The sequence below is a fragment of the Bos mutus genome, chromosome 3, assembly GCF_027580195.1.
Source record: "Bos mutus isolate GX-2022 chromosome 3, NWIPB_WYAK_1.1, whole genome shotgun sequence".
Lineage (NCBI taxonomy): Eukaryota > Metazoa > Chordata > Mammalia > Artiodactyla > Bovidae > Bos > Bos mutus.
This window is the reverse complement of record NC_091619.1, coordinates 19,929,363-20,068,909: the sequence shown is the minus strand read 5'-3', so window position 1 is coordinate 20,068,909 and position 139,547 is coordinate 19,929,363. Positions and strand designations below refer to the sequence as shown.

General features: G+C 49.5%; 6 protein-coding genes and 1 pseudogene across 8 annotated transcripts; 5 read left to right on the top strand and 2 right to left on the bottom strand.

Annotated features, from left to right (window-relative positions):
* The first annotated feature begins 12,217 nt into the window (after positions 1 to 12,217).
* MEX3A (mex-3 RNA binding family member A) lies at positions 12,218 to 20,585 on the top strand. The gene is given in 4 exon segments (XM_070367338.1): positions 12,218 to 12,860; positions 12,863 to 12,902; positions 12,904 to 13,133; positions 16,720 to 20,585. Coding segments are annotated over 4 exon segments (1,554 nt in total). The 5' UTR covers positions 12,218 to 12,685; the 3' UTR covers positions 17,829 to 20,585.
* A 2,487-nt stretch (positions 20,586 to 23,072) lies between these two features.
* On the bottom strand, positions 23,073 to 29,590 carry RAB25 (RAB25, member RAS oncogene family). Its single transcript, XM_005898716.3, has 5 exons — positions 29,292 to 29,590; positions 25,877 to 26,072; positions 24,510 to 24,703; positions 23,795 to 23,875; positions 23,073 to 23,417 (listed from the first exon to the last, which is right to left on the bottom strand). The coding sequence occupies exons 1-5, from the start codon at positions 29,332 to 29,334 to the stop codon at positions 23,290 to 23,292; spliced, it is 642 nt and encodes a 213-aa protein (XP_005898778.1). The 5' UTR covers positions 29,335 to 29,590; the 3' UTR covers positions 23,073 to 23,289.
* Positions 29,591 to 30,707: 1,117 nt separating this feature from the next.
* On the bottom strand, positions 30,708 to 33,848 carry LAMTOR2 (late endosomal/lysosomal adaptor, MAPK and MTOR activator 2). 2 transcript variants are annotated; one of them, XM_005898714.3, is made up of 4 exons: positions 33,666 to 33,843; positions 33,222 to 33,384; positions 31,147 to 31,236; positions 30,708 to 30,911 (listed from the first exon to the last, which is right to left on the bottom strand). In XM_005898714.3, exons 1-4 carry the CDS (start codon positions 33,731 to 33,733, stop codon positions 30,855 to 30,857), a joined length of 378 nt encoding a protein of 125 aa, XP_005898776.1. In that variant the 5' UTR covers positions 33,734 to 33,843; the 3' UTR covers positions 30,708 to 30,854. The 2 variants fall into 2 exon arrangements, with proteins under 2 accessions (XP_005898776.1, XP_005898777.1); XM_005898715.3 differs by lacking the exon at positions 31,147 to 31,236 and having other exon boundaries at positions 33,666 to 33,848.
* Positions 33,849 to 34,816: 968 nt separating this feature from the next.
* On the top strand, positions 34,817 to 50,443 carry UBQLN4 (ubiquilin 4). The gene is made up of 11 exons (XM_005898713.3): positions 34,817 to 34,982; positions 36,509 to 36,660; positions 37,062 to 37,279; positions 37,852 to 38,114; positions 40,269 to 40,427; positions 44,255 to 44,480; positions 45,558 to 45,697; positions 46,192 to 46,275; positions 46,436 to 46,551; positions 46,749 to 46,935; positions 48,439 to 50,443. The coding sequence occupies exons 1-11, from the start codon at positions 34,875 to 34,877 to the stop codon at positions 48,589 to 48,591; spliced, it is 1,806 nt and encodes a 601-aa protein (XP_005898775.1). The 5' UTR covers positions 34,817 to 34,874; the 3' UTR covers positions 48,592 to 50,443.
* A 6,688-nt stretch (positions 50,444 to 57,131) lies between these two features.
* LOC102269836 (protein lin-28 homolog A pseudogene) lies at positions 57,132 to 58,122 on the top strand (annotated as a pseudogene).
* Positions 58,123 to 78,857: 20,735 nt separating this feature from the next.
* On the top strand, positions 78,858 to 85,554 carry SSR2 (signal sequence receptor subunit 2). Of its 2 annotated transcripts, none has more exons than XM_005898711.3 (6): positions 78,858 to 78,963; positions 79,548 to 79,702; positions 80,658 to 80,756; positions 81,849 to 81,957; positions 83,784 to 83,861; positions 84,977 to 85,554. In XM_005898711.3, exons 1-6 carry the CDS (start codon positions 78,955 to 78,957, stop codon positions 85,085 to 85,087), a joined length of 561 nt encoding a protein of 186 aa, XP_005898773.2. In that variant the 5' UTR covers positions 78,858 to 78,954; the 3' UTR covers positions 85,088 to 85,554. The 2 variants fall into 2 exon arrangements, with proteins under 2 accessions (XP_005898773.2, XP_005898774.1); XM_005898712.3 differs by lacking the exon at positions 78,858 to 78,963 and adding an exon at positions 79,018 to 79,038.
* A 3,908-nt stretch (positions 85,555 to 89,462) lies between these two features.
* Positions 89,463 to 138,166, top strand: ARHGEF2 (Rho/Rac guanine nucleotide exchange factor 2). The gene is given in 29 exon segments (XM_070367336.1): positions 89,463 to 89,693; positions 97,070 to 97,365; positions 98,733 to 98,850; positions 105,100 to 105,138; positions 106,892 to 107,009; positions 107,649 to 107,688; positions 108,847 to 108,940; positions 122,480 to 122,624; positions 124,731 to 124,798; positions 125,120 to 125,183; positions 125,835 to 125,961; positions 126,185 to 126,294; positions 126,444 to 126,590; positions 127,067 to 127,317; positions 127,525 to 127,650; positions 127,961 to 128,078; positions 128,277 to 128,418; positions 128,420 to 128,523; positions 130,074 to 130,150; positions 130,617 to 130,786; positions 132,501 to 132,568; positions 133,696 to 133,896; positions 134,261 to 134,380; positions 134,511 to 134,578; positions 134,720 to 134,755; positions 134,963 to 135,013; positions 135,216 to 135,662; positions 135,906 to 136,089; positions 136,705 to 138,166. Coding segments are annotated over 28 exon segments (3,582 nt in total). The 5' UTR covers positions 89,463 to 89,693; positions 97,070 to 97,090; the 3' UTR covers positions 136,779 to 138,166.
* The last annotated feature ends 1,381 nt before the right edge of the window (positions 138,167 to 139,547 follow it).

Genomic DNA, 139,547 nt, shown 5'->3' with positions numbered 1-139,547 from the left:
CCTGGTTGAGGAACTAAGACCCCACATGCCATGCAGCACGGCCAAAAGATTGAAAAACAAAAAATAAATATAATAAAGTATACATTGGAAACATAAAAAAGAATGAACTGTCCTAATAGCCACCAGAGAATGCTGGGAATTGCCCCGCTCTAGCAGGGGCTGGGAGTGGGGAGTAAGGGGCAAACATGATGACCTTTCTCACTGTCACTGTCTCTCTCTCTCTCTCTCACACACACACACAACTACCCCAAGGACCAGGATACACGGAATGTTGTGGGGGATATTGGATGGCCAGAATTAGGGCCTGCTTCTTTGGACTTGGAAGATGGTGAGAGGCAGGCTAGATGCAGTTTCTGGCTCACATTAGGCTGTACATTTTGCCAAACTCCCTCTCAATCAGGGTCGGATTCACAGAGGGCAGGGCAGGCAGGGAGGCTGGGGGAGGTGGAGGGAGTCCCCTCCTGTCTCCTCCTGGGTCTTAGCCACACTGTAACTTCCATGCCCCCGATCCGCTTTCTGGATCTTCACAAGGGTGGTTAGAGTCAGACTAGACTGGATTCCACTCTTCACTCAGTCACTCATGCCCTACTTCAGTCACCCTTGAGTTACTAGAGTCACCCTTGGCCAGCCTGAAAGTTTCCTCTAGTTTTTCCTCTTCTGTAAAATGGGGTAACACTAATTCCAGGGGCCGTTGTGAGCAACAAGCAAGATGTGCATGTCCAGTGAGGAGCAAGGGCCCTGCCCCTTGTCAGGGCTCGATTCCCCGCGAAGCATCTGAAAGAGCACAGGTCCAGGAGCTGTGGTTGGGGGAGCGTGTGCTGAATACCAAGAAGGAGCCACACGGCATCCGGTGCCTGGCACCCAGTCCCTCTAGCAGCTTTCCCTTTCCTGTGGTGAATCACTCCTCACCAACCCTGGGGACTCAGGAGTCCCCAGCTTACCACAAACACTACCATTGTCATAGAAACCAGGCCTCCCCTTCCTCTCTGACTGACTGATTTCACCACATTGTCCCCCACTCTGTCTCTGGTTCCTAGATCTCGGCTTTTGACTCACTGATTGAATCGCTTCTCATTCCTGTCCCCAAGATACTATCAACCTCATCCCCGCTTCATGGTTTGCGCCCACAGCCCCTCAAGCAGGGCCCCTTTCCCCAGTGGCTTCCCCTCCCTTCTCTGCCAGGTTGGGCTGGGCACCCCCTAGAAAAATGTCTGCCCAGAATAGATGAGTGAGCGTCAGCCCGGGCTCTGGCTGCACCCCCACCTTCCACGTCGGGGGCCCAGTTCAAACTCCTTTAGCGCGGGATTGTGAAACCAGCAAGGGCAAGGGAGGTGGCCACGGGCAGAGACTGACGGGCACTGGCGCCACCTGCTGGCCCCGAGGGGACCAGCCTCATCTTCTCCCTATAGGTGGGCGTGCCCAGGCTAGTCCTGAGTGGCAGAAGGCCCTGGCTCTGTGTCCTGTCAGGGCAGTCATCCCCATCATCATTCGTTCCTTCATTCACAGATATTCACAGATTTGTGTGCCCCAAAGAGCTCTTTTCCTCATGGAACAAGCAATTAAAATGGCACGAGTGCCCCCAAAGATGCAGCTCTGGAAGGCAGGGACAGAGAACCAGGCCCCTAAGCAGGGGTGACTAAGCTAAGTCCTGAGTAACAATCACCAACATTCATGAAGCACTTTCTGTCTACTAGACACTACGTCAGTACTTTACATGCCTCTTCCCACTAATCACACGACAAACCCATGAGGTAACTGCTATCATTATCTTCGCTTTATTGATGAGGAAAACAAGTTCAGAGACATTAAGTAATTTGCATAGGGCGCATGGGTAGTAGGCAGCAGTACCACCTGCCTGCTTGTAGCCCAGGTGTGGAGGACAGCCACTCCATGGGCTCCTGCTTGAATAGCTGGGCAGAAAGGCCGGACAAAGTGCATGTCAGGTGGAGGAAACTACAGGCCTGGGAGCCACTGGCCCTGGGGACAGAAGAGGAGAGATGAGCAAAGGAGACTGAAAAAGAGCACCAGGCAAGTAGGAGAAAAGTCAGGGAGAAAATAACGCATTTGGAGAAGGAAGCCGGGACCGGCAGGGTCAGAGGTCAGTGTTCGAGCAAGATTGAAAACGGGACTGGACTCAGCCCCTGCTCTGAGGGAGCCAGTTAGTGTGGGAAGGTGGGGCCGGGAACGCCTGGAGAGCAGGGCAGGCAATCCCTCTGCACAGGTCTGACGTCAGGGCTTGGGCCAACCAACAGGCCTGGAGCAGCCTGGGAAGGCTGTCTGGGAGGGGCATGCAGAGTTACCACCGGGCAGGTCAAGGAAGTACCTCAAGAAAACTGGCAATAAGGGTGATAATAAGGGTATAACTGGCTTCCCACACTGCGCTACTAGTAAAGAACCTACCTGCCAGTGCAGGAGATATGAGACACACGGGTTCGATCCCTGGGTCGGGAAGATCCCCTGGAGGAGGAAATGGCAGCCCACTCCTGTATTCTTGCATGGACAGAGGAGCCTGGTGGGCTTCAGTCCATGGGGTTGCAAAAGAGACCCAACTGAAGTGACTTAGCCAAAGATATAACTGGCAACCTAGGTACAACTAGCCAAGTCCCAAACTGGATACAACTGGGGAGCAGCCTGGCCTCCCTCAGGCTCTGGTGCGGGGCGGGGGGCGGGGGGGCGCTTATGCAAGGATGTTAAAACAAGAAAATGCCTGGAAGGCCTTTTAGCCCAAGCCACCCCACCTGTAGTCCTGAGTGGGAGGTGGCTTGTACCTGTTGGTAACAGACCTTGCTCACATTGAAATCAGCCATGGTGATTGACACCCTGGAAATTGACAACCACCACAAACCAGAGCTTCCCCTCACCCCACCTATTATTAAACATGTGCAACTACATCTCTGTTGTACCTCTCCTGCCCCTACTTTACAGAAGAGAAAACTGAGGCCCAAGGATGGTATGACTTTTTCAGTATCATACAGTAATTTTCTTCTGCTTGTTCATTTATCATTTGCTAGCACAAATTTTTATGGAGTCTCCCCTCTGCTAGACTTTGGGGAGACATGTCCCTTGTCCTGGGGGCACCTGAAGTCTGGACTGGCGTACAGAACATGTACACCGGCTGTGATGGCACTGAGGGCTGATAACCACAAAAGGGATGGGTGGCAGAGCCACGGCAGACTTGGGAGGAGCGCCAGCGTCCATCAGCACGGCCAGGAAGGCCTCTCACAGGACAGGACTCCTGAGTGAAGCTCTGAAGGATGAGTGGGAGACGGACAAGACGATGGGGGCAAGAGGGCTGGAGGCAGAGAGAACAACATCTGCAAAGGTATAGCCAGGGAGAGGGCCTGGCAGGGGCACATGACCTGTGGGCACCTCTTCGTACTCTCAAGGACCCTAGGTCCAAGACTTCTTTTACCAGCAGCAACCGAGAAGAAGGGTACACTGCTTAGACCCCTTCAGAGCCATCAGTCAGAAGTCACACCAGTGAATTAGCACCAGTACTGAGTTCCTGCTGGATGTGAGTTCCAGACTAGGCACTAGGGAGAGGAGGAATCCAGTGAGGGTGTATCTGAAGCATGACCCCCTAGAGGATCAGAAAAGGAATGTCTGTGACGGCCGGGGTGGGGGCTGGGGAGAGCAGGGGAGAGATGCCATTGGGTGTGGAGGGTGGGAGGTATGATGGAAAAGCAGAGGGAGAAGATGAATATTTGGTGGGGTGTGGGGGCCAGAGGCTGTTCAAGAGGAAAGGATGGATGAGTACGCACAGCTTCTAAGCAACAAACGTTAAGCACTTGCTGTGTGCCAGGCACAGGTGTGGGGAATACAAGAGTAGACTAGAGCCCATCACTGTCTTCAAGTGGCTCCCAGGTACTGGGGAGACAGAACTGTAAATGGACAGTTACAATATAGTGTGATGAATGGTAAGACATCCCCAAAAATGACCAGGGGAGATTCCCGGGAAAATAACATGTAACTTGAGTCCCACAAGATGAACCAGCATGAGCCAGGTGAAGTGTGAGGGAACAGTAGATGGGACAGCCCAGGCCAAAGCTGAATGACAGGCAGAACAAGATGTACTGAAAGCCCTGAAAGAGGGCCCATGTGGCTGAGGTGGAGGGCGGAAGGGCAGGAGCAGCTGGACTGCTGGGCAGAGGGAGGAGCGTGAAGGACACTCTAAAACACACTAAGGAGGGAGCTAGTGGCTAAACTAGTGGTCCAGAGGTTAAATCTCAAGTGTTTCCAATCCCTGGTAAGAAAACTACGATCCCACGTGCTGCATAGCCAAAAAAAAAAAAAAAAGGTTTTAAGTAAACTACCTGAGGGCTTCCCTGGTGGCTTAGTTCTAAGGTAAGTCTGCCTACCAATCCAGGAGACACGAGTCCAACCCCCAATTCGGTAAGATTCCACATGCTGTGGAACAAGAGATACTGGTTTGATCCCTGGGTTGGGAAGATCCCCTGTAGAAAGAAATGGCAGCCCACTCCAGTATTCCTGCCTGGAGAATCCCAAGGACAGAGAGGGACCTAGTGGGCTACAGTTGATGGGGATGCAAACAGTTGGACACGACTGAGCACAGCACAGCACAAACCATGCCAAGGAGTTTGGTCTTGGATCTAATGACAATAGGGAGCTAATAAAAGCTTTTAAGAAGAAGAGTTTCATGATCAGATTTTTTTTTTTTTTTAATGATCTCTCTGGCCACCTTGTGGAGAATGGATTGAAGGGGCAGGGGAGACAAGAGTGGAGAAGAGAGACCAGTGAGAGATTACTGCAGACAGGAAAGGATGATGGCTTGGATCAGGAGGGTAGCAGCAGCAGTGGATGGATTTGGGAAATGTTTTGAGGCACAGTTGACAGAACTTGTTGATGGGTTAGATGGGAGGAATTAGGGAAAAGACTGGAATCATAGATGGCTTGAGCCACCAGGTGGAGGGTAATGTCATTTACCAGAAGCAGGGGATGGGGGAGCAGCTTTGGACTGTTGTCACAGAGCCAGGACTAAAAACTCAGGACTCCTGATTCCAAGCCAGCACCTGTTTTCCCTGGGGGGACTGCTGGGAGAAGGCCGGGAGAATGTGGGACAGAGGAAGAGGAACATGGACATGGAGAGGAGAGGAAGCAAAGGGAACAAGGTAACAGTAACCACTGCTAAGTCAGTACCGGGCACTGTGCTGGTATACATGCCCAGTTAAATTCTCACAACATGCCCATCCTTTCTAAATTAGCCACCTCACCTTTCTACCCCCATATCCTGCTTTGTTCTTCTTCACAGTGATTACCACTACCAGAAATTACATGATTTACTTGTTTATTCTCTATCTCCCCTCTCCCACAGAATGTCAGCTCCATGAGAGTAAGGACCTTGTCTGTCTGGTTCAGTGATATCTCCAGGCACCTGGAACAGTGCCTGACATGACAAACGTTCAATATGTATTTACTGGATGAAAACTTACAACTCCTTATCAGTTTTATTATTATTCCCCTTCGGATCCAAGTCGGTGGTACTCAAATGTCTGGTTAGCCTGGCCCCGAACAGTGTCTTCCAGGGACTCAGAAGGTCAACTGGACATGAACCAGTCTTAAGCAGCTGGAGAGGGCTCAGGATGACCTGGGGAGCTGGTCAGACCATGTGGATGCCCAGGTCGTGGCCACCTGGCTTTTTCATCAGACTGGTAACCTTATCTCCCGTATGTTAGATGGCCTGCCAGAAAAGGGCAAAGTGGAAGCTGGAGATGACACCTGAGGAGGCAGGATGGGTGCGGACCCCTAGCTTGGGCAGGAAGAAACCTCTGGGCCCTGGTGTCCAAGCCCACCCTGGAGCCGCTCCCGGTAGCTGGTCTGCAGCGCCACCTCGTGGCCAAAGTTCAAAGACGCTTTTCCTCCCCCTGTCCCCTGCTGCTCAGAATGCAGGCAAGCGGGCCACTAGTCCAACTTGTAAGCTTCCTGAGTACCTCTGGGATCAGTCTTCATCCATCTCTCCAGTCCTTTCGCTTTGAATGAACCTCTCTCATCCTCAGGGACTCCAGATCCACTTCATGCAGGAAGCCTCTTCTGGTCAGTGATCACTCTCCTCGGCCTCCAGACTACTCACTGGGTATCACTGTTTACCTCTGGGTTCTTAGCCTCTGGGGTCAGACAAATCTGGCTTTAAACACTGGGGTGTCCATTTACCAGCTGTGTGACCTGAGCAAGTTACTTAATCTCTCCGAGCCTTAGGTCCCTGATGCTAAGCAGAGATGGCAATTCCAGTCTCACAGGGTTGTGAAGAGGATTAAGTGAGATCAAGTTTGTAAATGTAAAGAAGAGAGCCTAGCAATAGGCTCGGGAAATAGAAAGTCCCTTCCTACCCATCTCTAACTTCCTCTTCCCTTTCCTGAAAAAGGAAGCATGATGAAATAGAAGGCGCAAGAGTCACAGGACCTGGGTTCTCTGGGCCTTGGTGTTCTTGCTGTCTGTAAAATAAGGCCATGAGACAACTGCTAAATCTATTTGTTCATTTGCTCCCTCACTCACTCATTCATTCAGTTTCTAGTCCACCTACGACATTCTAAACAGTGAGTATGTCTTTTATATCCATTCATTCACCTGTGCCAGATGGTGTCTTATGCTTCAGTATCAACCTGTTAGTTTCCAGCCCAGTGCCTGACACAGAGAGGGCACTGGAAAAAATCCTTCCCCAACAATCTACCAAGAGCATGTTTCCTGCCTCCCCTTCCCTGCCCCAAGAGAACACCCAGCCCTGCCTGGCACCAGGTGCCCCTCCCCCTCCTCAGCCTGAGAAGCCAGAGCTGGCGCCACTGGGTGAGGAATCTGGGGACCAACTGTCACAGCTCCGGTATCACCCGCCCCTGGGACGCCTGGGTCCGGCCCTGAATCCCAGTGGGGCTCTATCAGCCAGCTGTCCTGGGGGACCCTAGCTCTGCCCCAGCCCCTCTGAGCTGCTCTCCCTGGGGAAATCAGAGAGGGCGGGTGACCTGCTGGGGGGAGTTCCGGAGTGGTACTGGAGGAGGAACAGAGAGGAGTTTGTGTGTCCAAGTCCAAAGCTCAGGCTGGGCAGCAAAGTCCTTGGAGGCTGGATGCACAGCGGAGGGCCCAGAGAGGCCTCCTCTCTCCCCCAAACTCTGCAGGCTGCCAAGTCCCAAAGACTGCTTTGCCCTCACGTTTGTTCCCGTTTGGCCCTGTTCCGTGGGTCAGATAGGCTAGTTTCTGTGTCTTTCTGTGGGCAGAGAGCAAGTCTGTCGTTTCCTTTGTGTGTCCTACAACAGAATTTTACCCAATACATTCTCGCTAATGGAAATTAATGAGTTGGGTGCATTTGAGCAATACACCCAAGAGGGAATACTGGCTGCACTCTCAGCAGCAAGGATGATGTTAGATCACAAGGCAGACTTCCCATAAGGGAAGAGTATTAAGAAAAGAAAACAAAAACCCCATAAAGTTTAGTAGAGGAGGTTCAGTAGGACTGATGGAGATGGCTTCTCAAGAGCAGCAGGGACACACAGGTGAGACAGCCTCTGTAAGGACCAGCCAGCTTAGAAGGGCAGCCTTGGTGGTAGCCTCCTGTGTCTGCCTCCCTCCCCAGGGGCTCTGAGAATAGGACAAGGGAGGGGCGGGCATCAGGTCTGTGCCCCATCCCTTGATACCTGATGCCTGGACAGCAGTAACAGGTGCCCAGTTTTGCTAGAAAAGGGACATAGATGCACAGAGATAGCATAGTCCCGATCACCCATCTCAGTCCTGTCCTCCAGCCTCCACTGGAGTTCTGAGCCACCCCACTCTCAACTAGGTCACCTTTCCTGCCTTGCAGCCAGACCTGTGGGTACACATCCCCACCCACACATACACAACTTGCACACAGACACACATGCTCGTATGGCCAACTCAACAACTCCACAGGGGCCTCTGTTCCTCAGGCCTGAGGCTGTGTGTGTGAGAGACATATAGAGTTCGCCTGCATTCCAGGGCTCAACAGGAATTATGTTTGGATCTCTCTGTTTGTTTGTTTGGGATGATCTTATTTCTGCAAGTCTAGATCCAGAACTGACTTCAGTTGACTCACAGTGGGTCAGGATCTCCTCCAGTGCCTGGCACGTCCTAAGAACTCAATAGGAAGTAGTTAGCTGAATGAATACATTAAAATTAATTAATGAAGACCACAGTCTAGCTAAAGTCAATTGCCAGCAGAGAACAACCAGGGGCCCAAAACTAGCATTGATTGAACATCTAAAATGAGCCAGACACTGTGCTAGGAACTTGGCTTATTATTTCCATTTGAAAGATGAGGAAATCGAAGCGCAGCAGTAATTGCCTGTTCAAGAAGCGTAAAAGGGACTTCCCTGGTGATGCAGTGGATAAGAATTCACCTGCCAATGCAGGGGACATGGGTTCGACCTCTGGTCTGTAAAGATTCCACATGCCATGGAGCAACAAGCCTGTGTGCTGCGACTACTGAGCCCGCGCTCTAAAGCCCTCGAGCCACAACTACGGAGCCTGAGTGCTGTGGTTCCTGAAGCCTGTGCACCTAGAGCCTGTGCTCCACAAGAGAAGCCACTGCAGTGAGAAGTAAGTAGAGTAGCCCCCGCTGACTGCAACTAGAGAAAGCCCGTGTGCAGCAACGAACACCCAGTGCAGCCAAAAACCAACAAATAAATAAGAAGCAGAACTAATAAGCAGCGCTCTTGGCTCCAGAGGTCACCTCCTTCCTCTTACACCACGATGCTTGGAATGTGCAGTTTCACTCACCACACCCTTACAGAGTTTCTGCTCCGAGGAGGGTTGTGTGCTGGACACTGGGGGACCAGGGTGGGACACAATGACAAAGTGAGACACACAGTCCTGTCCTCCAAGGTCCTGAAGGGGAGATATGCCACCTACCCACCTTTCTGGTCATAGGCAGAGTGAAGCGTGGGGAGGGGTGGGCACAGCTATCTATTTCCAAGCAAAATTGTTTAAGTAAGGCCTTCGGTCCTCATGGTCATAATTCTAGATTGAGTAGGCAGGGACTTCCCTGGTGGCACAGTGGGTAAGAATCCACCTGCCAATGCAGGGGAAACGGGTTTGACCCCTGGTCTGGGAAGATTCCACATCCACCGAGCACCTATGGCTGTGTGCCACAACTTCTGAGCTCCTGCTCTAGGACTATAAATACCGAGCCTGCGTGCTGCAACTACCGAAATCCGCTGGCACTCCCCAACATGAGAAGTCACGGCAGTGAGAAGCTTGGGAACTGCAACGAAGAGGAGCCCCCGCTTATCGCAACCAGAGAGAGCCCATGAGCAGCAATGAAGATCCAGTGCAGCCCCCACCCGACCTAAAAATAATAATGATAATATGATAAATAGACTGGGTAGGCAGAAGGAGAGGAAAATGGGAGCTGCTGGACAGAAACTTAGCTTGGCCAACATGTCAGTGGATGAGGGGAGTCCCCTGAATAAAGGAGGCCACCCACTTCTGGAAGTGAGGAAATAAAGTGGATGTGTTAGTCGCTCAGTTGCGTCCAACTCTTTGCAACCCCATGGACTGTAGCGCCAGGCTTCTCTGTCCATGGACTTCTCCAGGCAAGAATACTGGAGTGGGTTGCCATTTCAAAGGACTCATCAAATAAGTTATTTAAAGACTTCAGAATAGGGAACCTCCTGGCAGTCCAGTGGTTAGGACTTGAGCTTTCACTGTCAAGGGCACAGGTTGGATCCCTGGTCAGGGAACTAAGATCTCACAAGCCCCTCAGCCAAACAATAACAATGACAAAGCCCTCCCCGCTCAAGGTGCATGCTCCACCCCCTCTGCTGCTGGGCACTCTGGCAGGTCCCCTGTAGGTGAATGTACCCCCACACAATTTGGAGGCACACACCTCTGTGTGTACACCCATGCCCCAGACCTAAGTGTGTTCACACACAGCCTGCCCTCCAGGTGCCAAATGCCTCTCTTGCCTTGGATATTTGGAGTCAACGGGACCCTGAGGATGGACCCATGGCACATGAATACACCCCGGGGGGCTGATTAGTCCTTGCCGGATCAGTGAGGGGGGTCCAGCAGGGACTGCCCCTTCCTCTACCCCCTTTTAGTCTACCTCTTTGCATTCAGCAGCTGTCCCCTCCCCACTCACTTACACTTGTTTCTGTTCTTTGTTTTCCTCCCTGGCCAAATCCCCAAGGCTTCTTTGGTCATTAACCTCCTGCTTTAATTAGCTTAGTGGGGAGGAAAGTGGAAGCAGGGAAAATTCAGGAGTGGGTGTCTAGGGGGAATCTCATTTTGGTGGGGACAGGAAGGCTTGGACCAGCTGGTGACAAAAATGCCTGGCACACGGTCAGACCTACACAACTGTCTGTGATTTCTGATAATGTGAAAAACAGTCGCCTGGTCCACAGAGCAGGAGGCTTCCCCCATGGCTCCCAGGTCCCCCAACCTGGGTTCCTGGGGTAGGAGAGAAGACAAGAGCAGGGAACAGCCACTCTCAAAAGGTCTCATCTCTCCAATTCTTCCTCTCTCACTCTTGCTTAGAGGTGGGAGGACTCAATCCCACAAAAAGGTTTGTTGCTAACTTTGTTAACTCCTTGATCCAGAGGGCATCTCATTCCCAATTCTGGGGCCTTCCAGGGTCTCTCTCTGTCATGGCTTCCCTTCCCTGGATCTTCCGCTGGGCAAAGCAAGAGACCTACAATAAGCCAACTCCCACGCCCTCCTGAGATCCTCCACCTTGTCTCCCACCCTCCCCTTGGTGTGCAAATTTGGTCTTCCCAAGAATCAATTTAGGGAACTGGGCTTCGCAGCTCAGCCCTCACGGCCTCACAGTGCCTCATCTATGAGGTCATCTCCTTCGTCCCCCCATCCCCCTGCCTCCAAGCAGGACGTTACCTCACAAACTAGCTCAGATTTTTGGTTTCCAAGGCACTCCAAAAAAAGAACACCCACCCATTCTTATCAAACTCTTTTGGGAAGTTCTTCTTAAAAGTCCGTCCTCAAGCCCTCAGGTTGCGGTGCCATCCTTTCTCCTACTGGGAAAGACCCAGGCATAAAAAGGATGACAAAAATGCCGAAGCTCTGGGATAAGGGGAGAAGAAAAGATTGCATTACACTCCAACTTCCACAAACTCCCCTAAAAATACTCAGCTCTCCAATTCATGGCTTAAAAACTGATTTTTCACTTTCACCAAATTTCCAGAGTCAAAGGAGCTGAATTAGTGGGTTTTCAACGGGGGAGAGGTGGGTGAGGCAAAGTGGAATGATGGTGACGGCTAAAGAACAGTACACCCCCAAGCTAAACGGATGGCCCGGGCGGAGGAAGTCTGGGTCTCCATTCCACCCGGTGCCTTCTTTCCTCCTTCCGTCGCACCCAAAGCTCGTGTGGCTCTCACCCGAAACTGTTAACTCCTATCATGCCTTTAAGACTTGCCTTGCCTCCCCGCTCTCGGTCCCCTACTTCTCTCCACCCCTTCATCCTCCTCACCTCATTTCTCCACAGCCCTCCCAGCTCCCCTCCACTGATCAGAAGGATGTTAACTAACTCACCTCCCAGTCGGTGCTTCTCTGATCTCCGAGACTGGGGGGAGGGAAGGGAGGAAGGGGGATGGCTTGCCGCTTGGGGAAGAGGGGACCCCGTCTTTTGCCAGGGGGTCCCACCCTCCAACCCGGCACCCCATCCCGGCCCCCACCCCCACCCCCCAGCGCGCAGAGCCGTGTTCTCCACGCATCGCCGCTGCGGGCTTTGTCTGCTCTGCGGAGAACCTCTGCCCGCGGCCCGGAGCCGGGATCGACTCTGGGAGAACGGGAGGGGGGAGCGGAGAGCGGAGAGGGAGCGCGGCAGGGAGGGGGAAGAGGGGAGAGAAAGCGAGAGAAAGCCGCAGTGACCCAGCCGGGACAGCTCCCCGCCCTCTCCCCCCCGCCTCATTACCATAAGAAAGAGGGACCTAAGACTGGCCGGGATCGCGAAGGAGCCCGTTTTGGGAGGGGGGCACACTCCATTAGCCTGTTTTCAACCCGTTCCGTTTCTGTACACTGACTCCTTTCCTCTTTAAAAATGAGGGACCTCGACTGCCTTCCCACCCCCAGCTTCGCCTCCCAGCAGCGGGTAAAGACCGAAGGCGCATCCCTATCTTCCTCGGGTCAAGGAATTCGTCCCCGCGCCCCCGAGGGCGGGAAACTACAACTCCCGGCATGCCCCGGGCGCCCCCGACGCGCCCCCCTCCCGTCAGTTCCATGCTGCTCCATCCAGTTCATTTAAAACAAAAGAGTTTGAGCGCTGGAAGGGGCTGGGCTCTATTGGGGGCCACTGAGCGCCGCTCCTGGACTGGGGCTCGGTGCGGGAGCCTAAGGGGGGCGTCTGGACGGTGGGGTCTAGAGACTCCCGGGACCGAGGCGGGAGGGGTGGGGGCAGAGATCCCGCAGCCCCCCGCCCCCCCGTCACCCCCGGAGAGGAGAGGAGATCTGCTTTCTCGGTTTTGCTTCTCTATCCCCCCACCCCCACCCCGGGGGCTGGGGCGAGGGGAGTCGGGTTACAGGGTGTTTGGGGAGGGGGGCTTAGAGGGAGGGTCTATCTTTCTATCTCGCTTTCTTCCCCCCTCCCCAGTTCTTTGTTCCCCCCTCCCCACACACCCCCCTCCTCTCCTCTCCCCTCCCCTCCTCTCTCCCCTTTTCCCTTCCACCACCTCTCTCTCTCCCTCTCTCTCTCTCCCCCAGCTTTTGTTTCGCCATGCCTAGTCTAGTGGTATCTGGAATAATGGAAAGAAATGGGGGCTTTGGAGAACTAGGATGTTTCGGGGGAAGCGCTAAGGACAGAGGGCTGCTGGAAGACGAGCGCGCCCTTCAGCTGGCTCTCGATCAACTCTGCCTCCTGGGTTTGGGGGAGCCCCCCGCCCCCACGGCGGGCGAGGAGGGGGAGGTGGGGGCGGCGCCCCCGCGCAGCCGGCCGCCCCCGCAGCCGGCCCCGCCGCCGCCGCCCGCGGCGCCCCCGGCCGCCCCGACGGCGGCCCCCGCGGCGCAGACGCCCCAGCCCCCCACCGCCCCCAAAGGGGCCAGCGACGCCAAGCTCTGCGCTCTCTACAAAGAGGCCGAGCTGCGCCTGAAGGGCAGCAGCAACACCACCGAGTGTGTACCAGTGCCCACCTCCGAGCACGTGGCAGAGATCGTGGGCAGGCAAGGTAAGCGGGCGCCGGACCGCGGAGAGGGACTGGAGTTGGGGGGCACCCCATCCCTAGCACGGAAAGTTCACTTCCTCCCTCCTTGCCCGCTTCTGGCTCAGTCCCTTCCCCACAAAGGGGGACCCGCCCCCTACCCTGATTTCGAAGTGCCTCAAAGTTCCCTGCTACCCCCCTAGTTGGAACTGTCCTCCAGATCCTTCCTTCCCTAGGGCTCTGCCCTTAGACAAAGAAATATCCTCTCTCGGAGAGAGGGAAAAGGGAGGGGGATCGGTTTTCCAATCCGGGGAGGCTGTCCGGAGGGGGTGTCCACTCGTAGCCAGAAAAACTGGCCGAATGTGCAAAAGAGTTACTCAGGAGCCCCAACTACGGCATCTACTAGTGGTTTGGGGAGGGGGTACCCCTGGGACCCCCAGCCACCTGGAGTTACAGACTTTGGGGGAGACCTGGCCCAGGAAGGCAGACTGAGTATCTGTCTCTTTGTTGGGCTGAGTGTAGGAATGGAAGGGGGTGTGGCTCATGGGAGGGTCCCAGCCTGGGGGTGAGGTGGGAAAGGGGGGCTGCTGGGAGGAGGGAGTCCTGTGGTCACCCGCACACTAAAGTTGGATGGTCTATGGGATTTTGGAAGGGGTGCCTCCAACGAAGTGCCACGTCCCGGTGTGGACCTCTTCTCCTCCCTCTCAGGCTTTTGTTCTGGGCTGGCCACGGCAAGGGGCCAGAGGCCTGGAGAAGGGTCTCTGGTAGTGAGAGAGTAGGACAGGGTGGGAAGGGGCGTGCTGAGGGGTGAGGAACCATCACCTGGAGATTTGCTGGAGGGCATGGGTCTGGGTGTGTTGTTGGGGTGGGGGGTGGGTACAGAATTAATCCAATGTAGAGTGTCTGATACCACACCCTCCTCTGCTCCAGCATCCCTGGGCGGGTGGGGGTGGGAATGTTGGTAAGGGTCCAGATTGAGCAGACGGGATCCTGGGGACCCTTCCCTCTCCCAGTTTCCCAAAGGGGAGTGGGGGGGGGCGGGATTTGGAAATTGCAAGGGGGCTGGACTGGGGAGGTGTGGGGTGGGGGAGGAGCAGGGGAGGAGCTGTCCCACAGTGGGGAACAATAGAGGAGCTGCATTCCGGCTGGGAGTGAAGGAGGAGGCCGGCTGCTGGCTGGGGAAGAGGGGAGGCAAGTCGGGGAGCCCCTACTCCACATCACACCTCGTCTACCCGAAGTGTGGGGGGTTGGGGGATTTTGCTGGGAGATCCAGAATGGAGGAGGGAAAGATGCCACTCCCCGGCATAGCCCTCATCCCCCTGGGGCACCCCATCTCTTGAGATTTCTGGTTTTAAAAGTTGGATTTCCTCTTGTTGTCAGAAACTAGGGACCCAGAGCCCTGGAATTGGGTGGGGACACTGTTATCTTTTCTTGGGTGCGGGGGTGGTCTTGGGAGGCCCCGGAATTTCATGGAGTCATTCTTTCCTCTTCTGCCTCCGCATCAGATGGGCCTGTCTCTCATAAAAGTAGGGGGATTTCTCCTATTCAGAGAAGACAAGCCTCCCCCTCACTCCTTAAGGGAATGGAAGTCCTTTCTCTTGTCTAACCTCCCTTCTCCTGCTGTGGCGTCAGTGGTGCTCTATTTGACCTCTAGGAAGGTGAAGCCAAGTGGGTCTTCCCTCCAAGAGATGTTTCTTCGGGGTTGGGAAACGCAGGACGAGATCCGCTACCAGTTCTGCATCTATAGGCCTCTAGCTTTTCTCCTTACTTTTATACCTGGCCTGTTCTCCTCACCCCAATTCCCGTCCCCAAAGACACCTATAACAGCTCTCATGTAAGTTTAGGGGCCCAAAACTTAGAGCCAGAACCCAGGTGCCTATCAGATGCCATACATTTAGAAGTTGTAGAAGGCTCTTCACTGTTCCTTCCCCCGCCCCCCATGCCTCCCAAACAGAACAATCATTTACTGACATTAAAGCAGCAAAGATGTGGGCTTGACAACAGGTAGGACTTCTCAACTGCCAAGAGGTCTGAAGACAAAAAGGGAGGAGCAAATTCTCCTTCCTAAGGTCTCTTGAAGGTGAGGAGAGCTGCCCCCAACCCACTCTCTCCTCCCACATGCCAATCTGGTAGGTTTGGAGAAGAAGCCATCTGGAGTGGAGGAAGGAGAGGGAAAAAAAGATGAGCTCACCTCAGGCCTGTGGTTGGAGGGTTAGGCAGAGTCAGAAAACTAGGACCACTGACATTGGTTGGGGAGTGAGAAAGGGAACTGTAAGTGTGTATATGGAGACAGGTATGAATGTTTACATGTGAATGGGGGCAAAAGTTGTGGGCAGGGGTGTATAGGAATGTGCTGCATGTGTCCTGGGAATGATGGGGATAGAAGAGTGGGCTGGATGAAAGGATGAAACACTGGGAATCCATGTGTATGGGGGAGAGGGGTATGTGAAAGTGTGCTTTAGACTTGCACCAGAAATAACATTTAGATAAAGGCAAGCTGCATAGCGGCTTCTAGGTCCACATCTGTGTCTATGCATGTACACACACACATGTAGCATGTGTGCTTTGAGAAAACATGTGAGTCTCAGAGGTTCTGTGTGAAGACAGGGGCAGGGATAGGGAATTGGAAAAGGAGGAGAGAGGTTTGTCCAGTCAGCCGTCAAGGTCTGCCACCTTTAGACTGCAGTCTGGCCATCCCAGCTTCCCTCACTTTTCTCTTTCCCCTTCTCCCTCTTTGTCTCTCTTTGTCTGGGCCATTCTCCTTTCTCTTCCTGCCTCTCTCCCCAGCCTCTCAGCTTTTACCCACTCCTTCTTCAAAGCAGGAGTATGGGTCGAGAACACCTTCTCCCCCCACCCTACTCAGCCCGCAGCCCATCTTGGCTCTCCTGCCCCAGGGGACAGGGTGGCAGGAGTGTCCATGAGGTCAGGCACTGCGTCCCTCACACGTCATTATCCTCCTTTCCTTCCTAAAACTGATTCTCAGACCCTTCCCGACCTCCCACACTCCATGAGTTGCTGAAAACTTGCTGTGAATTTGGGACCGGCTGAGAGACACTAATGGGTGGAAGGCATGGGAGCAGATGCGGGTCAGTCATCCCAGTGTAGACTGGAAGACACTTTTAATGCATGGAGATCAAGTGAGGAGTAGACTGTAGGCTTCTGAGGCAAGATCAGGGTCAGTGACAGACTGGAGATCTCAGTTGCAGGGCAGGGTGGGTGATTGAGCGATTTGGAAGTTTGTGAGTAGCCAGAAATCAGTAGAGAAGTTGGGGAAAACAGCTAATGGTTGTCGAGGAGTTAGTGAGTAGATTAGCAGCTTGTCTGGGAAGGTCAGTGATTATTTCAGGATTTCAAAGGGTGCATAAATTTGGAGGTCCTACATGGAATTCAAGGGAAAGTTGCAACATTTTGCAATCTGTGGCTGATAGATACACTGGATAGATTTAAGATACAGTAAGTGAATTGTTCTGGTTAGAGTAGGGGGGAGGGTTTCCTAAGGGTAGATAGAGGTTCCTGGTGGGCTGGGTATCGGAGTAGGAGCAGGAGCTTGTTGGTTCCAGCACAAACCTTCTTGCCTTGTGAGTTTATTTCTCTCTTCCCTTCCCTATCCCAGGCTGCAAGATTAAGGCTCTGAGGGCCAAGACCAACACCTACATCAAGACGCCCGTGCGAGGCGAGGAGCCAGTGTTCATGGTGACTGGGCGGCGGGAGGACGTGGCCACAGCCCGCCGGGAAATCATCTCAGCGGCCGAGCACTTCTCCATGATCCGCGCCTCGCGCAACAAGTCGGGCGCCGCCTTTGGAGTGGCGCCTGCTCTGCCCGGCCAAGTGACCATTCGTGTGCGGGTGCCCTATCGCGTGGTGGGACTGGTGGTGGGCCCCAAGGGGGCAACCATCAAACGCATCCAGCAGCAGACCAACACGTACATTATCACGCCAAGCCGGGACCGCGACCCGGTGTTCGAGATCACCGGTGCCCCGGGGAACGTGGAGCGTGCGCGCGAGGAGATCGAAACGCACATCGCGGTCCGCACAGGCAAGATCCTCGAGTACAACAATGAAAACGACTTCCTGGCGGGGAGCCCCGACGCCGCGCTGGATAGCCGCTACTCGGAGGCCTGGCGGGTGCACCCTTCCGGCTGCAAGCCCCTCTCCACCTTCCGGCAGAACAGCCTGGGCTGCATCGGCGAGTGCGGAGTGGACTCTGGCTTTGAGGCCCCGCGCCTCGGCGAGCAGGGAGGGGACTTTGGCTATGGCGGGTACCTGTTTCCTGGCTATGGCGTGGGCAAGCAGGACGTGTACTACGGAGTGGCGGAGACTAGCCCCCCGCTCTGGGCGGGCCAGGAGAACGCCACGCCCACCTCGGTGCTCTTCTCTTCCGCCTCTTCCTCCTCCTCCTCTTCCGCCAAGGCCCGCGCTGGGCCCCCGGGAGCGCATCGCTCTCCTGCTGCCTCCGCGGGTCCCGAGCTGGCTGGACTCCCGAGACGCCCGCCGGGAGAGCCGCTCCAGGGCTTCTCTAAACTTGGGGGGGGCGGCCTGCGGAGCCCCGGCGGCGGGCGGGATTGCATGGTGTGCTTCGAGAGTGAGGTGACTGCCGCACTGGTGCCCTGCGGACACAACCTGTTCTGCATGGAGTGTGCAGTACGCATCTGTGAGAGGACGGACCCGGAGTGTCCCGTCTGCCACATCACAGCCACGCAAGCCATCCGAATATTTTCCTAAGCTCCTGGCCCCTGGCCTCCTGGGGCCGCTCCCCAGGGGCCCTTCCTGGAGCTGTTTTCCACTGGGGCCTTTTGCAAATCAGTGGTTTGAGGGGCAAGGTGCTTAGATACTCGCTTGCTGGGGGGGCGGGGAGGGGAGGCGATGGTGGCTGGAGGGCGGGGCCACTTTCAGAGCCTCTGGTCCCCCTATCCTGGAAAGGTTGGGAGGGGGGCCAGGCCGGAAATTTTACTAGAGTTACAACTCTGATACCTCAACACACCCTTCAATCCGGAAGCAGCTAAGAAACTTTTGTTTTGCCAGAGGTGGCCGCTAAGGCATCCTGACTCCCTGCCCGCCCAACTCACACTACCCCTTCCTCTAGGGAGGGGATGGGGAACGGGAGAGGGAGAGTTACCATCTGTATCTAGAGGTGCTCCAACAATCCCCAAGCCTCTGGTCCTGACCTCTGACCTCCAACCACGACCCTTTAGACCCTCCACCACCTTGTATTCTGTTTGAGGATTTGTTCTGGGCTTCCAGCAGTATGAGGGGGTTGGGGCCCTTTCAGAAGTCTGAATGGATTTTCTGAGGGGGAAGGGGAGGAAGTATGTCAATCAATAAAAGGGCTCAGAACTCGTCCCTCCCCACAAAGCTGGGCTAGAGGAATCTGGAGAGGGGTGCTCCTCTGCTTTCCCTACACACTCTCCTCCCCGTCATCCTTCCCTTTGGGTTTTCCTCTCTCCTTAGCTCTGTCCTCCAGCTCTTCTCTCTGCTTCCCCTTGCCGGCTGTCACAACCAGCCCTGCCTGTCTTTTTTTTCTTTCCTTCTCGCCTCTCCTTCTGCTCCATCCAGCTCAGCTTTGGGGGACACTATCCCCTGGGGAGAGGCAGAGGGAAAAAACATTTTGATGGTCCCCTCAATTCCTCTTTGTCATTCGGAGGCCCACTTTTCTCCTCCTCCAAAGAAACACCTCAAATTCTTGATAGAATGTATTCCTGTTCTCAGTGAATATTTGAAGAGAGGACTAATACTGGGGTACATAAAGGGTCAAACCTCCACCCTTATCATCTTTGGGCATTACATGTAGGGAGCAGTTTGGGGGCTGGGTTTTCTGGTGGTGGGATGGGGAGAGCCAGGGTAGTGTGTCTGCTCTTGGGGAGCAGGAAAGAGGCAGTAGGAGACGCTGCTGGAGGGAGGCAGGGTTCCTCCTCCCTTGCAGTGCCCCATTCCCTGCGCCCCTCTCTGGACCTCACCTGAACCCCTGTTAACAAATTAATCATGAAGTCTCTGTCTCGTTGAGGAGAGACCTTGTCTTCAGAGAGGGGTCACTCCAGAGCCAAGCAGGATTGGGGTGCAGCCGGGCCTGTTCTAAGAATCATGTATTATTACAGGCCTTGCACCCCCTTTGCTGCTTCCCTACTGCTCACCTGGGGCAATCACCAGCCTCCCACCCTCCTGGTTCCGCTGGCCGGGCTAGGAGGGGATGGGGGATGGGAGTCCCCGGGGGTCCTAGGAGATTCTTGTATATAGTAGGGTGGGACTGTTCTAAGTGATCTCTGAGCCTTGAGGCTCGGGAGTCCCATTCTTCCTGGATGGAGAGGGGGTGCAGGGATGGGGGCACAGAGGGGATTTCCTCCTCTCCTTCCTCCTGTTGTGAATTAACTCACCTCTCCTCAGCCTTCCCCTCCAGACCACCAGCCAGGGAGGGGAGCGGAAGGAGGTCACAGCCAGGAAAACTGGCCTGTGACAACTTCCCTCCTTCCCGCCAATGTGAGCCATCCTGAGATGTCTGTACAATAGAAACCAAACCAAACCAATGGGCACCCCTCGGGCGCCGAGGGGGGGTGGGGAGGGGGGTGGGAAGATGGGATGTCTGTCTGTCGATCCCCTCCCCCTCTCCACTCTACCCACAAAGGCGGAAGACTGTTACACTAGGGGGCTCAGAAAATTCAATCCCACTCTTACTAATTGAGCCAAACCTAGAAACCAACACAAAACACATAGTGAGAGACAAAATAGAGGAGAGAAAGAGAGCATGAGAGGGAGCGAGATAGGCAACCAACACAGAGGAGAGAAAACAAAAATAGAAAAAAAAAAAGCAGTTCTTTATAATTTAATATTCTATTTTAATAAAGGCATTTATTACCGTATAAATGTAGCAAAGAACCTGGGCTAATATGAAAAAAAAAAGACTTTTTATTAGGTAATTTATTATATGAAAAGGATATTTTATTTTATGATAAAGTGATCCTTAAAAAATAAAAAAAAACTTTAGAAGGTTTAGAATATATGTAGGGAGAGAAGAAGAAAAAAAAATACATTTGTATTCAGAGTTAAATCTTAAAAAAGTGTTTTTAATATATGTTCTGGTTTACGTTCCTTTTTTCCCCCACATTTTTTTGGGGAGGAATGTCGTTTGCTTTTCCGGGGGAGCATCCTGGGATGGCTTGTGGAGACGGGCTAGGGGAACCTGGTCCCTCTGGGGCCCTGCAGGTAGATTGGATTTCACCCCCAAGGCTCCCCCTCCCTCTCCCCCTCCCCTTTGGGGGAGCCGGCAGAGCCAAACAAAGAAAGGGATTAAGGAGAAAGGAAGAAGCAGTAGGACTGAGGATCCTGGGGTGTCCCCCCTGCCCCTTCCCCTGTCCGGTCCCAGGGGCAAGTAAGGTGGGGAAGTCCAGAACTGAGGCCTAGCAGGCCTATGGGAACCCTCAGAGAGGTGTGAGATTTAAGAGAAATAGTTTTTTTTTTGTTTTTTTTTTTTTAACCAAAAATGAGAGAGAGAAGAAAAACCGAGGGGTTTAAAAGAAAAGAATACTACAAAATAATAATAATTAATAATAATAATAATTCAAATTTATTTCATATAATCCTAGAGACAAAGAGAAAGAATTACTAGTTACTTAGTAGACGATATTCAGATAGCTTAAAGTTTAGTAGCATTGAGGGCCCCTGGGTCCAGTAGAATGTATAAAAGTCATAATGAAAAGGAAAATAGAGGAGGGAAGTGGCTGAGTCACCTGAGCCCCCATCTTCAGATATCAGGGTGGAGCAGGTTGCTAGTTATGGTTGGGAGCTTCCTTCCAGTCTGCTGGGGTTGATTCTAAGAATCCTTGGATTTTTAAATTATAGGACAAATAGATGAGGGGCTCAGTTCCCAGGGTCTTTGAAAGCATGAACACTGATCATTTCAACCAGAGCTGGGCTGGGTTAGGGACAGCTGAGGTGGGAGAACATGGTTGGCTCCCTGTCTTTGGGCAGCCCTTACTCCAAACATGTCCTCTTGGGGCTCTCTGAGAGGGGGAAGATTGCCCAGCTTCAACCCTCCAGAGACAACTTCTCCCAGGCCTAACTGAGGAAGTCCTTCCTGAAGTATAACTGCAATCCATTCTACCTCTGATTAATTCAAGAGCCTGGTAGGTCATTCCACCAACAGACACACATGCACACGCTTCTTTCTCTCCCAGAGCTTCAAGGGGACTGGAGGGTATCTGTCCCCCATTCTTTTCCCTACTGCTTAGCTTCTGACCTCCATGGCAGCAGGTGAAAGAATGATCTCAACAATCAGTCTCCTTTAAAGCTGCACTGTGCTTTACAAATTTGCAGAAGTGCTTTATTATCTCTTAGATACCAAGGACTTGCCACCCACTGGGGTGGAATGGAGACGCTGTCCTTGAAGGCCTGGGAGAACTGGCCCCCAAGGGTACAAAGTCAGGGGGTGCAGCAGGGACTTTAGGTGACCCTCAACCCTAACCATCTGTTCTAGTTCACTGCCATCTGTAAGAGTTCAGGTAGAGGTCATCTGCTGTACCCTGACCCTCCCCATAGAAAGTTGGGGAGCTTGGCTTTTGCTTGTGCACTTGCCTTCTACCAACCCCAGCTTGTAATCAGTTGGTACCCCCACCCTCACTCCTGTCCAAGGGGGTGTAGAGGCCTCTTGACTCTTGGCAAGAAGTTCCATGACACTAATGACTCTGTCATGCCCCTCCCTGGCCCTAGACCCCAAACATATCTCCTCCCCAATTTACTCTTCTCACCCCACCCAGGGACAGACTTTTCCCCTGCTCTTTTTGTCCTAGGAACCCCGCTAGTTTGGGAAGGTAGCGTCTGGGGTGGGGAGGGCTTCCTCTTCCCTGCTCGAGGGTGCGGGTGGGGTAGGGTGGGTGGGGGGAGACAGCCCTGGGGCAGGGGAATGGTCTCTCCACTGTAGAAAGTAGAGTAGGATTGTGGTCAGACTTAATCTGAGGCATCTAGTGAAGACACGTTACAAATCCACCAGGAAAACCATTTCAAAAGCAAAATAAAGGCGGGAAACAAAACGGACCCATGAATAATCAAGTCAAAGTGATGTTGCACAAAATGCAGAGAAACCAAGAAGGGGAGGGTTAATGTATTAAATGTGCTATTAAGAACTTAATTTTATTAAAAGTATTATTACTTAAGGCTCAGGCTTCTTTCTTGGCTTGTTGGTCAGAACCACCTTAGGGTGAGTGGGGTTTTCTCTGGTGTCATTCTGGGTGACCTTGCTTACCTTGCATGAAGTGGGTGGCTCCTATCTGTTTGCTCTCCACAGCTCCCTACTTGGGTCTCTAAGTACTCAACCCCTCTTTTCTCTCCATTTACCTCCTTCTATTCCTTGGGGCACCATGAGACCTCATTCGACCTTGCCTTGCAGAACAGGGGAAGGCGAGGCAGGGCCACCTAGACCTTGCCTGGAAAGCCAGCTTCCGGACTTGATGGAGAAAGGGCTGAGCTGAGAGCTCGACCCTCCCATCAATTTGCACCAGATTCAATCCATCCCTACACCCCACATCTTCTCTTCAGGGTCAAGCAGAAACCTGGATGGAAGACAGGCCTTCCACCTCCCAGGCTTAAAATCCCTTCCCCAGCACACACAGCCTGGGCTGGCCCTGACTCCCCTTTTCTTAAACATCCCCCCTGCCTCCTCCCCTCACCCCTGGCATTGGAGTGACCTCAGCTCTTGGCACCAGGGCCCAGGGCACCAGATGGTACCCGCTGATGGTTTCCTTTGTCTCTCCTTCCAGATACCCCCTCTCTGCCATGCTGTGCTCCCTCTTCCACCTGCCCTGGGGGTTGGCAGAGGGAAGGGCGGGCACCTCCCACCCCCTTGGCACTGTCCCCAGACCACAAGACTCCAGAGACAGCTGGCCCTGGGGGGCAGTGGATACGGTGGTGGGGATGAGGGGAGGGAAAGGGGAACAAGGACTCAGAGGAGGGCCCAGAGATGAAGAGGAGGCAGCAGGATGGTCAGGCTTGATATAAAACACAGCTTTATTGGAGGGCCGTAGTCTGTAAGAGGGGGACCGATAATAGAGATCTGGGGGCAGGGAGGGGCACATGAAGACCTTAGAGCTCTGCAGGGTTGTGGACAGGGACTGGCCCCTCTGACATCTGGACCAACAGGGCAGAGAAAGCTCCTGGAGCTGGGCAGGGCTGGGGGGCACCGGAACACAGTGGGGGCAGGTCAGAGGCTGATGCAACAGGCCCTCTTCTCCCCAGGACCCAGCTCCTGCCCAGCCGGGCCACTGCCCAGGGTGACGGCATTGGTCCGGGCGTTGTTCTGCCTCTGCTTGGACACCTTGGCGAAGATCTCTGTGAGGGCAGAGGGCAGTGATCAGGGCAGATGAAGATTAGGAGCCCACCCTCCCCATACACACTCTGCGTGCCCCTTTCTGAACACTGGGGGTTTTGCTGGAAGGAAGAGGAGTTTGGGCACCTGGGTCCCGTCGACTTACGTGGGTGGAGCGGGACTAAGAATCAGCTCCCTGGGAGTGTGGCCTTCTGGTTCTTTCCCTAAGCTCCAGGGGTGGGGGTGTATGAGGGAGGCTCTGAGGAGGCTGGGGGGCCCACAGAGGGGATGAGGAATCGGCTGGGGCGGGCGAGGGCTGGGTGTCTGCGTTCCTCCCCCTGCCCGCAGAAGCCTCAGGGGTGGGATGGCGGTGCCTGTCGAATGGAGGCAGGGGCTCTACCTTTGAGGACAGTCTCAAAGGCCAGCTCAACATTGGTGGAATCCAGGGCCGAGGTCTCCAAGAAGAGCAGCCCATTGTTTTCTGACAGAGAGGAAGCACACCGTTAGTTGTGAAGGGTCAAGACAATCATATTCACTTCACGTTTTACCATGTACGTTCGTTACGCGCTAAACCCTTGGCATGTGTGGCTCATTTAAACCTACAGACAAACTGGAAGGTAGGTCTAAATACTATTCCTCTCTTTTAGAAGAGGAAACTGTAGCCCAGAAACAGAGAGAACGAACAAAGAACTTGCTTTGTGTCCCACATCTAGTCACTCACCAAGAGACATGGGCTAGGCCACGGGACCCCACAGCCTACACCCTTAATCCCTGTATCCTGCTGCCTCTAAACCCCAGAAAGCTCCTGGGGAAAGTGTGACAGGAGGCAGTCAAGGGAAGCCCATCTGCCACACTTAGGATCTCTGAGCACGGCAATGTGGGCTGCCTTAAAACCAGCTATGAATAATTGCCCATAAAGACAGGGCAAATGGGTGGGACATAACGAGGGACACAGGGTCACTGAGGGGAAGGTCTAGGAGATTCTGAGGCAGGCAGAATGGAAGTGGGGAGCCTGGGGAGGAAGTCCAGGCCAGAGCCCTACAGGGGGACCAAGGGCTGGGATTACATTGGCAGAGCAGCCGGAGGGGTCCGGCTGGGTTGTGGTGGGCTCTCACCAGCAAACATGCGGGCTTCCTCAGTGGGCACCTCCCGGGACTGGCTGAGGTCACTTTTGTTACCGACGAGCATGACGACGATTGTGGCCTCGGCGTGGTCGTAGAGCTCCTTGAGCCAGCGCTCCACCACGGCATAAGTCTGATGCTTAGTTAGGTCAAACACCAGGAGGGCCCCCACAGCACCACGATAGTACCTGGGTAGGGGGTTAGTGGGGTGGACAGAGGCAAGGTCAGGGCCATCAAGTCTAACCTCTTAGGCCAAAAGCCAGAGATGAGCACCAGAGACAGGGAAATATGAAGATTACAGTCCAGAGACCCAAAGTGCACAGGGCAGTCCAGAGCTCCCGTGTCTGATGCTGAACGCCCTCCAAGGATACTGGTCTTGGAGTCTCTGAAGACTCACCTCCCTTCTCCAAAACCACAGGCTCCCTCCTCCCTCCTAACCCCTCTGCTGCCTCTGGTCTTTGTTCTGATGTTAGCCACAGCTATCCACGGATGTATCCAGGGCTCTGGTCAAACTAGCTTCTTGGATGCCCAACACCCCAAATCTCCCTCACATAGCTCCTTGACCCCCAGTGCTTTTCTCTCATGGCCATCTTTCTAGAACTAGCTGAATCTTCCTGACCATCTGAGGCACCCTTACTAAGTATCCAGTCTCACTCTTGGAAGTTTGATAGCACTTCTTCAGACTGAAAGAAAGTGAAAGTGAAGTCACTCAGTTGTGTTCAACTCTTAGTGACCCCAGCAGGTTGGTCTTCCCCACTCCTGACTCGCCGATCAGCACCTCCTGCAGCCTCCCAAGGCTCCTCCATCCATGGGATTTTCCAGGCAAGAGTGGGTTGCCATTTCCTTCTCCAGGGGATCTTCCCGACTCAGGGGTTGAACCGGGTCTCCCGCATTACAGGCAGACGCTTTACCCTCTAAGCCACCAAGGGAAGCCAGACAGTTGCTGCTGCTGCTAAGTCACTTCAGTTGTGTCCGACTCTGTGCGACCCCATAGACAGAGCCCACCAGGCTCCCCCGTCCCTGGGATTCTCCAGGCAAGAACACTGGAGTGGATTGCCATTTCCTTCTCCAATGCAGGAAAGTGAAAAGTGAAAGTGAAGTTGCTCAGTCGTATCTGACTATTAGCGACCCCATGGACTGCAGCCTACCAGGCTCCTCCGTCCATGGGATTTTCCAGGCAAGAGTACTGGAGTGGGGTGCTATTGCCTTCGTATATAATTATTCCCTTTGTACTGAGGTTTGTAAGAGTCAAGTAACCAGTCCAAGAGTGATGAATATGCATAAACAAAGCCACAAAACCCCCAACTCCCTGACTTCCCCAGCACCCCAGCACCCCAGTACACCCCCAGCCCGGGGCTCACGCCGACGTGATGGCTCGGTACCGCTCCAGGCCAGCCGTGTCCCAGATCTGAGCCTTGATAGCGGCGGTGCCCAGCATGACAGTGCGGGTGGAGAACTCAACCCCGATGGTGGTGCGGCTGTCGTGGCTGAACTCATTGCGAGTGAATCGGGACAGCAGGTTGGTCTTCCCCACTCCTGACTCGCCGATCAGCACCACTGAAGGAGTGGAGAGATAAGGACTGAACTTAGAGGGTCTGCCCATCAGAAAAGACGAGTAGCTCAGAAAACTGAGGAGGGAGCCAGGTCTCCTGGCAGAGCCATGCACGCACGCTCAGTTGCGTCCCACTCTTTGCCACCCTATGGGCTGTAGACTGCCAGGCTCCTCTGTCCATGGGATTCTCCAGGCAAGAATATTGGAGTGGGTTGCTGCGTCCTCCTCCAGGGGATCTTCCCGATCCAGGGATCTAACCTGCGTCTCTTAAGTCTCCTGCATTGGCAGGCGGGTTCTTTACCACTAGCGCCACAGGAAGCCTGGCAGAGACAAGGGTCTCCAACTCTACATGATGTACCCACCCTGGGGCAGAAGGGATGAGAGTCTGAAACAGGCTGAGGGGCTTCAAGGGTTCTAGGCCTGGCCTGTTGCAACATAGCGGCACACATCAGCCCAAGAATTTGGTGAGGGGGTGATGTCTATGGGCTGTTTGTGGATAGTGGCGTCCAAGGGTTATGAGGTAACAGGGAGGGTAGGGGGTCTGTGTGTGTGGGGGTGCACATTTCTGGGCGAGAGGATCTGAGAACATGGGCGTGTTTCTATGTATACAAGCTGGAAGGAGAAGTGGGCAGTTTGTGTGTGTTTGCGAGGGGAGAATAGCAATATGGGTGAGGACAAAGTTGGCAGCTGACACTTCTGTGGGCGGGGGAAAGGTATGGGGGTATGTGTGCAGAAATTAGGATCCCGTTATCCCCAAGAAGGGGCAGTCTTGCATGCTTCAGACCATGGAACTGGATGTGGGGCCAGTTATGCATGGCTTCAGCAACTTATTATTCTCTTTCTGATGAAAAAAATGGGAATAACAATTTTATCTGTGAGTTGTTGCAAGAAGTAAACAAGATATTGCCCAGGATATAGTGAGTGTGCAAAACTGTTACTGTCATTATTGTTGGTGGTGAAAAGTGAAAGTGTTAGTCACTCAGTCGTGTTCGACTCTTTGTGACCCCAGAGACTGTACCTTGCCAGGCTCCTCTGTCCATGGGATTCTCCAGGCAAGAATACTAGAGTGGGTAGCCATGCCCTCCTCCAGGGGGTCTTCCTGACCCAGGGATCGAACCGAACCTGGGTCTCCTGCGTCTCCTACATTGCAGGTGGATTCTTTACCCACTGAGCCGCCTGGGAAACTCGTTGTTGGTAGGCTGGTGCTTTTACCTTTAGGTTTTCATGGACAAGGATACACCAGAGGGGCCATGAAGAGCCTTTGGGTTGAAGGGCAGGATCCAGGGCCCTGCCTTACCCACTGTGAGTGAGCTAGGGGCTGGCATTAAAATGTGGGGGCTGATGTTAAATATAACCCATAATCCACTGGCCCGGAGCTACCCAGGGTGGTTCTGGAAAGGCCAGCTGGTGCCCCAGGACTGGGCACTGCATAATCTGGGCGCTGGTCCCCACTCACCCTCTGACTAGCTATATGACCCTGAACAAGTGGCTCATCTTTTCTGGGTCCCAGTTTCCCTGTTTATTAAATCTACAAAGGCTCACTCCAACTTCAAAAATTCCTTATTTGTGTAGGATAGGGAAGAGCTGGGAGCTGTATGGATGTTTGTAGGTAAGAGGATTTATGAACATGAGTGTGTGTGTGTGTGTGTCTCTGCTATTGGGAACCTCATCCCCATCTCATCCCTCCCACGAGGTGGACTCTGAGCCAGGGCTTTGAGTACTGACTGTGCAACCTTTTGAAAACTATTTGTTCTGTGTCTTATCCTCTGAAAAATGGAGATACTAATAGTTAACGTTTTTTGAGCCCCCTCCAGTATGCCCGGTACCCTCCTGAACGTCTGAACTCATTTAATCCTCACAACAATGCTACAAGGCAAGTACCTCTATTAGGATCACCCCATGTTTACACGGGGTGGGTGTTCAATGACTTACACAAGATAACACAGCCAGTGTGGTAAACGTGAGCTGTGCTGCCCACATGAGCCTTCCAGGGAGGCCTTGCCCTCAGCCACAGGAAGTGCAGGCAGCACCCAGCCTTCAGCTGTTGCTCCTTCAGCATCTGCTTCTGAAATTGAGGCAGCCTCACCTGGGCTCATGCCTCTCCCTGGGCTGCCACACCCAGTGCGCAAAGAGAGGGGAAACCCAGAGCTGCTCGCCCATGGTCGAGGCTTTGTGTTCCTGCCTTGCAGTGTGACTTCTCCCTCTGCCCAATCCTGTGTCCTTCCTCTTCCTTTCACTGCTGTTGAGCCACAATAAACATCTCACACCCCAAACTTCTCCGGGTCTGCCTCTAGTGACCCTAAATTGCAATAACTCCTAAGTGGCGGGGCTGAGATCTGAACTCGGTATTGCCCCAGTCTACTGTGACCCCTTACCTTGTCTCCCTTCCTGGGAAAAATGCTGGGAGTACAGGTTTCCCAAGCCCTGGTCTCCTGAGAGTCCCAGCTCAAGGGAGGGTGGAGCTGAGGCTGGGAGGGTGGAGTGGCTGGACAGGGAATCGTAGCGCTGCCAGTCCACCCTGCCCTGAAGGAGGTGCGGAGGTGGGGGTAGGGAACACACGACTGGCTAAACACAGGGGCGAGATAAAGGAGCAGGAAAGATACATGCAAACTTCCAGGGATAGCCTAGTTAAACCCAGTTCCTGGTATTTGAGCCCAGGGGGTCTGCCAAGGGACAGACCAACGAGCCTATGGTGCTGGGAGTTCTCCAGATTCTATTAGACCCTGGTCCCGATTCATATCTTCCCTGTGTCTTCCTCCAGCCCTGTATGGTAGAGATCTTCCTATCTCTCCTTTGCTGTACAGCTGCCCGGAAAGGTGACTTTCTTCCTCTTAAGTCTGCTTGTCCCTCCTTCTCAGGAGGGAATCCTCTCTGAAGTCTCACCTCCATCTCTTGTGCTGCAGTGGCTAACTCTTCCGAGGGACTGGGGCTTCCCTTAGGAGTGGGGCAGAAGAGCCTGACTTGCACCGTTAAGGAGTGATCAACATTATTTACTTCCGCAGAGCATTCTGGCAGCTCCAGGACTTTTGCTCCTGTAAACAGACCCCCACGCCCCCCCCCCCACCCCTACTCCTTAAGCTTTCTTTCTGATCTGAAGGAATGATGAGCCCTGGGAGGGGGGCCCTGCTAATTGATTCAGAAACAGGAAGGGGCCCTCTGGCTCTGCTGTTCTCTTCCTGGGTCTCTCTCAGGTATTCTTCTTTCTTTATGGACCCCCGACTCACCCTTGAAGACAAAGTTATAATCTTCCTCGGCTCTGTTTCCCATCTTGGCTCCGCATGGAGGGCACAAGTATCTTCGAGGGCAGAGGTGATGGGTCTATGCGTTGGCTCAATGCCCTCAACTCTCAGCTCTCAAGACACCTGGATCAGTCCTTCCTCTCATTGAGAGTAAAGAGACTTCTGCAGTGAGAGGGATCGAGGGCTGACTTTAGGCTAGCCAGGGCCTAGGGAGGCTCAGTTCTGGCAGGTGCAGAGCTGTAAGGAATCTGAGAGGAAGGAAGCTGAGAACAGGAAGAGTGAGCGGCTGGAGACCTAGAGCCCAGGTGGGTGGAGAGATGATGACGTCAGACAGGTTAGACAGGTTGGGTTTCTGCTCTCAGCCTGGGCTCTTGCAAGCAGGTGAGCAGGCTCAAGGGAATGACAATGGGGGCAGCTAGGACAGGGACAGGACCTTCGGAGAGCCAGCTGAGGACTAAATGTGCGTTGCTAGGCTCCTGGGACCTGTGGCTGGGGAGTCCCACCCACTAGTGAGAAATAGTCCTTCAGGGAGCAAGAAACTACACAGCCTTCTGCTATTCCTTGGAACCGAGTAGGGGTGGTAACTGGGGGCACCAGAGGAAGGGCTGTGGGGGGAGGGGCTGGGGTCACCCCACTGCAGGGCAGAGCTCGGGGAGGGGCATCTTGGATGCAGCAACTTCTACCCTTCCCTGACAGCCTAGGACCTGGGATGGGCAGTTTCTCAACCTGGGTGGAGCTGGGACTTGCAACCTACCAGCTTCCCTGGGATGAGTCCCTTCCTACAGCACTGGGAAAGGTCCAGCCTTGCTCTAAGGACTCTGGACTAGGGGGAGCTGGGGCAGAAACAGCCAGGTGCAGAGACGGGTCTCACTGTTGGGCCAGGACTTCTTAATTGTTTCTACTCTTTCCCCAGGACCTGAAGCTTCAGGGCAGATACTTCCTGTGTGCAAAGGACTTCCTGATCTGGAGAGGGGTCTGCGTAAGCTTGTGAATGCCCAGAGAAGAGGGAAGGGGTGGCCCTCGTAGGCCACTAGGGGGCACACTCCCAATCCCAAGAGTAAAAAAGGGGCCCCCCAAAGTTGGAACTGAAGGACACTGAACTCCCACAGCCTGTTCTCTCTTCATCCAACACGACCCCCACCAGCCCCTTGTTCCTCTTGGCTCACTCCCAAGGTTTTGACAAGCAGGTGGGTAAGATTCTTCTCTGAGTGGCAGGGGCCTGGTGAAGTCACAGCACCGAACCAGCCAAGGGAGCCTAGGCACCTCTGCCAAAAACCGTGTGGTGGTTGGGGGTCTCAGTGGTGTGGGAAGCATCCTAGCTGAATGCGAAGAGCATGATGCACAATCCCTGCTCCTTCCTCTCTCCTCTGATTCCCCCCATCCAAGCAAACAGCCAAGACATGAGACAGCAGTTGAAGTTTATTCTTGGGAAGAACAAAGTCCCCCCACTCCAATCTCCTGCAACAGTCCAGGAAGGTTTCCCCGGGGAGCCGTGCCCCACCACATGGTCATCTCACTCTTCTGAATCCCAGGTTCCACCAACGCCCATTATGATGCTGCTACTTGGGTGAGAGGCTCCTCCAAATACTGCACCAAGGCCTGGGCCTGTGGGAAAGGGAGGAGAATCCAGTCCCACAAGGCCTGCCACCTGAGGGATCTTAAATTCAGGTCTACTCCTACCGCTGAGCCCCCAGCCCCTAGCTGCTGCCTGTGAGCCCACCCCAGATGTTGACTGGGTGACATGAGAAAGACTCTGGGAAGATGGTGGGGATGGGAGTGGATACAGTGATGGAGCATGAAGGCTGAGCCCAGGGGTATACAGGAATGGGCACATACACACCTTGGCCTTGAGCATTCCGAAGCCAACGGTCTCCTTGGCATACATGCACAGTAGCAGGTTGGCCACTCTCGTGATGGCTACACGGCCCTCCTGGTGGGGGTGGTATCAGGGGATGTGATATCTGCTTGCACCCTTTGCCCCTTCTTTCCCCAAGGGCTCCTCTTGAGAAGGCCTGTATCTTCTTTTCATGCCTCAGGCAGGGCAGGAGCTTCCGCTGGGGGACTTTAGCCACAGCCCTGAACCTGAAGTCCTGAGCCCATTCTAGCCTCAGCACAGTCACCTACTAACCAAGTTACCCGAGAAAACTCCATCTCCTAGAAGCTTTGTTTCTCTTTCTATAATCCCTACCTCACTCCAGTTGGTGAGGCTGCTAATACACAGGAAGGAGTCCGGTGTCTAAAAGGGCTGTCTAGATGGTTGATGTTATTATGGTTTCACCCCCAATGACACTGTAAGGGGAGAACACAACCCAACCCAAACGAGTTCTCCTCGTTTCCCAACATAATATTTTTCAAACTGTAGGTTTGCCCCAGGGCTAACTAGCCCCAGATCAATTAAGAAGGTTGATCAGCATTAAAAGAGAAATAAAGTGTATTGCATACCGCAAAGGAAGTACTATTTCATGAAACTTTTGTTTTACTAGACTCTGACTGAAAATATATTTCTTATGGCTGGGTTGTGGTCAAGACATTTGAAAACTATTGCCCTTATGGCACCAGCTCTAGGCCAGGGACCCTACGACTCATCATTTGAACTGGCATCTGGTTCTGAACTCCCTCCTTAACTGAACTGATTAAGGAGGGAGTGAGGAAGAGGTAGGTGGCTGAGTTGCAGTGGAAATCCTTCCAGGAGAATTCACTCTTGGGGGGCCTTTCCAGTTTGGTTCAGCAAATTTTCACTAAGTATCCACCATGTGCTTGGAACCAGGAGTTGTGCCCTCTGCCTCTCTGGCATCATCCTACTAACCTCTCCCATTCTCATGCTACGCTAGCCACTTCAACCTTGTTATCCCTGACCAGGCATTATTCTGCCGCAGGGCATTTGCATTTACTATTCTATCAGAAATGTTCTTAACCCAGACAGCCACACGGCTTACCAGCTTCCTTTAGATGGATCTTTGATGAGGTATCACGTTTTCAGCGACGTTGTCCCAGATACACACATCCTCTCTATCTTACTTCCTTGCTTTTTCTCGATAGCATTTTCTTCTAATTTTTACATTATTTTATTTTTTTGGTAACGCCACATGGCTTGCAGGATCTTTGTTCCCTGACCAGGGGTCAAACCCGGGGGCCCCTGCAGTGAAAGCACCGAGTCCCAACCATGGGATCACCAGGGAAGTCCTCCCCTAGCATTTTCAATACCTATACACTACTTTTTAAACTTACATAGATGTGTTACAAAACATATTCATGAACTTATTTTACAATAAGTTCACACGTAAGACTGTAAGCTTCATTAGGGTGGCAGTTTTTGTCTGCCCTGTTTCCTACTTTTCCCCTAGCCCTGAGAACACTGCAGGGACATAAAAATATGTTGACTGGACAGATACAAAGATGTATGAGCCAGTTTCTGTTTCCAAGAAGTTCACAGTCTAATGGCCACTTCCCCTTTCTGGACTTCATGACCTTTCTCTGTAAAGTGAATGGACGGCAGGGTCTAGAGACTCTGCCACGCTTCTGGGTCTGTTAATCTCAGATGACAACACTTTGTGTCTGCATATCGCTCTACAGTTTATATTCACCCTCTCCTTTGATCACAAGAACCCTGTGTGCATGGTGTGGTGGAGGAGATTATTGTTTTCACCTTGGAGGTGTGGTCAGAAAACTCAAAGAGGTTAAATCACTTACCCAAAGTTTCACCAATGCTAAAACCAGAACCCCAGCCAGACCTCGGTTCCAGGACTTCTTTCTCATCAATACATAGGGTCCTGCCTATCATAAATGCTGCTGCAGACCAACTCTTAGTACTATCTTCCAGACATCCTGTCCCTGGCCCTCCAACCATCCAGGATGGGGTCCAGGTTGCCCTTTGGGATCCCCTTAGGGTCAGAGGAATGGATCCCTTCTTCATACCATGCAGTCCATGAGGATGAATTTGAGATTGTCTTCATTAAACGCTTGGTTTCCGTTCCGGTCGTAGGCCGCCCAGATGTTACTGGCGATGGCCGCGGTGACCCGGGCGTCTGTATCCCCATAGCCGGAGTAGGCCAACAGAGATCCTTCGTTATTCAGCAGCCTGGTGAAGAATCAGGAGGGATATCAACGTGCTCAAGAGGGAGTCAAACTCCTCGGTACCCATCCCAATTCCGCCACTAGGACTGAGTGTGTCCTGGGACGTGCCCAGAGCACCCAGCACGTCGGTTTCCTTTTCAAGAGGGGCTCTCCGTCAGATTCACCTAGTTGCTGCCCCCTCTGCCACCTCCTCCCTTCCCAGAGAGCCTTCCCCAGCCCTCCCTCGGAGAGTCGCGCGCTGCCCCACGCCAGTGCTCGCCACCCGGCTTCTCGGTCCGCACTCACAGGGTGCTCTGAACACCTCCAGTGTTGGCCTGGCTTAGCACCTGGGTCAAAGCCTTGGGACGCAGCATGCCTGAGGCTCCTAACTCGGTTTTTGCACCCAGAACCCAGAGTTTCTAATTGCTGGCCTCCGCCAGTCGCTTTCCGTAGTCCAGCTGCCCTGCTCCGGAACGCCCTGGGAGTTGTAGTTTCCGGGCCTGATTTCGTGGTTCCGACTCAACCCTGCCCCACAGCGGTGAACGCTGGGAATTGTAGTTCTCCGCGGCTTCGCGAGGCACCCTGGGAACTATAGTTCGCCTTTCCAGTGCGACCACGCGGTTATGCGGGGAAAGAGCGGGAGTGAAAGGACAGTGGCAGTATTGGAAGGACATTTAATCCCCTCGGGCAGAGGAAAGTCATATCCGCATGACAAGTAACGATTCAGTAATTAAAAGAAAGTAAAATCCCTATATTTGTCAGGCACACCTTTGGTTACTTTTCAAAGCAGTTTTCTACATTATACAGTTTGGTGAGATGAGGCAAGAGATACTGTTGAGGAAAGCAAGGTTCAGAAAGGCCGCGCAGGCAAAATTCAGGTCTCTGGAACTGTACTTTGTAGACTTCGTGCAAGCCACTACTCGCAGGGGAATAAAGTCAGTCCTAGAAACGAGGTTTTGGGTGGACATCCAGGAGTAAGAAAAGTCAACCTCAAAGTCGGGATAGGTCTCAGGCCTGGAAAGGATTTGGGCTTCCGGAGAAAGGCCAGTTATCACAGGGAACGGAGATAAAGCGGCGACACAGAAAGTCCTTTGTCCCGAAGCTGGAGTTACCCGCGGAGGGGCGGGGGCAGCTTTGGGCCCAGGGGGCACCTCGGCTCGGCTCCGGCGGGCTGCGTCGGGCTGTGGTCTCTCGCGGGGAATTCGGCCCCCGCCCCGCAGTGACCGACACGCCCCGCCCCCGCCCCGAACCCCTCGGGGGCTGCAGCCCTGCAAGGCCCGGTCCAAGCCGACGGACCCCGGGCTCAGCCCTGGGCGGACCCCACTGCAGTGGCCCCCCCAGTCCGCCCGGGGCGCTGTGGCCGTGGCGGGTCCGGAGGGGGCCGGTGAAGCCTTGGGGAGGGGAGGGGACAGGGGAGTGTTGGAGGCGCCGGAGCCAAGCCCGGCCGGCCGGGCGGGCGGGGAGTAGGAGGAGGAGCCGGGGCGGGCTGGCGGGCGGCCGGGTGGCGGCGGTGGCATGGCGGAGCCGAGCGGGGCCGAGACGAGGCCCCCCATTCGGGTCACCGTCAAGACCCCCAAGGACAAGGAGGAAATTGTGATCTGCGACCGAGCCTCGGTCAAAGAGGTAGTAAGGGTGGCTGGGGTGGGGGTGAGCGCGGAGGAGGGGTCTGCGAAGAGGCGGGTGGCTCTGAGACTGTCGGGCGTGCGGGAGGGCCGGGGAGTGGAGGGCGGGAGCCCAGCAGGCACTCGGAGGAGCAGGAGGGTAGGGCAGGCGGGTAGGGGGCATCCTGCGAGGGCGATTTAGGGGAGCGTGGCGCGTGCTGGGGAAGGGAGGCCGGGGTTTGCCTTGTGGCCTGGGCTGGGGGCGTGGTGGAGAGTGGGAAGAGGACACCTTGCACTGGGCAGGGGGAAGGACCCTAGGTTTGAGGGGAGTGTTCGCCCCGGTTACTGGTCGGGATTCGAGGCGCAGAGGCAGAGTGGGGGCCGGGCCAGGTGCTGAGCCCGGAGAGTGGGCGGCGGGGCGCAGGTTGGGGGGAACTCTGGGCGCCTACTGTGCGACTCAGAGAACGCCCAGAATTCTGACGCCTGGTTGGTGGGGGGAGGATTTCCCTCTGCCTGGATCTTTCCTACTCTTTCAAATTAGAGTGAATACATTTGATTCTCATCCCCTCTGGGATTTACACAGTGTGCAGTAGGTGCTTAGTAAAATATGTTGAATGAGTGAATGAGGGAATATTGCCTGTGTTCACCACCTCCCTGTGGCTGCTCCAGAATTTCACAGAGGCGGGGCTTAAGATAGGCGTCTGATTGGAAGGGAGGGGTCTGGAAGCTGCCTTTGCTTAGCAAGTGCACCCTCTACTTAAGAGTGTGTGTTTGATTTGCTTGGGTTGATGGGGGGCGGGGACGGTGTGTGTGATAGGTTTGGGGAGTCTAACTCTCCCCAGCCAGCCTTTGTTGCCATCATTGCCCCTCCCCCTGACCTTATAAAATGACCACATTCCGTAATTTAAATAATTTTTGCCTGCAAAGCTGAATTTGAAATCAGCTCTAATTGAGAGCTCCCGCCACCCCGCAGCATACATTTGGTTAAGAGGAGCCTGGGCTTTGATGTCAAGACCTGAGTTCCAGTTTGCCCAGGGCAAGTTATCTAACTGCTCTAATCCTCAATTTTCTGGTCTCTGAAATGGAGATAATAATTAACATGTGTAGTTAGTGCTGTTATAAATAACTGGGACTTATTTGTTGTAGTTGTTACAAGAAAACTGGGAATAAAGAGAGGAAAGAGACTTGAAGTCTGAAGAGAGAAGGCTGAGGGGAAACAGGGTTGGGCCAAGGAGTTTCCATGAGAGAACTGCCCAGGTAGTACCCTCAGGGGGAACTTGGGACTGAAGAGGGAGTGGACAGAAGCAGGGCTTGGGAGGGTGAGAGACCCTGGAGTATTGCTGAGAGGAGCCTCTCACTGGTCCAGCTCCCTTGGTTAAGAAAGGAGCAGCTTAATTTCAGCTGGAGGGATGGAGTCAAGACTGCTGAAAGGACTTCCCACGACTAGAGGTGGGAGCAAGGGAATGCAGAAGCTTTGAAGGAGAGGCAGGGTCCCTGGTTGGTGGAGCCCAGGCAGCCTCCACAGTGACCTTTGCCTCTTGATCACAGTTTAAAGAGGAAATCTCCCGGAGATTTAAGGCACAGCAGGATCAGCTGGTCCTGATCTTCGCAGGCAAGATCCTCAAGGATGGGGACACACTGAACCAGCATGGGATCAAGGATGGGCTCACTGTTCATCTGGTCATCAAGACCCCTCAGAAGTAAGTTCAGGAGAGGAGCAGGTCCAGCTTCAGATTGGGCTTTCTTTGTTTCTCCCCATCTGACACTTTCTCACCCATTGTTCAAGCATATGTCTGTGGAAGGTCTGTGGAATGCCAAGACCCAGGAAGGTGGCTCTTCGATGGGCTGCCAGAAGGCCTTGTGATCGGACCTGCAGGGCTAGGGAACTTGACTTACCTCGCCTTAAATGACCTGGAGATAGAGGATACTGGCTCCTTTCTCCCTCTGCCCAATTTCCTGACTGCCCCCGGCATCACCCTGCCCCAGCCTCAGGGTTACCTCAGAGGTGGCTTGGTCTAGGGCTGTAGCTGCGCAGCACAGGTAGAAATCATGGTCTTCCCTTTTGTGTCCACTTCAATGAGGATTTTTCTTTCTTTCTCAGGGTTCAAGATCCAGCTACTGCCACTGCTTCTTCCCCTTCCACCCCAGACCCAGCCTCAGCCCCCTCCACCACCCCTGCTTCACCTGCCACGTCTGCCCAGCCCTCCACTTCTGGAAGTGCCACTTCAGATACAGGCAGTGGAAGCCGAAGGGGCAGTGGAGGGGGTACCTCCCCAGGGACTGGGGAGGGACCTCCCAGTGCCACTGCATCCATACTCTGTAAGCCTTTAGGGAGGAAGGCACCACACTGTTATAGTCTATAGAGTGGGAGAGAGGCCAAGAAGAGGGGAATGTTGATCCCTGCTCCTGATCTGATGGGGATTGGGGCCCCTGAACATAGGGTTCCAGACACTGGTGCTTGAGCCAAGTTGGGAGGAAACCAATCTGCAAGGGCTTCCCAGAAGAGGGGAGCATGGTGAAATATTAAGGGTGAAGGGAGAAATGGGGCTGGGGATGTGGAAAACCGAGGGTATTGGAGTTTGGGAAAAAGGTGGGCCCAACAGTATCCAGTTGGAGAATATTTATTTGCTCATTCAGGATGCCGTCACTGATTGCCCTCTCTGGGTTCAGTACCGTGCCTGCCTGTCAGCCTTGGCCATCAAAGAGGTCTCAGTCTAGTAGGCTCCCATCTCTTTGCCAGCAACAGATCAGGGCTGGGTCTGTGGAAATGATTGAGAAAGGGAGATGTGAGAAGCAGAGGGGGCCCATCCTGGTTCCTTCAGGTGATTTCAGTGGCTCTGGCCAGGTAGAAGAGTCTTGGGACAAACTGACCCTGCTCCCCTCCCGCACAGCTGGCTTTGGGGGCATCCTGGGCTTGGGCAGCCTGGGCTTGGGCTCTGCCAACTTCATGGAGCTGCAGCAGCAGATGCAGAGGCAGCTGATGTCCAATCCTGAGATGCTGTCGCAGATCATGGAGAACCCCCTGGTCCAGGACATGATGTCTAACCCCGACCTGATGCGCCACATGATCATGGCCAACCCCCAGATGCAGCAGCTGATGGAGCGGAACCCTGAGATCAGTCACATGCTCAACAACCCTGAGCTTATGAGGCAGGTGGGTCTGAGAGAAGGTTGGGGGGGCGTGGAGGACCCCGGGCACCCAGCTGTACCCTGTCTTACCTTTTCCTACCTTGTCCTACCTTGATATGTTCATTCATTCAACAGCCACGTTTTGGGCACTGGGGGTACAGTGATGAAAAGACATAGGCCTAGCTCTCTAGGAACTACTTCTTTTTTCTTTTATTTTTAGATTTGTTTTATTTATTTATTTGTTTTTGGCCGTGCTGGGTCTTTGTTGCCGCGTGGGCTTTCTCTAGTTGCTGCCAGTGGGGGCTGCTCTTTGTTGTGGTCTTCTCATTGCGGTGGCTTCTCTTGTTGCAGAGCACAGGCTCTAGGGCACACGGGCTTCAGTAGTTGTAGCTTGTGGGCTTGGTAGTTGCTGCTCTTGGGCTCTAGAGCTCAGGCTCAGTAATAGTGGTGCACAGGCTTAGTTGCTCCATGGCATGTGGGACATTCCCAGACCAGGGATCAAACCTGTGTCCTCTCCGTTGGCAGGTGGATTCTTAACCACTGGACCACCAGGGAAGCCCCCCAGGAACTTCTGGTCTCAAAGGGAAGTGGGACAAGTAAGAAGGCATTTATAGTACAGCGTGGATAGTACTATCATAGAGATGGTCACAGGATCCCTTAGGAGCACACAGAAGGGCTCCTGACCCTACCCTGGGGCTCAGAGGGGGCCATAAAGGAAGTGTTGCCCAAACAGAGACCCAAAAGAGGAAGAATGAACCAGAGGGAAAAAGAAGAGTATTCAGGGCTAAGGGAGAGCAAGCACAAAGGCCTGGGAATGAAAAGTAGGATTGGAGACCTTTGTGGCTGGGCAGGGCCAGGTGGATAAGGGAGGGTTAGGTGAGTGAGGAAGACCCAGGCAAGGGGGTCTGGTGTTGGTCTTCGGGAGCTCCGTCTTGTGGCCACCCACTAGGGGATGAGGGTAGATGATCTTAGCAGAACTGTGGACGCTAGTGCTGGACTCACCAGAAGGTAAGTCCCAGAAGGGCAAGACTTTGCAAATGTTTTGTTCACTGCCTAGAACAGTGCATAGTGTATAGCTACCACTGGTGTATAGTTACCACTCAATAAGTACTTAGTAAATGAATGACTTGTGGAATAAGAGATCAGAGGCTTATCATAGACATAAAAGTGTCTTAGAAGAAGCATGTATGGAGCAGATTTAGGAAGAAGGACAGGGAAAGCTTTCCAATGGATGAGAACAAGAAGCTGCTGTACTCACTGTCCCCTCGTTATTGAGAGTGAGACATTGGCTCCCAAGAGAAAGCCCTCATCCTATTTCTCAAGATTCAGTGAGGCCAAAGACCTGTAGTGAGATCCAAAAGGTGTTGGAAGCATCGTCCCAGCTTGAATCCTTTCCCCCCACCAATTTGTGGTCATTTATCAGAAGCCGTAATCTAGTCTTGGTCAGACAGACCAACCTGGCCTTGAACCCTGTCTCCACCGCTAACTGACTGTGGGTACTAGGCAGTGAGTCTCTGAGCCTATTTTCTTATCTGCTAAATAGGGACAGAAAAACATACTTGGGATAGTTATCATGGGGATTAAATGACTTGAATTCTGTAAATTACTTAGCTCAGTGCCTGTATGTAGTAACTGTTCAATAGATGTTAATTTTCTCTCTTGCTTTCTCCCTTTTCTCATGTACTTTCTTTCTTTTTTTAATATTTATTTAGTTTACTTACTTGGCTGTGCTGAGTCTTCATGCAGGATCTTTAGTTGTGGCATGTGGGATCTAGCTCCCTGACTAGAAATCAAACCCAGGGCCCCTGGAACTGGGAGCTCAGAGTCTTAGCCACGGGACCACAAGGGAAGCCCCTCTCATGTCCTTTCTTATTGAACTCCCTTGTGTTCCCTGATACTTCTGCAGATCCCCTGAACCTGAGAGAGGAAAGCTGCTGCCCTCACCCCATCTGGGATCATTATACCCCCAAAAGTCAACCAGAATACCCACAGAGAGGCAGGGTTGGAGCCAAGATGACAATAGAGAAAGGAAATCCAGTTCACCCTCCTCCCAGCCACTCTGGGTCAGTTCCTGGGCCCGGGACCCTAGTCCTGGTCCCCCTTTTCAAGGCCCAGTCTTTTTCAAGCTTGGTGACGCCCTGGTTCCAGAGTCATTCTCTCTCTTTTCCTTTTCCACCAGACAATGGAGCTTGCTCGAAATCCAGCCATGATGCAGGAGATGATGCGGAACCAGGACCGAGCTCTAAGCAACCTGGAGAGCATCCCTGGAGGGTACAATGCCCTCCGCCGCATGTACACAGACATCCAGGAGCCCATGTTCAGTGCTGCCAGGGAGCAGGTGGGGCCAGGGGCTGGGCTGTGGGAGGGCAGTCTGAACGCAGGAGCACCCAGCCCAGACCCAGGCAAGCCTGAGGTGCTATCTGCTCCTCTTTCCTTCCCTAGTGCCCTGAGGGTAGGCCTTGGCTTGAAGGTGGTTTTCACAGGGCACAGCCGGGGATGGTCCATCTCGGCATGGGACTGAAGCCCTGGGGCAGAAGACAGCAGGGGTCCCTAGGAAGTGGGGGCAGTGCAGTATCCAAGGGCTTTGACATTGTTCTGGCAGACTTCTTGCGCGGGCTCAAAGGTTGTGGGGCAGGCCTGAGGTCAAAGAGCCCACCCTTCCACAGTGTGTCTCAAGTGTGGTCCACAGATCACCTGCATCAGAAGCACCTGGGGTGCTTGTTAATCATGAGATTCCTGGTTCCCATCTTTGAGATACTTATTGAATCAATCTCTGGAATTAAGCGTTGGGAATATGTGCTTTCAAAAATGCTTTGTGAATTTTTTTCAAATATACAAAAAGTACAGCATTCTCTCATATTAAAGTTTAATTTACACTAAATACATTATGCATTTACCTGTTTCAAAACTCAGAAGTTACACAAAGTAAACAGAAGGATATTTAAAAAGAGTGGAAAGGTATCCAAGCTTAATAAAAGTATACAAAAGAGATCCTTCTATTTCCATCTCCCAGCCCTCTCTTTTCTATCCCGGAGTTAATGAATATTTTTAGTATTTTGTGTGTTTTCCTAGATATCTTTAACATTGGCAAATAAGATATTACACATGGAATTGCAGCCGTCACATGCCCCTCCCCCATCCTATGCCTCTCTTTCCCTCTCGGAGTCACTACCACCCTGAAGTCGGTGTTTGTCGTTTTGATTCTTTTATTACCTATGTATGTATCCATAAATAATCTGTGGCATCATTTTGCATATTTTTTCAACCTTATGGAAGTGATATGCTGTTTGTATAATTTTAGACTTGCTTTTTAAAAACATCTAGAAATGTTTCATTTGAAGAATAATATAGTTGCAGAAAGGTGCACATATCCTAAGTGTTTGGCTTGATGGATTTTCACAAACTGAACAGTCTGTCCCCACAACCAGCACCCAGGTAGGAGAGTGGGACCTCACAATACTTTCTCCTTGTGGAAAGGAAAAAGCACCATGTCCTGAGCAGTCCATGCCATCCCAGCAGATTTCTTGTTCATGGCATTGCTAGTGGTAGTGTTATTCGCTCAGTTGTGTCTGACTCTTTGTGACCCCATGGACTGTAACTTGCCAGGGTCCTCTGTCCATGGGATTCTCCAGGCAAGAATACTGGAGTGGGTTGCCATTCCCTTCTCCAGAGGATCTTCCAGACCCAGGGATCAAACCCAGGTCTCCTGTGCTGCAGGCAGATTAGTGTGCACCTTGCTGGCTCGGTTCCTATAATGATACCACGTTGTCTTAATTAAGCCTAGGCATCAGGTAGGGTGACTCTCCCCTCCCCACTGTACCTTATTCTTCACCGTCATCTTGATGATTATTGCCATTGCTCTTTCAAACTTTAGAAAGTGCTTATAGAAATTGAAAGAAAGTGCTTCTGAAGATTACCTGTGGGTTTTTAGTTTATTTTAGTTTTATTTTACTAAAGTATTTAATTTAAAATGTATATCAAAGTAATGCATGTACCTGGTTAAAAAAAAAAATCAAGTAGTTGAGCAAGGCTTAGACCAAGCCCTCAGCTAATTCTGATACACTTTAAGGTGTGGGAACCACTGGCTCAGCTAAAAGAACAGCGTTTGGCAACAGCAAGCCTGCGTCCAAACACCTGCCCCACCATTCTTCAGTGGTGTGGTTTTAAGCGAGTTGCTTCAGCCTCCCTGAGTTTTCTGCTGCCTCATTTTCAAAATGGAGACAATGTATTATAGCATTGTCCTCAATCATTTTGGTCTCTGGATCCCTTTATTTATTTATTAAAAAAAATTTTTTTTTTTGCCTTACTGCACAGCATGTGGGAGGGATCTAGTTCCCTCACCAAGGATCAAACCCGCACCCCTTGCAGTGGAAGCCTGGAGACCAAACTAGATTACTAGGGAATTCCACTCTGGACCCCTTTATATAGTTAGGACCCCAAGGAGGTTTTGTTTTTGTGGGTTAGGTCTATTGATATTCACTGAATCTGAAATTAAAACTGAGAATTTAAATAAATATTTATGAACTCATTTAAAAATAACAATAAACCCATTGCACATTAATATAACCAGCATGCTCTTTTAAAAAATAACTTTATCTCCCAAAACAAAACTTTAGAGGAAAGAATGGCCTTGTTTGACATTTTTGCAGATCTCAGATCAGATCTGCTTCTGTATTCAGTCCATTGCATTGTCACATGTTATGTAGCCTTTGGAAAACACCCCTGAATACTTATGAGAGAATGAGAGTGAAAAAGGCAAATAATGTCTTAGGGTTATAAAAATTGTTTTTAAACCTTGCAGAGGTCCTAGGACCACACTTTGAGAACTGGTGTATTAGAGGGATATTATAAGCATTAGAATGAATGGGTCAGGCACATAGTAGGTGCTCAATAAATGGCCGTTGTTATCACTTTTGGGAGTTCTGGCAAAGAGATTCAGGCCTTAGGGTGTACTGGGAAGAGCAAAGCAGGACCCAGAACTAGCTGGGGTTGGGTGCTAGGCAAGTTAGCAGAACAGGAAATCTGCAATGATGACAAAGACTGAAACTGTGGTACACGTTCCCTGGCCTGCAAACGCTATTATCTGAACAGGCATCTGGTAGGGCAAAGGAACCACAGCTCAGAGCAGGAGCTGGCCCCCTGTTTGAATAAACAGGAAAAGTAACTGGATATGAAACTCCCTGGTGCGGTGGGGCTGAGGCTGCTCAGGTACCTCCTGCATGGGTAAGGCCTGCCTGGGGACAGGAGAGGGAGGCTGAGCAAGGGGAAGAGGCCTGGGCTCCCTCAGCCATCACATGCCTCAGACAGAGCTCTTTCCTGGCTATCAGCGGGTCCAGAGGGAGGAGATTCAGATGCAGGCTCGGGTGTCCCCTTGGGCAGCCCATCATGTAGTGGGGTGCAGACCCTGAGACAATCCTGGGTAACATCCTAGGGGGCCTGATGCTAGGGGGTACTGTTTAGCTGAAGCAGCCAGTCTAAGAAGATGGGGGTGGGGAGGAGAAAGAAGAGATTACATGGAGGAAGCAACAGAGGACAAGACCTAGGGAAGGGTGCTCAGCCAGAGGCGTGCCCCTCTGAGGGGCTCCACGTGATGTTCCTGGATGGGCAGAATGCCACATGGGGGATCTGGAGGTGAGGAAGAAGGTTCAGCGGAGTTAGACTTGGACTGAGGTGGCTGGAAAAGGGAGAGCTGAAGGCAAATAGGGGTTGGAGTAGTCAGCTCCCATCAAGCCAATAGTTACGTATTGAGCACCTACTAGTGTCAGGGGCCAGGTGTGCAAAGGTCAATCTGACATTGTCTCTGCCCCTTAAGAGCTAAGGAAAACCAGTATCTCGCGGCACAGTAGGAAAGGTGTGTGTCAAGTACTATAGAGCACAGAGAAGACTAGAAACCAAATATTTAGAGCCACCAGGGGAGATGGGGATGTTTCCGGTGACCTGAGGGGTTCATTTATCCAGTCATTAGCATCAGCCAACTCCCACCTTGCAGGGTAAGGGTGAAGTCGGCCGTTGTGAGGCCAGAAATTGACATGAGGACCTCCACAGTTTTAGATCTCTCTCCCTTTCCTGGGGACCGGGAGGCTATTAGGTGAGAAGAAAGAAAGGGCCTAGCCCTTCTCCCTGATCTGTTTCAGTCCTTAACCCAAAACCTTTCCCTCCTCCCAGTTTGGCAACAACCCCTTCTCTTCCCTGGCCGGGAACTCCGACAGCTCATCCTCCCAGCCTCTGCGGACTGAGAATCGAGAGCCCCTCCCTAACCCCTGGAGCCCCTCGCCCCCCGCCTCCCAGGCCCCCGGGTCCGGTGGGGAGGGCGCCGGAGGATCAGGGGCCAGCCGGGTGCACCCAACGGTCTCCAATCCCTTTGGGATCAATGCGGCTAGCCTGGGGTCAGGTATGTCCTGGGGTGGGCGGAGCTGAGTGGGGTCACCAGGGCAGTCCCCTGCCCCAGGCCTGAAGGGGGTTCACACTGCTCCAGAGTACTGAAGACAGAGGTGAGACTGTATCAGAGCCGCAAACAGAGCTCTGTGGGCTGGAGTAGTGGCTTCAGCCCTCAGAGGGTGAGGCTTGGTTCTAGCCCTTTCCCAGTGTCCCCAAGAGCAACCTAAGTAAAGGCTCGTGAATAAACCAGGCCCCACTTTCTAAGCTCTTTCAACTCTGCTGGTATTATCCAGTGTCAATGGGTTAGACTGGGGATGAGGGTGTGTGAGAGGAATGAGGGACGGGTAGATGTGAGGCTGGGCGAGAGGGATATACAGAGCTGCCTTGTACAGAGTGTAGGTTATACGCTGTGCAACCCTGGGAGATGCCCCATTTATCAAGACTATGACTGTAATGGCCCTAGGGATGTCTGGTAGATGCCATGATTTCTCTGTACTCTGTGGAATATCTTGGTCGGGATAGTCCCTTCCCCTCTATATGCTTATTTCATAAATAAGGGACTTGAACCTGACCCATGGTTTCAGAATTATACTTCTGAGTCTTGAGGGATCTGGACCATTGCCAGGACGGGGGAAGACCGCATGGGAAAGGCTCCAGGCCTTCTGCCCCAGCTCCAACCAGACCGTTGACATACTTGGTTTCCTAGTGAGATTTGGTTTGAGGAAAGGGTCTCTGCTGCTAGGACAAGTTTGAAAACCATTGATCTGGGTCATCTTTAGTCAAATCCTTTCCAACTCTAACATTATCTGACCTGTGGCAGGAAGAGAGGGATAGGAATCAGACCCAGTTTGTAACCGGCTTGATCATAGCAGAGCAGATGGTGAGGGAGCCAGGCCAAAGCAGGGCAAGATGACCTCAGGGTCAAGAGAGACTTGGACCCACTCCCCGGGATGTGGGTGCCCACTTTACTGTTGCCTTTCTGAGTTTGGCAACCCCTCAGTGCCTGAAGTAAGGTAGATTGAAATCAGGCATCTGTTTTCCATTTGGACCCCTTTTCTCTTGTTTTGTTTTTTTTCCCTTCCTATCCTAGGGATGTTCAACAGCCCAGAAATGCAGGCCCTCCTCCAGCAGATCTCTGAGAACCCCCAGCTGATGCAGAACGTGATCTCAGCCCCCTACATGCGCAGCATGATGCAAACGCTTGCCCAGAACCCCGACTTTGCTGCTCAGGTATGGGACTGGCATGAGGGGGAGTGTGCTGGGGGCTGTGACTTGTGATGATCCAAATGCTCAAGAGCCAGACTGCCTGGGTTTCTGTATTGAGCTCTGCCACTTCCTAGCTGCATGAGCCAGGCAAGTTATTTATTCCCAGTTTCCTCATTGGTAAAATGGTAATAACAATAGTACCTGCCTTGGAGTTGTGAGGGTTAAGTGAGTTAATAACATAAAGTGCTTAGCACATGGCCTGGCACAGAGTAAGCCCTGTGTACTCAGAAATGTTCGCTATTATCATCCTCATCAGACTGGCTTCTGACTCTTGTCCTTGTCCAGAGTATAGTTCCAGTTCCTCTCACTGTCCCACCTAGGACTTCAGGATACTCTGAGATCCTTGGAAAAGCTGGCCCGGTTTCCTACAGTGGTGGGGTGCTGAGGGAGATGAGGCGGTGGGGGCATTGTGAGGGTGGGTAGGCCCAGGCCTCCCGCTGCTACCTTCACCCTGGCAGATGATGGTGAACGTGCCGCTCTTTGCGGGGAACCCCCAGCTGCAGGAGCAGCTCCGCCTGCAGCTCCCAGTCTTCCTGCAGCAGGTAAGTGAGGAGCCTAGATGGGTGGAGGTTGAGGGCCACCTGGGTAGACCCAGAGGCCCAGTGGGTGAAGCTTAAGGGAGGGGCCGTGCCTAGCTCTGGACTCAGGGTCTAGGCCGCCTCCCGTCTCCTGCCACCTCCTTTCCGTGTTGTTTCCCACCAGATGCAGAACCCAGAGTCACTCTCCATTCTCACCAATCCCCGAGCCATGCAGGCGCTGCTGCAGATCCAGCAGGGACTGCAGACCTTGCAGACCGAAGCCCCAGGGCTGGTACCCAGGTGAGGGGCGGGGGCAAGTGGGCAACAGGGATCTGGCTCCTCCTCCCCCTCAAGCCCTTTTCCTGCTGCTCTCAGCAGCCCTTGTGTCCCTGAGGATCTGTTTTCCTGTTCCTTCCAACTGCTTTTCCTGCTGGATCTCACATTCCCACCCTTTTCTCAGAGGCCGTCTCCCCCTTCTCGGTCTCTCCTGCCTGCAGCCTTGGCTCTTTTGGGATGGCCCGGCCCCCAGCATCCTCTGCAGGCAGCAACGCCGGGTCTGCGCCCGAGGCGCCCACCTCCTCGCCAGCCCTCCCAGTCACGTCATCTCCAGCAGGGGCCTCCAGCGCTCAGCAGCAGCTCATGCAACAGATGATCCAGCTTCTGGCTGGAAGCGGAAGTTCACAGGTACGCAGGGCAGCGGACTGGTGCTAGGACCCTGCGGTGCTAAGGGTGGCAGTCAAATGGAAACAGCAGGCTTTGGAGTCAGCCAGACCTGGCTTTAGTTCCTGGTCTGCTACTTTCTAGCCTTAGGTAAGTAACTGATCTTCCGTAAGTTTAGTTTCCACAGCTGTGACATGGAGATAGTAATAGCACTTACTGGGTCAGCTGAGTACTGGTCTATGTGCCTTGTATATTTGAGCTCACTTCCTTTACTCTTCACAGCAGCCTTCTTCTTACTCTTTCTGTGTTACAAAGGGGGGAAGCTAAATCCCAGAGAGGTTAGGTGGCTTTCTCAGAGTCACAGAGTGAGTAAGTAATGAAGCTGAAATTCAAACCGAGGCATACTGGCTCCGGAATTTACACTTTAACCACTGTTTTACTACTTCTACTGTATCAGAGGACTCTTGATAATTAAAGCAGCCTCTGGGACGTCCCTGGCAGTCCAGTGGTTTAAGACTCCACATTTCCACTGCAGGGGGCACGGGTTCTATCCCTGGTCAGGGAACTAAGATCCCACATGCTATGTGGTGCGGCCAAAACAAAAATAAAAATGAATAAAGCAGCCTCTGTCTGTGAGACTGGAGAGGAGGATTCTGGGAGGAGAGGTGACCAGAGCCCTGGGCTACAAAGTCTTAGGCCTGGGGCTTGGGGGCAGAGCAGGGGATTACCTCAGGGAAGCCCCTTAACCTTTTTCCGACCTCTGTGACCTCTGGGGAAAGCCTTTCAACAGAAATGGAAGTGTGCCCAGCTCTGTGCGAGGCACTGAGAGGGCTGGGTGAAGGGTTATCCAAGGCCCAGTCTAGCTGCGTCTGGAGCCCAGTGTGGGTGGATCATGCTGAAAACATCACAGAGTGGCAAAGGGTTCCTGTACTGCGGGTTGGGCGCTCTCATTGCTGGGCTCCTTCCAACCCTGAGTCTTCTGTTCGTGATCTAGGCTATGGCTTCCTGAACATCCCTGGGGGAAAACGTTTCCAGGAGATGTGTTTTGGAGTGTCAAAAATGAAAAGCCTCCTCTTTTGTAAATAACTGTGTTTGTTGATGGGTTAAACACAATTAAACAGGTTCGTGTTTTCCGGGGGCCCTTCTCTGACCTTTAATGTGATCGTGTGTGTGACAGTTGCCAGGAGCAGGTTTGGAGACGGTATTTACTGACCACAGAACATTTGGCTTTTGGACTGCCTGTTAACATCTCCAGAGTGCTGATGGAAAGCAGTTAGGAATATCGGCTGATCTAGACCTATTTGTTACTTTGAAATTTCAAGAAAGATGCACCCCCCCTCCTTATGATGGCACAGCTGTTTAGTGATCTGGGACGCCGGCTCCCCTGGCCTCTGTTTGCTGGTCATCGACCCCTGCCCCATTGGTTGATTCTGAGGAGGACTTCGTCTCTCCATCATAAACCCTCGGAATCAGCTAGGCCCTCTGGGGTTGATCCTGAGCCCACTTCACAAGGCTTGTCCCCTCCAGGTGCAGACGCCAGAAGTGAGATTTCAGCAGCAGCTGGAGCAGCTCAACTCCATGGGCTTCATCAATCATGAGGCCAACCTGCAGGCTCTCATCGCCACGGGAGGGGACATCAACGCAGCTATCGAGAGGCTCCTGGGCTCTCAGCTCTCCTAACCCCTCAGCCCGGGCCTCTTGCGTCTCCCCTCCCTTGATGCCCATGTTTGGCTCCTCTGTCAGCCTGGCCCTCTGCAGCTTGTCATCCCTTCTGCTCTTCTCCTTTGTTCTCTCCAGACAGCAGGGTGACTTTAGAGGGGTGGGCCCAGCCCTGCAGCTCTGAGAATTCCACTTTTACTTCACCTCTTGTAGAACCTTCTCTACTGGTCCTGCCTGCTTGAGCAGAGCTATTTAAACAGTTTTCAGTTTTTGCTGATCGGCCCCACCTCCTTACTCCACAACCATCTTTTGCAGCCTTCACACTTCTCAGTGGCAGTGCAGAGTTGAAGGAGGAACCCACTGTCTGCTTTATTAGAACAGGGTCTTCTGTCTCTACCACTAGGATTTTTCTTGTCTTATGATTACTTTTGGTAACTCTTCCTCCTCTCTTTCCCCTCATCCCCTCCCACCTCCAGCCTACCCAGCGCTAGACTTCCATCCTCTGAAGGAGGGGCAGGTGAAGCAGGCTGTGATTTTCCTCCTCACCCCATGTTCTGATCACTTTCAGGGGGTCTGTTGGGATTCCCAGTGGAAGGAAGATGCTTGTTCCCCCTGTCTGAAGGGAGACATGAGACGCGGCCCCCCTGGAGCAGGAGTTAACAAGCCCTGAAGTGAAGTTGCTCAGTCGTGTCCGACTCTTTGCGACCCCATGGACTGTAGCCTGCCAGGCTCCTCTGTCCATGGGATTCTCCAGGCAAGAATACTGGAGCGGGTTACCATTTCCTTTTCCAGGGGATCTTCCCGACCCAGGGATCAAACCCGGGTCTCCCGCATTGCAGGCAGACACTTTAACCTAAGCCCTGGACCAGCCCAATAAGGGGATGAGGGAATGAGACTTTCTGGAGGAAGGGAATGGGAGAAACAGCGTGAGCAGAGGACTTGGAAGTTGGAATTGACAGGGAATGGAAACACTAATAGTTCTTTTAGTCCACAGAGTCTAGGCTTTGGCCTGGCAAAGGAGATTTAGAGATGGTAATGAAATTTGAGTTGAAGAAAAGGGTTCAGAGAAGCTAAACAGTATGGCTCACAAGGGATTATATTGGCTCCATTTCCTCAAACACACATGCTTCTGTACATTCACACACATTTCCATGAACCCAGGACCTGCCCGCATCTCCAGGTACCAGTGATTTAAGCCCCGCTCAGAAGACATGAAGAGGACTGGGGTCTGTCTCAGCAGTGAGGGTGTGTGTGGGTGGGTGGGTGCATGCACGCACGCACATGTGCATGTGAGTTGAGTGGGAGGGTGGATACCTTATTGATTTCTGGTTTAGAGTTTTATCCCACCAGACAGAAGTAGGCGGAAGGGCCTGTCTAGGTCAGGAATATATACACCCTGGAGAGCTAGGTCCCCTAGGCCTCTGGATGCCTGGGTAGTGTGGGGACCCCTTCTGAAGCTGTCAGGGCTGTGACTGGCACCCTTGATTACCCCTTCTCTTATTGCTTTTGGGGAATAGTGGGGGAGGAGTCTTTCTAGAACCCCTGGCCGCTCCTGCCCTTGAGTTTTCACTGTTTCCCTCCAGGCCAGAAAGTTCTATTTGAGGAAGGGAAGGAGAGGGCAGCAATGATGCCTTTGATCTGGAATTGGACTTTACTCTAGTGGAGCATAGGGGAGGCTCAGATCACCTCCTCTCTCTGCTACTTAGCCCAGCTGCTTGGAGGACCCGTTACGGAGGCAAGAGGAACTGAATTTTCTCCCAAGTGGGAAAGGGTCCCAAGCAATCCAGAGAGGATGTCTGTGTGGCTTTCCCTCCCCACCTCCCCCAACTCCTACACTGGCCTTTGTAAATAAATGATATGGTCTTTGTTGTGAGGGTGTCTTGGTGTTTGTTTCCTGGGGTAGAGGAGGCTGGCTGAAGACACTTCTTGGTTTTAGAGGGCTTTTGTAAAGCCGTATCCAGACCAGTGGTTAAGAATCTGCCTTACAATGCAGAGGAAGTGGGTTCCATTCCTGGTTGGGGAACTAAGATCCCACATGTTGCAGGCAACTAAGCCCACATGCTCCACAACTACTGAAGCCTGCTCGTTCTAGAGCCAAAGCGCCACAGTGAAAGATCCCTGCATGACGCAAGGAAAGTCCCGTATGCTGCAACCAAGACCTAACACAACCAAATAAAATATTTAAAAGAAAGTGTTCAGAATCATTGAAGGTAAAGGGATAACTGATCATGCAGCTATCTGTAATCTGTGGTTTAGGAATGGAAAGGATTGTTCTCTTCCATTCCTCATTGCCAGACCATAAGTTATCAGGTCCCACCCCACCCACCACTCCCATAAGTCAGGGCTGGGAGAGGAATGTATGAAAAGTGCTAGGAATATGGCTAAGTCCTTGCTTCCATCCCCTGATCTCTTGGCAAGACTATCCTCTCCTTACCCCGGGTAAAAAGGTCAAAACAAACCCTTACATCCAGATTTTATGTAAGTGGAGTTTAGCAGTTATTAGCCTTAAGCTCTGAGGCTAAAATCTAGCTCTACAACTGCTGCTGCTGCTAAGTCTCTTCAGTTGTGTCTTACTCTGTGACCCTGTGGATGGTAGCCCACCAGGCTCCGCTGTCCATGGGCATTCTCCAGGCAAGGATACCGGAATGAGTTGCCATGCCCTCCTCCAGGGGATCTTCTCGACCCAGGGATCAAACCCACATCTCCATGTCTCCTGCCTTGGGAGGTGGATTCTTTACTGCTAGTACCAGCTGGAAATCCCTGCCCTACAACTAATCATTGTGAGTCTAAGGAAGTCTTCATATGTCTACAGTTTTATCTTTTGTATAGTGAGGTTATAGGCTAGAGTTCTGTGATATCTGCAATAAAGCGAGTGGGAAGTTCCACTTCTAATAATGGTAGGCTGGATGTTTCAGACCAACCCTCAGAAATTTTAAATATGAAAAGTATCAAAAATCAAAGGACTAACGAAGATTGACTGGGAATCCAGAGAGAAAAGAAGACTCCAGGGCTGCCTTTGCTCAGGGGGCTTTTCCAATTGGGAAAAGGCTTCTGAGAGGCTGTGCTATGCTTTTGAGGGCCTTGAAGGATGAGAGCTAGAGGAAGAAAAAAATCAGAATCTGGGATAGCTAAATATAGGGATGCTGGTAAAGATCCACCTAGACTAGGAACCCCTAAGGATGAATCAGAAGGAAACCAGTTGTATTCTGCCTCCTGGTGTGCCACCATTCTGGGTGGTCCAGAAACTCTCAAGTCTTGAACTTGGAGTAAGCTGATCCATATGTGTAGCATCTCCAGAGGCTTGGGAGAAGCAAGCAGAAATCTCAAGGAACTTAACACCAATCTAGACCTCAAAATTATTATAATTAATAATTTTTCAAATATGACATCAACCACAATGAGAATTAGTCAAGAGACTGAAGAAAGCAAATCTGAAATGACACCCTTAAAAGGAAATGAGAGGCAACAAATAGACAACTCCATGTAGCGGAGTTATGCAGAAATAAGTGTATGACAAGATAAAAGCAAGGCTTGCAAATTTCAGCAGAGACCTGACGCTTACACAAACAGACATAGCACAATCGGAAAAGGACCAAATAGAAATTTTAGCTAGAAAAAAAAGAAAAAAAAAATTTTAGCTAGAAAAATAAATGAAATTAAGATCTCAAGAGATGGGTTTAATAGCAGACTAGACATAGCTGAGGAGAGAATTGGTAGATTATAGAAACAGAATGAAACTTGAAAAGTAAGGATGGAAAATACAGAAGAGACACGAAGTTGGGCTAAATTATGTTTACCTGGAGTCCAAGGAGAGGAGAGAAACGGAAAAAAGCAACCTGAAGAAGTAATGTCAGAATTATGTACAATTGATGAAAGCCATCAATTCACAGATTCAGGAAATCCAGTGACTTAAACTCTGCAAAAAGGGGAAAGCAAAAAGAAAACATCCTAAAGAAACTAGGGAATAAAGATGGTTTATCCTCAGAGGAACAACAGACAACCGCTTATATCTCAACTGCAAAACTGGAAGGCAGAAGAGTGAAATGCCATCTTCCCTATGTTTAAAGAAGGTGGGAGCCCAGAGAAAACATCATTCAAAAAATGAAAACAAAACAAAGATATTTTCAGACAAACGAAAACAGCCCACAACCAGCAGTCTCACACTAAGGGAAATTCCAAAGGGTAATAATCTTTAGTCATAATAAAAAGGAAAAAAAAAAGGAAAAAAAATCATATAATGATGGGTGCATGCCAAAGGGATACAAGAGCCAACTGAAAGAGCTCCCGATGGCCAAAGCTAGAACAATTTAAGCAGCAAAACAAGTAAGTATAAAATAAATGCTCTTGCATCTGTACTGATACAAATAAATAATTGAATAAATAAATGAGTGAGAAGACACAAACCTGTGTAGAAAAATTACAAACAACGTATGTAAATATTCTGCCCTCAAGGAGAGGAACAGAATACCCATTCCTCACTTGTAGGCTGCACACGCCTACCTAACAGAGTATAGTGTGGAAAGGGCTGGGGTGGGGGGCATTAGAGTGGGGGGACACTACCTCAGTCAGGTGACCAGGGTCAGTGATAAAGCATGTTGAGAGTATGTACTCGTGAGATGATGTGAGGAAAGCTACATTTTACCTCTGTTCTCTTCCTCCTCCAAACTTATAACCTCAATCCAATCATGAGAAAAACAAACATGTTCCAACTGGGGACATTCTACGAAATATCTATCCAGTACTCCTGGAAACTGTCAAGGTCATCAAAAACAAGGAAAGGCTGGAAAATTGTTACAACCAAGAGGAGCCTTAGGAGAAAGGAGTAAATGTAATGCCCTAATGTTCCAGGACAGGACCCTGGAACAGTAAAAGGATATTAAGTAAAACAAATAAATCTGAATAAAGTATAGACTTTAAGTTAATGATAATGTATCAGTAGTGGTTCATTAATTATAAAAATGTACCATAGTAATGTAAGATGATAATAATAGGGAAAACCAGGTGTGGGTATACAGGAACTCTTTTACTGTCTTTACAATCATTCTGTAAATCTAAAATTAGTCAAATTGAAAAGTTTAAATAAGACAAAGCCAGACAGAATATACAAAATAGAACTTCCACACAATATGGCAGATTTAAACTTTAATATATAAGTAATTTTATTAAATGTAGATGTATTAAATGCTTCAATTAAAAGTCAAAGTTTGGGACTGGTGGTTCAGTGGTTGGGAATCTACCTTGCAATGCACGGGACTCAGGTTTATCCCTGGTTCAGGAACTAATATCCTGAATGCTAGTTGCTGTCTAGTCATTAAGTTGTGTCCAACTGTTGTGCCACCCCATGGACTGTAGACTGCCAGGCTCCTCTGTCCATGGGATTTTCCTGGCAAGAATACTGGAGTAGGTTGCCATTTCCTTCTCCAGGGGATCTTCCCAACCCAGAGATCAAACCCATGTCTCCTGCTTAGCAGGCAAATTTTTTACCACCCAGCCAACAGGGAAGACCATCCTGAATGCTATGTAGCAACTAAGTCTGCACAGCTGAAAAAAAAAAGAACTCAAAGACTGTCAGGTTGGATCAATAAAATAAAAATCTAACTACAAGGCCCTGAAGATCTTGTGAATGGATGCTCTGATGTGAGCCTGCAGGACAGCCCAAGCTACATCCTATCCTACATCTACTGGGGACACGGAGGCCAAGTCCAGAAGGCCCCAGGCTCACTGGTGGTCTCCTCTGCAGGGAGGGGAGGCACTGAGCCTGCCCTGACGCTGAGCAGGGGTCAAGACACCCCAAGGGCACTCACAGAGCCCATGGTGGGTAGCTCCCAAACCAGCTGCTTTGTGGGGAGGAGCAACCTTTCATCCCAGAGGCCTTGCCACCACCTGAGTCATAGCCTTCTTTGCAGAGTGATGGGGGAGGAGAGACAAGGCCCAGCCTCAAAGAGAGGCTGGTGTCCAAGAGAAGACTCGTAAAGGTCTGGTTTTAATCACTCACCTTTATTTTTCTTTCTTTTTTAAATAATTTTATTTATTTATTGGCTGTGCTGGGTCTTCGCTGCTGTGCAGGCATTTTTCTGGTTCTGGTGAGTGGGGGCTACTCTTTGTTGTGAGGTGCAGGCTTCTCAGTGCGGTGACTTCTCCTGTGGAACACAGGCTTCAGTATTGCAGCATGTGGGTTCACGCTTGGGCTTAGTTGCTCTGCGGTATGTGGAATCCTCCAGGACCAGGAATCGAACAAGTGTCTCCTGCATTGGTAGGCAGGTTCTTTACCACTGAGCCACCAGGGAAGCCCAATCACTCACCTTTAAATGAAACATTCTGAATTCCTCAGTGGGTGGAGCTGGGGGTAAGGGAAACAATCTAAGTGTATCCTGACCATAAGACATTTATTGAACATAAGAAAATAGAAAAATTCAAAATAACAGTTTGGAAAAAGATAAACTGTATCAACACAAACCAGTAGAAAATTAGGATAGCTATATTGATAATAAACTAGCTAGAATTTCAGGCAGAAAGTAACACTTAAGAGTTAACTCATAAAGATGAAAGGTAACATTCACTGGAAAAATATATAACCATCTTAAATATTAATATTTATGCATCCAATAACATGGCCTTAATATATAAAAAGAAAAAAATTGAGAGCACTACAAAGAGAATTAGAAAAACTCCCAATCATAGATTTCAATATACCTATCTCTATAATTGATACAACAGGCAGGGAAAAAGTATCAGTGTTAATTAACTCTAAAAGTGAAAGTGAAAGTGAAGTCGCTCAGTCGTGTCCGACTCTTTGTGACCCCGTGGACTGTAGCCAATCAGGCTTCTCCGTCCATAGGATTCTCCAGGCAAGAATACTGGAGTGGGTTACCATTTTTTTCTCCAGGGTATCTTCCCGACCCAGGGATCGAACCCGGGTCTCTTGCATTGGAGGCAGACGCTTTAACCTCTGAGCCACTGATAGGGTTTTTTGGTTTATTGTTTGTTTGTTTTAATCCGTCGGTATCCCGGTATTGAGTTATAGTTTAATTGGTAGCATTTTTTTAAACTGATAACATTTTAAAGCTTTTTGATAGTAAGTAAAGTAACAGTGTGTTATATGTTGGACTGTGTCTCTCAAAAAGTCATATGTTAAAGTCGTAACCCTCAGTACCTCAGAATGTGACCGTACTTGGAAAGGGGGGGTTGGGTCATTGCAGGTGAAATTGATTAAGATGAGGTCATACCAGGAGTAGGGCTTCCCCAGTGGCTCAGCAGTAAAGAATAGTCTGCAATGCAGGAGATGCAGGAGACTCGGGTTCAGTCCCTGGGTCAGGAAGATCCCCTGGAGGAGGAGCCAGAGTCGGACACAACTGAGTGACTAAGCATAGCACATACTGATACTAAAAATTACCAGCAAACCATCAGATGCTAGGGGAGAGGTATGGAACATGTTCTTCCTCCAGCCTTCCAAAGAACAAATACTGCCAGCATCTTAGTCTCATACTTCTATCCTCCAGAACTGTGAGACAATAAATTTCTATTGTTAGAGCTCTCTGTTTTGTGGTACTTTTTTTAAGGCAACCCTAGCAAAAAAAAATACTGGGTGCATCTTATTTTCAATGAAAAGCAATCCATATAATACTACATCCAATAAACTAGAATATACATGTATATACATATTTTCAAGCATACATGGAACATCTGCAAACACTGAACATATGCTGGGAATATAGCAATTTTCAATGAATTTTAAAGGATAGAAATAATACAAAATATCAAGACTTCCCTGGTGGTCCAGGGAAGTGACTGGTGTGTGGGTTCGATCCCTGGTCTGAGAACTAAGATCCCAACTGCTGCTCTGCCGAAAAATTATAAAATGATAATACAAAGTACAATCTCTAATCTTAATACAGTTTTCTAGAACTCAAGATTTTTGGAAATAATGAAATATACTACTAATTAAACCATCGGTCAAAAAGACATAACAATGTGAATTATTATACGATATTTAAATAATGACAAAAAATTACCTGTAAAAACTGATGGGATGGGCTTTCCTGGTGGCTCTGTGGTAATAAAAATTCTGCCTGCCAATGCAGGAGACATCAGTTTGATCCCTGATCTGGGAAAATCCCACATGCCTCAGAGCAATTAAACCCATGAGCTGCAAATATTGAGCCTGCGTTTTAGAGCTTGCAAGTTGCAGCTACTGAGCCCACACCCCAAAAGTACTAAAGCCTGCACACTCTAGGACCTTCAAGCCGCAACTAATGAGCCCCCATGCAGTAACCACCGCAGCCCACATGCCTAGAGCCCCTGCTCCACAGCAAGAGAAGTTATCGCAGCGAGACTGAGCATCGTAACCAGAGAGTAGCGTGTGTGCAGCAAGGAAGACTCGGTGCAAACAAAAATAAACAAGTATTGCAGTGTGCATATGTCATTTTTTAAAATTAAAAATAGAATTACATTATGGTCCAGCAATTCCACTTCTGTGTATATACCCCAAAGAACTGAAAGCAGGGTCTTAAAGAGGTATTTGAACACCTATGTTGGTAGCAGCATTATTCACAATAGCTAAGATGTGGAAGCAACCCAAGTGTCCACTGGTAGAGGAATGGATATACAAAATGCATATAAATGCATACAATGGGGAGCAGGGGCCTGGGGCTGCGGGCTCATAGACCTTGGGCTCTGTGTCACGCCACCGGTTTGCAGGTGGCTGCACCAAGGCGCCAGAGGAGGCGCCCAAGGAGCCACAGGTACTCCACAGTGCTGGCTTCTATGAATGCTTCAGCGTGTGCTTGGCATTTGGCGTCCTGTCCATGACCCACCCGGGTAGGGGTCACGATCAGCCCTGCAGTGGGTGTCTCTGTGCACCAGAGCAAGCTGCACCTGGAGGGCTTCTGGCGCTTGAAGGAGGGCGAGGCTGTGGAGTTCACCTTTAAGAAGTCAGCCGAGGGCCTGGCCTCTATCCGAGTCATGGGCCCTGGTGTGCTGTTCTGTGTTGGGAGCGAAAGGCGACCCAAAGGAAAGAATATGCAGAAACACAGGTCAAAGGGAGAGATGTGCTACAACTGTGGAGGTCTAGACCATCATGCCGGAGAAGGCAATGGCACCCCACTCCAGTACTCTTGCCTGGAGAATCCCATGAACAGAGGAGCCTGGTAGGCTGCAGTCCATGGGGTCACTAGGAGTTGGACACGGCTGAGCGACTTCCCTTTCACTTTTCACTTTCATGCGTTGGAGAAGGAAATGGCAACCCACTCCAGTGTTCTTGCCTGGAGAATCCCAGGGACGGGGGAGCCTGGTTGGCTGCCATCTATGGGGTCACACAGAGTCTGAAACGACTGAATCAACTTAGCAGCAGCAGCAGCAGCAGACCATCATGCCAAGAAATGCAACCTGTCACCCCAGTCCAACAAATGCCACTTCTGCTACAGCACCAATCATATGGTAGCCTCATGTCTGTTGAAGGCCCAGCAAGCTCCCAGCTCCCAGGGAAAGAAAGCCTACTTTCGGGAGGAGGAAGAGAACCGTAGCCCTGCCACGTTCCCAGAGGCCCAGAATTGAGCCACAGTAGGTAGCAGCTATCCTTTCGTGATCAGAAAGTTTTGAGAAGCAGGCATCAATCGGCAGAGTGGAGTAAGTGGGGACAGGGTGGATAGGGGGCAGCTGCACTGCCATGTATCTCAGGCCGGGGTGCAGAGCATCACCCCCTCTTCTCTCTTGGTGGGAGGAAGTCATGAAACGAAGGAACTCCAGTCACGCTCTCTCCAAATGCATGTGAGGGCTTTGGGGGTTAACCCTCCCTGCATGCTTTATCTGAGTCTGCACCCCCAGAATCTCCAGCTTTTGAAAGTGGCCTGGGTAGAGAATTTGTTTTACTCTTAAAGGAGATGGAATAATATTTCCCATGCCAGAGTGAAAAGATTAAGCATGAGACCAGATTGATGAACCCAACCCACAAGTCACTGCATTCTGTGGGAGGAAATTTGTCAGCAGGGAGGCAGGGTTTTCCACATCTTGTCTTCTCATAACCCCCTCTTGGAATGGAGTGCTGAGAACTGTCCTAAGCAGTGGGTTGTGATGACAGGCGAAAGGGATGGTCTGAAGAAACAGCTGCAGTCCTGGTGCTTCTAAGCTCACTCCCACCCCATTCAGGACCAATACAATTTTATTTATTTGCTGCCCTTGGTGACTATGCCTTGGGTCCTTCTTTCTCCAGGATTCCAACCACACTAGTTCTTGGGGAATGACGTATCTTGTGTATTTTAACTATTTTTTCATGATATATAAATATTCTGGTTTTGTATTCTTGTATATTTTAATCTAAGACCCCATACCTGCACTGTGTTCTCAGGTATGTGAGCAATCTCAGGGGTGAGTTGGCAGGAGCTCTGGGTCTGCACGATAGGAATGCTTTTTGTTGCTCTATCACCAGAGAGAACAACTATTTGAAGTGTATAGCCTATTGAACTACCTCATTTTTGCCAGTTAGAGCTGGCTTTTATGCCAGATTCCCTGGTAGCTCAGCTGGTAAAGAATTCGCCTGCAGTGAGGGAGACCTGGGTTCGATTCCTGGGTGGGCAAGATCCCCTGGAAAAGGGAATGGCTACCCACTCCAGTATTCTGGCCTAGATAATTCCATGGACTGTATGGTCCATGGGGTCGAAAAGAGTCAGACACAACTGAGTGACTTTCATTTTCACTTTCTGCTGTGGTGTCCTCTTGAAACCCCTCCATCTTCAATGTTTCATAAGAGACTAGGTTTTTACTGGGTTGCTGCATGACTTAGTCTTCTACTGAAAGATTGGAAATTGGTTTGAATAGGGAGAGGTGGTGCAGAGAGGTTAGGAAAGGCTGGGCCAGGTAAAAGCAGAGAGGGGAAGCTAAGATTAGGCAAAGGTCCTCTGTAGGTGTGATAAAGGATCCCATTCTAGACCTCTAATCCCAGGGCACAGGACTCACTTTACATATCAAATCCATCCTTCACTGGATTGGGTTAAACCTACCAGGCACAGCGGGCTTCTCTGGTGGCTCAGACAGTAAAGTGTCTGTCTACAGTGTGGGAGACCCGGGTTCAAGCCCTGGGTTGGGAAGATCCCCTGGAGAAGGAAATGGCAATCCACTCCAGGACTATTGCCTGGAGAATCCCATGGGCAGAGGAGCCTGGGAGGCTGCAGTCCATGGGGTTGCAAAGAGTCAGATATGACTGAGCAACTTCACTTCACTTTACCAGGCACAGCAGGGTATATTGTATGTGTGTTTTTTTTTTTTTAATAAAAAACGTGAGTTGGTAAAGATAGGTTTTAAGAGCAATGTCTCTGTACCCATTTTGAGCTGCCCAGGGTTGGATACATGAAGCAAGGACAAGATCCTTAACTTTAAACAATTCTGGGCATTTCCTGCTTGTCTTCGAGGGAGACCATCAGCTATGGCTTCTTCGTGGTTCCCAGAGCCACGGTCCTGCCCTGCTGCAGAAGTGACTAGTATCATGGTGGCTAAAGGGAAAAAGGGAGTTTCATTTACATGCTGTGAGATCCCTGCAAACCTACCTCATAGTGTTGTAAAGGGGCAAATGCAATAGCACGCATTGGGTGATGTGGGTCTGAGCCTGGGTTCTTGTCTCCCCCAACTGCTACTCCCCCTCTAGTTATAACATTTATCTGGGCTTTGTAGGACCTCACAAGTAGCTGATTTGGTGATTGCTGGGTGGTATAGTTTGTGTAAATATAATGTGTTGGTCTTCTCCATGTTCTTTTAGAGTTTTATTGTTTACAAACTTCTTTCCATTTTGAGAAAAATAGCCAGAGCATCTTTGACAAAAGGTTTTGCACCAGGCAAAAATATCTGAAACATAAGCCTGGGGGCCCCTCTTCTTGAAGTAGGGTGTCTTGACCCACACTTTCTTTTGTCTTCCCCTTCCCCTATTTCCTATTTTGAACAAGATTGTCTGTCCTAAAAACTAGATTCCTACCCCCTCTTATGTCCACCTTTGTGTCCCCTAAAATAGCCCATACACCTGTATATTTAATTTGTGGGGTGCCTGCGTTTAAATGATCTGTGCAAAAATCCTGAAGAAGCTAGGAACTCTTCATCCCTTGTTCCCAGTCTCCTGAGTCATGACCATTCCTTGATGTGATTCACGCTAAGCAGACTGCTGTCTTTGGATGGATTAAAACCTATTTTAATCTCAAGTCTGAGGGTAGACAGGAGCAATGGGGGGGTCTTCCATGTAGAAAGTGGGGTTAGAAGACCACAAAAGGAAAGATGAATGTATATCCAAGTCACGTAGGAACTTTTATGCAGGTGTGAGAAATTGATATCCAATAGGCGACAAGATTGTTTAATAGAAGATGGATGAATATAACTCCATGTTTACTGCTAGAAGCCATAGGTGTGAAATCTTAAATTTATGATGAGGAAAGGGGGTAGAAAACCATGTACCCATCTGTTCTTTCCTTCATCCTTTCCTCTCATTCCCGAACTACAGGAAACATAGCCCTCTTGGGCTTTGGCAACCCCATCTGGGCAGTGTTTATTTGATGGTTGATTTTGTTGTGCCGGGTACTTCCTTTCCCACTTGCTATCATTTTGTAACACACATTCTGTTTTCCCTTCCCCTTTTTTTCCTTGGGAATATACAATGAATAAAGACTCATTCAGCTCAGTTCAGTCGCTCAGTCGTGTCCGACTCTTTGCAACCCCATGAACCACAGCACGCCAGGCCTCCCTGTGCATCACCAATTCCCAGAGCTTACCCAAACTCATGTCCATTGAGTCGGTGATGCCATCCAAACATCTCATCCTCTGTTGTCCCCTTCTCCTCCTGCCCTCAATCTTTACCAGCATCAGGGTCTTTGCAAATGAGTCAGCTCTTCACATCAGGTGGCCAAAGTACTGGAGTTTCAGCCTCAATATCAGTCCTTCCAATAAACACCAAGACTGATCTCCCTTAGGATGGACTGGTTGGATCTCCTTGCAGTCCAAGGGACTCTCAAGAGTCTTCTCCAATACCACAGTTCAAAAGCATCAATTCTTCGGCACTCAGCTTTCTTTATTGTCCAACTCTTACATCCATACATGACTACTGGAAAAACCATAGCCTTGACATAGCCTTTATTGACAAACTAATGTCTCTGCTTTTGAATATGCTGTCTATGTTAGTCATAACTTTCCTTCCAAGGAGTAAAAGTCTTTTAATTTCATGGCTGCAATCATCATCTGCAGTGATTTTGGAGCCCCCCAAAATAAAGTCAATCACTGTTTCCCCTGTTTCCCCATCGATTTGTCATGAAGTGATGGGACGGATACCATGATCTTCGTTTTCTGAATGTTGAGCTTTAAGCCAACTTTTCCACTCTCCTCTTCACTTTCATCAAGAAGCTCTTCGGTTACTCTTTGCTTTCTCCCATAAGGGTGGTGTCATCTGCATATCTGAGGTTATTGATATTTCTCCCTGAAATCTTGATACCAGCTTGTGCTTCCTCCAGCCCAGCGTTTCTCATGATGTACTCTGCATAGAAGTTAAATAAGCAGGGTGACAATATACAGCCTTGACGTACTCCTTTTCCTATTTGGAACCAGTCTGTTGTTCCATGCCCAGTTCTAACTGTTGCTTCCTGACCTGCATACAGGTTTCTCAAGAGGCAGGTAAGGTGGTCTGGTATTCCCATCTCTTTCAGAATTTTCCACAGTTTATTGTGATCCACATAGTCAAAGACTTTGGCATAGTCAATAAAGCAGAAAATAGATGTTTTTCTGGAACTCTCTTGCTTTTTCGATGATTCAGCGGATGTTGGCAATTTGATTTCTGGTTCCTCTGCCTTTTCTAAAACCAGCTTGAATATCTGGAAGTTCACAGTTCAGGTATTGCTGAAGCCTGGCTTGGAGAATTTTGGCATTACTTTACTAGCATGTGAGATGAGTGCAATTGTGTGGTAGTTTGAGCATTCTTTGGCATTTCCTTTCTTTGGGATTGGAATGAAAACTGACCTTTTCCAGTCCCGTGGCCACTGATGAGTTTTCCAAATTTGCTGACATACTGAGTGCAGCACTTTCATAGCATCATCTTTCAGGATTTGAAATAGCTCAACTGGAATTCCATCACCTCCACCAGCTTTGTTCATAGTGATGCTTCCTAAGGCCCACTTGATTTCACATTCCAGGATGTCTGGCTCTAGGTAAGTGATCACACCATTGTGATTAACTGGGTCATGAAGATCTTTTTTGTATAGTTCTTCTGAGTATTCTTGCCACCTCTTCTTAATATCTTCTGCTTCTGTTAGGTCCATACCATTTCTGTCCATTATCGAGCTCATCTTTGCATGCAATGTTCCCTTGGTATCTCTAATTTTCTTGAAGAGATCTCTAGTCTTTCCTATTCTATTGTTTTCCTCTAATTCTTTGCACTGATCACTGAGGAAGGCTTTCTTATCTCTCTTTGCTGTTCTTTGGAACTCTGCATTCAGATGCTTATATCTTTCCTTTTCTCCTTTGCTTTTCGCTTTTCTTCTTTTCACAGCTATTTGTAAAGCCTCCTCAGATAGCCATTTTGCTTTTTTTCATTTCTTTTTCTTGGGGATGGTCTTGATCCCTGTCTCCTGAACAATGTCATGAACCTCCATCCATAGTTCATCAGGCACTCTGTCTATCAGATCTAGTCCCTTAAATCTATTTCTCACTTCCACTGTATAATCATAAGGGATTTGATTTAGGTCATACCTGAATGGTTTAGTGATTTTCCCCACTTTCTTCAATTTAAGTCTGAATTTTGCAATAAGTAGTTCATGATTTGAGCCACAGTCCACTCCCAGTCTTGTATTTGCTGACTGTATAGAGCTTCTCCATCTTTGGCTGCAAAGAATATAATCAACCTGATTTCGGTGTTGGCCATCTGGTGATATCCATGTGTAGAGTCTTCTCTTGTGTTGTTGGAAGAGAATGTTTGCTATGACTAGTGCGTTCTCTTGGCAAAACTCTGTTAGCCTTTGCCCTGCTTCATGCTGTACTCCAAGGCCGAATTTGCCTGTTACTCCAGGTGTTTCTTGACTTCCTATTTTTGCATTCCAGTCCCCTGATAATGAAAAGGACATCTTTTTTGGGTGTTAGTTCTAAAAGGTCTTGTAGGTCTTCATAGAACTGTTCAACTTCAGCTTCTTCAGCATTACTGGTTGGGGCAGAGATTCGGATTACTGTGAGACTGAATGGTTTGCTTTGGAAATGAACAGAGATCATTCTGTCTTTTTTGAGATTGCATTTCGGACTCTTGTTGACTATGATGGCTACTCCATTTCTTCTAAAGGATTCCTGCCCACAGTAGTAGATATAATGGTCATCTGAGTTAAATTCTCCCATTCCAGTCCATTTTAGTTCGCTGATTCCTAAAATGTCAATGTTCACTCTTGCCATCTCCTGTTTGACCACTTCCAGTTTGCCTTGATTCATGGACTTAACATTCCAGGTTCCTATGCAACACTGTTCTTTACAGCATTGGACCTTGAAGTAATTACCATAAAATTCACCACAGTGGTGACCTCCATGGGAAATAAGAATCTGTGATTAAGAAGGAGGCTGCTAAGTTGCTTCAGTCGTGTCCGACTCTAGGGTACTGATAATGTCCTATTCCTTGAACTGAGGATTGATTGCTATGATTTCTTAGAATGAGCATTTATTTATGTTTTGTTTTGAAATAATTTTGTCCTTATTTCTCCTTGCTTTTCCAGTGGTCATGTATAGATGTGAGAGTTGGACTATAAAGAAAGCTGAGTGCCGAAGAATTGATGTTTTTGAACTGTGGTGTTGGAGAAGACTCTTGAAAGTCCCTTGGACTGCAAGGAGGTCCAACCAGTCCATCCTAAAGGAGATCAGTTCTGGTGTTCATTGGAAGGACTGATGTTGAGGCTGAAACTCCAATACTGATGCAAAGAGCTGACTCATTTGAAAAGACCATGATGCTGGGAAGGATTGAGGGCAGGAGGGGAAGGGGACGACAGAGAATGAGATGGTTGGATGGCATCACTGACTCAATGGACATGGATTTGGGTGGACTCTGGGAGTTGGTGATGGACAGGGAGGCCTGGCGTGCTGTGGTTCATGGGGTTGCAAAGAGTCAGACACGACTGGGTGACTGAACTGAACTGAACTATTTCTCTTTACAGTTCTTCTGTAAGGAGAAAGACTTACAGAAAAATTACAAAAATAGTACAAATATTCTTCACCCAGCTTCTCTTATTGTTAGTATCTTGCATGCGTGTGTGCATGCTAAGTCACTTCAGTCGTGTCTGACTCTGTGATTTCCGTGTGTGTGTCTGTGTGTGTGTTAGTCGCTCAGTTGTGTTTGAGTCTTTGTGACCCTATGGACTGTAGCCTGCCAGGCTCCTCTGTCTGTGGGATTCTCCAAACAAGAATACTAGAGTGGGCAGTCATTTCCTTCTCCAGAGGCCCTTCCCAAGCCAGGAGTCCAACACACATCTCCAGCATTGGCAGGCAGGTTCTTTGAGAGTGTGCCACCTGGAAAGCCCAATATCTTGCACAATCACAGTAAAATTACCAAAGTGAATTAACGCTGATATGATAACATGAGCTAAACTACAGACTTTATTTGACCTTTACCACTTTGTCCTTTCTGTTCCAGGATCCAATCCAGAATCCCACATTGTATTTATTAATAATTGTCCACTTTCCTTAGTCTCCTTTACTATGTGAAAGTCTTTCAGAGCCTTGGCACTCTTTTTTCGGGATTGTGGTGAACATTTTTTAAAATTCATTAATTAGGAACTATACTAGCTGTCTAGTGGTTAAGACTCCCCCCTTCCAAAAAAAAAACAACAAAAGCTCCGCCTGCCCATTGCAGGTTGGCACAGTTTCAATCTCTGGTTGGGACTAAGATCCCACATGCAATGTGGCATGCTAAAAATATTTTTTAAATCATTTTTTAAATTTACTTTTTGAAGTATAGTTGATTTACAATGTTTTGTTAGTTTCTGGTGTACAGCAAAGTGGTCAGTTTCATATATATATATTTAATATTATTTTCCATTATGGCTTAATACAGGATATTGAATATAGCTCCCTGTGCTATACAGTAGGATTACAGTAGGACCTTGTTGTTTATCCATTCTGTATATAATTGTTTGCATCTGCTAATCCCAAACTCCCAATCTATTCCTCCCTCATCCTGCCTCCCCCTTGACAACTATATATCTATTTGAGCCTTGGCACTTTTGAGGAGTATCGGTCAATCATTTTGTACAATGTCTCTCAATTTGGTGGTTTGTCTGATATTTCTCATGCTTAGACAGAGGTTATGCATTTTGACATGCGAGCCTTCTCAGCACACCATATCAGGGGTACACAGTGTCAACATGTCTTATCATTGGCAATGTTAACCTTGATAACTTAGTTAAAAGGAGGTGGGATCCACTGCGTTTCTGCTTGTAAAGTTATTATTTTGATCTATGTAATTAATAAATACCTTGAAGGAGATACTTCAAGACTGTGCAAGTACCCTGTTTCTCCTCAATTTTTAACCCATTAATTTCACCTTCCATGGTTGGGTGTTGCTCCAACAATTATGACTCTTGATGTTTTAGTAGTGGTTTTCTATCTCTCAATGTGTTCATTGCAGTTCTTCTGTAAGGACAGCTGCTCTTTCTCCATTTTTATGTTAACTTTTACGCACTTTACTGTAATACATATTTCAAGCACACCTGGGACATTTACAAAAATTAAGCATATCCTGGGAAACACAAGAATTTCAATGAATTACAGAATTGCCCTGCCCAGATTCCCTTTATGGGGCCACACACCCATTTCCAGCTGCTATGGAGTTGATGACTAACAGCTCACAGTCCTTCACCAAAGAACTGCCTTCAGTCAGCAGGGAGGCTACCTCACTGGAGAACCTCGAGCAGCCCACAGTGACTGACATGGGCTTACAAAAGGCCAACCCCCTGCCTCAAAAGTGCAACCAGTTTTGAGATGTAACCCACAGGTCAGAGCTCTCAGGGATCAGGTGGACACAGACTTAACTGTTAACTCTTAACAAACCTGCCTAGCTTTCTGCCCTGCCCTAATCTGCTTCCCTCGTCCACCTTCCCTCTCGTGAGAACATCTCTCAATAAAACCCTTGACAAGAACCTCCATCTCAGGCTCAGCTTCTAGGGAATCTGCCCTGAGATATTTTCCTGATTTCTAAGATTCCTTCTGAATGATTAGTGAATATGTGGGGAAGGGAGAAGATAGAACCTGGAGGGAAAGTGTCTCTTTTTTTTTCTCCTTTAGTCAAGCTAAGGAAGGAAAAGTGAGATGGCAATATAAATTTGGAAGCTAGTCTTAAACTTTGTCGCCGTGATGGCAATCTTGAAAATGGCCTCGAGAATCCCTTCAGGCAGTTTTTTTGCTGGTCTTCTTATTTGCTACAATCAGAAGCTCAAAAGTTTTGCTATATAGAGCTGAGAGTTATGAGGGAGAAATTGAGACAAGTCTGGGGTTGAAACCCGGAAAGCTAGGCCTTGAAGCCTCCCTCATTAATTACCCCAAGACTCTTCTCTTCAGGCTGTTTTTCACCTTCTTGGAGTTGCAGGCCTCAAGGGTTTCGGAAGCCTCCTGACCCCTCTCCAGGTCTCACCCACCCATACACTAGCCCCATGTCTCAGAGATGGAAATTCACATAGTATTAGAAAGGATGAGAAGATGTTCAGAGAGATGAAAGGGGAGGATGAGGAGGAAGAAAGTGGATACATCTACAAAAATAATTAAGATCATCAATTAGGTTCGTACATACCATCCATAAAAATAAAATTTGCTTTATTTACAAGTTGAAGGATTACACTCTCTGTTCTCCTGGCTTTTGCCTGGAACTTCCCCTGGAGTTCCTTCAGGAGCCTGTTGCCTCACTTGCTCATTAATAGAACCTGTGACTCCATTCTCCTTTTCATCTCGGTTTCTCCTTTCTTTGGAATCTGATGCTTTGTTCTCCTCCACTAACTTCTGCTTAGTTCGGCAGCACATACACAAGTATTGCCGGAACTCCATCATACTCCAGGGAGATGACTTGGTATTGGAGACAGTCGTGTTCAAGTTACTTTCCGAGATGCCTGAATTCTCCTTTTGCTTTGGTTGGCGGGTCTTTGAGTATGCGTGTTGCTTCCGTCTCACCCTAGGAGAGCGCCCTGCCTTGTCCTCCTCATCCTCCTTGTCATTCTCATCTTCCTCCCTCACCTTATTTCTCCTCATCCGGAAAATGGCAATCTTATTCCGCTTCTGTCTCTTGCCTGGAACAAGGCTGGGATCTTCTTCCTTGAAGAATCCGAGAGCAAGGAATGAAGTGTGCTCTCCACTGACCCATCCCATTACATATGGGACTTCGAGTCTAAGGGGGGGAAGTGAGGCAGAGAAGGATTGAGATCAGAGGGAAAGATTAAGCCAAGCACCCACCTGCTGGTGAGTACAGAGCGGGAAGCACAGCTTTAGACTGCCCTGCCCAGGGAAGACATGCGCTTAAAATGACCCAAGAGAAGTTACCAAGCAGTATCAGCCAAGGACACACAGGCATATTCTAAGTGTATCCAATGATAGCTCATTATTTTAAAAAGGATTCAAATGCTTTGGTTAAAGAATCCCTTTAGAAGTTAGGTAATAACCCTCTAATTTATCTGTTCTAGAAATCCAGGCGGTTCCTATTTGAAGGTGATGGATCTGTTTATTATCTTGATTGTGGTGATGGTTTTGCAAGCACATACATTGTCAAAACATAAAGTTGTACACTTTAAATATGTATAGTTGTATTGTATGTCAATTATAGCTCAATAACAAAATTACAGCTAGCATTTAAACCCTCCCCAAATAAACAAGCAAGTAAGTTCATATATCAAGTGTGTTCAACAGCGTATAAATGTTGAGAAGGTACAATGGAGCACACTCATAAAAATGGAGTAGCTAGCCGGAGGCAGTTTTGTGTGTGAGATTCTGAGTCACACAAACTGAGCTCAGACTCTAGCATCTTTTAGGCAATCTTGGGAGAGTTACTTAATTTACCTTTGTCTCCATTTCCTCATCTGAAAAATGGGGATAATAATAGTATTGACCGTACAGGGTTCTTATGAAGTTTAAATGAGAGATAAATTTTCATAAAATGGCATGTTGTAAGTATTCAGTGGATATAAGCTGTGACTACTATTACTATTGGTATTTTTTCCTGGAAGGAGTCAATTTGAGCCATGTTTAGTAAAAATGTGAATTGGAAGGACATAGACAAGATATGGAAGGTTGCCACAGAACATCAAAGGGGAGGTCAGTGACCTAAGATGCCCATATGGTGGTAGAGCAAGGGGTGGGAGACCCCAGAGGAGGGGTACTCACGCTGGTCAGGTCCTGGCTCCCTTGATAGCCTAGGTCATCAGTGAAGCTGTGGATGGGTGTCAAGGATATATCAGTGGTGTTAAAGGAGGGGTTTTCTACCCCTGGGGATCCCCAAGCTTCTTTAACCTCCTAAAGGGAAGAAGAAGGAGAGGTTAGTTAGAAGTGGAACTGCTCACACACAGGCAGAACTTCAGGAGTCACCCTGCCTTTGCACCTGCTGTGTCCCATCCTGCCCTCCTACTTCGAGATTCGAAGACAGAGACATATTATCTCTCTTCTTCATTATCATAAAGTTCTATGATCACTAACGCATTGAGACTCTGGTGCGTTCCCTCTCTAACCCCGCACTCACAATTCTTTACTCCCTACGTCCTCATAGAAGCGGTTGTCATAGCAATAGAAGGGTGGGGTCCCAGGCTCATAGGTTCAAGGAGGGCTCCTCTGAGGGATGTTGAGAGGGTGCACACGCACACACGCACACATACACACCCTTCCTTCTCCTTCACTCTCAGCAAGAAGAGGCTGCATTTGCTCATCCCCCTTCCCCCCGCCCCGACCAGGGCTCCGAGTAAGAAGACTGAGCTTAAGAAGAAACGCTGTGGACTTCCCTGGTAGTCTAGGGGGGAAGAATCCGCCTGCCAATGCAGGGGACACAGGTTCCATCCCTTGTCTGGGAAGATTCCACATGCCGTGGGTCAACTAAGCCTGTCCACCACAACCACCAAGGCCACGCTTCAGAGGCCAGGAGCTGAAGCTACGGAAGCCGATTCACCCACAGCCCACAAGGAGAAGCCCGTTTCCCTCACCTAGAGAGTAGCCCCTGCTCCCTGCAACTAAAGAAAACCCAGGCACAGCAACAAAGACCCAAAGAAAATAAAGAAAGAAATAAGAAAAAACACTGACCAAATCCTAAAAAGTGGGACCAAACCCCAAAGGGCACCAAGACATGGAAGATAAAGATCCCAGAATCCACCCTGGAATCTGCATCTGCTAGAGAGAAATTTGGCATGGAGCAGAAAATAGTCCATGACCCACTTTGGGTGGCCAGGCCTATCTGAGATCTTCAAGGATCCAAGGACTTAGTAGGAGACCCTTCAGTGTCTGTTTCAAGAGCCTGAGCTCTGACTGAGCCTTCTCCCCCTTTTCTCCTGCCATCCTCTCAGTCTCTGAAGGTAGTAACAAAGGCTCTATCTTTCATGCATTTCTCTTCTCTGTCCACAACTCTCCCTGGGAGAAACTCATTTCATTGAATTGGCACACATTTATTGATTAAAGCAATGCTGCAAAGTCGGTTTGTTGATAGGATCCTAGATTTTTTTTTGTCTTAAATAGCATTTTGGCAAAAACTGAATATGGATTCTAAACCTGAAAACAGTGTGTTATCAGTGTCAAACCTTCTGTTTGGGTTCATTGGGTTTATGGAAAATAATATTCCTGCTCTTGGGAGATACAAGCTAACGTACACTGGGATGGAGTGTCATGATATGCAACTGACTCTTGAATGGTTCAAAAAATGTATATGTGAATGTATAACATGTGTGTATGCAAACATATGTTACTTTATATGTAGAGAGAAAATATAAATGGAGAAAATGTTAGCAGCTGGTAAATCAAGTGAAAGGTACATTGTTGATTAGCCGCCAAGTCACGTCTGACTCTTTTGTGACCCCATGGACTGTAGCCCACCAGGCTCCTCTGTCCATGGGATTCTTCAGGCAAGAATACTGCGGTAGGTTGCCATGCCCTCCTCCAGGGCATGGGACTGGATGCCATGATCTTAGTTTTTTGAATGTTGAGTTTCAAGCCAGCTTTTTCACTCTCCTCTTTCACTTTCATCAAGAGGCTCTTCAGTTCCTCTTTGCTTTCTCCCATAAGGGTGGTGTCATCTGCATATCTGAGGTTATTGATATTTCTCCTGGCAATCTTGATTCTAGTTTGTGCTTCATCCAGCCTGGCATTTTGCATGATGTACTCTGCATATAAGTTAAATAAGCAGGGTGACAATATACAGCCTTGACGTACTCCTGTCCCAATTTGGAACCAGTCCATTGTTCCATGTCTAGTTCTAACTGTTGCTTCTTGACCTGCACACAGATTTCTCAGGAGGCAGGTAAGGTAGTCTGGTATTCCCATCTCTTTAAGAATTTTCCACAGTGAGTCAAGCTGTGTCTTTTTCAGAATGTGACATCTGTAAACCAACCAACCAACACGCTGCTCTCTTGCTAATAGAGACCATCTCTCAGAGCACAAGAGTGATCTGCTTTTATGCTAAAATAGCTCCTCATTCCTAGAGATAAGGGTAGCGGGGAATAAAAGGGTGAAGGGACTATTTCTGAAGTTGGTTTTTTTTTTTCAATAAAGCATACCACATGTCTTTATATTGAAAACAAACAAATAAAAAAGGGTGAAGGGGCTAAGGGTGGTCCGGTGGTTAGGACTCAGTGTTTTCACTGCTGGGGCCTGGCCTCACTCCCTGGTCAGAGAACTAGGATCCTGCAAGGTGAGTGGTGTGGCCAAAAAGAAAAGGCAAAAAGCAGAGGGAGGAAAAGGAAGAGGGAGAGAGAGGAGAACTGTGCCTGTGGAGGTCTGGGATAAGCCTGAGGGGGATGACCTGTGCTCTGTGTGAACTCACACCTGGGGACAGGCTCGGGAAGTCTCAGTGGATGCCAAAGAGGACAAGTATTGATGACCAAACACCAGAAGTATTTGATCCCCTCTCTCCATGCCTGTAGCACATCGGCAGCCCTCTAGAAAATTAGAGGCACCTCTGGAGAGAATGGCTGGGGAGTCCCTGCAGAAATAAAGATTTAAGTCCTTGCTACCTAATGGAACAGGGGCTGGAAGAAGAAATTGGGTTTGATTGTAGAAAACTAAGGAAGTTAACATGTCTTAAACATCTGAGTTTGCATCCTGATATTTATATCCACTATTTTTATACCCACTATTTCATTATTGTTTGATTTTTTAAAATAAGACTATAAACCTATAATATTTGTGTAAATTAAAAACAATTTTTTAAAATGTTTCCATTTACATGGGGTACCTAGACTAGTCAAATTCATAGAGACAGAAAGCAGAATAGTAATTGCCAGGGGCTGGGGACAGGAGAAAGGGAGTTAGCATTGAGTTATTTATTTTTGCCTACGTTGGATCTTCACTGCTATGTGCAGGCTTTTCTCCAGTTGCGGTGAGCAGGGTCTACCCTCGAGTTGTGGTGTGGGCTTCTTGTTGCCGTGGGCTTATCTTGTTGCAGAGCATGTGTTCTAGACACTTGGGCTTCAGTAGTCGTGGCACGGGTCTTAGCTGCTGTGTGATATGTGGGATTTTAGCTACCCAACCGGGGATCGAACCCGTGTCCCCTGCATTGCAATGTGCAGTCTTAACCACTGGACCACCAGGGAAGCCCCGGGAGTTAGTATTTAACGGGTATGGAGTTTCACTTTGGGAAGATGAACATTTCTGGTGATGGATGGTAGTGATGGCTGTACAATAATGTGAATGTAAATGTACATTTCAAATGGTTAAAATGGTAAACTTCATATTATGTGTATTTATCACAATCAAAAAATGAATGTAAAAAAAAAAGATTGCTGCAAATTTACTGTAATAACTTTGATTCTGGATATTTCATGAAAAGTGGCATGGTTCATATTCACTCCATTACCACTTACAGAGTGTCCTTCTGGCTAACTTTATGTCCATTGCAGGCCCCTAGGTTTGACAGCATGGCTCTATTTCTGAGTGCTTGCTTAGCCACCAGCTGGAAAGTGGTTTGCCACTTCCTTCTCAGCTTGGTCACACATTCTCTTGGTGGCCCTCTTGTTGCAGATCCCAAAAGAGAAGTCAGTGGGCAGCTTGGGCTCTGTCTTAAACACCAAGAAACAGGACATAAAGCCAGTGACACCATCCTGGGGGCACAGTAAGCACCCTAGGTAGCCTGAGGCTGGCTCTGCCCTCCTCTGTTCCTAGCACACAGTGCCCTGAACATCTAACAAAGTTCTACTCAAGCTCTTGGTTTGGGGTCCCCATGAGGATGGAAAGAAAAACTTGTATTCTTTTGGAAGTCTTTCAACAGAAACATCTCCCTTAGCAACTGACTCGCTCTCTCTTTTGGCCATACTGTGTGGATTGAATCTGCAGTGGAAGCGTGGAGTCCTAACCACTGTGCTGCCAGGGAATTCCCAGCAATCGACTCTCAAAACCACCCCTCTAGTCAGAATAGATTTCAATAGGGAGACTGTAAACAGAAATGATGAGGATTCCTCCAATCAGCAGATATTTCTTGAGCACCTCCGTGTGTTCAGCATCACTGTAGGATCTTTGGATAAATGTATATTAGACAAATTGCACCTAATCATGAAGGTGAACTTTCCAGATCAGAAACAACCAGAAAACAAACAAAAACCTACAACATGTCACTGTGGTGCTGTAAAAGAGCAATGCAGTCTGGCAAAGCCAAGGACGGCTTCCCAGAGGGGATGAGACTAGGGCAGGGATGAGACTAGGCCCTGAAAAAGGGCTTGGATTTGAATAGGAAAGAGAGGCAACAGAGAATTTTTTGAGGGAAGCCACACACAAAGGAAGTAGGAGATTGTGTGTAGAGGATTTGTTGTGAGTCATTCCTGGAGTACATCCTGTGTGCTGAGGCATGACACTAAGCAATGGGAAACAGACCACCTGTCCTCAAGGAGCTCTGGGAAACGGTGAATGAAGGGGCTACTAAAGCAAATACAGGTGCTGTGTATTAGTCTACAAGAATGTTAAGCCCCCAGAAAGTAGAAACCTTACCTGTTCTGTTCATCTCTATATCCTAAGTACCTAGAACAGTGCCAGGCACAACTATGTGCCCAGTAATTGCATACTGAATGAATTCATGCTGCAATGGAGATGTATAACAGCAATATTGATAGTTACCATTTATGGAGCACACACATGTGCCAGACAATATGCTAAGAGTTTTACATACATCATCCTATTTTATTCTCCAGCATTTTGAGAGTACTATAATTATCTCATTTCACAGACTTGGAAACCAAGGCTTATAGAAGTTAACACTTGCCTTAAGGTTACCTAAACTCTTAAGTGACAGAACAGAGATTTGAATACAGAATTCAAAATTGCCTAACTTCACTATCCATCCTCTGAACATAGAGTCAAAATGCTGTTTGGGGAAGTTTGTCTACTAGCTGACTGAAATGTGCAGAGAAAGACTCAAGAAAGTGAGACTATTGCAATGAAAAATAGCAACAGCAACACGTATAAACTAAAGCAGTTACAGGAGAAAAGAAGAAAGGATATACTTTCAGGGGACTTCAGTTCAGTTCAGTCGCTCAGCTGTGACTAACACTTTGCGACCTCATGGACTGCAGCATGCCAGGCTTCCCTGTCCATTACCAACTCCCAGAGCTCTTTTTCTTGGGGATGATTTTGATCACTGCCTCCTGTACAATGTTAGAAACCTCAGCCTATAGTTCTTCAGGCACTCTGTCAATCAGATCTAATCCTTTGAATCTATTTGTCATTTCCACTGTATAATCATAAGGGATTTGATTTAGGTCATACTTGAATGGTCTAGTAGTTTTCCCTACTTTCTTCAATTTGAATATGAATTTGGCAATAAAGAGTTCATGATCTGAGCCACAGTCCACTCCTGGTCTTGTTTTTGCTGACTGTATAGAGCTTCTCCATCTTCGGCTGCAAAGAATATAATCAATCTGATTTCTGTATTGACCATCTGGTGACGTCCATGTGTAGAGTTGTCTTTTGTGTTGTGGGAAGAGGGTGATTGTTATGACCAGTGCGTTCTCTTGGCAAAATTCTGTTAACCTTTGCCCTGCTTCATTTTGTACTCCAAGGCCAAACTTGCCTGTTACTCCAGGTATCTATTGATTTCCTACTTTTGCATTTTAGTACTCTATGATGAAAAGGACATCATTTTGGTGTTAATTCTAGAAGGTCTTGTAGGTCATCATAGAACCATTCAGCTTCAGCTTCTTCAGCATTAGTGGTTGGGGCATAGACTTGGATTACTGATATTGAGTGATTTGCCTTGGAAATGAACAGAAATCATTCTGTTTTTTTGAGATTGCACTCAAGTACTGCACTTCAGACTGTTTTGTTGACTATGATGGGTACTTCATTTCTTCTAAGGGATTCTTGTCCACAGTAGTAGATATAATGGTCATCTGAATTAAATTTTCCTATTCCCATCCATTTTAGTTAGTTGATTCCTAAAATGTCTATGTTCACTCTTGCAATCTCCTGTTTGACCACTTCCAATTTGTCTTGATTCATGGACCTAACATTCCAGGTTCCTATGCAGCCCTTTGAGATCCCCTTCAAAGGGCTTCTAAAGAAAGTTCAGGGCTTGGTGACTTATTTGATACATGGGATGACCAAATTTCTCGGCTGGAAATACAAAGAACGGTGGTAGCCCCAAGAGAAATAGCTTTTCTCTAATTCCAGTTTGACAGTACACTGGATAGATAGATTTTTTTTTCTAATTTTATTTTATTTTTAATCTTTACATAATTGTATTAGTTTTGCCAAATATCAAAATGAATCCGCCACAGGTATACATGTGTTCCCCATCCCGAACCCTCCTCCCTCCTCCCTCCTCATACCAACCCTCTGGGTCGTCCCAGTGCACCAGCCCCAAGCATCCAGCATCGTGCATCGAACCTGGACTGGCAACTCATTTCCTACATGATATTTTACATGTTTCAATGCCATTCTCCCAAATCTTCCCACCTCTCCCTCTCCCACAGAGTCCATAAGACAGTTCTATACATCAGTGTCTCTTTTGCTGTCTCTTTATTGTTACCATCTTTCTAAATTCCATATATATGCGTTAGTATACTGTATTTATGTTTTTCCTTCTGGCTTACTTCACTCTGTATAATAGGCTCCAGTTTCATCCACCTCATTAGAACTGATTCAAATGTATTCTTTTTAATGGCTGAGTAATACTCCATTGTGTATATGTACCACAGCTTTCTTATCCATTCATCTGCTGATGGACATCTAGGTTGCTTCCATGTCCTGGCTATTATAAACAGTGCTGCGATGAACATTTGGGGTACACGTGTCTCTTTCCCTTCTGGTTTCCTCAGTGTGTATGCCCAGCAGTGGGATTGCTGGATCATAAGGCAGTTCTATTTCCAGTTTTTAAGGAATCTCCACACTGTTCTCCATAGTGGCTGTACTAGGTTGCATTCCCACCAACAGTGTAAGAGGGTTCCCTTTTCTCCACACCCTTTCCAGCATTTATTATTTGTAAACTTTTGGATCGCAGCCATTCTGACTGGTGTGAAATGGTACCTCATAGTGGTTTTGATTTGCATTTCTCTGATAATGAGTGATGTTGAGCATCTTTTCATGTGTTTGTTAGCCATCTGTATGTCTTTTTGGAGAAATGTCTATTTAGTTCTTTGGCCCATTTTTTGATTGGGTCGTTTATTTTCTGGAGTTGAGCTGTAGGAGTTGCTTGTATATTTTTGAGATTAGTTGTTTGTCGGTTGCTTCATTTGCTATTATTTTCTCCCATTCTGAAGGCTGTCTTTTCACCTTGCTAATAGTTTCCTTTGATGTGCAGAAGCTTTTAAGGTTAATTAGGTCCCATTTGTTTATTTTTTTGCTTTTATTTCCAATATTCTGGGAGGTGGGTCATAGAGGATCCTGCTGTGATGTATGTCAGAGAGTGTTTTGCCTATGTTCTCCTCTAGGAGTTTTATAGTTTCTGGTCTTATGTTTAGATCTTTAATCCATTTTGAGTTTATTTTTGTGTATGGTGTTAGAAAGTGGTCCAGTTTCATTCTTTTACAAGTGGTTGACCAGATTTCCCAGCACCACTTGTTAAAGAGATTGTCTTTAATCCATTGTATATTCTTGCCTCCTTTGTCAAAGATAAGGTGTCCATATGTGCTTTATCTCTGGGCTTTCTATTTTATTCCATTGATCAATATTTCTGTCTTTGTGCCAGTACCATACTGTCTTGATAACTGTGGCTTTGTAGTAGAGCCTGAAGTCAGGTAGGTTGTTTCCTCCAGTTCCATTCTTCTTTCTCAAGATCGCTTTGGCTATTTCGAGGTTTTTGTATTTCCATACAAATTGTGAAATTATTTGTTCTAGCTCTGTGAAGAATACTGTTGGTAGCTTGATAGGGATTGCATTGAATCTATAAATTGCTTTGGGTAGTATACTCATTTTCACTATATTGATTCTTCAATCCATGAACATGGTATATTTCTCCATCTATTAGTGTCCTCTTTGATTTCTTTCACCAGTGTTTTATAGTTTTTCTATATATAGGTCTTTAGTTTCTTTAGGTAGATATATTCCTAAGTATTTTATTCTTTCTGTTGCAATGGTGAATGGAATTGTTTCCTTAATTTCTCTGTTTTCTCATTATTAGTGTATAGGAATGCAAGGGATTTCTGTGTGTTGATTTTATATCCTGCAACTTTACTATAGTCATTGATTATTTCTAGTAATTTTCTGGTGGAGTCTTTAGGGTTTTCTATGTAGAGGATCATGTCATCTGCAAATAGTGAGAGTTTTACTTCTTCTTTTCCAATTTGGATTCCTTTTATTTCTTTTTCTGCTCTGATTGCTGTGGCCAAAACTTCCAAAACTATGTTGAATAGTAATGGTGAAAGTGGGCACCCTTGTTTTGTTCCTGACTTTAGAGGAAATGCTTTCAATTTTTCACCATTGAGGATAATGTTTGCTGTGGGTTTGTCATATATAGCTTTTATTATGTTGAGGTATGTTCCTTCTATTCCTGCTTTCTGGAGAGTTTTTATCATAAATGGATGTTGAATTTTGTCAAAGGCTTTCTCTGCATCTATTGAGATAATCATATGGTTTTTATTTTCAATTTGTTAATGTAATGTATTACATTGATTGATTTGCGGATATTGAAGAATCCTTGCATCCCTGGGATAAAGCCCACTTGATCATGGTGTATGATCTTTTAATGTGTTGCTGGATTCTGATTGCTAGAATTTTGTTAAGGATTTTTGCATCTATGTTCATCAGTGATATTGGCCTGTAGTTTTCTTTTTTTGTGGCATCTTTGTCAGGTTTTGGTATTAGGGTGATGGTGGCCTCATAGAATGAGTTTGGAAGTTTACCTTCCTCTGCAATTTTCTGGAAGAGTTTGAGCAGGATAGGTGTGAGCTCTTCTCTAAATTTTTAGTAGAATTCAGCTGTGAAGCCGTCTGGACCTGGGCTTTTGTTTGCTGGAAGATTTTTGATTACAGTTTCAATTTCCATGCTTGTGATGGGTCTGTTAAGATTTTCTATTTCTTCCTGGTCCAATTTTGGAAAGTTGTACTTTTCTAAGAATTTGTCCATTTCTTCCACGTTGTCCATTTTATTGGCATATAATTGTTGATAGTAGTCTCTTATGATCCTTTGTATTTCTGTGTTGTCTGTTGTGATCTCTCCATTTTCGTTTCTAATTTTGTTGATTTGATTTTTCTCCCTTTGTTTCTTGATGAGTCTGCCTAATGGTTTGTCAATTTTATTTATCCTTTCAAAGAACCAGCTTTTGGTTTTGTTGATTTTTGCTATGGTCTCTTTTGTTTCTTTTGCATTTATTTCTGCTCTAATTTTTAAGATTTCTTTCCTTCTACTAACCCTGGGGTTCTTCATTTCTTCCTTTTCTAGTTGCTTCAGACGACTCTAATCTCTAGATTTGTCAGTTCCACAAAACAGTCAGGAGCTGGGTGTCCACAGTAACGGCAAGTCAGATTGAAAAGTCATTCTGGAGGGCAGAATGATAAAAGCGAGAAAGAAACAAAGGAAAGAAGGGGGAAAAAAGAGAGCGAGGGTGCACAGATAAGTCTTTCCTAGGAGCGGTCGCATCCCGGAGACCAGCGGGCACTACAAAGGGAAAGGTGGGGCTTATCTAAGAACTACAACTCCCAGTAGGCATCGAGAAGAGCAACCAAGCTTCCGGCCAGAGCTTATTTCCGGTCTTTCGGGTGCTGACGCTCTCTTCCGGTTTTGAAGGCCCCTGAAAGGGTTTGGGGGATGTGCAGGGTGAGTCCCGACAAGTGGGAGCAGGGGAATCTTGTGTCCGCACTACACTCAGCGGCTAAAAGTTAGCTCCAGGAGGTCAGGGAGGAGAGAGGGCATGCTGGCGGGAGGACGTGTAATCTTGGCAAGAATGGGGGAGGGGACTGGGGCCACGAAGGGCCCCAGAAAGGGATGTGGAGGGCGAGGACGAATGGGATCTCTGGGAAAGGATGGAGGGTGGGATGCAAGAGCGTGGGGGAGGACCCCGCGAGCGCGCCGTGGGATCCCAGGGGAGCTGGTGGAGGAGGACCAGAGGGAAGGTAGCAGCCGTGGGGTGCTTCTGCGTAAAGGAAAGCTAGAGGCTGCTGTGGGTCCGAGATCGGCCGAATCCGGCAGCCCAAGGAGCGTGGGCTCATAGAGTCCTCTCAGAAGATCCTGCCAGTTAGGGAGCATCCAGGGCCCAGGTGGCTTAGAGACTGCTATGTTGGGAGGGGCTGCCGCTTTGACAGACTCAAAAGAGCTTTGACAGAGGTTGAAAGAGCTGTCAGGGAGCTTTTGGTGGTTTTACGTGCTTGGACTGACTGCTCGCTTTGCTTTTTTCTCCAAAGATGAGGCTGCTGGCATTCGCGGTGTTGGCTCTATTTGCTGTCACTCAAGCAGAGGAAGGAGCCAGGCTTTTGGCTTCCAAATCACTGCTGAACAGATATGCTGTGGAGGGGCGAGACCTGACCTTACAGTACAACATTTACAATGTTGGCTCAAGGTAAGGAGGCACTGGAGCTATAGGTTGGGTCCTTTTCAGGTTTCCTGAATTTCCTAGCTGGGAACAGGGACCAGCAGTGATTTATTTTTGGGAGATTTTCAGCAGCAGACATCATGAGTGAATGAATGAATATACTGCTGGATCTGCTTTTGGAAGAGGAGGACATATTCTTATCTAAGTTACAAGAAACCGTCTTCCACTTTTTTGACGTGAAAGAGTTTCAGAGTGGGGAAGAAGCAAGAATTGTGGTGACATAGGGAGAAGAAAATGAGAAGGCAGGAAATGTATAATCCTTTGTTACCTTAGGGATTTAGTTTCAGCTTCCTTTCTTAGATTGGCTTTTTTGTTGTCTTTCACTGTTTTAAAAAAGTAGACCTTTTATTTTGTTTGGTTGGGTTTTGGGTTGTGTGTTGTTTTTTTTTGCCACGCTGTGGGGCATGTGGAATCTTAGTTCCTTGAGCAGGGCTCAAACCTGAGTGTCCCACATTGGAAGCACAGAGTCATAACCACTGGACTGCCAGAGAAGTTCCTTTTTATTTATTTATTTGGCTTCGTGTCGGGTCTTAGTTATGGCCTGCAGGATACTCATTACTGCATCCCCTGGACCACCAGGAAAGTCCTCTCTTTTACTTTATTTCCTTGAATTTTCTTTTCCATATGCATTTTGCCCCTCTTCCCCTCCTTACACATATACACATACACACACACACACACACACGTGAGAAAAAACTAGGGCAAAAATGGATTCGGGCCCATTCTTTCCTAGATACTTTGAGTATTTTATTTTGGTGCCCAGAATCCAGGCCTTGAGTGCTATTCTTCAGTGTAACTACGTAACTCATATCTGTCTTTTGTAGTTCTGATTTTTTAGGACAGGCAGACAGATTTGATTGCTAACTGCTTTAATTTTATAGCCATTACTTACTAACCTTTCTTTGTTTCCTCCATTCTGTAGTGCTGCATTAGACGTGGAATTATCTGATGATTCCTTCCCTCCAGAAGACTTTGGCATTGTCTCTGGAATGCTCAACGTCAAATGGGACCGGATTGCTCCGTATCCTCTTGACACTGGCTGATGAAGGCTAATGGGATGTTGGGAGGGATGTTGCCAGCAAAGCAGTAGGGTCACATCAGTCTAAGTGTATATGGCCATTCTTGCCACCTCTCTGGATAAGATGTGGCAAGAGAGACTAGTGAGAATTGTGTGTGCATGATTTAGGGTGGGCCTGAGGAAGGAGGTTCCTGAAGTTTAGGTTATAAAGCCCTAAAACATTCCATATTGGGAGAATGTAGACAGATGTTTGTGGCTGGTTGATGATCTTTAAGGTGCTTTTAAAAGAAATTCTGTGGGATGCTAGTGTGATCTGGGTGACCTTTTTAAAGGCTCTTCTTATTCAGTGAACCCCTTATTTGGATCAACTGGTAATTTCTTGAGTGTTTTTAAAATGCATTCTTTATTCATTTATTTTTGGCTACACTGGGTCTTCGTTGCTGTCTGCAGGCTTTCCCTAGTTGCGGCACGCGGGGTTTCCTCTTGAGGTGGCGCGTGGGCTTGTCGTTGCAGTGGCTTCTCTTGTGGAGCGCGAGCTGTAGGGAAATCGGCTTCAGTAGCTGTGGTGCACAGGCTTAGTTGTCTTCCCGGACCAGGGATCAAACCCCTGTCCCCTGCATTGGCGGGCAGATTCTTTACCACTGGGCCATCAGGGAAGGTTCCTTCCTGAGTGTTTTGATTTAGATTATTTTTTTCCCTTGGGAGTTACAGTATATTTAGATTTTCTGACAAGGGTAAGTGTTCTCTTTGTATTGTTTTTGTTTTGTATTTTCAAGAATTTCCTTCAGTTACAGGCAGCAAAAGGTTTTCTGTGACCGTAAGTGACTAATTTTTCATCTATAACCTGTATTGTTTTATAACATTTCAATATTGAATATGTCATAGACCTCTTAAAACTTGATTAAAAAGATATCATGTAATACCACCCACTTCAGGCTTAGATACAAAGCCTGTGTTTATTACTTTTGCAGAGTATTTTAGATATGAAATATTACATGTGTTAGCAACTCTTTTTGTGAACGTGCATTTAGTCCCTAAGTTGCAAGTTTGTTACGACTGTAGCTTCATCCTTTTCCCTCCTTAACTCTGAGTCAGTGCTAGCAACGTCTCCCACACCGTGGTCCTGCGCCCTCTCAAGGCTGGTTATTTCAACTTCACCTCAGCAACTGTGACATACCTGGCCCAGGAGGATGGGCCTGTTGTGGTGAGTCACCCACACCCTTAGCTGGCTGGGGCTCAGCTCTGCCTTCCTTTGCAGTCTCTTGCAGAAAATCTCCAGAGCAGGCGCTAAATTCTGAGGAAGTTAAGAAGGACCCAAAACTTGAGGTATTGTGGTAGGAAGGAGCATATTTCAAAGTATGTTATAAAGTCTCAAAATCAAGCAGTGAAATGAACAGGAAGGAGTACTGCCTGGTTGCCTGCCTTCTCCTTCACCTTCGTTCTGTGCGGTGTCAGGTGCCCTCTGCTTTTGTACCATGCTTGCCTTTCCAGTCCACCTTCTATGCTGCCGTCAGATCACTCCCTGTCTCCGCTGTGTCTGTGTCTCTCCGTTGCTTAGAATGCGCCTGCTTCTCCCATCAGGGCCACGCTTTTCCTTGCATACCCTTCAGTAGTCTTGCTGGGTTCTGCCTCTCCCTCCAGTTCTCTACCCGCCAGGATCCTCTGTCCAATGAGGCCAAGCGCCTCCTCTCTCTCAGTGCTCCTCGTTTCCACTCTGCCTTTGTTCTCTGTCTGAAGTACTCTCTCTCCTCCACTTCGTTATCTGGCACCTTCTCAAGACCCAGTTCTGAACTGCATCTCCTTGATTCTGTCTCCTGCTTTTACAATTCATATGGCTCTTTCCTACTCATTCTTTCACTAAACATTCATTGACTGCATCAAAACGTCTGTAGCTCTTAAAATCCATGCCACTTGAACATTTAATTATTGACTGTCTTCAGTAGTTCTCTCTTATATCTAGGTCTTTTCCCTCACCCCCACCTCTCAGTTTAATTATAAATGCCTCGAGGTGAGGGACTGTGTCTTAGATTTCCTTCTGTTTCCCATATAGGGTAGAAGTCCAATGTAAACAGTCTTTTGATTGATTGATGTAAAGGTCAGCAGACATTTACTGAGCCCCCGCAATGTGCTAGATGATAGGAAATACAAAGAAGATTAATAAAATACTGTCGTAGGCCTCAAAAAGCTTAGGTCATGAATTTATAAATACACATGGGCTTTAGGCTCCTTAGTGAGTGCACAGTGGGGAAGGGACTTAACATAGTCAACCATAGAGCTATAAGAAATTCAAGAGACTCAAACCTTCATTGCAGTCTCCGAATTATGAACCTGTGGAAATATATTCTTGTAATTCTGGTTATATTATTTTCACATCTTCCATCCTGTGTGCTTTAAGAACCTCGTTTGGGATTCCCTGGTTCCACCTGGTCCTTGATGGGTTAAAAGACACAGACGTCAAGGCTCAGCTGCCACTTTAGAACAAAGTTGTTTGCCATGTGCTCCAAAGTCTTGGCCTGCTCTCCAAGACGAAGGAATGTGGGGCAGACTCAGCCCCTCCTCTGGTAATGTACATTTGGGTAGGGCTTGAGACTTTACGGAATCCTTCTCATTATTTCATTGGAGCCTCATGTCAGCTCGTGAGTTACAGAAGAGTGTTTCCACTTAAGGAATGGGGAAATGATTGCCAAGGGCAGAAGGGCCAGTGGTGGTGAGCAGCTCTCTCCAGAGTCTGAGGCTGAGGTAGAATGATCTGGCTTTAATTACCACAGCATACCTGGCCTACCTTTTTTTTTTCTTTCTTTCTTTTTTTAAGTAAATGCTCATCAAGTGTCTCCTGGCTCCTAATTTACTCATCTTTACAACACACGAAAGAACCATCCATCTTCTCTAGTTCAAAAAGTTTTCCTCATCTGGATGTTTCTTGGGCCTTTGCGAACTAAGACTCTATTGCTTAGAACTGGGTTCGTTGAAAAACTGCCTTTTTCCCAAATGAGAAAGAGCTGAAGACTTGCCTTCTTTTCTTCTTTTCAGATCGGCTTTACCAGTGCACCTGGACAGGGAGGAATCCTAGCTCAGCGGGAGTTTGATCGAAGATTCTCCCCCCATTTTGTAAGCTTTGCAGGCCTCATCACTCCCCTGGCAGGAGAACACCCTTTTTGTTGTGAGACCTCTTGGCCTCCTTAGAAGATACGGATAGTTGGTTGGTTCTTGTCATATCTGTTTTTTGGTGTCTGGTACACACAGCCATCAAACATCATGATTTAACCATGGCTAGAGATTTTTGGCAATGAGATCACAGTTGCCAGAACCAAAAAAAAACTGCCGTTTTTCTCTGCTCAGCCTTGAGTAAAGCCCCACCTTGGAGTCCTGGGTCTAATTCAAGGATGAAAAGAGTATCTGCTTAGATTCAAAGAGTCGCCAAGCATTGGGAGGTTAAATGGGAACTTTGTTGTAGTCTAGTCTAGGAGAGAATTTTTTGAAGATTTGCCTAAAGTACTGAATGAGGAGATTCATTTATTCATTCCTTCAGGGAATAATTATGAGGTTCCAAATTACGTGCTCGCTTCTGTGCTTTGCTTGGAGAAACCAGCGCAAGACACAGTCCCTCCCATTAAAGATCTTATGGGCTTATGGAGGCCTCAGTGGAGGGAACTGCTGTGATAGCAGTCATACACAGGGCTCAGGAGGAGATGCAGCGGGAACACCTAACCTGATGTTGAGAGTCAGGGAGGATTTTCCGGGGGAGAGAGGTTTCACTAATTAAAGAGGAGGTAAGGAAGGGGACGCACCCCAGGAAGAGGGAGTAGCTCTGAAGTGAGAAAAAGCGTGGAGTCCAGGAATAGCAGGTAGTTTCGGAAGGCCGGAGGGCGGCATGTGACGCAGAGGAATGGAAGAGAGAGGCTGGCAGTGTGGGCCAGAGTTAGTTTGCAGGAGGCTTGACTGTCAGGGCAACACCTGGACATCTCCCTCCTCAAAGATTGTCTGGAAGAGAGAAGCTTCTCTTCCCAGAGTGGATTGGGTCAGGTGAGGCCTTTGGTTTCATAGCTCGAAAGGGTGGTCTTTAGTGAGCCATTCTGTGTCCGGAGTGGCCAGAGAGGAGCCTTCCTGCTGACGCTCTGCTTATTTGGGCTGGCTGCTCCCTTTTCGCATTGGACCCTTCCATCCTAGTCCCGTCCTGTGCCCTAATCCAGGCTTCTAAGCAAGGCCTTTGTTGTCTTCCACAGCTGGACTGGGCAGCCTTCGGGGTCATGACCCTCCCTTCTATTGGCGTCCCCCTGCTGTTGTGGTACTCCAGCAAGAGGAAATATGACACCCCCAAAACCAAGAAGAACTGAGTGGGGCTTCCACAGCCCTCCCTGCCCAAGAAATCCAGGTGCTTTCCAGACTCCAAAGGGAATCTCAAATGCAGTGTCTTCTCCTTTAGCCCCTGGCCATCTTCTCCTGGATCCTGTCCTGCTCTAACTAGAGCGAAGGACTAGGCCTGGGAGTCTGTGAGCGCCTCTTTGGTTCCATCATGAAGCCGGACAAACAGGAACGCCTTCGGCAGCCGTCGTGACCTCGGGGCCCTGTGTTGCAGCACTGAGGTGCCGGGGGTGTGTTGCTGGCTATGTGAACTCTCAGAGGTCCAGGAAAGGGCATTTCGGAGGCTGCCTGACACCACCCCATCCCCCACCACCCCTCTCAAAAGAGGGTGGAAGATAAGATGAAAGCTGTGGGACTCTTGGAGGCTACCCAGTCTCTGTACTGGCTTAGAAAGTTCTTACCAAATGGGGTTTTCTAATAAAAACAAATGCCACCCTGACTTGTCTGTTTTCCCATCACCTGGATGAACTCAGGTTACAGTTGGTACACAGGCCCTGACTACTCAGGCTCCTGGACAAGTGAGCTGAACTCCTGCCTCCTTGCTCCGGGGAGTGTGGGTCCTGTCCCCCAGAGGCATTCTGTCCATCCACCTTCATGACCATCTTTGCTTCTGTCTCTTGTTTCCCTGTTTTCACCAGTCACCACACGCTCAGTCATGTCCAATTCTTTGCAACCTCATGGACTATAACCTGCCAGGCTCCTCAGGCCATGGAAGTTTCCAGGCAAGAATACTGGAGCAGATTGCTATTTTCTCCTCCAGGGGATCTTCCTGACCCAGGGACCAAACCCTTGTCTCCTGCTTTGGCAGGCAGATTCTCTGTGCCAGTCACCATATATTCCCCTAAACCTTCCTTGCTTGTGAGCTCCTCTCCACAGTAGAGGAGGGAAAATGGGGAAAGATGGTCTGCATTGTTCTATCCCCAGATCTTCAGAGAGCAATTTAGTTCATTATTTTTAAAAAACTATTCATTTGGCTGTGTCAGGTTTTGGTTGTGGAATGTGGGCTTAGTTACTTTGCCTCGTGGGATCTTAGTTCCCCGACCAGGGATTGAACTTGTGTCCCTTGCACTGCAAGCTGTATTCTTAACCACTGGACCAAGGAAGTCCCTTCACTGACTGTTTTTGAAAAGCTATCGATTACATCTGATTCTAGCCCTTCCTGTGTTGAAGACTTAGCTTTTCTCAAGTTTAAGCTTATTTTAATGTCTCTGCTTTGAGCTCTGGCCAGGCCGAAGCGCCTGAACCCCCCGAGTTGTTACCTAAGCACAGCCTGTGGAAAGGCAGTGGGTTTTGGCTGTAGCAGCAGTGGGGAGAAGCCACTCTGAGCTGACTCTGTCCAACCCAGGAATGCCGTGGTCCGAGAACAGCCTCCCCGGCAGGAGAGAAACCCAACAAACACCCGCTTTGTTCCTGCCACCGTTTCTCAGCTTAGATTCTGGTGGGGTATGGGAGCAGTCAGTGCTGCCCAACTGGTTTAACCTTTCCTTCGCCCAGCAGTTGGAGCCTCTGGGCTGAAGGATGAAAAGGACATGGAGACAACGGGAGGCTCTGAATGGAGTAGCCCTCCACCAGCTCACATCCCTCCTTCAGGGCCTGCGGCTCGGACACCCCAGGACTGGCCAGGTCAGAAGGCAAGGAGGATGTGTTTGCTTTTGTTCACTGTGTTGCTGGTGGAGACTTGGGATCTGCTCAGGAGAATGGGGGAAAGGACAGTGAATCAGAAGCTTGGGGTTGAGAACAAGTATAGGGAAGGAAAAGGGAGCTAGTTTGATATGTACTGTCTTCCTCTTTAGCACTATAAGATGTTAGTCTTTGGAGGCGGGAACTCACTGCCATCTGTGTGGTGTCTGCTGGAAACAGTGAGGAGTTAACCTGTAGGAGGAGGAGTTCTGGTTTAGAGGCTAGGATAACCTTCATAACTTGGGAAGGCAATATGAGATTTCTTCCTCAGTCTGAGTGCTGGGAGGTACTCCTTTTCTGAAAGCTGGGGCAGTCTTTACCTTTCCTTGCAGAACTCCCACTTTGCATCCTGGCTCTTGTTACAGAGAAGACTAAAGGGGAGCCCAGGTCTGACCCAGATGACAAGCAAGTGAAGGCAGGGTCACAGGCACCTTGGAAAAAGGCCAAAACCAGATACTTCATCTCTTGAGAGACCAAATTCCTTGGAGTCAGGGTGGAATTTGAGCCTCCCTTAAGCAGTGGCGTTGGAGAATAGAAGAGCCTCTAAAATCTATAGATGGTGAGACTTAGCTGGAATAGTTACTTTAGGATTAAGCCCTCTTCGTGAGATAATTTAATGGAGGATGAGTAGCAGATAGTGCTTCACTCTAGTGAAAACCACCCTAGGAAGATGGGAACCCTGACCTCCAGATTTCGTGCAGGTCTGCAAAGGAGAGAGAAAGTAAGCACCCACCCCACATCCTTTCTGGAGATTGGGTACCCAACCTGAGAACTTCCTCCCTTAAAGGTAAAACATATAGTAACCCATCTGTCAATGTGTTCCAGATCCCCTCCACCCCCGGAAACCAGCCCTCTATCCCTCCTATGTCATGCAGGCTTTTAGCTGGCACTTGCTCACCCACACCCAGCCCCACTACCAGGAGGAGCCAGGGCCAAGATTATCACCTTTTTTACATCCTAGGCTTTGGGATTTCACCTGAAGAAAGTCAACGGGAAATGGGGATAAGGATTCCCAAAAAGCTGGGGATAATGAAGCAGCCTGGTGACAGCATGGGAGTTTTCAAGGCTTGATAGCTGGAGAGAGCAGCTCAGGATGGTGGAAGGAACGCTGACCACAGACGCAGCAGCGCTGGGTCCCCGCCCACCTCCACCACCCACTCGCTGGCCGACTTCAGGTGAATCACGCCTCCTTCCGGGGCCTGTGTCCTCATCTGTATCATCACAGGATTGTTTAATCAGGATTTCTGAGGATCCTCCACCACAAAACAGATAGCTGTCTCCCCTGTATTCTTGAAAGAAACAACTCGTATGGTCATATGGTTTGGAGCCCAGCCAGGTAGGAAAAGGGCTTCCCTGGCGGCTCAGACAGTAAAGAATCTGCCTACAATGTGGGAAACCTGGGTTTGATCCCTAGCTCTGGAAGACTCCCTGGAGAAGGGAATGACTATCCACTCCAGTATTCTTGTCTGGAGAATCCCATGGACAGAGGAGTCTGGCAGGCTACAGCCTGTGGGATCGCAAAGAGTCATGACTGAGCGACTAACAGTTTCACACAGATAGGAAAGAGCACACAGCTTCCACATCTGGCAACAGCTGCCCTCTTCCTCTCACCCAGAGTGAGGGTTTGAGAGCAAGGATGGACCATGGATCACATAATCTCATCTAATAGATGAGGGAAGGCAGAAAGTGGAGGGGCTTCTCCAAGGTCACAGCAAGTGGCAGTTTTATTGAAGAGCATATTTATTGAGTAACTATTATTTATATAATAACTATTATGGACCCAGCGTTTAAGTGCCACTATTTGTACATCTGTCATTCACTATCCCCATTGTACAGAGGTGGCGATGAGGCTACCAGAATAGGTAACTTCTCCAAGGCCCCTTATCTAGGGAGTTGGCAGAGGCAGCCAAACTCTTCCAATTGCAGCATGTCCTTTCCACTAGACCATGGGCCTGGCAGGGAGGAGGCTCCCCGGTACCTCAGGAAGTCCAGTGTCTGCCCACGCCATCCTCTGCCCCAGGGAAGCAGGGAAGGTGAGTCAGCACCCCCAGAAGCGGTTATCAGGGAAGGGGGTGGAGAGCCTGTCAGATATCCTGTGCCTGGTATCCACAACACTCTGGGAGTGGAGCTGTGTGTGCCGAGCTGCCAGCTCACCCTGTTCCTGTTGGCCGAAGGAGGGCCGTCTTCAGATGCAGCTGCCCTTGTCAGCGCTCCTCCCTGCACTTTCATCACAGAAAATACAGTCTGTCCTCCTCCCCCTACTGTAACCTGCCTCTTAAAGGGAACCACCAGCATTTGGAAACCAGATTAGCGAGAGAGCAAAGGACCTCCCCGACCCCTCTAGGACCTTGCTGTGAAGTAGGGTGCCAACCATCGGCCTTTCCCTGAGATGTCCTCTTTTTCCTCTCAGCTCCACCCTGTCTCCACTCGCAGGTGGGTGAGGGTTCCCTGGGATGTCATTCCCAAATACTGTCTGCTCAGAGTGACCCCAGCTTGGCTTCCTGGATCTGTTTCCACCTGTGACTGAATCTGATGGCTGCCCTTTGGGGAATGTTAAAGACAGGAGAACCCAGGGATCCTCTGGACCAGCGTTGGCACCAAAGGGGTTAAAGACTGGAGCCCAGCACTGTCAAGGGTGTTTGAAGTAGGGCGGGGAAGGGAAGGGCTAGAGTTGTTGGAGAGGCAGCTGGTCTGGACTGGAATGAGTCCCCCCTGTCTCCTAAGCAAACTTCTGGACCATGAGCAATTCCCTTAAAAGGATCAAGAGAGAGGTACCCCCATTAAGGTGCTGGACTGGATTCTTAGAGGGGCTACCTGAAGCGGGACTTCCTCCCATATTGAAGTCACCAACCGAGGGCAAGAACGGGTCTCCCATCTTTGGGATATCTCCTGAGACTGGTGAGTTTCCCTTTTCCCTTTCCCTGAGTCCTTCCTTCATGAGTGGGCATTCCCCAGAAGTAGAGATCTTCAGGAACCCCTCAGCACACCCAGGAAGTGGCAGAACAATTCTCCACCAGTCTCCTGTATTAGTTCCTGTTTTTAACTAAGGTGTATCCTGTTTGTGTCTGTGTGAGTGTGCACAGATGTACAAACAGAAAATCACCAAAATGGCCAACAGTTAATTAGCACTACTTGTGCAACCAGTGATGCCAAAGCTTGTTTATGCACTCTTAATCCTCACAATCCTGATGAGGTTGGCATATCACAATCCCTGTATTAAATGTGAGGTTTATCCTTCTGTCCATGGGATTTTCCAGGCAAGAATACTGGGGTGGGTTGCCATTTCCTTCCCCAGGGGATCTTCCCAATGCAGGGATCAAAGCTGGGTCTCTTGCATTGGCAGGAGGCTTCTTTACCACTGAGCCACCAGGGAAGCCCAGTTAAACAGCTAACCCTTGTCAATTAAGAGGGATTCAAACTCAAGTTCACCTGGCAGCAAAGTCCATTATGATGTCTTCTAGTCTCTTTTTCTTACTCAAGAGGTATGGACAAAAAGGATGGCTAGAGTTTTAAAATCTCAAGTCCTAATTCACCCAGGGTCCCCTTCCTCTAAGGCCTGGCAGTACTCCCTTCATCCGTCTGAGTTAATTGTAAGATTTAAAGGGCCACCAACTCATGTCTGAGGCTCAGAGGCTTCCAGATTCCGTATTACTCCATCCATTCAGATTAGGGGCTTCCTACTTCACCCACTACCTTTAGGTGTTCCCTGGGATCTAATGGGTTAATTCCTTGGGACTCTATGGTCAAAGTCTTCTCAGGTGTGTCCCTCTGAACCTCAGCCCTTCTCTTGCCCCACCCTTCTAGCATGGCACCCAGGATGCAGGCCAAGAAACTGACAGGAGGTGGAAAGGGACTGATTGGTTTTGCCCCTCTTATTCCCTAGCACCCACACATCATGGGCTAGCCTGGGTCCCAGCAAACCTCCGGTAAAAAAAGCACACAAGCCTAGCAGAAAGAAAGGACAGGATCCCTAGGTTCAGTTTGCAAATCTATTTAAAGAAAGAAAGAAGATGGTCACACTTGGAGGCCCAAGGCAGCAAAAGTCCTGATTGCTTTGTGAGCCTAACATATCAAAGAGGCGGGGGTGATTTGGGGTGGGTGTTTCAGATGCGTGATGGCTGCCCTTTATGGAGATGTGGTGGGACTTCCTTGATGGTCCACTGCTTAAGACTTTGGGCTTCCACTGCACGGGTTCAATCCCTAGTCAGGGAATTAAGATTCTGCATTTTGAACTGTGGTGTTGGAAGACTCTTGAGGATCCCTTGGACTGCAAGGAGATCAAAACCAGTCAATCCTAAAGGAAATCAGCCCTGAATATTCATCGGAAGGACTGATGCTGAAGCTGAAGCTCCAATACTTTGGCCACCCGATGCGGAGAACTGACTCACTGGAAAAGACCCTGATGCTTGGAAAGATTGAAGGCAGGAGGAGAAGGGGATGACAGAGGACGAGATGGTTGGATGGCATCACCGACTCAATGGACATGAGTTTGAGCAAGCTCCAGGAGACAGTGAAGGACAAGGAAGCCTGGAATGCTGCAGTCCATGGGGTCACAGAGAGTTGGACACGACTTAGTGACTTAACATATTTAGCATGTATTTCTTTAGCACCTATCAGTGTCCGACAGGGCCCAGAAAGGTCTATGTGCAAACACAATGGTGGGGCACTGTGGTCATACATGACTGCTAGAAAAAGCATAGCTTTGACTGTACAGACCTTTGTTTGCAAAGTAGTATCTTTGCTTTTTAGTATGCTAAGTTTGTCATAGCTTTCCTTCCAAGGAGCAAGCATCTTAATTACAAAATTATAAAATTTAATTATGAAATGAACAGTGCCATAAGGCACTGCTGTCGTTTAGTCACTAAGTCGTGTTCACCTCTTTTGCGGCCCCATGCAGTGTAACCCACCAGGCTCCTCTGCCCACGGGATTTTCTAGGCAAGAATGCCAGAGTAGGTTGCCATTTCCTTCTCCAGGGGATCTTCCCAACCCAAGGATCTAACCCGAATCTCTTGTACTGGCAGGTGGATTCTTAACCGCTGAGCCACCTGAAAAGCCCTCGCTTACACAATGTCAAGCACATACCAAAATCTTGCATGTCTCACACTGAGAAACAGAGCAGTGGTGAAGCCAAGTCAGGGTGAGGTGAGGCGGTATTAGAAACTTGGGTACTGTATGACCCGCTGTAGAATGGGGTGCTCGGGGAGCAGGGAGAGGTGGGAAGGAACTGTGGTTACTGAAGCCTTCTTTTTTTTTTTTTTTTTAAACTGAAACCTTCTTTACTTGAAGCACTGCTGTGGTCTTTTATGTGGGATACTGTTGGATTAATGATTTACTTTCTATGCAAGAAGAAGCAGGTATATTAAATTTTGAACTATCAAAGGGTTTTCTATGACCCTGTCCCCCAGGGCTAGGAGACCCCGAGGAGAAGCCCACAGATCATGCCATCTGGCCTCTCCCTTCCTCCCCATTCTTCACTTTCTAGTTTTTTCAGGTCTTCCCCGTTATTGCCCCCTTGGGGAGATTTAGGACCCCAGAGCCAGACCCAGGAAGCCACCCAGACTGTGAAGGGGCCTGGCAGCATTGCCCACCATCCCACATGCCCAGCTGTGTGGTTGCTCTCAGCAGTTCCTACCCTCAGTGTTTGCTGGCAGCAAACAGAAGCAGGCCCTCCCTGCCCACCACCCATCACCTCATTCAGATATCTAAGATCCAGAGGGAGTAGAAAGGACAAATTTAACTTACCCCCCCATCTAATTTCTTCTGGAAGCTGCGTTCTCTCTTTGGCTGGTGTGGAGAGGGCAGAAATGATGATGAGAATGGGAGTGAATAACAACAGTGCTGGATTTCTTTTTTGTTTTTTTTCTTTTGGCCGAGCAGTTTGTGGGATGGACTCTTAGTTCCCTGACCAGGGATTGAACCTGTGGCCTCGGCAGTGAAAGCATGGAGTGCTAACCACTGGACTGCCAGAGAATTCCCCAGACTTCTTTCAAAGCTAGCCACTTGTGCTCACTGGGAGCTTGCCTTCTGGTTTCAGAGGAGAACTCAGGTTCTGCAGCGCGTTGGATCTGCTGTGAAAACTCAACTCTGCCTCCTACAGCCCTGTGACCTTGAGCAAGTTACTTTCCCTCTCTGTGCTGCCTGTTTCTTCTGATGTAAAATAGGAATACTAATATCTATTTCAAGAAATGGTTGTGAGGGTCCCACAAGATGATGTAGGCACTGATTGTGGATTAAGCCTCTACCCCTGTAGGCTCAGATGCTACTTAGGAAATGGATGAGCTGGGGTCTTTGATGTCCCTCTTTCCTAAGCTGGTTGGAGATGCCTGGCTGGTGAGCAGTAAGCCTTACTGTCTCTCTGTAATCTCTTTTTCTCTCCTTCCTGAGATTCTGAGGCCCAGCTTCTCTAAATCAAGAGCCTGCAAACTTTTTCTGTAGAGACCCAGATAATAAATATTTTCGGCTTTACAGGCCATATGGTCTATGTTGCAACTACCAACTTTGCTATCGTAATGCAAAAACAGCCATATACCGTATGTAAATGAATGAACATGGCTGTGTTCCAAGAAAACCCTTTATTTATGAGCACTGAAGTTTAAATTTCATATAATTTTTATGTATCACAAAGTAGTGTTCTTCTTTTGATTTTTTTTCCCCCAAGCATATAAAAAAGAAAACAGTACAGATTTGACCACAGGCCATAGTTTGCCAACCTCTGCTGCAAATCACCAGAGGCTATTACCCCTCCCTTCTCTTTGAAGAGTGCAGGTTCATCAAGGTCCTTCTTGCTCTGGTTGTTTGCGTTCTTTTATATCAGAAGGACTTTATGATAATTAGTCCCCATCACAGTTGTTTTAGTGTCAGCCTGTGGGTTATTTATTCACTCTCTTTTTAAGAGATAACAGTGAGGTAACCATCATATAGCGCTTCTCTCTTGGGCCTTCCTCTCTCCAGAACCCCATTTCTCAATGCTCTGCCTTCTCTCTGCCTCTAAATAACAGCAACCACAACAATAGTAGCATTTACTAAGTACCTAATATGTGCCAAGCACAGTATTAGTTGTATTTACCGACATTATCATCAAGTCTTTCAATATCCTTGCAAGGTAGTATTATCATTCCCATTTTACAGATGATTCCAGAGCTCAAACACATGAAATAAGCAATGTCATGTGGTTATTTATTGAAATGCCCAAGGTCACATGGTTTATGAAGGTGGCAGAGCTAGCAAATCTGCCGAACTTCAAAGCCACTGTAGCATCCTGAAGAAATTACGGTCTCGGAGTTCTGAATAAGAGAACTATTAAATAATAATTAAATAATACATGCCTCCATCTCAGCACACACTGGAATGTGTAACGAATCAATGGCGACTAGGGAAATGATGGAGATTACACACAGAGGAGAGATCAGGAGATGCTGATGGTCTATGTTGGTGGGGAAAGCATCTGATCCAGAGGCAGGAAGAAGAGTAAAGTGACTGAGAGCCCCTTCTGGCTTTCCTCCCCTGCCCCCATCCCCAGCATCTGATCCCAGACCTATTTCAGAATCTCCTATCTCTGCTCAGCGGAAGCAGTGATGTGACACGATGTGATCTCATTCAGGAGCTAAATAAAGCCATTGTGTGAGCCCCAGCCCTGGCCGCTCCCTTGTACCATTTCCTGAGCTCAGGAACCCAGGGAAAGATGGGAGGGGGCTGGGAGAGAACTGATGTGAAGAGCAGCAAGGAAGGGAACGTAGAGCCACAGAAAGCGGAGGGCGGAATATCTCTGGGAGGGGGATGAGGAAGCCTTGCTAAACCTCATCACTTTGAAGGAGAGAATGAAAGTTATTGACATTATACCATGAAGGAGTGGAATTTAGAAAACAGAAAAACTTTCCCAAGAATGGAATGAAGATATGAGGGAGAAGGAGTCCAGTGAATTCCATTTTCACAGAGGGCGGAGACCATGAATGACGTGACAGAAGAGGTTAGAAAGAGGGCAGATCTTTGAGCAGAGGTCAGATTCAAGGTGGTCTCAGTTGGAGGAAGGAGGGTGAGATCCCAGGACATGAAGATCTCAGGATTAAAAATGTCTGTCCACCAGGCTAAGGCAGCAAGGTACCACCTCCAGCAGGAAGCATCTCCAGGGATGGAGGGAAAAGAAAGGGCTTCCATTCACTGCTTTTCATTCATCCAGTCAAATCCACCCCACGAGCAAAATCCAGCCAGGAAGAGCAGGTAGAAGCTGGGTACAGGTGTGTAGGTCTAACAGCTTTTTCTCTTTTGTGAGGTCATTGAATGCCAGATCCAAGGTCCGCATGGTGCCCCTCAGTGCCCATTTCTGTCCTATTCCCAGCCTCTGTTGCTCTTTTTCTAGTGAGCACCCCAAGTTCCTACTCTTTCCTCCCTCCCAGCTTCCCTCAATACTTTTTTGTCAGTACCTCCCGCCCCTTGCCCCAAATCTCAACTTTGAGACCCCTGGTTGGCAGGGATCATGCTGTGGCCCTCAGGCTCTGTCCTCCCTGCAGAACTGCCCATCCCGTTTATTTTATTTTTTAAAAATATCTGTATTTGGCCGTGTCGAGTCTTAGGGTCTTTGTTCTAAGATGGGATGTGGGATGTTTCGTTGCGGCGCATGGACTCTCTAGTTGAGGCACGTGGGCTTAGTTGCCCTGTAGCACGTGGGATCCCAGTTCCCTGACCAGGGATCGAACCCACGTCCCCAGCTTTGCAAGGTGGATTCTTAACCACTGGACCACTAGGGAAGTCACCGGGCCATCCTGTTTACAGATGGCACATCAGATGACACGAGGCCCAAGTCTGTGGACACAGAGGATGGGTCCCAGTGGCTGGACGAGAGGCCCCCTCTATGTGGCTTCCCGATGTGCTGAGACAACAGGCCTGGGCTGGTCTCCTAGGCCTCTCCTTTCCTATTCTTAGACCCACCCGGCAGGGCAGCAGAATCCACCTGCAGAGGCCTGAGTACTTGTGTCCTCCCTTCCCCATGGTAGACAGGCGTGCAGTGGGGCACAGGCACCATCTCCGTGGTCCTGTCTGCAGCGGCAGCAGGTTGCAGTGAGAGAGGGAGCAGTAGCTGGAAGGGACGACTTTCCAACAACCTGGACTTTAGGGGTGTGTGTGTGTTTGTGTGTGTCGGGGGCAGGGAATAAAATAACCTGCGGAAGGCTTGACGCCCTCACAGGAAGCCTGGGAGGAGGGCGAGTTCTGGCTCATTGCTTCCTGGTCCTCCTGGGTCCTCCCAGCATCTCAGTTGCTTCTCTCCTGGGGGAAGAGGAGCCTGGGAAACTCATTCTAGCAGAAGTTCTGCAGAGACAGGGCCTGGGAGGGAGTGCAGAGGTAGATGCCGCTGATGTGAGCTGCCCTCCCGCCCCTCCGCCACCTTGAAACTCTGGTATTTGGTACTTGTTTCTGGAGCGGGGCTTATCATTTTCAACTTTAAGAGCTCCTGAGGGTTCTTAACTCTGAGACACACTGAGGCAAGCCCTGACAGCCTCCAGGAGTGTTGGGCTATGAGAACAATGCCTACCTGGAAGAGAGAGTGAAGGAATTTCAACATGGCTAATTTGGGGGCCCTTTGCTCTGCTCCGTGGGGAGAGGTCAGAATAGCTGTCTTACTACCCAAAGGACAGGAGTCTTAGAAGGAAGAAGTCATAATACTGTCACTCATGCACCTTTTCTCCCTGCTGTTTTATTTGCCTAGACTCCTCCCTCTCCAACGTGGCCAAATCCTAACCACTCCACCCTTCCAGGCCCATCTCAAAGGCTATTTACTTCCTTCTGTTTCCCTTTTCCGAGTCCTCCAACTGGTTATATGTACTCAGCACAAAGCCTTCTTTTTTGAAACTTTTCTTGTGACATTTGACAAATCCTGGCCAGTTGTTTGTGATCTGTGCTTTTGTCTGCGTGCACACATGCACGCACTCACTCACCAGAATGAATTCCTTGAGGGTAGGAACAATATCTATTTCTCTTTGCTTGGCATGGCTTCCTGTCAGATAGGTGCTCATCAGATGGAATGATAATGAGTGAACGAGGGTGTCATTATGTACTGGACAGAACACTAGACTGGGAGTCAGAAAACCCACGTTCCTGGTTTGACTCCTCAGCTAATTCTTTGTGTAATCTTGAGCCAACCATCCTCCAGTTCTGTGCCTTGGGGAAGGGAGGAGTGGGTAACAGGATACTCTAGGCCTGGCTGACTATGACACTTTCCTAGTTCCAAGGTTCCAGAGTTCTAGAACTCTGCTCAGCATTCTCTGTCTTCTTGATTTAGACTGGCCTGTGTGCGGCTTCCATGAACAGAGAAGTCCCAGAGGTGTTCCTCGCAGGTGGAGATCTGGTGCCCCGAGGCCACACTCGCCGCTGCCTCTCTGCAGTGGAGTCCAGAGCGCAGCTGGAGGAGGAGGAGGAGGAGGAGAATCAGAAGGAGGGGAGAAAAAAGGAGGGCGAAGTCTTCCATGCTGTGCCCCTCCGAAGGTCGGGCGCTTTTCGTGCCCACAGCCACAACTACGACCCCTTCAAAAGGCATAGCTGGGGGCCGGGCAGGGAGCTCCAGGATCCACTGAACAGGTAAAACACCGGAGACCTCCTGTCTCTCCTCTCAAGTCCTAGACCCTGGAGAAAGTGGTTGGGAAGGAATGACAGGAGTTGAAGAGGCCTGGGCCCCTAGCCTCTTGCCTGGAGAGTCTGAACCCAGGCCTGTGGCAGGCCTCTGAGGAGAATGGACCCTGCCTTTCAGTATGTGGCTCTCTCTAGTGTCCTAGCCCCTTCCTTCTACTAGTCTCCAGGGCAGTGGGTGAGACTGGAGAAGGGGAGGTGTGGAGGGGAGGTGAGAAGCAGGACACTCGGGTCTTACTGCCTCCTCCTCCCACTTGCGTTTAGCACATACAGCAGAGTTAGAGCTGGAAGGGACTCAGGGATCATACGGCCCAGTTGCCTCATTTTACACATGAGGAAACAGGCCCAGACAGCTTCGGAAGTTTTCTTGAGCCGTGCTCCCAGGGTTGGGACATGGGACCTAGCCCCCTTTCCCAAATTGCTGCCCGCCTGATGGTGCAGGCTGAGGCAGGCCCATGGTGTTTTGACATCGTAGTCCAGCCCTACAATGGGGGAAGACCTCCTCTTGCTCAGGGTTCTATATATGCATGACAAACCGGAAGTGAGGGACCCAGCTCTTCCCCTCTCCTGGAAAAACCCTGACCACTTCCCCAAAGACAGAGAGGAAGCCAGAAAGAGAAGGCCTGGGGGTCAGCGTGAGGGGTTCAGTGTGAGTGGTGCCTGTGAGTGCCTGCCAGCCTTGGAAGGGCCTGTCTCTCTGCTTTGGCAATGGTCCCCTTGGACAAATTATCTTAGCCTGGTGAGTAGACCAAACTTCTCGAGCTCCTGGATAGGGCTGGCTGGGTGTGTGAGAGGAGAGGACCCTTGCCCCTGAACTGGCTTGGGAGGGAACTTGGGTGAGAAGCCTGGTCTTCAGGACTCACGGCACCTTCCTAGGAGCAGCTTGTCCAAGGCAGAGATGCCTTTTGTGATGCCAGCTGTATCTCAGGATCTTCGAGGTTCACCTTCACGATCAGGCACTAATTCTGTCCCTTGGGTTGAGAAGGAAGGGCGCCCTAGGCACACCATTTATCTGAGTAGGGGCTAAGGTTCTCATCAGAACCCCCATCCCCTTTCCCTCCGCGCTGACCGCCGGCCGTCTTCTGGAGGGCAGTACTGCCCTTTGACCAGCAGGGGTCATCCTTGCCCACAGCCAGTGCCACAGCCTTGCCCAAGCACAGCCCGAAAGGGAGGCCAGTTTGGGTCTGGCCTGCGCCTATGCCAACAGGAAGGGCTGGGCTGGGGGCAAGCAACAGGGACTGGGCTGAGGCGGTGTTTCTCCCTGGTGCCCGTCACTGGCCACTGGGTACGGAGGGCAGCGGTGGCAATGTGTGTTTCAGGAATAAACTGCAGGCATCGGGATGCACAAGCCCCAAGGAGCCCTCCTTACTGCGGAGCCAAGAGGAACTGGACTCCTTTCTGGACCTGCAGCACCAAGGTGGCCAACCCTCCTGCGTGGTATGGACAAACAAATCCCCATGGAAGCGCCCACCTTCCCCCCCGCTCTCCTGCCCCTTTGCCTGTCCAACCACCAGTCTGTGCCTCTTCTGTTCTGCCAGCTGCTGAGGCTCTCTGTGCCCAGGGATCACTTTGACTTCATCTGACCAAATCTGAATCTGGCGTCTATACCCCTCTGTCTGCTTCCCTGGGTCTGTGGGCTCTGTTCCCCGGCCTTGGTATCCTGCCTCTGCCTCTTTCTCTGAGACCCTCTGTTCCCTGCTTTCTGTGTCTCTGTGCTGATGTGGGCATCTCTGCCTCTCTCTCAGTAAAAGGCCCCTGTTCCCCTAGTTATAACTACTTCTTTCTGTGGACCCCACATTTCTCAGATTTGGAGATGAACTTACTATTTGTAGGATGAAACTAGGCATCTGGTAACCCTGAAAACAAGATAATTACAGGACTATCAAGTAAGAAAGGATATAGAGATTGCTCAGGCTTCTGGCTTAGGGGACCATCACAGGGAAGATCTCAAACCAGGACCTAGGGACCACTGAGGATACACAGAGGTTTTAGAGACACCTCTGGGTCTGCTAGCTAAGAGTCCCTGAGTATAGTCAGCCCTCGGTATGCACAGGTTCAGCATCCATGGATTCAACCAAGCATGGGTCAAAAATACTTGAAAAAAAAAAAAAATTCCAGAAAGTTCCAACGAAACTTGAATTTACCTTATGCTGGCAAATATTTACATAGCATTTACATTATGTTTGCAACTAATTTATGCGGCGTTTACATTGCATGAGGTATTATAATTAATCTAGAGCTGATTTAAAGTATATGGGAGGATGCGCATAGGTTATATGCAAATATTATGCCATTTTGCGTAAAGGACTTGAGCGTCCTTGGATTTTGGTATCCATGGGATCCTGGAATCAGTCCCCTGTGGATAATGAGGGACAGCTGTACACAGAAATGCCTCAAGCCCAGTGACTTAAGGTTACCTCCTGTCCAGCACATACTGGCCAGTGTACCCACCCGGCCTCAAGATCCAAGTGCCTGTGGCTCAGGCGAGAGGCTGAGAAGAAGGGGCTGTTACAGTCTGTCAGGGAAGCAGCAAAACCCATCTTATCCCAGGTCACACTTTTCTCCATCACCATTTCTGCATTTCTTCCCTCCAGCCCAGTTCGATGTGGTATAGTAGAAAGAACAGCGTTTGCGAGTCACACTAGTTGAACAATGCACTTCATCTTTCTGAAAATCAGGCTACTAAAACCTGTCTTTTCAAGTTGTGATTGTTAGACTGGGGAAAAAAGTGTTGAAGTGCCCAATACTGCGACTAATACATGGGAGACAGTGGTTTTTTTTTCCTCTTCTTCCCTCCAGGCCCTTCTTACTTATTTCCCCCCTCTTCACCTCTCTCTTTGTCCAGCTGCGCGCTTCCTGGTATTATATGTCTCCTTCTTTTCTCCCCTCTCTAGTGTTTGTGTTTTTGTTTTGTTTTTTTTTATGCCTTCCTTCTCTCATTCCTCTCCTGTCTTTATCTAAGTACTTCCCTTAAATTTCTCCTTGTCTGTCTGTTTTTTGCTTGTTTATTTGTCTGTTTCTTCCTGCAGCAGCAAGTTGGTGTAAGTCCTCTGCAGTGTCCATAGACTGAAAGTCTGAAATTCATTAAACTAGACTGGGGCTTGCAGACTGACCATGAGCCAAGTCTAGCTCAAAATTTATTTTGTTTGGCCAGCACGGTGTTTACAATTTCTAAAATTCAGATGTCCTTAGATGAGAGCTTTATCCTCCAGTTTGCCAGAGTTGCTAATATTCTGTATTGTATTTTTCCATTGTCTTAAATGTAATATTGAAAAATGAATGCCTAATCAACCAACCACCCATCTCAAGAACAAGAACATTACTAACACATTTATCTTTGCTTATGTCTGCCTCTCTTCTCTTATTCCCTTGCCTCCCCTCCAGAGGTAATCACTGTCTTCAATTTTCTTAATAACTCATTTACTTTTTAAGAGTAGTTTAAAAAATTGTTTTAGCACAAAGTATTACCTAGTAATACATTATTTCTTTTTTGTTTCTAACTTTAAAATCAATGATGTTAAAAAAAAATCAATGATGTTATATTCCACAAAATTTTCTATAACTTGCATTTTCACTCAGCATCCTGTTTCTAATTTTTATCCGTGTGTTGCAAATGTAGTCCATTATTTTCATTCCAGTCTTCTGTTGATGGACATTTGTATAATTTCCATTCTTTGCTATCATGAAGAGTGTCATTATGAACATCCTTTTACCCATCTTCTGGTGCTCATTTGCAAGAATTTCTCTGCAGTATACCTTGGAGTAGGATTATTGGGTCACAGAGTATACAATGTTCATTTTTTTGAGATAACGAGAAACTTTTTATTTCTATCAGCAATATATAAGTGCTCCTGTTGATTCACATGCTTTCCAACATTTGGAATCATCAGATTTCTTAATTTTGTCAGTCTAGTGGTTATAAATCTCATTGTGGTTTTAATTTGAATTATCCTTATTACAAATGGGATTGGCATTTTTTTCCCTTTGCCTTGGTCATTTGTGTTTCCTCTTCTGTGAAGTTCCTTTTCCTATCTTTTGCCCACTTTTCTATTGGATTCTTTGAAGGTTTTTTCTTTATTGTTTTGAATGTGTTCTTTACATATCCTGAAACTAATCCTTTGTTGTTATATGTGTTGCAATGATCTTTTCTCAAGATTGAGAAAAGTGGTTTGACTTTTTCCTCTCTATAATGTCTTTAAAGAGACAGTTTCTTAATTTAGAAAGAACATATTTATTGAAGTATAACTTATGTATAAAACATGCATTAAAAACTTTTGAGATTTTGATTGGCGTTGCATTAAATCTAAAAATTATTTTAGGAAAAGTGGACATCTTTACCATATTGCTTCTTCCTACCCATGAAAACAGGATACTTCTCCATTCAATGTATTTCAATAAAGTTTTATCATATTTTTTCCATACTGTTTATAGATATATATTAGATGTTTTCTTAGGTATATTATACTTTTTTTTAAATCAAGATTTTATGGTGGCTCAGAGGTTAAAGTGTCTGCCTGCAATGCGGGAGACCTGGGTTTGATCCCTGGGTCGGGAAGATCTCCTGGAGAAGAAAATGGCAACCCACTCCAGTATTCTTGCCTGGAGAATCCCATGGACGGAGGAGCCTGGTGGGCTACAGTCCACGGGGTCACAGAGTCGGACACGACTGAACGACTTCACTTTCCCTTTATTGAAGTACAGTTGATTTACAATGTTTCAAGTGTATAGCAAAATGATTCAGTTGTACATGTATAGATAGGTAGGTATTCTTTTTCAGATCTATTTACATTATAAGTTATGGTCAAGTTTTTTTTTTTTTTTAAGATTTTAATTTTAGCCATTCTGGTGGGTGTTTTTGAATTGTCTCATTCTGGTTTTACGTTTCATGTCCCTGTTGAAAAATTTTACTGGGCACCTTTTCATATTCTCATTGGCCATCCAAATACATTGTTTTGTGAAATGTCTGTTCTAGTCTTTTGCTCAACATTTAAAACAGTTTGTCTTTCTCTTATTGATTTGTAAAAGCTCTTTATGTATTCTGGATTTGAGTCCTTTGCCAGATATGTGTATCGTGAATATCTTCTCACAGTCTTTGACTTGCATTTTTATTTTAATACTGTGTTTTAATAAACATGAGTTTTTAATTTAGATGAAGTCCAATTTATCAGTTTTTTAATGCTTAGTGCTTTTCGTCATGTTTAAGAAATCTTGCCTACCCCAAGAATGTGAAGATTTTTCTCTAATGTTTTCTTCTAGAAGCTTTATAGTTTTAGCTTTCATGTTTAGGTCTGTGACTTATCTAGATTCTAGTATATAGAAGAAATTAAAAAGTTTTGGTTTTTTTCCCCATAAAAATATATATTTTCTTCATTAAAAAAACTTACTTTCTTACCTGAATTGCTGTGGCATCTTTGTTGAAAATCAAGTGGGTGCATTTGTGTGAGTCTGTTTCCGGAGTCTATTCTCTGTTGCATTGATCTATTTGTCTATTTTTATGCCAGTATCACATTATCTTAGTTAATGTAGCTTTATTATGAAAGTGAAAGTGTTAGTCGCTTAGTCATATCCAACTCTTTGTGACCCCACACCCACAGACTGTAGCCCGCCAGACCCCTCCGTCCATGAAGTTTCCCAGGCAAGAATACTGAAGTGGGTAGCCATTCCTTTCTCCATAGATGAGTTTTTTTTCTTACAAGTTTTATTTATTTATCTATTTTTTTGGCTAATGTAGCTTTTACTGTAAATCTTAAAAATGTAGTGATTTAAGTTCTCCAACTTTCTTACTTTTCTTTAAAATTATCTTGGCTATTCTAGGTCCTTTATATCTCTATATGAATTTTATTTTATTTTTTCTTTTTTTTTATTATTATGAATTTTAGAATCAGCTAAAATTCTTGCTGAATTTTTATTGAGATTATGTTGAATTTAAAGATTAATTTAAGAAAAACAGACTTCTTTCTAATATTGAATCTTCTTATCCATGAAAAATGATATCTCTAGTTAGTTAGGCTTTCTAAACAATATGTCTTTTAACAAAGTATTAGTTTTTTTCTTCATACAGGTCATCAATCTTTATTAGATTTATTTCTATGTGCCGTATAGATTCTGTTGCTATTATAAATGCTTTCTTATATAAAGAAATTATGTTAATTGTATTTTATAATTATTTTTGGTTTATAGAAATGTAGTTGAATTAATTATAGTTATTCATCTTGTTAAACTCTCTTTTTTTCAGTTATAACAATTTGTGGATTTTCTTTTTGGCTTTTCTAAGTAGACAATTATGTCATCTTTAAATGAACTTTGTTTTCTTCTTTTCCAATAATTTCTTTCATTTCTTTTTCTTGCCCTACTGTGCTTGGCTAGGGGTCTATTGCAATGCTAAACAGTAATGGGGATAATGGCTATCCTTGTCTTTTAGAGGGAGTACATTTCATGTTTTACCATTAAAATTGATTTTTGGCTGTAAGGTTTTAAAAGATACTCTATCAAGTTAAAGGGCTTCCCTGGTGGCTCAGCTGGTAAAGAATCTGCCCACAACGCGGGAGACATGGGTTTGATCCCTGGATTGGGAAGATCCCCTGGAGAAGGGAACGCCCACACACTCCAGTATTCTGGCCTGTAGAATTCCATGGACTGTTGCAAAAGAGTCGGACACAACTGAGCTGAGCAACTTTCACTTCACTTCCTGAAGTTAAGGAAGATTCCTTCTATTGGTAACACTCAGGCCTTTGGTTTTACAATGAGTGAATGTTGGATTTTATCCTGTGATTTTTTTTTTTTGCTTTTACTGAGTTGGTAATGTTTTTTTCTCCTCTAATATTGTCATTGAGGTAAATTACATTTAAAGATTTTCCTCATCTTAAACCACCTTCATTTTTTAGGATAATTCCAACTCTTTCATGATGGATTCTCTTTCTTATGCGCTGCTGGAATTCATTTGTGGCATCAATTATCTATTGCTGCATAATAGATCAACCCCAAACTTAATGACTTAAAACAACCACCTTTTTTTCCCCCTCAGAGTGCTATGGATGGTTAATTTTGACTGAGCTTAGCTGGGTATTCTTCTGCCAGTTCTACCTGGCCTCACTTATGTGGTCACAGTTATCTGGTGGCTGAAAAGGACTGATGGTCAAGGATGGTGATATTCATGCCTGTGGGTTGTTAGGTTGCCTTGTTGTGATACTTTGGTTCTCATCCATATGGCTTCTCCATCACATGGAAATATCATTCTAAGTGGGCAAGAGAGGAAGCTTTGAGTTTCTTGAGGTATAGTCTCAAAAATCACATCATGCTACTTCTGTCACATTCTAGTCATCTTAGTAAGTCACAGGCCTGCCCAGATACAAAGAGTGAAGAAATAGATTCCTTCTTAATGGTAGGAGCTGTAAATAATTTGTGGCTATTAAGGCCATTTAAAATCTATTACAGTTTGCTAATATTTTGTTTGGAATGTTTGTACTTTGCATAAGAGAGATTGGCCCATAATTTTCCTTTGTCATATTGTCTACGTGTAGCTTAAGAATCAAGGAAAGGGTTTGAAAGGTTTTGTTTTCTATTCTTTGGAAGAGTTTGGATCAGTGTTCTATTGCTTGAAAGATCTATTCCTTGACTATAAAACTGTTTTGGCCTTGTGTGTTTTGTTTATAGAAAGATTAACTACTGATTCCATTTCTTTAATAGGACCATTCAGACTTTCTATTTCTTCTAGATTCAGTTTTGGTAAGTCATATATATATATTTTTTAAATAATTTATCTATTTTGTTTCCATTTTCAAAATTACTGGCATTAAGTTATAGATAGCATTATCTTTCTAGTCACCTTTTGCTCTTTCTATAGTTAGATCCACTTTTTCATTATACTTTTATTTGCACATCACTTTTATCAAAGTTTTGTCTTTTATTGGCCTGTCTCTTGGCATTATTAATCCTATTTTATGCTGTTACAACTTCATTGATTTCTGCTTTTATCTTTATGATACCCTTTACCCTTTTTTCTATTTTCTTTGGGTTTGTTTTGTTGTTCTTTTATCTAACCTTTTAAGTTGGCATAGCTCATTAATTTTCAATTTTAAAAATTTCAATATAAGCATTTTAAAGTTATAAATTATCCTTGAGGTACATTTTGACCGTCTCCTACAAGTTTTGTTGAGTAGTATTTTCATTATTGTTGTTATAAAATATCTTTAAATTTCCATAATGATTTCTTCTTTGATCACCAAGTTTATTTGGAAGGGTATTTTTAAATTTCTAAATATATGGATATTTTTTAAAAAATTTGAAATATACATACAGAAAAGTATATAAAACATATCTGTACAATGTAATGAATAATTAGGAGGCAAACACTCATGTAACTACTCTAGGTTAAAAAAAAATAGAGTACCACCAAACCCAGAACCCCCTTGGGGTCCCTCCCCACTCACAGCCCTCTCCTGATAGAGAGGACTACTTTCTTGACTTTCAAGGTCAGTTTTCCTTATAGATTTACCACATTTATGTGCATCTCTAAACAATATCAATAAGTTTTACCTGTTTTAAATTTTATATGAATGTGGCACCCCACTCCAGTACTCTTGCCTGGAAAATCCCATGGGCAGAGGAGCCTGGTAGGCTGCAGTCCATGGGGTCGCTAAGAGTCAGATACGACTGAGCGACTTCACTTTCACTTTTCACTTTCATGCATTGGAGGAGGAAATGGCAACCCACTCCAGTGTTCTTGCCTGGAGAATCCCAGGGACAGAGGAGCCTGGTAGGAGGCCGTCTATGGGGTCGCACAGAGTTGGACACTACTGAAGCGACTTAGCAGCAGCAGCATCCATTATGTATATAAATTTTTTGTATCTTCATTCTTCCACTTGGCATTCTTTGTGAGGTTCATCTGTATTGTTGGGTGAACTATAGTCTGTTTATTTTTATTGTTGTATATATAAATATACCATAGATTCGTTATTCAGTCTGTTGTGAAAAGGGACTTCTGGATTGTTTCCTATGATCTCTCTGATAAAGATTATCTGAAGTATGTTAAATTTTGCCTTATGGACTGATATATAGCCAGTTTTTGTAATGTTCCAAGTAGGGTTGAGAAACAAAAAGGGTTTGAAAGATTGGGTGTGTAGTTTATGAATATTTCTATTCCCTATTGTTTTAAAACCAGACTGCCCCATTTTTTTTTTTTTCTTTTTTTTTCACTATCTGCCTGACCTCTGTAGATTGAGTTTGTCACTTTGGAAACCATTCAGGGTAAATCTTTTCTAGGATATATTCTATATTAAGGCAGCCTCGATTTGAGTTGCAACAGAGTGATGACTGCTAAATAGCAGGAATAACTTCCTGACTATTTCAAGTGGAATGTTCCAGATATGGGTAGTAGGGAGGGGTAGAAGGCCTGAAGGGCCTTTTGCTGTGGGAAAGTGAAGAGCCTGGGGGGAAGATGGTTGAAGCTTGGTCTTTGCATGAAGATTCTTGATTCTAGGATCAAGGTTCCTGTCACCCACCAGCTGGCCCTTTGGACCACTCAGCCACTGGTATGCTTTCCAAGTCTGTATCCATGAGTGGCATCAATTGCTTCTTGGGCTGCTCAGACCCAGCTGGTGAGTAAAAGTGGGGAGCAAAGCAGTGGTGGCCCCTTCTTCTGGCAGTCTCACCCCAGTCCTCAGAGCCAGCTGTAAATTTTGGGTTCAGAGGTCCTGCGTTGTGTTCAACCACACACCTTTGGAAACTCCAAAATGCCTTTATGCAAATGAGAGACCTGAATTCAAGACTTTGGTACTCTGAAACGCCTTTATGCAAATGAGAGATCTGAATTCAAGACTTTGGTACTCTCCTTCCAAGGAAGGAGAACACAGGACAGGAAGAGGCTCTCCAGGTTCCCCCTTCACCAGAGAGGGGGACAGTTACCTTCAACATGCCTTGTCATCAAGATGAGGCTTTGGGAGCTCAGAGTGAATCCTCTGTCCTTTCCACTCACCGGAAACAGAACTGTGACACTGGCCTCCAGCCTTTCTCCACACAACCCCCCAGGGCTCTGTTACCCTGGCTGCTAAGTCCTTCAGCTCTGCTCTGCTCAGACCCGCCCTCCTTCCCTGCTCCCCAGTGCCCGCCCTCAGGAATGGCGTCAGAGGCACCTGCAGCTTGGGAACCTGACCCAGGTGGAGCGGGTGGGGGAGGCAGCTCTGAGCGCCTTTGTCTGGCTTTAGCTGGACACCTCACGTCTCCTTTTGTGTTGGCAGGGAATTTGTCCCAGTCTTCTGGCACTGACCTGAGCCAAAGGTAAGTTTGGGGGATTCAGAGCCTCTCAAAGGCCTGGATGGGGGAGAGGCAATGGGACTGGGCCAGGAATTTTGTAGCCTCAAGGGTCTCTGCAACATTGCACCCCTTAACGTTTTTTGATCAAAGATCTCCAAATATCCTTCTCCTTGAACTGCAAAGAGTTGCCCTTCTTCTCATTGGGCAGGGAAGGCAAAGAAGGTTCCCGGTAGCTCCATGGGATGAGGAAGAAATTAGGGAAAGAAAAGGAGTATCTGGACCCCCAGGGTGTTTGTTGAGTAAGAGAGTGGAGGTTGATGGCTGCTGTCAGGGTCAGAAGGTTGGCTGCTGTACAATCTTAGGGAGAGACTGTGACCAAGGACCAATGGGGAGTGGCCCTAAGAAGAGGTGGGCATGGGCAGTTGAGCCCCTAGGGGAGAGGGCAGGGGCTGAAGGCATGTAGTTCAAGGACAGAGGTGGAGGCTGGGAGCTTTCAGTGTCTGTGTAAATAAGCATGCCGAATCAGCACCTGTTTGTTTGACTCCTGCAGCCAAAGTCTGATTAGAGTGGGTCAGCCCTCTGAGACAGTGTGGGTGTGTGAGCTGGGAATGGGCCCTTTAAGATATCAAGCTCTGATTTGTGGTCCTGAAAATCTCTAGCTGACACATCCTCCTGGCTCTGGGTTTGGGATTAGCTCATGGGATGGGGCTGATGAAATCCCAGGAAATTCAGTCCTTATTGGCGGTAGGCCCAGAGGCCCTTTCCACACAGCAGAGAGGGTCGTACACAGGGCTCTTGTTTTGTGGGGGGAAAACGTCCTCTTGGAGAGCCCACCACACCCCATATCATTTCCGTTGGGAAGCAGTATGAAAGAGGTTGGTCCTGGATTAGGGAGGAGGGGAGCGTCTGTATTTATCTGGGAGGAGCCTGGAGTTTCCCTCATATATAGAGGGGCCTGGGAAACTGTAGTGACCATAGCCAGAAAATCCCAGGAGGTAGGGGGTGGGAGCCTCTTCTTTTTAAGTCCTCCTTCCCTTGTCCCCATCCTTCTCTCAGTCTTCCCCCTGTATCTCCATTTTCTCTCCCCTGGTTATGGCACCTTCATCCACCATATCTCTGGGAGTATCTTGTTCTTTTCCAGCTCTAGCTCCATCCCTTCACCTGTTCTTTTTCTCTCTGCAGCTGTAGCCAACTGGAACGGAGCTCAGGTACCTGGGCAGGCTCCTCCCTGCGACGGACACTCAGCTTGATCTTGGGCATGACCGGAAAGGCCAAGGTAGGAGTCAGGGGAGCGGGAAGCCTGGGCCCCCTGCCCTCCCCAGTTCCCTTCCTCTCCACCTCACCACCTGCCCCCCTCCCCAGCTTCCGCCAGTAGGCAGAGACACAGGGCAATGGTTCAAGTTTTAAGGGAACACATTATGTCTCTCAGGCTCCCTCCCTATGTCCCAGTAAATCTCCTTTCCTCTGCTTTCCCCACGCCTCTAGCTTAGTAGCCAGCTGTAGACAGCTGGAAGAAAAGGGCCAGGGCCTCGGAAGCTAAGGAGTGCCCTAGCCTTCCCTCTCTCTAGGCCCCACATAGCTAAGAGGTGGGCAGCAGAAATCTTAGCCATTGGACATAATGATGATAATAATTACAGCAACACTTTTTACTTCTTCAGAGAGTATTAGGGTTTGCAAAGTGCTTTTACACTCATAATTTTATGGGCGGATATAGCAGCTGAAGGACTTGAAATTAGACCATAGGGAGAGTGGAAGCCAGGAGTGTATGATTATGGAAGCGCACACACAGCGCCCACGTGGGGCTGTGTGCAATTCTGACCCCAGGAAGATGAAGGCACATTGCTCTCTTCCTTATTACCAACCCTCAGGCTCTGGTGAAACCGGGAGCTCTGCCTACTGCTTGAATTCATTTCTACTTTCTTCATTTACTGGCAGAATGAGCCATCCCCCTTTTCCTCTCCTGGCTTACCCAAGTATGCATGTATTTTCCCACCGGGGTAGCTTCTGAACATTGACAGAAACCCCAGACGAGACATCATCAGGTTCACCTGGAAACACCACAGGTTTCTACCCAGTAAGGTTCTCACCTGCCCACAGTGCCTGGGCCCTCTCTCTGTCAGTCTTTTAGCCAGGATTCTCCTTCCTCTGGGTAGGCAGGGAGGGCAGAAATGAAACCAGGTTCTTAGCACCTTCTCACCGCAGGCTGTAGTGAGAAGCTGAAGCATGAGATCAGGCAGTCTGAGACCAGAGCAAGCTGGGCACACTGAGGCTCCTTCTTGCCTCTTGGTGGGGAACAGAGCTCTCTAGGGAACAAAGCCAACACTGAGACCTTGGTTCTGGGGCCCCTCACCCCGCAGGCTCTCAGCGCAGAGTAGGAGAGTCTGATGGCAGAATCACCCTCTTTTCCTGCAATGTGAATGAGAGGGGAAGTCGATGCTGCCCAGGGGCCGTCTGGATCCCAGTTGGTTTTCATTTGCTCACCCTTGGCCTGGCAGTTTGGTGAGGGGATGAAAGGGAAAGTGGGCAGAGACGAGCCCAGGCCAGCAGCAGGAAGGACTAGCATCATCAGGACATTGTCCGCGTCACCTTTCCTCACCAGGGCTCTGGTCCTGTCTACCTGTTTCCCTCTTTGTCATCTCTTGGTTCATCTTGCTCCCACCCCCATGAATGTGTGTTCTTGAGTCACTAAATCTCTTCCTTTCCCCTCCTCCTAGCTCAGGATAGGGGCCATAAGCAGGTAAACACCAGAGGTGTGGCTGGAGAGCAGCTCAGTCAAGCATTGAAAGAAGGAAGTAGCTTATTTCTTCTTACTTGAGGAGCAATGTAAAGTTGACAACAACACTTTTACAGAGCTCAACTCATCTCATTTTTTAAAAAATTCATTTTTGACTGCGCTGAGTCTTCACTGCTGCACGTGGGCTTTTTCTAGTTGCGAAGAGCAGGGGCTACTCTCTAGTCATGGTGCCCGGGCTTGGCATTCGGCGCCTTCTCTCGCGGAGCACAGGCTCTGGGCGCACAGGCTTCAGTGGAGCACCCAGGCTCAGTAGTTGTGACTTGCTGGTTCTAGGGTGCTCGGGCTTCAGTAGTTGTGGCACAGGGGCATGGGCTTAGTTGCTCAGAGGCATATGGGATAGTCCTGGACCAGGGATGGAACCCATGTCCCCTACACTGGCAGGCGGATTCTTATCCACTGCTCCACCAGGGAAGTCCTCATCTAATTCTTATAACACTCTGGCAAAGATAAGTATTTGAATTTCCATTTTATGGCAAGATATCTTAGAGGCTAAGCCACTTGCCCAAGACCCCACAGTTAGTAAGAGGTGTTGCTGTATTATGAACCTAGAGCTTTGACTATATACTGTCGCCTCTGCCTCTGTCAGTAAACCTACGGAACAGCTGATTTCCTCTCTTTACTTCTTCCACCATTTCTTCTTTTTTAAATATTTATGTACTAGGCTGTGCTAGGTCTTAGTTGCGGCATGCAGGATCTTTTAATTGTGGCCTTCGAACTGTGGGATCTAGTTCCCCAACCAGGGATTGAACCTGGGCCCCCTGCACTGGGAGCAAGGAATCTTAGCCATTGGACCACCAGGGAAGCCCCTTCTTCCACCATTTCTGATGGATTAATCATCCCCTCCACAATACACAAGGGAACAAAGTAATAAGAAGTAAAACAAACCTCTTGGCCACCATAGGACTTGGGCCCAGGTATCTCTGTGGCTTTCTCTGCTCATCTACTGGACAAGACGCTGACAACCAGGTTCTTCTCTGGGATAGCCTCCCTACCCCTGAAATGTGGGGGACTTATCTGTCAAGTTAGGGCATCCCAGGTGGCACTAGTGGTAAAGAACCTGCCTGCCAGTGCAGGAGACATAAGAGACACAAGAGACATGGGTTCAATCCCTGGGTTGGGAAGATCCCCTGGAGAAGGAAATTGCAACCCACTCCAGTATTCTTGCCTGGGTACTCCCATGGGCAGAAGAGCCTGTCAGGCTACAATTGATGAGGTCACAGTCGGACACGACTGAGCACGCAGGCACTTCTCTGTCAAATTAAATAAGCTAAAGAAGGGGTGGTTACTTTTAGATTCTGGCAGAAATTAATATTGGCTTTTGTTTTTGTGTATCTAAGAAAATAATTTCAGAAAATCTGGGAGGCATCACTGGTAGAAGGAACAGGGACTGGGATGAAAACGGTTTGGAAGAAAGGTCAGGGGATGCCAAAGCAAAAGGAAAAGGGTTCACTATTCCAGAGGATACAGAAAGTAGAAATTAAGTCAAGCTGCAGGCCTAGCCCGCTAAAAGCACAGGTGTTCTTAAAGGTAGACTGAGTCCCTTTACCCACTCCCTAAGTCCCCTTCTTACTATTCACCTCTCAAGAGGAAGAAGAGGAAGGGTAAGAGGGAAGGTAACAAAGAGCAAATGGGTGGAAAGTTTATTGAAGATTGGGGTGGGAAACAGAAGAGGGCTATGAGATTAGGTCCTCTTCTTTCATATAGAGACCTTCTAAATTGAGTTTAGGGACTGAGATCCCTCACAGAACTCTGGGATTCAGGTCCTGGGTTTACTGCATATCCAGACTGGAGTTTGGCGCTTTAAGATTCCATCCTTAGCTTGCAACACCCTCCTACCCCAGGCCTGGGAGAAAAGCCGAGGTCTCAGCCTACCCCTTGTCTCTGGGCCCCCAGTGGGCGGAGCCTTGCGGCTAGGATTCTGGCTTCTGGCTGTCTGTTTTTAAATTTAGTACATTCCTCAGCCCTGGCTGCCCACTGGGGGGAGGTAAGTCTGGGATAATGGGTCTAGGAGCTTCAAGACCGCTGCTTTTGGGAGAGTTCCTAGGGCCTTCCTGTAGGTCTCCCCTGCAGGTGCAACCCTGGAGAAGTCAGCCTCCCTGATGGCCCTGGGAAGTCCCTTCTGCTTTCTAGTTTCCATTCAGCCTAGAACTGGGCATGGTTGTTTTCTCTCCTTTTTTTCTGGTCTTTGCTATATAAGGATCCTAAACAGGGGAATGGGTGAAAAAAGAGGTGAAGGAGTTGCTAGGCAGGAGGGGAAGTCAGAGGAGCAGTGTGGGGGTGAAGAGCCCAAGGAGCTCAGCCAGTGGTGAGGCAGTGGAGCCCAAAATAGTGGCAGAGGCTAAAATTGGCACCTACAAGAGTGCTGAGCTGGGCTTAAAACCTGCAGCCAGGCCCTGCTGCTGAAGCCCTGCAGGGAGCCGCTGGGTCTGGGTTGGGCCTCCTCTCCTCCCCTCCTTCCTCCACACCTTTGAGGACCAGAGTCAGGCAGCACCCTACAAACTTAAGATGCTCTGTTCCAGGACTCTCTGTGCTTTTGGTTGCTCCAGAGACACGGAGGTTCTGAGAGGTAGAAATGAAGGGCAATGTGAATGATTATAATTCTAGGGGAGGAGGTGTTTCCCCCAAAAGGTGGAGGTTGCCTCAGGCTGGGGCAGAGTTTCCAGAGAGTGTGTCCCACTCCACCGCTCCTCCTCGTGGAGACATGGGCCATTCTCCAGTGGGGCAGGTTGGCTGCTGGGCTTTCTGGTTCTGGTCTAACTGGCAACAGAGAGAACTGGGGTTAGACACAAGGAAGGACTTCCTCAGCGTCTTGGTCCCACAACCCCTGGCCCCAAGCCGTCGGTGGAGGCAGAAGCAGGAGGGAAGGGGGTGGGCAGAGTGCCGGCCTGGAAGGCCCCAGAGAGGCTTGGGGCTTGGGGAAGGACTCTCTCCTCTCGGATTCTTCCTCCAGGCCCTGTAAAGAACTAAAACCCAGCCTTTAGTTCCCCTTTGATTTCTCCGCCCTCTCCCCACCCCTGCCCCGATCGTAAAAGGGGGGGTCGGTCGGCTCTGGCCTGCTTTGATGGGCCCCCAAAGGCCAGGAAGGAACTGGTCCGGATTCCCTGGAGAGCTGGGAACGGCTGGAATCCTCCGGCCCGCGGGTCTTTCTAGACTGATGGACTGCTTTGGGGGAGGAGAAGGGGAAGGGGAAGATGAACGTGGGGTGAGGGCTATGGGGCAGGCCAGGGAGGGTTTTAGGAAAACTGCAGCCGAGGCGGCTGGGGTTAGAGACACCACCCCCCCACCCCGCACCCCAACACACACACACACACACACACACACACACACACACAGAGGCACACACCGGCGCTGGACTGCCAGTCCACGACCCCGTGTACTCGTGCGAGCCGCCCCTCCACTGACCGAGGCGTCCCGTCCGGCGCGCGGCACTCCGCCCTCCCTCCGCCCCGCCTCCCCCCTTCCTGAGCTCGGGCGGGGGTGGAGACTCGGGTTTGAGGAACTGGCGCTGGGTGCCGGGCGAGGGGAGTCAGACTTCCTGTCCCCCAGACTGACGCGTGCGGGGCAGACCCCTCCCCGCCCTCCCCCCACAATAGCCGGACGCCTGGGTCCGCGCCGCATCCTCCCGGGCGCCCCTCCATTGGATTATGTCTCGGATCGAATCCCTCACACGGGCGCGGATCGACCGGAGCAGAGAGCTGGCCAGCAAGGTGGGCTCTGAAACCCCTGTCCCTCCCGCCCGCGGTCCTTGGGGTGCCCTTCGATCCCCGGCACCCGCGCGGCGCTCCCGGGTCTCCCCGCCTGCTTTCTGGGCGCCAAAATCGGGCGGAGCGATGGCCGGGAAAGCGGCGGGACGCGGTGGGTGGGGACTGTGAGTGAGTGGGGAGGGGGCTGGGGGAGCCGTCGACGCGACCCGCGCCTCCGTCTCTGAGCTGATTCTCCGCTGGGGTCCCGGGAGAGAGCGGACCAGGGGTTGGGCTGCTTCCGATCCGGCGGGACTCGGTGTTTTGGGCCGCGTGAAAGAAAGTTGCTCCGGTAAGGGACGGAGCGGGAACAGGGAGGTGTGTGTGTCGCGGGGGTGGGCGCGGTGAAGGTTCTCGGAGACCCCCTCTCCCAGGGTCCCACCAGGGTGCTCTCTGTGTACCCCCTCCCCGCCCCCCTGCAGTCGCTGGCGCGGTCGTTCCCTCTTTGTCCCCGCCATCCGGCCGAGGGGTGGGAGGGGGTGGTTTCCCAGCTTCCTCCCACCACCAACACCACCCGCATCACCACCCGTGCAAGACAAAAGTCAGCTCCTCCTCTCCTCGCAGATGGACTTTCCAGCTGTGATTCAGTTCTCCCCAACGGTGGGCGGGTGACTGGGGTCAGGACAGCTTAGGGACAGCTTACTTCCCCCCAAGCCATCACCCTCAGGTGAAGGGAGCAGAGGTCTTTGTGTAGCTAGGATCCTTTCTTCCATCCTTAGGAAGGTTCCTGGGCACCCCAGTTCCTGAAACATCAGGGTCCCCCACCCCTTTTTGCCCCACCAGCTTCCCGAAATAACCTGAAACCTTTAGGCTGACCCACTTGGCACTGTGCCCTCCTCCCTCCTCCCCACCTCTGCTCTTAGCTCTTCATCGTGGGACTGTTGTGTCATTTCTAGAGTTTGGATATATAATTAGCCTAGTCCCCCAACCCTATCTGGAGCTCTTGGCCACTCCTTTCCAAGTATCCTTTTTTTCTGCTTTTGTACCCAGGCCCACTGCCAAAGACTGACCTCTCCACACCTCAGCCCCCAGGAAATGATGAAGCTGACTTGTATGTGAATAAGTGAGAGCTGGGAGGAAGGTGGTGCATGCAGGCAGCACCTCCCAGCTGCCTTAGGCAGCCACACTATACCCATTATTGGAAAGGCCAAGACCCAGTCCATAGCTGGTTTAATCTCTGGCCTCTTTCCAATCCCAGTGTTCTGCCCTGGCAGGCAGCCTATGCTGATCACCATCACTGTCTTCAGACATGGGGGCAGCACTCCTTTGGAGCCCTCAAAGATGATGGAACCCTTTTCCTCCACTTCCCTCCTAGCTCCTAGCCTGGCCACCTATCTAGAGACCAAGTTGGGAGAGAGTCTGTCCTGGAACTTTTCCTTAGGGGGGCTGGGTTAAGGTTCTGCTGACAGGAAAGCAACTGGGGTTTGGGTAGGGCCTAAGACAAACAGAAGTCCAGAAGAGTGGCGGCTGAAGTGCCGTGAAACAGCGGGGTGGCAGGCAGGCTCTTCCCAGCCCTGCGCCAGGCCAGGCCCCAGCTATGAAAGTCTGTTTATTTTTCAACCGTTTGAGCTGAGACTCTGGAGTAGAGCCAAGGGGGAGGAGAGGTTTTTTGAAACCACGGAAATTTGGTTCCACCCTAAAAAGGAAAGCCGTGGGGGCACCGGTGAGGGGCTATAGACAGGGATTCTGGGAAGGTAGATACTGGGGTCCCTTTTCCGTTATTGAGAGGAGTTGGGGAGCCAGATAACTGGGTCCTAATGTCTTGTGGGGGGTTTGCATTTGTTTGTTTTGTTTTTGGTCATTGGAAGGACTGGGAATCTAGAAGCTTGACTTTTTCCATCCTGGGGTCCTGGGGCTGATCTTGGTTTGGGGGGTGTTGGGAATCTGATTGGGGGTGGGGATGTGGGGGGCTGAGTGGGTAGATCTGAGAGGGCACGGAGGCCACTGGAGGAGGGTGCTTGTCAGTTTGGGCTGGTCGGAAGGGGAGGGCCACCTCCGGAAAACTGTGGTTACAGAAGAGGGGAGTTGGTTCTTAGCCAACAAACCCTGGATCCCCTCTTCCCCCTCCCCCAAGCACACCAGCTGTCTCCTTTCTTTTTATACTGCGGTGGGAAGGAGAGGGGGCCTGCTGGAAATGAGATAATTTGAGGAAGATGGTCTCCCCTGCTGCCTATTTGGGGGGATGCTTCACAGCAGGTCCTGACAGCCCCCGCCCCCCACCATTCCTTGCCTTCCTCCTTGGGACTTCCTTGAAGAAGAAGGAATTTAAGTGGAACCTGCCGCTTTCTCCTTCCCACTCTCCTGGAGTCTATGCAGCTCCCGCATCACCACCCATGACTCCTTTCTCTTTTCACTCCATTTCTATTCTTCCAGGCTGTCTTCAGTCCTCCACCCCCTCATTCTCTGCGCTCTACTTCTTACCTTCATAGGCCCCAAACCCCAGAGGTCCCTTTTCTGTCTTTCCTCCTCTGTTCCCACCTTCCTCCTCCCCCAAACCTTAACTGTCTCCTCTCTCAGAACAAAGAGTCCTTTCCTCCCTAGAAGGAAGCAGGGACCAGAGGATCAGGGATGGCTCTGGAGGCTAGGGGGTCCCCCTGGAATCTAAAGGACCCCAGCTTTGGAGCGTGGTGGTGGGGGAGAGGAGAGAGACTATTTCTTTGTTCTGACTGTTGGAGAGGTGGCTGGCTTTGTGTGCGGGACTGGGAGTGGAACGGGAGAGGAGGGCTGGGGGAGCCCTGGAGGGAACTGGCGGTGCTGGCAGTCTGGGAGGGAAGTTGAAGAACTAGGGGGTCTCCGGAGAGGCTGAGGCCTTGCGGGGCATAGGAAAAGATTCTTGGGGCCTTAGAGGTTAGGAAAAGAGCTGAGGGGGAGGGGAGAAGCAAGGATGGGGGAAGGGAGTGTAATGCTTAAGGTAGTGGCTGAGTGACTCCAGGGGGTCGGATGGCGCCCAGAGAGGGACGTGCCTGGGCTGCCCGAGGGATTTCAAGAGGGGTTCAGTCTCAGTCCCTCTGGCTTTCCTGGAACCCCTGACCTTGGAGTCAGGGACGGCAGATCTGAAAGAGTGAGTCCCGTGTGTGCACATGTCCTGTCCTGTGTATTGGTGTGGGTGTCTGTGTCTGTCTGTCTGTCCCCAGATGCTCTGGGTCACTGTTTGAATGATGGTCACCAAAGTAGGGGGCTCATTGCACTCTGGACGTGAGGAAGTAGTTCCATTCTTAGCTCAGTCTCTCCTTTGAAGTATCATCTAGGAACGAGAGGGAGCAGATTGGTCATGGTTCCTGGAGCTGATCGGAAAAATGGCTGAGAGGTGCTGGCTGGACCCTTCTGGGTTTGTTTATGTCTCCTTGGGGGAGGGTGGGGGAGGGGCTGCAGGCAGCAGCTGCCCCCCTCCCAACTCAGCCGGCCTGCCCTGTGCCAGGAGGGCAGGGAGTCCTGGCACAGCTATTGTTCGCCTGCACAAATGCCCGTCTGTTTGCATCACTGCCCCCCTCCATCTCTGCTTGTCTTTCTCTCCTGACCCGACAGGTGTGGCCTGGTGGGGGGGCGAGCTGGGTTTCAGGATGCCTGAGTCTTATGCTTTCCAGCCCAACTTTATTCCTTATGGCCCTCAGCACCCCTCTTCTGCTCCACTCGTGTGCCCACCCCCACCGTCTGCTATCTCATCTTCATTCATCAAGCAAGCGTTTATTAAGTGCCTTTGTGTGTTCAGCGATGTCTTTTTGTGTTATGTTGCTGGCTTTGGTGTTAACGTTTCGATTTGGCCGCCGTCTCCTCAGCCTCCTGCCTTCATCTTATCCATGGAAGCTCATAAAGGAAGCAAAGCCTGGCTGAGATCACCCCACACCCTCTTCTCAGTCCCATGGCCAGGAACCCCCTCTCGCATTTCCCAGCCCTAGAACCCATCCCTCAGGACTCATGGCCCTTTGCAGCCTATGACTCTGAACCCCTGCTGTCCAGGGTCTAAGCCACAGTTGACTTGAAACCTGGTAGAACCTTCCAGGGACCTTCTGGGCATCAAGCATGGCCTGGACAGAGACTGTACCACCTTGGGGAAGAGGCTGCTACCCCTTGCCCAGAGGTCATTCTCAGCATCATGTGACCTCCAGAGGTCTTGGTTTGGACATACCTGATGGAGGAACAAGGACACTGAGAGTTTAGGCTCTGTTTGGAGAGGCTCTCACTCCTCTGGGTCAGCTCCACCACCCTCTGCTGCCCGCTCGGGAACACAGGAAGCCAAAGTCCTGGCTCTGGCATCTGTGGCCTTTGCATATGTCACTGCCTTACTCATCTCTCGCCTGGGAGCCTAAGCCAGAGGAAGGGGAGACTGCCTGTGTGTTTGAGCCAGCAGCCTCAATGCCCTCTGCCATTTGCCTAGTCTTTCTCCAAAATGACCAAGGTCTGGGATGACAGTGGAAAGGAAAGTCTTCTTCTGACTTTCAGAGGATACCATCTGAGCCTAAATTCAAAGGAATTAGGAGTGAAGTTCTGGGAGGAGGGAGGAAAGACTAACAAGAGAGGAGGAGACCAGAATTCCCTGGTGGTCCAGTGGTTAAGACTCCATGCTTCCAGGGCACAGGGCACAGGTTCAATCCCTGGTCAGGGAACTAGGATCTCACAAGTGCATGGCTCAGCCAAAGAGAGAAAGAGAGGAGGCGGAAGGGGAGACTGAAAGCTCTGAAGCTGTGGTAAAGAATGAGGGGATCCCTAGAGCAGGGGCAAGGGTGCTGCTAGGACCCCTTGTCTTGGTGTCTTGGCCATCCATCCGTCCTTCTTTACTTCCTCTCTTCCCAAGCATACGTTGAGTGTCTGTTATGTTCCAGCCCTTGTGCTTGGTGCTTACCCGTGCTTTATTCACTCCATCCTTGATGCAGCAGTGGCGGAGATGCAGGCTGTGTAGCAAGACCTTCTGTGAGGGTTTGTAAGAAAGCAGGACTCTGGACGCTGGACGTAGAGGACTGAACCAAGCAGGAAGGGCCTCTGAGTGTGCGAGTGGTTGTTGTGGATTGGGGAGTAATGGGCCCTTTTCTTGGTGGACAGATGGGGTCGTGAGGTGAAGGGCTGTCCTGCTGGCTGGTGGCAGGCAGGTAACAGGGGTGATCTTAAGAATACTTGGAAAGAGGGCAGAGAAGCACACAGGGCCATTGACAGGGAGCAGGCCGCCCTGGGGTGCAGGCCCTGTGTCCTTCTTGCCTCACCAGCCTGAGCCCTTGGGGAGGGTGCAGACTGCCTCCAGGACAATAGCACTAGGCAGTGCCAGGGCCGCTCGCTGCCGGGCAGTGTCTGTGTTGGGATGTGCTGCTGCTGTGGCTGCTGCCCGCTGCTGGCCCACCTAGACAGGGGGTCCCTTGGAGAGAGGGTGAGTGTTGGGAGGCGGAGGAGGCTGGGCCCTTGGAGCCAGAGAGGGAAGGTCCACAAGAGTCCCTGTCCCCTGGCTGCCCTGGTCCTCTCGCCCTCTTTCCCCGCCTCTTTCCCAGGTGAGTGCTCCTGGAGGCCTGAGGGCAGAAGGCAGAGGGCAGAGGTCGGGGGAGAAAGGGAGTTGTAGCAGCTCTGTAGCGGATCTGCAGGACTGCATCTGCAGGACTGCCCATTTTGGAGCTGACCCTGCTTCAGATATGTCACTTTTTTTTTTTAATATAGTTGATTTACCTTATTATATTAGTTTTAGTATTTTTACAGATTATGTATGCTCCATTAAAGTTATTACAAGATAATGGCTATAACTTCCTGTGTTATACAATACATCCTTGCTTCTTTTCTGTTTGTTTCGGTTTTTTTTTTTGGTCATGCTGTATGGATTTTAGTTCCCCAACCAGGGACTGAACCCTCAGCAATGAAATTGCAGAGTCCCAACTACTGGACCACTAGGGAATTCCCTGCTCATCTATTTTATGCACAGGAGTTTGTATCTCTTAATCCCCTACCCCTAATTTTCCCCTCCCCATGTTGCTCTTTTTAATATGGTCACGGTTTTTTGTTTGCTTACTTTTAATTCAAACATAACAATTCCTCAAACTTTTCTGTTTGTGGGAGGGCAGGTGAGGAGAAGAGAAGGCAGAGTGTAGGGCAGTGAGCTGTTTGGACTTGGACTTTGAGGTTCTATGGTGGTGGTGGTTTAGTTGCTAAGTCCTGTCTTAGCGACCCCATGGACTGTGGCCTGGCAGGCTCCTCTCCATGGGATTCTCCAGGCAAGAATACTGGAGTGGGTTGCCATTTCCTTCTCCAGTGGGTCTTCCCGACCCAGGAATCGAACCTGGGTTTCCTGCATTGCAGGCAGACTCTTTACCGACTGAGCTATGAGGGAAGTCTCCCAGGTTCTATAAGGCCATTTTATTCAGAGGAGGATTGGATTTCCTAAAGAGCTATAATGTGGAGCTGGGCACATGGCGGTTAGACCAAAGAGAGAATTTTCTAGTGGTCCAGATAGGTAGGTACCAGAAAAGAAAGAGGGAGGTTACAGTGAGAGGTTGGTGAGCTTCCCTGACAAGGCCTAGGAGGAGGGGAGGGAGAGGCCAAGAGCAGCAAGGGTGGGAAGGAGGTGGGAGGCCAGGGATGGGAAGGAGAGGGTGTTGTAGGAAGAGCAGGAGGCTGGGAGGGGAGGAGAAAGGGAAAATGGGTGATTGGTGGGGCATGACCTCGAGACCTCCAGGCTCTGCTCATCATCAGACACACCTGGACTTCTGAGGGTCGGCGGGAGAGAGAGGGATCTTGGGGCACCAGGAAGCCCTGAGACCCTCGGGCACCACAGTCCAGTGCCCTCTGGCCCCTGTGCTGTTGACTCATACTGTCCCTCCGCACTTCCCTTTTCCACCCTCGCCCCAAGCCAGTGCCTCTCTTCCCCTCCCCCACCTCCTAACTGCTAGAGTGACCTCAGCTGAGAGTCAGGACTGGGTTCCCCACCCCCAAGTCCAGACTGCGGATTCTCCTCTGAGTTTTGATTGGCTGTCCCAGGGCCCCACACAGCATCATCTGACTTGGGGCTCATTACCCTTGGCCATCAGTATCTGGCCATCAGGATCTCGCTCTTCGGTTTCTGAGAGAGGCAGGGAGGCCTTGCAAGGAGTGGTCTTGTCATCTCTGCTTCCTGCTCTCAGTTCTCTAAGAGTGGAGGGAAAATCCAGGGATCTGAGGTGACCACTGAGGAGGGTCCTGGAATGGGTGTAAAGCACGGTGTCCCATCTTCTCATCTCCTCAGGTTCAGGGAAAGCTCAGGGGCCTTGAGGAAGGACAGAAAAGAGGTCAGGGAGAAGGACTTGACCTGCAGAGGTGGGGGTCGGGGGATGAAGCAGGAGATGAGAAAGCTGATGGGAAATGCCTGCTTCTGAGATTGTGCAGACAAGCCCAGAGAGTGCCCCATCCAGACAGAGCAGGGCAGGAGGAACTGGCGCTGCAGCTGGGATGGAGGGCGGATGCCAGAAAGGACTTCCTAGACGAACTGGGTGAGGAGGAAGAAGGGAGCGATCCTAGGATTTGGAGGGGAGCGTGAGAAGGATAAAAGTTAAAACTGCAGAAGAGACTTCCTGCCAGGAATGAGACCTTGATGGCCAAGTTTCCTTTCTTAAAGATCCCAGAGAGAACAAGTGAAGAGACTGAAACCAGGCTCCTCCTCCCTGAGGTTAGCGGGGGACATGCTGCCTCCTGCAGAGAGGCCCTTCGTCCCTGGGCTGAGCAGACGTCCCTGGGCTGAGCAGACGTGGAGGCCTCTAAGGTTTGGGACCTCCTGTTGAGGGTGGCAGTGGAGGCATCCTGCCCCCTTCAGCCAATCTGATAAGGGGATCTCCTGCCCCCCCACTGTGACTGCCACTGCCACGGAGACAGCGGCTCCACCACCGGTTGTCATGGTTATAAGAGGAGCTAACTCCCATAGATTTGAAAGCGCTGGTGAGCTGGCACCTTCTGCTTTGCCTGCTCTCCCCTCCTCTCTGCGCATCTTCTCCCGGCACAGAGAAGAGAGTACAGCAGCTTGGGGGCGAGCAGAGCTAGAGCCGGGAGGTGGAGTGAGGACGCGGAGGTCTAGAGCTGTGGAGATGAGCGGCAACAGGAGGCAACCCAGCCGCAGGGGCCAGGTAGGTCAGGGGCCAGCTCGGCCCTTGGGGATGGCCAGTCACTCCTGGACAGCTACCTCTGACACGCTGCGGCAGGCTCTGCTTCAGGAAGTGGTGTGTTTCTGGCAACCCCAGGAAGGCGTTGCTCTCTCACCTCTGCCCTCGCCTGCCTCTCTGGACTTCTCAGGCACCCTGGCATCCTCCAACCTCACTTCCTGTCTCTCTCGCCCCTTCTGCAGACCCGGGAAAAGGAGAAGATGAAGGAAGCCAAGGACGCACGCTACACCAATGGGCACCTCTTCACCACCATCTCCGTTTCGGGCATGACCATGTGCTATGCCTGTAACAAGAGCATCACAGCCAAGGAAGCCCTCATCTGCCCAAGTAAGTTCTTTGGACCCTGAATGTCACTCTGCCTCAGTGCGCCCTGACCCTAGTCCTTCCATCTGTCCTTTCTGCTCTGAGCCCCAAATGCCAGGGCTGGATGCTTGATCCCTTTCTCCCTTTCCTTACGTCTAGGACTAGTGGCGGTCAGAATATGGCATAAGCGGGACTGGGGGTGGGGAATGGGGGAGGGGAGGCCAGGGTGGCTCTCCTTGCAGCTGTCGTCCGCTGGGTATCCCCCAGCTCCCCGAACAGCTGCTGAGGGTCAGAGAACTGATTGGAGAAGGAGCAGGAATGTTGTGTGTCTGGGGAGGTGGGGTGGATAGGGGAGCTGGATGGGAGGCTGCCAGCCTTGCAGCTGCTCTGCCGATCTTCCTGGGCCAAACTGGGTGTTCAGGACTTCAGGGTCCCTTGCCCCCTCCCTTTCTGTTGACTGGGTGGAGGCTGAAATCTCTAAATCTCTGAAGGATTAGGGATAAGGACACCCATCTCAAATTTCTAGTCCGACTGATACATAGTGAGAAAGAAAGGATATGGCAGCAATGTGTATGTTGAGGGAATAGCGGTTAGAACTCCTGACCTTCAGCCACATCTCAGGATAGCCCTGTATTAAGTACAAGCCAAGATTTCTTCCTTCCCCAAGATGCCTATACAGAGGGCTCCCACCCTATCCACCCATCCACCCCCAGACTTATGGCAAAGAGCTGCTTCTGGTTTGAGCAGGATGGCCCACTGCGGAACAGAGGAGCGATAGCTTTAGCTTCTAAATCTCTATGGAACCTGGCAGGGAACCCCAGACAGAACCAGTGAGGCCTCCCTCCCTCCTCACTGTTCAACTTGAGTTTATGAGGGTGAGGAGGGAACCCCAATCTAGATCCCTCTAGAGACCTGACAAAATTCCCAATCTGGAAGCTCGTTGCCAGGGGAACTGGGGGGGCGGGCAGCAAGCGCTATTTTGAGAGCAGGTGGAAAGCGGAGGTTCGATCCAGAGACACTGCGTGCTGGAGTAGAGGAGAGCTCCAGCGGGGTGGGCGCAGCCCCAGCCCCCACTTCTGTCTGCCCCTCTGCCCCACCCTGCTCGCCTTGTATTTGTGGAAGTAAGCCTGATGCTGGGTATTGTCTGAAGGAGTTAGCAGAGTTTCCGGTGTTGTTGGATGGGGGAGGGGAAGCTGGAGCCAGCCAAGGGCTGAGGGCACATCAGGGAGAGGGACAGGACAGCCGGTAGTCCCGGCGCCCAGGCATGGCTATCCCTCCTCGCCTCTTCTCTCCTACCCCACGGCAAGGTGGGGTGGGTGATGAGGGAGAAGCAGATGGAGTGTGGGAGCTGTGGGTTTGCCTTACTTGGAGAACAAGACTCCCCGGGCCCGGAAGGGAGACTGGAGTCATAGCAAGCATGAGCAGTACAGAAGGCAGGCAGGCATGGCCGGCAGGGGCAAGGCATGGCCAGTCCCCACTCTGCTGGTGGATCCATCAGCCTCTGCATTGCTTAGGCCTAGCCAGGGTTCACCGGCAGACACGTGGCTCCAGGTAGAACCCAGACACCCCTGAGTTAAACCCCAGCTCTGCCACTAAGACCTCTGGCAAATGATTTAAGCTCTCCAGGAGACAGGTTCCTCATCTGTACGATGAGGATCGTTGCATCTGCTAGGATCCACTTGATGTGGCACATTTCCTCGCTGCCCAGGGGATGTTCATTCCCCCCCTGCCCCTAGCCCCCATCCCAGCTGCTCCTGTGCCACCTTCTGTTCCGTGGGCGTCCTTTCTGCCATCTGTCATTCTCAACCACCTTTGTGCCTCTTGAGCTCATCTCTGGCAGCCAGTAACCCATTCTTCCCTCTAGTCCACCTCACAGGTCATCTTTGAGTCAGGATTATCCCCCTCCTATGGCTTAATTGTGGTCCATACCTATCCCCCCTCACTTCATCTCCTGCTTGAAGTAAGGGGGAGGCGGGAGGAGAGGGACTGGGATGTGGCAATGGCCAAGGAGTCTGGGGAGAGGGTGAGTCTCCGACGGTGTGGCCAGGGGGACATGGGGGTCTGCATGTGGGTGTGTCCTGTCCTGTACCACCTGGCCCTCCCGTCACCCTCTCTACCCCACCCTCCCAGCCTGCAATGTGACTATCCACAACCGCTGTAAAGACACCCTCGCCAACTGTACCAAGGTCAAGCAGAAGGTGAGATGGCAGGGAGGGCAGAGGGCTGGGGGAGAGGGTAGCGAGTATGCGGTACCCTCGTGCCTATTCCGTTCATTCCTCACCCTGTGTTCCTGCACCCCTCTCCTCACCACGGTGCTGCCCAGACCCTCCACCCTAGACCTCAGGCCCCACCGGAGGGGGCCAGCCTGTTGCTCTGGACACATCCCCTGGGCACCGGGGTCAGCCACCCTGGTGCCCTTAGCCATCGAGCCAGCTTTCTCCCGAGGGGGTCCTGGGCCTATGGAGGTGACCCTTGGGTGACAGCTGTTCTTGGTATCTCTCTTGCTCTCTGTCTCACAGCAACAGAAAGCTGCCCTGCTGAAGAACAACACTGCCTTGCAGTCCGTTTCCCTTCGCAGTAAGAGTGAGTAGTGAGGGTGCAGGAGCTGCCATAGGACCCTGGACCCCCAGGCCTCTCGGCCCATGGGCTCTGCTGCCCCCCTGAGGTTGTTCCCTGGCACAGCACCTTCCTCCCTTCAGTTGGAAGCTGATGGCGGCCCCACAAGGGAGATCTAGACCAATGGGCCTGGGGGCAGGACAGCAGAATTCAAACGAGGTTGAAGGCCTGGGATTGACTGGTCATCTGAGCCTGCTCTCACTTTATATTATTATGATCAGTTATTTACATGGCACTTGGGGATGTTGGCAGAAGTTGTTAAGGGCCAATTCAGAAAGATCTGGTGTGACAGCAAGAGTGGGGTGCTTAGTCAGGAAGACTAGAGTCTGAGTCTGTGCTCAGCCACCAGCTGAGTCACCCCAGACAAGTCCCTTCACCATCCTGAGCTGCAGTTTGCTTATAGGCTTGTGGCGGGGAAGAGATAAGAAAAGCTCTTTGTAACCATTAAAAGTATTGCACAAGTTTATGGGTAGTGTTATTATCATCTTTCTCTGACTAGAACTGGGCTAAAGGTGGGGTTGGAGAGGAGGCTTCCTTTCTAGTCAAGGAGCCTGGGAGGCTTGAGTCCTGGGAAGGCACCAGGTTTGAGGCTTGCTTGCTTGGTATCCCCTCCGACAGCTACCACTCGGGAGCGGCCCAGCTCAGCCATCTACCCCTCCGACATCCGGCAGTCCCTGCTCGGCTCCCGCCGTGGCCGCTCCTCCTTGTCTTTAGCCAAAAGTGTCTCCACCACCAACATTGCTGGGTGAGCCTCTACTTGGGGACGGGAGAACCAGTCAGGCAGAGTGAGGCGGTGGAGACAGGTAGGGGGGAGGGGCTGAGAGATCCTTCCCATCCCTGAGTTCAGAATGATAGGTAAGGAGAACTTAGGGTGACTGCCTCTGGGATCCCGCCTTGGTTCCCCAACCTGGGAAGGGATCTCTCACCCGAGTGAGTCGGGTGATGCAGCCAGGCTCCACTCCCCTCAGACACTTCAATGATGAGTCTCCCCTGGGGCTTCGCCGGATCCTCTCACAGTCCACGGACTCCCTCAACATGCGGAACCGGACACTGTCGGTGGAGTCCCTCATCGATGAAGGTGACCATGCCCGGACCTGGGGGAGACCCAGGCGTGAGGGGCGGGCGGGAGCTGGCCTGGGAAAGGCAGGGTGGAAAGGGATCTGGAGAAGGGCCCAGGACCCAGGGAAGAGGTTTGGGGTCCGAGTCGTTTCCCCCACTTGCGTCCAGGTGCCGAGGTGATCTACAACGAGCTGATGAGTGACTTTGAGATGGATGAGAAGGACTTTACAGCCGATTCCTGGAGCCTTGCAGTGGATAGCAGCTTCTTGCAGCAGCATAAAAAGGAGGTGATGAAGCAGCAGGATGTCATCTATGGTGAGCCAGGAAGACCACCCCAGACTTCTTGTTTATCACCAGCCCTGTTTCTCTGTGTCCTTCCTCTGCCAGCCCCTACCTCTCAAGACACTTTCCTCTTATCCCATTGGCCTTCAAGACCCTGCCAGGGATCCCATAAGTAGCTACGAGGTCCCCACCTTTTGAGGCTGTTGACCTCCAAGGCCCTTCTTTATCCCTTCTTTCCATTCAACTCTTAGTCTTTGCTCTCTGCCCATCCCATGCCCAACTCTGTGCTGGGGACTGTGGGAAGCCTAGACATGTAGGGAACACATAGTTTTTGCCTTTATGCCTTGGGATGGCAAGGCATAAAGATAAATGATTAGAAAAATGATCTAAGATCATAATAATGCAGAATATTAGCCTGGAAGGGAAACTGAAAATCTCTGATGAGCCTGAGGTCTCCAGCCTGGGCCCCACCAGTTGTGGCCAAGCCGGATGTTCCACCGTCCCCACAGAGCTGATCCAGACAGAGCTACACCACGTGCGGACGCTGAAGATCATGACCCGCCTCTTCCGCACGGGCATGCTGGAAGAGCTGCAGCTGGAGCCGGGAGTGGTCCAGGGCCTGTTCCCCTGTGTGGACGAGCTCACTGACATCCACACGCGCTTCCTCAGCCAGCTGCTGGATCGCCGGCGCCAGGCCCTGTGCCCTGGCAGCACCCGGAACTTCGTCATCCATCGCTTGGGGGACCTGCTCATCAGCCAGGTAAGAAAAGCCAGGACCCCTGAGCAGCAGTCCTGGGCAGGGCTGTGGCTAGAGTGGGCATTTCTCATCTCCAGACTCTGGGGGGGTGGGGCAGAGAGAGTTGGAGAGGCAGGAAGCCAGTCTGTTTGGCAGGAGGCGAGAGGGCATTGGGGATGAGATGTGACTTTGGGGGACATGCTGACCCAGCCTTGCTCTCCCAACTTCTAGTTCTCAGGTCCTAGCGCAGAGCAGATGCGGAAGACCTACTCAGAGTTCTGTAGCCGCCACACCAAGGCCTTAAAACTCTATAAGGAGCTGTATGCCCGAGACAAACGCTTCCAGCAGTTCATCCGGGTGAGCAAACCTCTCCAAGACCCACCCTCTGCCTCCTCTAGTGCCTGGCCCTAGTGGACACAGCTGCTTGCATTTCCATCTGTAGCCCCTCAGAGTGCTGGAGCGAGAGCTTTCGCTCCTTGGGTCCTCACAGTAAACCTGTGACCTTGTCAGCCCATTTTCCAGAGTCATTAACTTCTGCCAGCCGGCATGTGGTCAATGACCAAGTTGCAGGTCAATGACCAGGGCTTAGGCTCCAAGTCCGGCGTCCTTTCGGTCGCCCTCCCCGCGGGTCCCCCTCTGGCCCTGAGCCCTGACCCTTGCTTTGTAGAAAGTGACCCGCTCGGCGGTGCTGAAGCGGCATGGGGTACAAGAGTGCATTCTGCTAGTGACTCAGCGCATCACCAAGTACCCGGTGCTCATCAACCGCATCCTGCAGCATTCCCACGGTGAGAGGGCGAGTCCAGGAGGGAGGAGGACTCGAGAGGGCTGTCAGGGGAGCGGCGTGGCCCTGAACAACCACCGGGAGGAGGAGGGTCAAATATGGAGCCCTGGGCAGCCTCTGAAGGCAGGATTGAGATCAGTGGGATGGGGACTTCTGTGAAGCTGGCTGGGCCACCCCTTCCTCACGCCGACCTCTGTGTCAGGGATGGAGGAGGAGCGCCAGGACCTGACCAAGGCCCTGGGGCTGGTGAAGGAGCTGCTGTCCAACGTGGACCAGGATGTGCACGAGCTGGAGAAAGGGGCCCGCCTGCAGGAGATCTACAACCGCATGGACCCTCGGGCCCAGGCCCGTTCCTGGCAAGGGCCCCTTTGGCCGAGAGGAGCTCCTGCGGCGCAAGCTCATCCACGATGGTTGCCTGCTCTGGAAGACGGCGACTGGGCGCTTCAAAGGTCAGTGGACAGCTTGGCAGACTGGGCAAGAGTCCATGGCCAGATATAAAGAGGGAGAAGCCTCCAAGCCCATAGGCCCTCTTTTAATGTAGCCCTGGTGAGACCCAGTGGGAGGAAAACATGTGAGCTCTGTTGTAACAAAAGTCAGAATTCTGGATTTAATTTCATGGGCGATACAAGGACTTTGTTGTCAGGATTTGTTCATTCCTTTGGTCCTTGCGTGCCCAGAAAGCTACCAATTTTGATGAGAAAAACAGAGAAATTTCAGGATTGGAGGACTAGACCCGGGTAGTTGGTTCTACCAGCTGGAGTCCCAGCCACTAGGACTGGGGAATGGGCAGGCACTTTGGGAACACAGCTGAGGAAGGCCCTTGGAGAGGGCGGAGCCCAGGGAAGGGCGGGCCAAGTGGAGAAGGGAAAAGACAGCAGGGAAGGTGTGTTCGGGGCGGGGCGCACTGTCCCAGCCTCTCTTCCCAGACTGCACTGGCCAAGGCTTGCCTACCTAAATCAAAGCAGAAGAGTAACAGACCTCAGCTTTAGGTGTGAGGAATGCTACCTGAGGCCAGAGCTTGCCTGCACCTCTGTCCCGTGTCACGAAGTCCCCACTCCATAGGCTTGAGTATTGCAGGCTTTGCCAGCCACTTTCCTCCATCCTTTTCTCCTTCCCATCCCTCCCACGCAGCAGCTAAGAATATAAACCATGGGGGGGTTAAAAATAGCAAGGCTGAAGAGCTTTATTTCTGAAGCCTTTAGCAAAAGCCCTCCCCTTCTGTGTGCCCACAACTTAGAAAGATCTCCAAGGGCAGGGGATGCATGTGTATTTTCTTGACTGTGACATCGGACTTTCATGGGTTGACCTTTGTCTCCCCCAAGTCTTAAAGCACAGGACCCCGTAGAATGTGAGAGCCTTGAAGGTGGGGCAGAAAAGGAAAATGAAACCAGGGCCTACTGTTGTTGAAGGAGATTGGGATTGTTCAACGGTGGGAGAAATGAATAAGGAACCCAACTGTTCCCCTCCCCACGGAGCACAAAATAAGTGGGGAATATGCTGGGGTGGGGGGAATCTTAGACCAAATATCCAAAAAGATCTTATATTAGTTGTTCAACATGGAACTGAAAGGCTCCGCGAGTCGTTTTACCCTCACAAGAATTCTGGACCCTTTCACACAGAAAAACACACGTGTGATAGATTAATATGTAAAAATTACTTATGGAACTTTAGAGGATCTACAGAGCCTCTGAAGCCTGATAGTAGACACCCCTAGGTGTCTGCAGACCGCAGGTTAAGGAACCTGCATTCATTGGATAAAGAGGCTTTTATTCAAGGCCGCTGAGTGATTGCTTATAGGCATCTCTAGCCCAAGAAACCGTTTTATCTAATGACACATGCGTTCCCCCCCGCCCCCACCATTTCTGAGCTGTAGGAATGGGGAGAGGCGGGAGGTCTGCAAAGGTGGAGGAAACAACCAGAGGGAGAGAGCTCGGGGAAAGGGAAACAGCTGCTCGTAGCCTCTAACGCTGACTCTCCTCCTGCCTTCATCCCCTGCCAGATGTGCTCATGCTGCTGATGACAGATGTGCTGGTGTTTCTCCAAGAGAAGGACCAGAAGTACATCTTTCCTGCCCTGGTAAGACCTTCCACCGTCTTCTTTCTCAGCATAGACCAGTGTTTCAGACCCTTCTTACTTTCCTACCCCAGCCAGGAAATCCTCCAACATCAAATAGCTATTATTGTAACCACTACCATAATATAATCAGGAAAAATAAGAAGAGCCAACGTGTATAAATATGATCAGAAGGAATAAGAAGAACCAACGCATATTGTTACTATATGCAGCCACTTTTTTTACACATGTCAGGAAGGCACATGATTATCCTCTTTTTGTAGATGAGGAAAGTAAAGCTTAAAGTTAATTAAATTGTCAAGGGTCACAAACGTTTCTAAGTCCACTCTGGCTGGCACCAGAGCCTGAGCTCTTAACTTGTATTCTCGGCTGACTCTTCAATCCTTTGGGTACTCCAGGAGGACTGAAGACTCAAATATCCAGGGATCAGGATTCCCAGCTTTAATCCTTCCTGTGCCCCAATTGGCAGGACAAGCCCTCGGTGGTGTCACTGCAGAATCTCATCGTGCGGGACATCGCTAACCAGGAGAAAGGGATGTTTCTGATCAGTGCGGCACCCCCTGAGATGTACGAGGTCCACACAGCATCCCGGGATGACCGGAGCACCTGGATCCGCGTCATTCAGCAGAGTGTGCGAGTGTGAGTGTGTGCATGGACTTGTGGTTCCTGCAGTTTGGGGCCCCGGGCCACAGCACTCCCAGGGAACAGGGTTCAGAAGTGGAAGCAGAGGCCAGGAGAGAGACAAGATGGCTCAAGGCAGGCAAGGTCATCTACGTTCTCTTGCCCGGTAAAGTTGCATTTTATACAATGACAACCCAACCGCCTTCTGAATGCACCTTGAGCTGACAGGCCAAAGGAATACTTTAAGTTGGGACATGCCAGCATCCCTGCCGGTCAGCAGTGCAGTTTCACCTCCATTAACGTCTTAGTCCGTAGGCAGTGGGCCATTATTTGGATTGTATTGTCTTTTACCTTCATTTTCTAAAAATGAATGAAAAAGAGAATAATGAAAAAAAAAGAAAAAGGATAATGAAAGCATTGATACTAGTGATCAGAGGAGCAAGACTCAAACAAACTTCATACGATAGAGGCTACAAAGAAATCATTTTGTGTGCTAAAGCAGCAAATCTTTGGCTTCTGTTGGACACACATCAGATCTGAGTATGTGTCTGTTGTGATAAAAAAAAAAGTAAAGGGGCTTCCTTGGTGGCTCAGACCAAGAGCTGCCTTCAATGCAGAAAAAAAGTAAAGTGCATGTAAAATGTTGAAAATGGATTCTCAGGCTTCCCTGGTAGCTCAGTGGTAAAGAATCGTCCTGCCAATGCAGGAGACACAGGTTCAATCCCTGATCTGGGAAGATCCCACATGCCTTGGAGAAGCTGACCCCGTGCACCACAAATATTGAGCCTGTGCTCTAGAGCCCGGGAACTGCAGCTACTGAGCCCACGTGCTGCAGCTACTGAAGCCTGAGCGCCCTAGAGCCCATCCTCCACAACAGCAAAAGCCACCACGGTGAGGAGCCTGTACACCGTGACTAGCAAATAGCCGCCACTTGCCACACCTAGAGAAAAAGCCTGTGCAGCTCTGAAGACCCAACACAGCCAAAAATAAATAAATAGAACTTTAAAAAAGAAAGTGCATTCTCAAGGATAATGCCTGAAAAATAAACTCAGTTAGGATGTTTATGATTTTTTTTTCTTTTACTTTTCAGGGAATGGATTCTTCTCTACTTTATAATATATAAACCTATATTTTTTTTTCACTTCTGCAATTTAGACTTTTGAACAAATTTTTCAGAAATTTGTGCAAAAATATGAAATTACCTGTTGTGGGAAAACAAGACCAAAGTTCCTATCCCATTGACAGTAGATCTATAGTTGCCTCTTTATTAATAATGTTAATATTTGTAGTTGTGAAAACATTATTCATGATAATTGTTTTATTGAGCTTATGCCACGTTCAAAGCATTAATACATTATTTCATTTAATCCTCATACGAAAAAACAAACTGTGAGGAAGAGATCATCCCTGTTTCTCACATGAAGAAATAGAGAGGTTACCACCTGGTAAATTGTGGAGCCAGAATCTGAGCCCAGTGTGCTTGATACCAAAACCTGTAGCTGTCCTTCTGCACTACGCTGCCGCTCTGGGTGACTCGGAGAGGTACTGGCAAGCAGATGCAGAGCATCAGTGCCAGGAAAAGGAGAGGGTCAAGAGCAGATGAAGCCAGGGCGTGGAGCTGACGAGTCTTGTTGGGGAAGTATAGAGCACATTTGGGAAGGAGGGAAGGCAGACTCCTGGTGTGTAACCTAGCTTCCTTCCCTGAACCCCACCCAACCTGTGATCCCTCCAGATGCCCATCCAGGGAGGACTTCCCCCTGATTGAGACAGAGGATGAGGCTTACCTCCGGCGTATCAAGAGTAAGTCCAGGGGAGTCTGGGGGAGAATGGATGCATGTATACGTATGGCTGAGTCCCTTAGCTGTCTATCTGAAACTATCAGAGCACTGTTAATCGGCTAAATTCCAATACCAAATAAAACGTTTAATAAAAAAAATTACATGATGTTTTCAAAAAACAAAAAACAGTACGTCTACCCACAGAGCTTGTTTAAATAATTTATCAGTATGATATATCCACACAGGGGAATACTATCTTAAAATGAGGTGGCTGTATGAGGGCTGATGTAGATCCACAACCAGAACATTTAGTTAAGTGAGAAGAGCAAGATTTAAAACACTGTGAAGCATATACTGTCACTAGTGTGAAAATATTGGGCATAGATATGTGCCATGCATTTTGTGTATATGTGTGCAGTGTCTCTAGGAGGATATTATTACTGTGGTTTCTCTGGGAAGGGAAACTAGGAATAACAGGGTTAAGATACTGACTTTTTTACCATAGATCCGTATGTTAACTGGGGGTATGATCTAACTGCTATACAAAAAAATGAGCAAAAACCAGTTGGTCACATGAGGTAGATTATTTCTCTCCACATAACAGTCCGGAAGCGAGAAGTGCAGGGCGGTAGCGCAGCTGCGCCCTCCTTGTCCTGAAGATTCCCCATCTCTATGTCCTCATCCCTCCTCCAGCTTCCTCTCTCACATCTGCATCCCAGCTAGCAAGGAGGGGTCGAGGACAAGGAGAGTTTACACTCATTTCTTTTAAGGCCGGATCAGGAAGACATTCCCATCCACTGGTCAGAATTTAGTCCTGTGGCAATGCCTAATTGCAAGGCAGATTGGGAAATGGCATGTAGCTGGGCAGCCGCATGCCCAGAGGAAATTTGCGCCCCTTCTCTAATTAAAACGTGGGGAGATGAAAGCTGGCGGACAGCCTGCAGGCCCTGGCACACAAGGTTTCACTTTTGTTTTGAAGACAACACTGCATGTGTTACTCCCTCCCCTCCAAAAGTTCTCTTCTTTTGCGTAAATGCCAAACCCCTCCAAAATGCAGTCCTGCCGCCCCACCCATACCTGGCTCATCCCTGGGGCTGCTGCTCTATGGCTAGTGGCTCTTCCGGGTGCTCACCTGTTTCTCATCCACAGTGGAGCTGCAGCAGAAAGACCGGGCACTGGTGGAGCTGCTGCAGGAGAAGGTTGGGCTATTTGCCGAGATGACCCACTTCCAGGTGGAAGAGGATGGCAGCAGCGGGGTGCCCCTGCCCACCCTGCCCAGGGGCCTCTTCCGCTCTGAGTCCCTTGAGTCCCCTCGTGGCGAGCGGCTGCTGCAGGATGCCATCCGTGAGGGTGAGGGAGCTTCTGGGGAAGAATCTGGACTCACCTCTTCACCATCACACAATAGGGGACATGTGGCTAGACAAGGGGGATGTCCATCCCGTAGTCCAGAACTCCCCCGGGTGCCTGTTGGGTGCCGGATGCCAGGAATGATGGGGGAAGATGGCCCTTGCTACTGTTTGCCACCTCTCATCCTGCACAGCCCTGGGCACTTTAATGACCTTTTCCTCGTATGTGGTTGTGGCACTGAGACCCCATTACCTGTGCGGGAGCATTTCCCTAGACACCTGCATGTCCTGTGAATCGAGTGAACGGCAGCCCCTCCCACCCCCTGCAGAGTTCCGACCCTCTGTCCTCACGTCTTCTTTCCACACAGTGGAGGGCCTGAAAGACCTGCTGGTAGGGCCTGGAGTGGAGCTGCTCTTGACACCCCGGGAACCACCCTTGCCCATGGAGCCAGACAGCGGTGGTAACACGAGTCCTGGAGTCACTGCCAGTGAGTGCCAGGGAAGGGGACCACGGCAGCAGATGGGAGGAGTTAAAGATAATGGGGTGGTACCAAGGTCTGAGTGGTGTCATGGTGCTGGGGGAGCTAGCCCGGTGCATCATTTTCCCCTTCTCAATAGACGGTGAGGCCAGAACCTTCAATGGATCCATTGAGCTCTGCAGAGCCGACTCAGACTCCAGCCAGAAGGTAGGTTTTGGGAGGTGTCAGGACTTAGCTAGAGGGTGGGAAATGGACTGCTGGCCTATAGACCCTTGACACAGAGCTATCAGGGACAGGCACCAGGGACTCGTGTGTCTGCTGATGCCCTATCCTTGCCCGTTTCTGCAGGATCGAAATGGAAATCAGCTGAGATCTCCCCAGGAGGTGAGATGGGCTTGTGATGGTATGGGAGACTGAAAGAGGGGTTACTCTCAGCTGAGAAACTGGAGCCCAGTTTGGAGTGGGGGGTTGCTGTATACACCTCAAAATACCTGCAGTCTTATTGTCCCCACACCCACACTTATTCAACTTCTGGTCAGTTCTCCCATCCTGAAGCTTGGACTCTGTTCCCCCCCTCTCCTCTGTCCTCAGGAAGCGTTGCAGCGATTGGTCAATCTCTATGGACTTCTGCATGGCCTACAGGTCAGTGAGGGCAGGGGCTCCAATGGGAATGGGAGGGGCCAGGCCAGAGCTGCCCACTTAGCTAGAGCAGAACCATCATAACAGGCCTGTCTAAGCCTTGCTCTGATTCGAGCTCTATGGGACTCACAACCTGGGCCCTGGGGAGTGAGGGACAGAAGAAATGGGATTCTGATATATCCCTTCATCTCCATTCCACCCCCAGGCAGCTGTGGCCCAGCAGGACACTCTGATGGAAGCCCGGTTCCCTGAGGGCCCCGAGCGGCGGGAGAAGCTGACCAGAGCCAATTCCCGGGATGGGGAGGCTGGCAGAGCCGGGGGTGTCCCTGCGGCTCCTGAAAAGCAGGCTACGGAACTGGCGTTGCTGCAGCGGCAACACGCACTATTGCAGGAGGAGCTGCGACGCTGCCGACGGCTTGGCGAGGAGCGTGCGACTGAGGCCGGCAGCTTGGAAGCCCGGCTCCGGGAGAGCGAGCAGGCCCGTGCCCTGCTGGAGCGGGAGGCCGAGGAGGCTCGCAGGCAGCTGGCCGCCTTGGGCCACACGGAACCCCCACTCGTGGCTGAGGCCCCCTGGGCCCGCCGGCCTCTGGATCCGCGGCGTCGGAGCCTCCCTGCTGGCGATGCCCTGTACTTGAGTTTCACACCCCCACAGGTGAGGATGCTTGAAATAGTGAACTAACCTGGGGTGGACGTCAGGGTCCAGGAGAGAATCTGAGAGGAATTGGAGGCCAAATGAAATCAGCCATTAGACTTGAAGGATATTAGGATACTGATGGGAGGGCTGAACAATTTCGATGGGTGCAGAAAGAAATCAGTCAGTGGTAGATGTACTGAGAGTCAAGTCTTCACACTGCTCATTCCCGGACCTCCTGCTTTTCCCGCCTGCTGTCCATAGCCCAGCCGAGGCCACGACCGCCTGGATTTGCCTGTAACTATTCGCTCTGTCCATCGACCCTTTGAAGACCGAGAGAGGCAGGAGCTGGGCAGCCCCGACGAGCGGCTGCAAGATAGCAGTGACCCTGACACCGGCAGCGAGGAGGAGGGTAGCAGCCGTCTGTCTCCACCTCATAGTCCACGAGGTGAGGTCCTGGCAGAGACATGGCTTAGAAACGGGGTGCAATGTGGGTACAGACCTTTGGGCTGTAGTTTCCAAATGGAGCCTGCATCGGAAAGCACAGGAACGTTTAGGATGGTCCCTAACCAACCACTGAGGTCCACAGGTCGACTCTTGGGACGGGCCCAGAGTGCTTCCTGGTTTGCCTCCTGGTAAACAGGTAGTGGATCTCTCAGAAGCAGAAAACGTAGGGGCCTCTGCTCCAGTAGGTCCATGATTCCCAACCTTTTCAAGCAGAAATGGACTTTCAGAGTGAAAAAATGTCAAAGACCTCCAAGTTCTTATAGTTGGCTCAGGAAATACAAAATAACCCGAAGCTACTGTGACTTCATACAATACTCATCTCAAAATACTTTGTATCTTATTAACCATATTGTATCTCCATGTATTTAACAAGGTACCTAGGTATGGATCCATTATTTTGTGGACAGTTTTCCCATCACCCAGGGATTACAGACCTCTGCCATCCCTCCCAGTTCTCTGAGCTGCTCAGCCCACAGACAGGGAGGCATCCGTGTAGGGGTTCAGCTGATCATAGGAGCCTCTGTTCACTCACTGACTTTGCCCCTTCCTCCTTCAGATTTCACCCGAATGCAGGACATCCCGGAAGAGACTGAGAGCCGAGATGGGGAGCCTGTAGCTTCTGAGAGCTAAGGGGGCCCCTCCCCCCACCCGGTGTCCCCTGAAGAACATTACTGAGGGAGGCAAACCTTGGGGACTCCAATCTGCCAATGACAAGGGAACATTTGAAAGAACTGCTTACTGTCCTTGCCAGCTCTTGGTATCCTTGGATACCTGGGGGCCATTTAGGAAGCTGGGGGAATTAGGCCACAGTGCCCTCTGGTGGCATCCAGAAGCTACACTGCAGATGCCAATTTTTCATGCCTTCTTCCCTCTACTTTAGTAAAATTTATTTATTTATTGTTTATTAGTTACGGAGGGAGAGGGGAGATTTAGAGGACCAGGGACATGGGAACCAAGCCATAGGGATCAGGGGGCCTTGTCCTTTAACACTACTGGGGTTTATTCAGGCTTAACCATGCAGCTGCTGGGTTCTAGCCCTGACACCCCTCCTGAGCAACACCCATCTTTGAGGAGAGGCTGCAGCCGTAAGACCCTACTGCCCCTTCAGGAAGGGCTGTGGTCAGGGCCATGTCCCTCTCCCCTTCCCCTCAACCTCTTACTGCTGTTCTCCCTTCTCTCTGTCTTCTATGGAAACCCCAGGGACTTAACCTGGCTTCCTAGAGTTGATGGAATAGAGGTTGAGGTGGCCATAATGGTTTGTTAGGGGGTGAGGGGAAAAACTCACAGGGACCAGAATGGTTTTTTTTGTTGTTGTTGTTTTCTTTTTTTTTGTACCAAAGCCAACTGCACGTGTTTTATATTTTTAAGAGAAGATTGTAGGCAATTAGAAATTGCAGCTTTCTATCTCTAAATCTCTGAAGAACTTGAGGGATGGGGGGAGCATTGACTTCTCCACTCATCCATAGTAATGGGGGGCCCCATTCTGACCTCTTCCCCAGTCATTTGGAAAAACAGTTCTAGGGTGAGTTGGGAAATCTCTCCAAACCCTGACCTCACCCCCAACCTCAGCAACCATGACCTGAAACCTCAGTGTGAATTTGGGGGATTTTTCAGTGGATCCCCCCTTCCTTGCCCAGTGGCCACCAGCCCCGGCCAGTTTTCTGCCAATTTGATTATTTTAAAAAAGGAAAAAAATAGAAAGTCGGGGGTGGGGGGGATAAAGCAGGGAAAATTAAAGTCCTGGAACCCCAGGAAGTGCTGTCTGTTAATATCTGCGAGTTCTGAGGATGCTGGTGATGAGGACAGCCAGGGAGGGCCCTGTGTTCCTCTGAAAGGAGCCTCTTCCTCTCCCAGGAAGGGCGACTGCCTCCCTGAAGACACAGGGCACTAACAGAAGAAACTGGTGCCAACCTGTTTTTGTTGTCGTCTGTGATACTCACAAGGATAAAAATGAAGGGGCACTTAGGTTCCAGCGGCTGTTGGGGGGTTCCAATATTAAAAAACCTGTTTTCATCTCATTTGCATGCTGTGCTCAGAATTACATCAGCCTCTTGCCCCCTTCTCTCCCTCTCTGCACAGTTGCAGTTCCCCTTAGCATCTCCGCTCAGATTCAGCCCTCACTCTGCTCTTGTTCTTCAGTGTCAGAATCCTGGGGTAACCTCTTTAACACAGTTCCCCTCTCCCCTCATAGGAGCTGCTCATTTGCCCTTAGCATTTTGAGAGGCAGTGAGAGACTAGGTAGGTTTCGGTTCTTATTTTTGGTTAATTTTTTGCTTCCTGTTTCTGGTTAATAGCCTGCTCTGGGGCCGTGGGGGAGGGAGGCCAAGAGCGACTAGCGTTGTATAAATGCTGGCAGAGTGCATAGTCTTCTGTTGGAGCCCATGGAGTAAGATGAGAAGAATGGGGCTCAACCTCAGCTGGAAAGAGGAATTGAAATCACATGGGGTGTGGGCAGGCTTGGGGGAGCAGCCAGTACCCTCCACTCCTGTAATTCTCATCTGTTGGCATCTGGCCTTGACAAGGTGCTTTCTCATCCATCACAGAATCTGTGAGGTAACAATTTTCTCATTTTATAGAGAAACCTGGCTCCAGAGGGTTGCCAGGCCAGGAGAGCAGCCAGGGAAGGGCCAGTCCTAGCTGCAGTCCCCCATTCCCCTTCTCAGTTGCTCTGCCGAAACACCAGAGTGCCAGGTTTCCAACACACTGGCCCATGGCTCAGCAGCTGGGACCCAACGCCATAAAGGCAGAGCAGGGGGACGTTAGCATCCAAAGACCACCAGATGGGAACATAGGCTCCCCCAGTGTTCTCACAGGTCCAGTGAAGGGTGCTGGTCGGCAGGAAACAGGAGCCTGGAGACAGAGCCTAGAGCTTGAGTTGGGAGAAGCCCACAGCTCACAGGACAGCTTTGCTGTCCCTCCTGCTATCCCTGGGCTGAAACCCCCTCATTCTCGATCCCAGAACATGACACAAATTTCTCTGACGTGGCAGTCATATCTCTCAGCATTCTGTCTGTTGTCCCCTCTCTGTTCCCGTTTTTGGAAACAGTCTTGCTCTCTGTCGGTCCTATTGGCAGTTTTGAAGCTGTTGGGCTTGTGCTCCAGAGCCCAGTCTCTTGCTGCAGTTGTGCCCCCTCTCCACTGCGCCGTTCCCTCCATCTCCCGTCCCTGGGGGTGGGTCTGCATGCATTCATTCACCTCTGACTTGGACCTGTTTAAATTTTGTCAATATTTACCTCTGGGTCCCATAAAACCCATAAAGCACTGATGCCCCCAGAGGAGTCAATATCCGGAGCCCCAACAGCTCCGGAGCCGTTGGAGGAGCTGCAGGGGGTGGGAAGAAGGGCACTTGAGTGGGGGAGGATTTTCCATCCTGAATTGGCTGGGAACAGATCTGGAGTT

Coding starts and splice junctions, on each gene's coding strand:
- RAB25 (XM_005898716.3), bottom strand. CDS start 29,334: ATGGGAAACAGAGCCGAGGAAGATTATAACTTTGTCTTCAAGG. Junction 24,704..25,876: donor TACCGAGCCATCACGTCGGC/GTGAGCCCCGGG, acceptor CCCCCTACCCAG/GTACTATCGTGGTGCTGTGG. Junction 23,876..24,509: donor GGAAGCCCGCATGTTTGCTG/GTGAGAGCCCAC, acceptor CCTCTCTGTCAG/AAAACAATGGGCTGCTCTTC.
- LAMTOR2 (XM_005898714.3), bottom strand. CDS start 33,733: ATGCTGCGTCCCAAGGCTTTGACCCAGGTGCTAAGCCAGGCCAACACT. Junction 33,385..33,665: donor GGAGGTGTTCAGAGCACCCT/GTGAGTGCGGAC, acceptor ATTCTTCACCAG/GCTGCTGAATAACGAAGGAT. Junction 31,237..33,221: donor TCATCCTCATGGACTGCATG/GTATGAAGAAGG, acceptor CACCCCCACCAG/GAGGGCCGTGTAGCCATCAC.
- UBQLN4 (XM_005898713.3), top strand. CDS start 34,875: ATGGCGGAGCCGAGCGGGGCCGAGACGAGGCCCCCCATTCGGGTCACC. Junction 34,983..36,508: donor ACCGAGCCTCGGTCAAAGAG/GTAGTAAGGGTG, acceptor TCTTGATCACAG/TTTAAAGAGGAAATCTCCCG. Junction 46,276..46,435: donor TCCCAGTCTTCCTGCAGCAG/GTAAGTGAGGAG, acceptor GTTTCCCACCAG/ATGCAGAACCCAGAGTCACT.
- SSR2 (XM_005898711.3), top strand. Junction 79,703..80,657: donor ATTTACAATGTTGGCTCAAG/GTAAGGAGGCAC, acceptor TCCATTCTGTAG/TGCTGCATTAGACGTGGAAT. Junction 80,757..81,848: donor AAATGGGACCGGATTGCTCC/GTATCCTCTTGA, acceptor ACTCTGAGTCAG/TGCTAGCAACGTCTCCCACA.